This window comes from Pseudopodoces humilis, chromosome 26 (genome assembly GCF_049639895.1).
Source record: "Pseudopodoces humilis isolate 2021_Gansu_Grassland_sample_001 chromosome 26, ASM4963989v1, whole genome shotgun sequence".
NCBI lineage: Eukaryota > Metazoa > Chordata > Aves > Passeriformes > Paridae > Pseudopodoces > Pseudopodoces humilis.
The window spans coordinates 4,770,596-4,886,734 of NC_142225.1; the positions used below are offsets into that span (position 1 = coordinate 4,770,596).

A 116,139-nucleotide genomic window follows, 5' to 3' on the forward strand; every position below is an offset into this window, starting at 1 on the left:
GGAGGGAATTCTGCTGGACCTGAGGGCGGGACAGATTCCCCAGCTCTGGGCAAGCCCCCCCTGCCCAGGTGACCATTCCTGACCATTCCCTCTGCAAGGAGCAACGGGAGCCCCCACAAAGCTCTGTCCTGTCCATACCTGTGCATCCCACCTGTGCATCCCCCCTGTGCATCCCACCCGGGCATCCCACCTGGGTATCTCACCTGGGCATCCCCCCTGTGCATCTCACCTGGGCATCCCCCCTGTGCATCTCACCTGGGCATCCTCACCTGTGCATCCCCCCTGTGCATCCCCCCTGTGCATCCCACCCGGGCATCCCACCTGGGCATCCCACCTGTGCATCCCACCTGGGCATCCCACCTGTGCATCCCTCCTGGGCATCTCACCTGGGCATCCCACCTGTGAATCTCACCTGGGCATCCCCCCTGTGCATCCCTCCTGGGCATCCCCCTGTGCATCTCACCTGGGCATCCCACCTGTGCATCCCTCCTGGGCATCTCACCTGGGCATCCCCCCTGGACATCTCACCTGGGCATCCTCACCTGGGCATCTCACCTGTGAATCTCACCTGGGCATCCCCCCTGTGCATCTCACCTGGGCATCCTCACCTGGGCATCCCACCTGTGCATCCCACCCGGGCATCCCACCTGGGCATCTCACCTGTGCATCCCCCCTTGACACCAAACCTTTCTCACCTCCCAGCTCCGATGCCCAAGAGGGGAAGCAGGGACCGATGTGAGGCCATAGCAGGGCTTGGCTTGGCCCTGGCATCACGGAGGAGGCGACAGAGGGACCCTCAACCCTCCCCAAAAAAATCCCGGAATCACCACTGAAAATGTTTAGGGCCGAATTCTCACCTGAGGCCAAGTGGCTGAGGGTTTCCAAGTGAGTGGAGCAGCTGCTGTTTGCACCAGAGGAGGCCCTGAGTGTGCAGGTATTTTATATATATATTTATATATATGTGTGTGTGTATAGATATATTACATAAATATATAGGTATGAAATAATTTAAGAACCATCCGAGACAGCATGCTGTGCTCTGGGGTGGGGCTGGGGGGCAGCTGCTGCCCCTCCTCCCCCTGCCCCACCGCCTTTGATTCACAAATGGAAACAAAAGAGTCTGGAATTAAATTAAAAACCGCACACACGCGCACACACACGACACGGGGCAGAGGCTGGACGAGTCCAGGCGTCCCTGAAGAGATCGGATCAACTGAAAGCCGAAGAGTTGGGGAGTCAGGGAATGAAACCAGCGCAGGGGGTGCTGCTTGTGCCGGTGCTGACTGCCCTGGCTGTGCCCAGCCCCTGTGGGGACTGTCCCAGCCCCGCTGTGTCCTGGCTGGGCTGTGGCAGAGGCTGCTGGGGACGTGTGTGTCCTGCTGTGTTTGTCTTGGCCCTGCTTCCTCCATCTCCACCTGCTTTGCTTTCGCTCCGTCCCAGGGTTTGTTTTTTTTTTTTGCCACCTGGGTTTGTCAAGGCCGAAAGGGAAAATCCTGCCCCAATGAACCCCTCTCCTCTCCGTGCTGGAAGTTCTCCCAGAGCCAGGTTTGGTCCAGCTCAATCCTTCCCACCAAATGAAGAACCCGCCCTGGAGAAGATTTCCTCCCCGGGGACTTCAGGATGACCTTTCAAAAACCACCCAAAACCCCTTAGAAAAAGCCGAAAATCACCGGTGCCTTCCAAAAAAAACTCCTCGCTCCCCATCCCACCCTTCCCAAACATCCCAGAGGGATCCCAGATCCGCGGAGGGCCGGGAAAGCAGCCGAACCGAGCGTGCGGGGAAGGCTTTGGACCCTCATCCCCCCCGTCCCTCTCCTCGTGGGGAAAACGACAGCGGCCGGGCTGGCGGATCAGCTGGGGAGCAGGACGTGCTCCAGGAAGTAGCTGATGGAGTCCCAGTGCTTCCAGAGGAAGAGGAGGAAGAGGACGAGCAGGGCGGTGCTGAGGATGCGCATGCGGGTCTTCATGAGCGGCGTGATGAAGTTGGCGATGGTGGAGACGAAGACGAGCAGCACGGCCATGAGGGCCAGGATGACGTTGATGAACTTGCCCAGCAGCGCCCGGGCATTGGCGTTCTCCACCCCCTCCAGCTGCACCACCTGCTGCTGCTGCTGCTGCAGCTCCAGCTTGGTCACCCGCGTCAGGCACGACTCCACGGCCTCCTGCCGGGGCACAGCGGTGGCAGTGGGGACAAGGGTGGCCCCCACCAGGGGTTCTCCGGGGGGTTTTGTGCCACCTGGGGATGGCTGGTGGATGTGGGGACTGTGCTGGCCCACACGTGGCTTGTGGCAGCCGGAGCAGCACAAGGGGGAAGGGAGGGCAGGGATATTGGGATATTGGGATGAAATTCCTCCCTGGGAGGCCCTGGGTTGGAATCCATGGCCGCCCAATCTCTGGAAGCATCCCAGGCCAGGTTGGAGCAGCCTGGGATGGTGGAAGGTGTCCCTGCCCATAGCAGGGGTGGCACTTTTTGAAGTCCCAACCCACACCAATCCGGGATTCCCTGGTTTTGGGGACACGCTGTCACCTGCCTCTTGCAGTGACAGCACCACAGGGAAACCTCACCTGGAGGGTGCTGGGAGAAGGGATCCCACTGCCCCACCCTCCTTCCCAGCCCAGCTCCGTCCCTCACTGCGTGGCTGGAGGGGGCAGAGAGGGGCTGAGCCCTCCCACAGCCCTACCTGGATGTCCCGTGCCCTCTCGTAGGACTGGTAGGCCACCTTCTCCTCCATGCTGGCCAGCTCCTGCTTCAGGTTGGTCATCTCGTTCTGGTGCAGCTCCGTCAGGTCGTTCAGCTGCTCCTCCAGGCGCTCGTACCTGCGCGGGGCAGCCGGGCTGGGACCTCTCCCTGAGACCCACCCTGGCACTGGGGACACCACCCAGCCTCTCCCACCCTCTCCTGGTCGTGGGAAAACACCTCAAGATCCTGCGTGGAGCTCTGGCAGTGAGGAGGGCTGCGGCTCCTCACGTCTCTTGGCTGGACAAGCCCAGGAGGGCGGCTCACGGTCCCCAAAGAGCCACCCCGGGTGTCACCCGCCCGTCCCTACCTGTAGCGCTCCTCCTGCAAGCACTGGGTCATGTAGGTGTAATCCCGCTGCAGCTGGGCCTTGAGGTCCTCCATGGAGTCCTCCAGGTGGGACTGGCTGTCCTTGATCTCCCGCAGCTCCTCCAGGATGGTGTCGAAGTTGTTGTGGTGGCTGTCCAGCGTGTTGGACTTGGGGCTCCCCAGGCCGCCGGGCCCGGCCCCGGAGTTGCTGCCGGCGGCGGAGCCCGAGGTGGCGCTGGAGCACTCGTCGTCGCTGCCGTACTTGGGGCTGGACACCAGCGTGGCGCTGCCGCTCAGCGCCCGCGAGGCCTCCTCGGGGTGCCCGTCGTCCAGCGTGTCCTTCAGGTGGGCGATGTTGTCGGCGCTGCCGAACTTGTTGCGGATCAGGCTGGCGAACTCCCGCGGCTTGGACACCACGGCCGTGTGCGTGGCCTGGGACAGCCCCGAGAGCCCCCCCTTGACCCCTTCCACCACGCCCCCGCTGAAGCCGCTGATGCTGGAGCGAACGTTGGCGCCCACGTCCTTCAGCCCTTGCTGCATGTCCCGGAAAACATCCTTGGGCTGGCGGGAGGGGCCGTTCTGCTCGATCTCCTTCAGCTTCTTGTGGTAGTGCTCCAACTTCTTGTGCAGCTGTGCGATGGTCTGCGCCGACTTCTGGTTCTTCTTCTCGAACACCTGCTTGATGCGCGACGCCTGCTGCTTGTCGGCGTTGTTGGCCAGCTTCAGGTACTCGGCCACGTTGTCATCCCGCGCCTCCTGCTCGATCTTGATCTGCTCCGTGATCTTGAGGATCTTCTGGTGCAGGTGCTCGATGGCGGCTTTGGTGCGGTGAGGGTCGGGGGTGCCATCGGGCACGTCCAGGCACACGGGGCCGTCGGCGTCGCCGTGCCCGGCGCCCGGGGGAAGGTTCAGGGTGCTCACGTCGCCCTTGTCCAGCTGGAGGTGAAGGAAAAGGAGGGGGATGCTCAGGAGAGGGAGGAAAAACCCCAGGATTGGGAGGGGACGGGAGGGAACCGGGCTTGGGATGCAAGGAGGAGGTGAGAAGTGGGCAGGAGAATAATTAACCGGGGAAGTTGGGGAGTTTTCCGGTTGGTTGGAGATTTCCCAGCCACGCCAGCGCTGCTGGAATCCCAGGAAAACAGCGGTTGATCCTGGGAATTCACCAGTAAAAGAGCACAGCAGCCAGCTGGGGGTTCAGGGCTGGATTTTCCCAGTGGAATTCAGCAAGGAGCAGCCACTGACTCTGCCTTTCCAGCCTCACCTCGTGCACGGATGGGAACTGAGGTTTCTCCAGCCAGCCAGGATAAAAGGAGCGGGGAAAACCAGGATTCATCATCAAACCTCTCCCCAAACCAGCACAGAGCACAAGGATTGAGCAACCCAGAGGTATTTCAGCCTGGATACACCCCAAAATTGTCCAGCCCAAGAGGAACTGCCCTAATCCCAGTTTTTGGGAGAGCGGGGAGCAGCTCCTGCTCCCGGAGCTGCAGGTGCAGGGACTCCTCTGCTTTTCCAAGCTCCCTCACCTGGCAGCGCCAAACTCCTCGTGCAAGCACCAGCTGCCACCGCAGGAAACTGGGACAAATGCCAAAATTCCGTTTTACAGATGGCAAAAACTGGAGCTCTGGGGGAGGAAATCACTCGCCTGAAGCCACATTTGCAGAGTCTGGACTGCAACCCAGGCCCTGCCTCGTGCTCTCCAACCTGGACACGCTGCTTGGCCAGTTGGGAAAAATACAAAAAAAAAAAAAAAAAAAAATCCCTAAATCTTCCCAGTTGCTGGGTTTTATATTCAGATTCTTATGCAAAACCTCCCCGGTTGTGTAAATGGCTCCTGGCTTCTAATTAAGAGCTGCTTGAAAGTTAAATACTCTTGGCAGACCTGAATAATTTCTCATTTCCATCCCACTTTCCCCGAATGACCCTTTAATAGGGATAAAGCTGCGGGATCACTGCTTGGGAGTGTGCTATCACCAGGAAATGCAGGGGGGAAGAGGGAGGAATGTTCTCTCAAGATGCTGCTTGGGAACGCTCCCATCTGGAGCAGGGGCTTGGAAAAGCCCTCCTGTTATTCCCTTCCATCTCCTCTTTTCCCTGTTTTTTTGTGTCCTGCTGGAAGTCTGGGGGTGTTGGGATTTGATTTCCTGTGATGCTGCCGTGGAGCAAGGGCAGGAGAATGAGAGCAAAAGGCTGGATTCACTGTCTGGAGTGCCAGTTTGTTTTTTTTTAAAATAAAAATGAAGTCATAACAAACTTGTGGCTTTCAGACCCCACTTCCAGGATATTTTTAGGCTGGGCCCTCCACGGAGGGTTTTGCTTTGGTTTCTTATCACGAGGCAGAAATTAGAAACAGCAGGAAACAGACTTTTTGCCCAGATGTGCAATTCTCTGGACAGAAAAGGGAAAAAGTGACCGTGGCAAAGGGAAAGGCAGCTCTGGAGAGGCCCAAAGGGGAAACACCCGCTGGGGAGCCGAGGGCAAAAGTTGCTCAAACTCCGTTCCCAAAGAGGGAGCTGCCCTCTGCAAAGCCAATCTTTTGGATTGGAAAAGAGGAGGAGTTTAAAATGGGATTTTGGGAAGGAATTCCTGGCTGTGAGGGTGCTGAGGTGGAATTCCCAGAGAATGGGATCAGAAATTATCAGAAACGGCTGTCCCATCCCTGGAAGTGTCCAAGGCTGGGTTGGAGCAAGCTGGGATGGTGAGGGGTGTCCCTGCCTGTGGCAGGGGTGGAACTGGATGGGTTTTATGGTCCCTCCTAACCCAAACCATCCCGTAATTCCATGATTTATCCAGGGGATTACATCTGGGATGGGCAGGGAACAGCAGGCACCCAGCGCTGGGCTGAAATCCTCGCCCCCCACTCGCTGCCGTGCTGGGGAAGGCACAGCAGGTTCTCGCTTGGAAAACAACCCCCCATAAAAACCCCACAATGTGGATCCCTGGAGCATTAACAGACCCTGCCTGCTAAATCCCAGCGAGCCTGAACGACTGTGCCGGGGATTTAACGGGGGGATTAGGAAAAGCCACACTTTCCCTACATGCAGCAAACCCGTGGGGAGGCACCGGCTGAAACAAAAACCTCGTCCCTGCTTCCCAGAGCTTGTTTTCCAGGCAGGCTGGGAGGGCAGAGCCGATGTGGGATGCGGGAGGAATGCAGGACGAGGGGAGGGAAATTATTTCTTATCAACAGAGCCGAGGCCAGGAGAGCTGAGATCTGCAAAAGGCTCGAGCTAATGAGCTGAGCAAACAGCGCTTAGAGGGCCACGGCCGGGCACAATTATGCAATGGTGGCTTATTTGGGGATGCAGGTTGGATGGAGCTGAGCCCAGGTGGCACCTCGGGGATGTCCCCTCACCTCGGGGATGTCCCCTCACCTCGGGGATGTCCCCTCACCTCGGGGATGTCCCCCCATCTTGGGGATGTGTCCCCCCACCTTGGGGATGTCCTCTCACCTTGTGGATGTGTCCTCCCACCTTGGGGATGTCCCTCCACCTCGGGGATGCCCCCCCACCTCGGGGATGTGTCCCCACCTCGGGGATGTCCCCACCTTGGGGATGTGTCCTCCACCTTGGGGATGTGTCCCCCACCTCGGGGATGTCCCCTCACCTCGGGGATGTGTCCCCACCTCGGGGATGTCCCCTCACCTTGGGGATGTGTCCCCACTTCGGGGATGTCCCCCCACCTTGGGGATGTCCTCCCAGCTCAGGTCCGTGTGCCCAGCTTGGGGCCGTGGTTGTCCCAGCACATCCACGCCTGGATTTAACCCCGTTCTTAAGAAATTGCACAATTATCGCAAAGTTCAGAGCAAAATTTTGGCATCACCCCCCGGAGTGTTCTTGTTTTCCCTGCCCTACAGCGCGGTGGGGAGCGCAGGGGATGAGCCCTGGCTCCCACCCCACGCGAGGAGGCTGCAAAACGTCGCTGTGATTCCTGGCTGGAATCCATCAGCGGGACAAAACAGGACCATGTGCACCTTCCAGCAGGGCAAAAACAAGAACAAGTGCCACTGGTGCCAAATCCAGGGCAGATCCAGGGAGCCCTGTGCCGTCAGCTCCGCGGCACAAGCGGCACTCGGTGGCCGTGGGATGCCAGCAGGGAGGGGCCACGGCCGGCACAGAAATCCAGGTGCGTGGCGGACGTGGGGAGGGGGATTTTGGGGCGGTTATTCCATGGATTTTATGTCATGGAATGTGGCCCCCGTTCCTCGAAGCGCTTTCCCAGCACAGCATCCCCTGAGCCGGTGACAGCCCGGCGTCACTGGGGACACCCCGAGTGTCCTGTCCCCGTCCCCACACGGGCTCCCAGCCCTGTGCCTCCCCGAGCTGAGCTGTCAATGCCACCAGACCCAGCCCAGGTGTTGAAAATAGCAGCAGGAGCCCTGACTCACAATTCCCACCCTCCCTCCGAGCCCGCAGCAGCGCCCGGGGCCGGCGGCGCCGTGTCCCCCTCTGTCCCACCCCTGGATGGGCACAACGGGCTGGCAGCAGCTCCCTGCACTCATTCCCAGCCTCACAGCGATTTTCCTTACATAATGCAGGGATTAACGTTCAGGCTTCCAGCTGCAGCCGAGTTTCCCACCCGGCACGGCTGGCGCTGGGGGGGTTTCACTCCCTGCTTTCATTCCCCGAGGAACAGAGGCACTGAAACCCCCCCCGTGGCTCTCTCTGCCCATCACCATCCTCCCCACCAGCTTCCCCGAACCCCAAAAGCTGCCAGGACCTACCTCCATGGCGGGCAGCGCTGGGGTGCCCCGGGGCTAGTCGGTGTGGGCTGCCCGGCCGTGTCCCCGCCGTGTCCCCAGGGCTGGCAGCGCTGCCCGGGCACTGCCGGCTGCCATGGCACAGCTCCCGGCTCGGGAAGGCGGTGACGGATGGCAGGGAAGTTTTGGGGGGAGCAGCAGGGAGGGACGAGGGGGAGAAGCCTCCTGCAGACCCCGTCAGGGCTGGCCCTGCATCCCAAGAGTGTCCCCGGAGCGATCCCGGAGCGTTCCCGGCGCGATCCCGGAGCGTTCCCGGCGCGATCCCGGAGCGCTCCCGGCGCGCAGGGATGGAGGCGAGGCTCCGGCGGGATTGCCGACTCAGGAAATCTGCCCGAGCTGTTTACAGCTCCCAGCCAGCCGAGCTTTCAGGGCTGTAATGCAAAACCCCCCTCGTCCCCGTGCCGGGATATTCACACGCCTCCAGCCCCATACGCTGCCTGTGCCCTGACGCAGGAGGTCGGGACGGGCTCTTGTCATCTGCTGTGTCACACAGCGGGACAAAAAAGCCTGGGAGAGGCAGGGGGAGGCATCCAGAAAGGCAAAACGAGAGTGGAAAACAGGAAAAAAACCAAACCCAATCATCGAGCAAGGAGCTGGGCAGCCGGAGGGAGTTAAAAACAGGGAATGAGCCACTCGTGCCAGCAGCAGGAGGGGTCTTGGAGCAGGACCTGGAGCTGTCCCTGTCACCCCGGGAGAGTGGGGGTGGCACTGACCCCATTCTGCCAGGGAGAACACACGCGGCACAGAGAACTCCTCCAGCCCCTGCCCAGACACCGATGGAGACTCCCAGCAGCGCCCAAAACGTTCGGCAGGACAGACGGAAAAAGGAGGGACGGACCTGAGCGGGCCCAGCCGCGTTCCTGCCAGCCCAGGGGAGCCGGGAGGCACCGAGGACACCTGAGCTGGAGCACCTGAGCCAGCCCAAACGGGCTGGGGGCTCCGAGGAGTTCGGGGAAGCGGAATGGAAACCCAGAGCCTCGTGCTGAGCCTCGGCAGATCCCTCCCGGCGGCTGAAAGCTCCTGGAAGCTCCAAGCCAGCGTGGCCACGGAGAGCAGCGTGGCAGAGCCGCGCTCCTCCGCAGCTCTCCGCTTTGGTTATTCCTCAAAAACCCCGGCAGCAGCTCGGGATGGGTTTGCAGGAGCCTTGGGAGGCACGAGAGGCTGCTGGGACAGCCTGTGCTGCTCCCACACTGAGCCTGGCACAGCTCGGCACAGCCTGGCACTGCCATGGTCCCCCGGGCTGTCCCCAGAGCCTGGCACAGCTCAGCACAGCCTGGCACAGCTCGGCACAGCCTGGCACAGCTCGGCACAGCCTGGCACAGCCATCGCCCCCCGGGCTGTCCCCAGAGCCTGGCACTGCCTGGCACAGCCTGGCACAGCCATGGCCCCCCGGGCTGTCCCCAGAGCCTGGCACTGCCTGGCACAGCTCGGCACCGCCTGGCATAGCCTGGCACAGCCATGGTCCCCCGGGCTGTCCCCAGAGCCTGGCACAGCTCGGCACAGCCTGGCACAGCTCGGCACAGCCTGGCACAGCCTGGCACAGCTCGGCACAGCCTGGCACAGCCTGGCACAGCTCGGCACCGCCTGGCACTGCCATGGCCCCTCTGGCTGTCCCCAGAGCCTGGCACTGCCTGGCACAGCTCGGCACAGCCTGGCACCACCTGGTACAGCCTGGCACCGCCTGGCACCCCGGGCTGTGCTGCTTTAGCCCCCGGCACTGCCCCCGGAGCCACGGCAAGCACGGCAGCCCCGGCCCCATCCGCGCTGCCAAGCACCAAAATCCTCATCCCCTTCCAGCCCCGGCTCCCACCCGATCCCGGCCGTCCCCACAGGCACAGGGAAACGCGGATTCCCGGGAATTCCACCCCAGAATCCGGCCGGGCCTGCCATGAGGAGCTCAGGGAGGGGTGAGGATGGGGCAGAGCTTCTTGCTGGTGCCACCCGGGGACTGGTGGTGACACCGCAGAGCTGTCCCTAGGGGTGGCACCAGCTCCTCTCCTCCCTGGTGGGCAGGTGTTGCTCCTGGCCCATCCCTGGTGCTCCTGGTCCATCCCTGGGTGCTCCTGGTCCATCCCTGGTGCTCCTGGCCCGTTCCTGGATGCTCCTGGCCCATCCCTGGGTGCTCCTGGTTCATCCCTGGGTGCTCCTGGCCCATCCCTGGATGTTCCTGGTCCATCCCTGGTGCTCCCTGCCCATCCCTGGTGCTCCTGGCCTGTTCCTGGATGCTCCTGGTCCATCCCTGGGTGCTCCTGGTCCATCCCTGGGTGCTCCTGGCCCATCCCTGGGCGCTCCTGGCCCATCCCTGGGTGCTCCTGGTCCATCCCTGGTGCTCCTGGCCCATCCCTGGCCCATCCCTGGATGCTCCTGGACCATCCCTGGATGCTCCTGTCCCGTTCCTGGATGTCAGGGGTGGATGCAGCAGCCCTGGATGCCTCTGGCATGACACGGGGCAGTGACCAGGGCCGGTTCTGGTGTCTGCCATAGCATCACTTCTGCTTTCAGCACAGCAGGCAGAGGTCACTTCCCATTTCTTGTGCTGTCTCAGCAGGCAGGAGAAGGAAGAAAAGCCCCTTCCTGCTCGCCAGTTCCCTCCTGAAGGCGCTGGGGCCGGCCCTAGAGCCCTTCTGCTTCCCCCGTGGTTTTTGGGGCTGGGAGGGGAGTGCTCCACCCATCCTAAGGTTCACCCCCACAGCCCCTGGCAGCTCAGAGCCCCCACAAACCCTGTTCCTGGCCTTGGGAAAAGGTGGAGGAGCAGGAATTTCCCAGAGGAGGCTGATGGAGTGAGGACTTGATAAAGGCCGAGCTGATAAAGGTTGGGACGTTCAGGAGGAGCCAGTGCAGGCAGGCTGCTGCAGCGAGCCCTGGAGAGCATTTCTGTGCCTTATTGAGGACCTCAGGTGCTGGATTCCCAGGAAAACACCTGCTCCCAGCTCCCCAGCAGCAGGGAAAGGTTAACAAATCATTTCAAACAACAAAGAGCATCGCTGATGAACACCCCAGCCGAGCGAGGCGGAGCAGTGGAGCAGCATCTCCTGCCCCAAGGGCACAGACTCTCTTCCACAGGATGCAAAACCCCTCCTGGCACGGGAAAAACGGGGAATTCTGCAAGGGAATTACCCCAGAGGTTGGTGTCACCCATCCTCCTCCCCCCCAGCAGCTGTTCTTCAGGCCTGACCGCACGAGGCAAATTTAGAAGCAAACACCAGCTCCCATGCAAAGAAAAAACCCTGGATTTTCCAGAAAATCGTGGCAGATTTGGTGTGTGCTGGTGCTGGGCAGGACCCAGCTCCAAAGCCTTGGTCTGGGCACCAGCTGGGTCCCCACACAAGTTCGGGGCAGCTTTGGGGCTTGGCTTAACACAGAGGAGCAGGAACTAAAACCAGCAAGAAAACCCTCCCTGACTGGGCTGGGAAAACTTCCTATGGATCATTGGGATGCTGATGCAGGTGGAAATCTGCCAAATCCAGCGCTCCTTAGCATCCCATTCCCGAGCGGATTCAGTGTCTGGAGCAAGCGGCTTCTGGGCAGGTCCCACCCTGCTCCTCAGCCCTTATCCCTGCACATCCCAAATCCTTGCCTGGAAGGGAGAGCAGGGTGGGGGGATACTCACAAAGACACCCAGCAGAGAGTTTAGGATCAGCGTCCTTTTCCCAGGGCAGGGTTTGGGAGGGCGGCTCCTGCAGGGCGCAGGGATCCTGGGGCCGGATCCTCTCCCTCCCTCGTGGCCCAGGAGCTCCAGGGGCAGAGGATTGGCAGAGGAGGCTCCACGGTAGCCAAGAAGGAGCAGCAGAGGCTGGGGGGGAGCCCGGGGGAGCAGGAACAGGCCGGGTGCCACGGGGCCGATCCCAATCCTCCGGGAGAACAAACGGCACCGCCAAGCGCTGCCGGACCCGGCTGATGCCCAACAAACAGCCGCCACTGTTCCCGGTCCCCATCGGGGCTGGGACGGTGCCACCATCCCACGGGGCTCGGGGCACTCGTGAAGGGGATGGAAAAACCCCGGGATTCTCCCTTGGGAAGTTCCTGGGTCTCCGTGCACGTCCATGCATGTGGAACCCGGTGTTTCCTAACTCCACGCCACATCCTCCAAGCTGGGATTGTCCCTTGTGCCCTGGGCTGGGCAAGGGACAGCTCTGAAGGGACAATTCAGCACCTCCAGCAGGGTTTGTGCGGCCAGGGGGGATTTTTGGGAAGATTTCAGGGGGAAGCAAGGAGAGAACCGAGCCACAGCCTCAGCCAGGTCAACAGGATCCTCATCCAGCCTCCGGAGCCAAATCCTGCTCCAAGCCCAAAGCAGCAGGACGAGCTGGAGAGATCAGGGCAGGGACACAAACCCTGCACCCCAAATCCTGCCCTGCACCCTGGGCATCCACCCCCAAATCCCCCGGGATCGCGGCGCTGCCTGCCGGGAGCGGGAGCTGCTGGTGGGCTGCAATCAACAGCCATATGTCACCGAGGCTGAGGAACACGATGTCTTCATGAGGGGTGAATCAGTAGCAGAGTCTGATATTCTTCTTCTCCTCCTGAATTAATTAAGCAGCAATCTCGGGTGTCTTTGTCTTTCCAGCTATTATCTGCTCATCCCAACGGGAGTGCGGGAACGAGCTCCCAGCACCAGCCCTGGCTCACAGACTCTGCCACGTGTGGGGAGATGGAGGTGGGGAGTGGGAGCTCACCTGGACTCTCCCACCTCCAAATCCAGGTTGGGACATCCCCCCAAAACCCCTGGCACTTGTAGGGTCCCCACAGCCCAGCTCAGCCAAAGGGAGGTGCCAGGGGGGTGCAGGGAGGGTGGCTTTACACCGCTCCCTCTGCTCCCTTTGCCCATTTCACCTCCTCCCCCGGGATTTTGGCGTTTTGGGAGGGGAGGATACGCCACAAGATCCTCCCGAGGAGATCCAAGGCACTCCACCAAACTCATGGATGGGTTAGCTCTGGTTTCCAAGTGGGGAAACTGAGGCAGGAAGCGAGGCAAAACTCCCGCCTGGGGAAACAGTGCCCGGGGTTAGATGTGGGGACAATCCTCACAGAGTCCCTGTCCCAGCTGCTGACCGAGCCCAGGAGCTGTGGGAGGGAGAAACCACATCCTCCCCCTGGAACCACGGGGCTGGATGCCAGGAGAGCCGGGCTGGACGTGCCCCAGGCAGGGAGCAGAGCCTGGGGACAGCAGCAACTCTCCCTGACACCCCCGAGCCACCCCCACAGCCTCCCGGCCACCCCTGTGTCCCCACAGGCCAGCCCGGGGTGGGGAACTCCGGGTTTCTCCCTGTAATCCGTCGGGCTCTGATACAGCCGCTGAGCCGGGGGAAAGCTAAATTTAGTGGGATGAATCCCGCCCTGTGCCCCCAGAGCCGCTGCCCTTGGGGCAGCACAACAGCAGGGCTGGGGCTGCAGGGACACGTCCACCCCACCCAGGACACCCCTGAGGGCCGGGACAGGGACACGGGCACGGAGAGAGGACTTTGGAGCAGGGGAACGGCGCTTTTGGGCTGTGATTCCATAAAAAACGGGGGGCTCACAGCTCGGGAGGAAGCCACCCCCGTGTCCCCAGCGCCTCACAGGAGAAGAATTTGCTCCGGGAGGGGCACGGAGAGGGGAACACGGCCCGCGGTGGCAGCTGGCGCTGTCACTTGCCGAGGGACACCGAGGGCAGCGAGCCCGACCGGCTCCGGCCCCTGACCGCCCGCGGGGTGAGGGGGGGACACTCGGCGGGTCCGGACCGGGCTGAGCACCGGTGACATCGGCGACACCGGTGACACAGCCAGACCTCGGGGGGCGCGGGGAGGAGGCGGCACGGCCGGACGGACAGACCGACAGAGGGATGGACAGAGGGATGGACAGACAGACGGACAGACAAACAGACGGACGAACGGACAGACAGACGGACAGACAGAGGGACGGACAGACGGTCACACAGAGGGACGGACAGACGGCCGGACAGACAGAAGGACAGACGGACAGACAGACAGACAGAGGGATGGACAGTCACACAGAGGAACGGACAGACGGACAGACGACCGGACAGACGGCTGGACAGACAGACAGAGGGACGGACAGAGGAACAGGGGGCCGGACAGACAGACAGACGGCGAGAAAGAGGGACGGACAGAGGGGCAGACAGCCGGACAGACAGAGGGACGGACAGAGGGAGGGACAGACAGACGGACAGACAGACGGACAGACAGACGGACAGACAGACGGCCGACCGGCCCCGCCGCGGTAACGCCGCCCTCTAACGGCCGGCGGTCCCCACCCCGCCTGCCCCCCGGCCGTGCCCCCGCGGGGTCCCGCTGTCCCGCCGGGGCTCACCTGCACATGCACCATGCCGCAGTCCCCGCAGTCCGTGCAGCTCCCCGGCAGCACCAGGCACAGCACCCCGCGGCCGCCCCGCTCCAGCTCCGGCCGCCCCGCCGGGGAGCGCGGGCCCCCGGGGATGCTGTGCCCCGCCAGCACCGAGCGAGCCCCGAACGCCACCGGGGGGGCTGCGGGGACACCCCCGGGCGCTGCCGCCCGCGCCGGGGCCTCGGCGGGCGCTGCAGCCGCTAATTCCCGTGTGCCCGCCCCTGCCTGGCGGGTCACCAGCAGGAGATTAGGGAGATCAGGAGAAAGCTCCCCGGCACGCTCCCGGTGCCGTGCGCCCTCCCTGCTGCCGCCGCCTCCCCCGGCAGCGACAGCGGCACCGGCACGCGGGCCGCCGGCTCGGCCTCGTGGGCAGCGGCGGGACCGGCTCCCGGCACGGCCGGGACGCCCCGAACGGCAAAGCCCCGGGGCAAACGGGAGCCGCGCTCCGGGCGGTGCTGGGATGCTCCCGGCTGTCGGGGAAGGAGCTCAGAGCTCCGCGGGACACACGGGAGAGCGGAGTTCTGGGATGCAGGGATGCTCCCGAGCCTGGGAAAGGAGCTCGGAGCTCCGTGGGACACACGGGAGAGGGATTTTTGGGATGCAGGGATGCTCCCGAGCCTGGGAAAGGAGCTCCTCCAGCCAGGAGCTCCGTGGGACACAGGGCAGAGCCAATCTTTGGGATTCAGGGATGCTCCCGAGTCTGGGAAAGGAGCTCGGAGCTCCGTGGGACACACGGGAGAGGGATTTTTGGGATGCAGGGATGCTCCCAGTCCTCATGGAAGCAGCTCAGAGCTCCGTGGAACACACGGGAGAGCGGATTTTTGGGACGCAGGGATGCTCCCGGCTGTTGGAACCTGCAGCCCCAGGGAAGGAGCTCTTCCTTTGTGCCTTCAAAGCAGAGGCAGCTCCTGGCGACCCTTGGAGCAGAGAGGGCCAGCAAACCCCGAGGTTCCCGAGCTGCCAGCGGGAGCCCGGGCATTCCCGGCTCATCCCAAACCCATCCGCAGCTCCTGGCATGCAAAAGGTGGGAAGAGGGAGGGTGCGGAAGGCTGGGGAGAGGGAAAACCGCGAATACCCGAGCTGCAGAGGAAGGTTTGTCCCCAGTGTGGGACGCCCAGGTGGGGGTGACCCCAAAGCACAAACCCCAGGCAGAAGTGGCTCCCAGCACGGAATTCCCGGAGTCTTCCATGGTCCCACTGACCCCCTGGAGCCCCTCCGGGTGTCCCCTGCCACCACAGGCTGCCCCTGGGGGGAATTAGGGGGTGCAGGGGGGAGGAATTTGGTGTGCCAGCCTTTGGCAGGGTCCACGGGGTGAGGAACTAGCGCAGGAAAAGGGAAGGCAGAACTGCAGGAACTTAATTAATTCAAAAAAAGGGAAAAAAAAGGGTAAAAAAAACCCCAAATGCCACCAATAACTGCTCAAAAAACATTGGCTGAGAGGTCCCACGAGGGACCCATCCAGCTCCTCGTGGAAGGGGTGGAAAATTCAGCATGAAATTTGTGTGTGGGAACGGCTCCTTCCCAGGAGCCCCGTGCATCCCGCGGGGCTTCCAAAGGGACAGGAAACACGGAGGAGATGCCAGATCCCTGGGGACAAGGCAGGGATGATGCCAAACCCCCCCTCTGCAGCCCATCCCTGAGGAAAAGGAGCTGCTTTGCTGCAGGCAGGAGGCTGAGGGCTTCCTGAGGGCTCCTGGAAAAACAATCCGGCTCGGGAATATCGCCTGGCTCGTGTTTCTCTAAATAAGTTATTTTTCCACTGCCTCACAAAGGTGTTGCCTCTCTTCTGATTACTCTTTGTGTCATATGCAGTTAATTATTCATCCCCTCTCTGCGCTGCTCCGGGAGCGGACACGGATCTGCTCCGGATGTTTCTGTCCCAGTGGGATGCAGGCTTTGGCCATAATCCCAGCGGGATTGGGATCCTCGCAAGGACAAGCCCCAGAGGAGAAATTTTGGCTGCAGATGCTGAGATGAACGACCTGATGCTCCTGCATCGCTTGGTCCTGCTGGGATATTCCAGCAGGGAAGGGTTGGGGAGCCCTGATTTGGGGAGATTCTGGGCAGCTCCTTGGGAAGCTGCTGATACAGTGACACTTTTATCCTCCGGGATCACATTCCCACGTCCCTGCCGGAGCCTGCCTGGCCATCTCCCCATCCCAAGCTTTCCCAGTTCCCTGCTGGTACTCTCAGGTGAATTAAAAACACAGAAAGAAGGATTCTCATTTCCCTGAGAGCAGCTTCAGGGTGTGCAGCACCCCCCAGGCTCCCAAGGCCAAGGGGAGAAGCTGAGAGGGAAAATCCCCCCCGGCTCCCGGAGCTCCTCTCAGCTCCTGTCCCTCGAGCTCAGCGTGTGCTAATTGGGCTGGTGCATAATTAATGCCACTAAACACTAGATGGAAACACCATCCTGCCCGTCGGACTGGTTTCAAAATCACTCGGGATGGGACCAAATCGCAGCTGCCCGGCTGAGCCCGGAGGTGCCTTTGGATCCGCCCATCCCATGGGAACAGAGTCAATCCAGGGCCAAATCTCTGAGGGGTTTAATCCCTCAAATCCCACTCTGGGAATTGTGTCCCTGCCTTCAGTTCCTCATGAGAGGAGCCTCTGGATCTCAGCGGTTCCCAAGGGCTGCCGCCTCTGTCTGGTGCCACCAAGGGAAAACCTCATCCCAAGGGAATTCTGGGGGTGCTCTGCACCCAGTCCTGCCCTGGCTCCCCTCTCTCTTCTTGTGCTCCCTAACCCAGGTGCAGCCACAGAATGCCAGGATCACCGAGGCTGGCAAATCCTTCTGGGATCATCGAGTCCAAGCTGTGCCCAATCCCCACCTGGAGCTCTGAGTGCCACTTCCAGGTGACACCTCCAGGAACCCCAAACCCCCCTGGACAGCCCCTTCCTCACCATTCAGAGGAAGAAATTCCCGCTGCTGTCCAACCTAAACCTCTGGAGGTACAGATGAAAGCGATGTCTGCGGGAGCAGAGCGCGACCCCTCCTCAGCTCCCATCGGGGAGCTGTCCAGAGCCACAAAACCCCCTCCAGATCCTCCTTCCCACCTCCCTCACCCCCTCCACCCCTACCTTATCCGCCAGCCCCTCTCCGTCCTCGGCCAGCAGGTAGACAGCCCCGCTCTCGGCCAGCAGGATGGCCGTGTCCGTGGTGGAGGACGACCTGGGCCTGCCCTGGTGCTGGTGCAGGATGGCCGTGAGCCCGCTGTCCTGGGGGGCTCTGCGGCCGAGGTGGGGGCTGCCCTTCTGGGGCTCCAGCGAGCCGCTCTTGGCGCGGCGCCCGCCGCTGTGCAGGCTGGTGCCGCGCTTGATGGAGGGGCGCGAGCGGATCTGCTGCAGCACGCGGTTGAAGGCGGTGGGCCGGGCGGGGAGGTCGTGGAGGGACACGGCGTAGGACACGCGGTGCATCTCCGGGGAGCGCTCCTTCTCGTCCGGGGAGTCGTGGTCCGAGGCGCCGTGCAGCGCCGCGTCCTGCGAGCTCTGCTGCTCCCGCTCCCGCGAGCGCCGGCGGCTGTGGAACAGGTGCTTGAGGCCGTGGCCGAACATGGAGCCCTCGGAGAGCTGCTGGATTTTCTGCGGGAAAAGGGAGGGAAAGGCTGCTGGGATCACCGGGATCGCCCGGGGGAACGGCGGCCGGGAGAGCCCCGAGCACAAATCAAAGCTCAGGAGAGATTCCGGAAAGGTTCCGGGGACCCTCTGGAGGGAGCTGGGGAGGGAACGAGGCCCTGATGCCAGAATTTATTGGGAGATGGGAATATTTATACTGGAAGTGTTAATTATTAGTACTTGGAAATAGGAAATATTAGTGGAAATATTGGAAAAATGAAATATTAGTACTTGGAAATAGGAATTATTAGTACTTGGAAATAGGAAATATTAGTGGAAATATTAGTGGAAATACTGGACATGGGAAATATTAGTGGAAATACTGGACATGGGAAATATTAGTGGAAATATTGGAAAAATGAAATATTAGTACTTGGAAATAGGAATTATTAGTACTTGGAAACAGGAATTATTAGTACTTGGAAATAGGAATTATTAGTACTTGGAAACAGGAATTATTAGTACTTGGAAATAGGAATTATTAGTACTTGGAAACAGGAATTATTAGTACTTGGAAATAAGAAATATTAGTACTTGGAATTAGGAAATAGTGGAAATATTGGAAATATTAGTACTTGGAAATATTGGAAGTGTTAAATATTAGTACTTGGAAATAGGAAATATTAGTGGAAATATTGGAAAAGGGAAATATTAGTGGAAATATTGGAAAAATGAAATATTAGTACTTGGAAATAGGAATTATTAGTACTTGGAAACAGGAATTATTAGTACTTGGAAATAGGAATTATTAGTACTTGGAAATAGGAAATATTAGTACTTGGAAATAGGAATTATTAGTACTTGGAAATAGGAAATATTAGTACTTGGAAACAGGAATTATTAGTACTTGGAAATAGGAATTATTAGTACTTGGAAATAGGAATTATTAGTACTTGGAAATAGGAAATATTAGTGGAAATATTAGTGGAAATATTGGACATGGGAAATATTAGTGGAAATATTGGAAAAATGAAATATTAGTACTTGGAAATAGGAATTATCAGTACTTGGAAACATGAATTATTAGTACTTGGAAATAGGAATTATTAGTACTTGGAAATAGGAAATATTAGTGGAAATATTGGAAATGGGAAATATTAGTGGAAATATTGGAAAAATGAAATATTAGTACTTGGAAATAGGAATTATTAGTACTTGGAAATAGGAATTATTAGTACTTGGAAATAGGAATTATTAGTACTTGAAAATAGGAAATAGTGGAAATATTGGAAATATTAGTACTTGGAAATATTGGAAGTGTTAAATATTAGTACTTGGAAATAGGAAATATTAGTGGAAATATTGGAAATGGGAAATATTAGTGGAAATATTGGAAAAATGAAATATTAGTACTTGGAAACAGGAATTATTAGTACTTGGAAATAGGAAATATTAGTGGAAATATTAGTGGAAATATTGGACATGGGAAATATTAGTGGAAATACTGGACATGGGAAATATTAGTGGAAATATTGGAAATGGGAAATATTAGTGGAAATATTGGAAAAATGAAATATTAGTACTTGGAAATAGGAATTATTAGTACTTGGAAATAGGAATTATTAGTACTTGAAAATAAGAAATATTAGTACTTGGAATTAGGAAATAGTGGAAATATTGGAAATATTAGTACTTGGAAATATTGGAAGTGTTAAATATTAGTACTTGGAAATAGGAAATATTAGTGGAAATATTGGAAATGGGAAATATTAGTGGAAATATTGGAAATATGAAATATTAGTACTTGGAAATAGGAAATATTAGTACTTGGAAATAGGAATTATTAGTACTTGGAAATAGGAAATATTAGTGGAAATATTAGTGGAAATATTGGACATGGGAAATATTAGTGGAAATACTGGACATGGGAAATATTAGTGGAAATATTGGAAAAATGAAATATTAGTACTTGGAAATAGGAATTATTAGTACTTGGAAACAGGAATTATTAGTACTTGGAAATAGGAATTATTAGTACTTGGAAATAGGAATTATTAGTACTTGGAAATAGGAATTATTAGTACTTGGAAATAGGAAATAGTGGAAATATTGGAAATATTAGTACTTGGAAATATTGGAAGTGTTAAATATTAGTACTTGGAAATAGGAAATATTAGTGGAAATATTGGAAATGGGAAATATTAGTGGAAATATTGGAAAAATGAAATATTAGTACTTGGAAATAGGAATTATTAGTACTTGGAAATAGGAATTATTAGTACTTGGAAACAGGAATTATTAGTACTTGGAAATAGGAATTATTAGTACTTGGAAATAGGAATTATTAGTACTTGGAAATAGGAAATAGTGGAAATATTGGAAATATTAGTACTTGGAAATATTGGAAGTGTTAAATATTAGTACTTGGAAATAGGAAATATTAGTGGAAATATTGGAAAAGGGAAATATTAGTGGAAATATTGGAAAAATGAAATATTAGTACTTGGAAATAGGAAATATTAGTACTTGGAAACAGGAATTATTAGTACTTGGAAACAGGAAATATTAGTACTTGGAAATAGGAATTATTAGTACTTGGAAACAGGAATTATTAGTACTTGGAAATAAGAAATATTAGTACTTGGAATTAGGAAATAGTGGAAATATTGGAAATATTAGTACTTGGAAATATTGGAAGTGTTAAATATTAGTACTTGGAAATAGGAAATATTAGTGGAAATATTGGAAAAGGGAAATATTAGTGGAAATATTGGAAAAATGAAATATTAGTACTTGGAAATAGGAATTATTAGTACTTGGAAACAGGAATTATTAGTACTTGGAAATAGGAATTATTAGTACTTGGAAATAGGAATTATTAGTACTTGGAAATAGGAAATAGTGGAAATATTGGAAATATTAGTACTTGGAAATATTGGAAGTGTTAAATATTAGTACTTGGAAATAGGAAATATTAGTGGAAATATTGGAAAAGGGAAATATTAGTGGAAATATTGGAAAAATGAAATATTAGTACTTGGAAATAGGAAATATTAGTACTTGGAAACAGGAATTATTAGTACTTGGAAACAGGAAATATTAGTACTTGGAAATAGGAATTATTAGTACTTGGAAACAGGAATTATTAGTACTTGGAAATAAGAAATATTAGTACTTGGAATTAGGAAATAGTGGAAATATTGGAAATATTAGTACTTGGAAATATTGGAAGTGTTAAATATTAGTACTTGGAAATAGGAAATATTAGTGGAAATATTGGAAAAGGGAAATATTAGTGGAAATATTGGAAAAATGAAATATTAGTACTTGGAAATAGGAATTATTAGTACTTGGAAACAGGAATTATTAGTACTTGGAAATAGGAATTATTAGTACTTGGAAATAGGAATTATTAGTACTTGGAAATAGGAAATAGTGGAAATATTGGAAATATTAGTACTTGGAAATATTGGAAGTGTTAAATATTAGTACTTGGAAATAGGAAATATTAGTGGAAATATTGGAAATGGGAAATATTAGTGGAAATACTATATAATTTTAAATTTATAGCAGATATCTAGTATATTATAGATATTGTAATAGATATAATATATATTATAGTTTATAATAGTATATTAATGATAATATATAGTGTATATAAAATATATACATTATATGACAATAAAAGAATATATAAATAATATGTAATGTATAAATATCTCTAAATAATACATATATTATAATACATATTTAAAATATAATATAGTATAACAATATAATAAATAAAATAATATAAATTATAATTATATTAATTATAATAATATAAAATATAATAATATAGTGTATAATATAGTATAATATAATATAATATAATATAATAAATATAATATAATATAATGTAATATAATGTAATATAATGTAATATAATGTAATATAATATAATATAATATAATAAATATAATATAATATAATGTAATATAATGTAATATAATATAATATAATATAATATAATATAATATAATATAATATAATATAATATAATATAATATAATATAATGTAATATAATGTAATATAATGTAATATAAAATAATAGAATAGAATAGAATAGAATAGAATAGAATGTAATGTAATAGAATATAATGTAATGTAATGTAATATAATATAATGTAATATAATGTAATATAATATAATATAATATAATATAATATAATATAATATAATATAATATAATGTAATATAATGTAATATAATATAATATAAAATAATAGAATAGAATAGAATAGAATGTAATGTAATAGAATATAATGTAATGTAATGTAATATAATATAATATAATATAATATAATATAATATAACACAATATATTAACATATTAATATAGTATATAGTATTAATATAGTATATTAAATTTTAGTGGAAATACTAAGTATTACTACTTGGAAATACTAAATATTAATGGAAGTACTGGAAATACTAAATATCAGCATTTGGAAATATGAAATTTTAGTGGAAATACTGGAATTGCTGAGTATTGGTGGCCCCAGCCATGGAGCAAGAGCCACACGAGCTCCAGTGAGGATGAGAAAGATTTCCCTGTGGCATTTTCCATCTCCTGGGGATGAACCACACACGGCGCTGCCCCGAGGATTCCCAGGTCTCCCTTTCCCAGGGGCTGCATCCCACATTCCCAAGAAACAGCATCCTGGGAATCAGGGCCCTGGGGAAGTCATAAATATGGATGGTGGAACAGATCCCGCTCCCGATTGCGGCCAGGGCAGCCTGGCCAGGGTTCCCTGCAGCCACTGGAAATCCAGAGTTCCACTGGAACACCCAGATTTTCCCCTGGAACACCCAGATTTACCACTGGAACACCCAGATTTTCCCCTGGAACACCCAGATTTACCACTGGAACACCCAGATTTTCCCCTGGAACACCCAGATTTACCACTGGAACACCCAGATTTTCCCCTGGAACACCCAGATTTACCACTGGAACACCCAGATTTGCCACTGGAACACCCAGGATTCCCTTGGAACACCCAGATTTGCCACTGGAACACCCAGATTTGCCACTGGAAATCCAGAATTCCCCTGGAACACCCAGATTTGCCACTGGAACACCCAGATTTGCCACCAGAAATCCAGAATTCCCCTGGAACACCCGGATTTTCCCCTGGAGCACCCAGATTTGCCATTCACTGGAACACCCAGATTTGCCACCAGAAATCCAGAATTCCCCTGGAACACCCAGATTTGCCACTGGAACACCCAGGATTCCCCTGGAACACCCAGATTTGCCACTGGAACACCCAGATTTGCCACCAGAAATCCAGAATTCCCCTGGAACACCCGGATTTACCACTGGAACACCCAGGATTCCCCTGGAACACCCAGATTTGCCACTGGAACACCCAGATTTGCCACCAGAATCTAGAATTCCCTCGGAACACACAGATTTTCCCCTGGAACACCCAGATTTTCCCCTGGAACACCCAGATTTGCCACTGGAAATCCTGAATTCCCCAGGAACACCCAGATTTTCCCCTGGAACACCCAGGATTCCCCTGGAACACCCAGATTTGCCACCAGAATCTAGAATTCCCTCAGAACACCCAGATTTTCCCCTGGAACACCCAGATTTTCCCCTGGAACACCCAGATTTTCCCCTGGAACACCCAGATTTGCCACTGGAACACCCAGGATTCCCCTGGAACACCCAGATTTACCACTGGAACACCCAGATTTGCCACTGGAAATCCAGAATTCCCCTGGAACACCCAGATTTGCCACTGGAACACCCAGATTTGCCACTGGAAATCCAGAATTCCCCTGGAACACCCAGATTTTCCCCTGGAACACCCAGGATTCCCCTGGAACACCCAGATTTTCCCCTGGAACACCCAGATTTTCCCCTGGAACACCCGAAATTCCCCTGGAACACCCAGATTTGCCACCAGAAATCCAGAATTCCCCTGGAACACCCAGATTTTCCCCTGGAACACCCAGGATTCCCCTGGAACACCCAGATTTGCCACTGGAAATCCAGAATTCCCCTGGAACACCCAGATTTGCCTCCCAGGAGATTTTTTTCCCCGTGCTCTCCACAATCCCCTGTGCGAGGTGAATCAGGGGTGGGGCAGCACCTTCCAACATTTCCAAAGTGTTCAGAGCATCCCAAATCCCAGATCCTGCTCCAGCAGGCAGCCAAGAAATGATTTGGGATAAGGAAAAGAATCCTCTCCCTCCTGGAGCGGGCTGTGGCAGGACCTGGCAGGTCACGAGGAGCAAAGCTGGCCTGGTTTTGTCCTGTGAGGACCCAGCTCTGCTGGGAATGTCCCCAGGGATGCTGCTCCGTGATATTCCTGTTCCCAAAGCAGCGGGAGCAGGGAGCTCCTCAGAGCTCCAGCGGCTCGCAGTTGGGATTTTGGGAAAGCTGTGATGTTCCAGATGGGATCTCCAGGAGCTCCAGGCAGAGGAGGATCTCACGGCCACACAGGCTCCTTCCCCTAAAAATCCCGAAGGAAGCTCCAAATCCCTCCCTCTGACCACACCTGGAATATTGACAAGGAGTCGGGATCCTGCATCCCCAAACTCCGCAGGCAAAGCCTTTCCTCCTCCCCCTGAGCCATCCACAAGGCGAATCTCCCTCCTCTGAGCTTCTTCCTAGGAAATCCAGAAGAAATCTCCGGCGCTGAGCGGCTTCTGGAGGAAATAACGATGGAAATTTTCCTCTATTTATAGAGTCTCTATGGAAACGGAGGCAGCGTTGGAGAGGTAAGAACTCCAAACCCCCAGATTCCTCCCATCCAGGGCATGGCCAGAGCTCCACAAGGTCCAGGAGAAAAGAAACAACCAACTCCCTTCCCTGAGGGAGAGGGAAAACAAACTAAAAACGGAGCTGGAAGGAAAGGAGGGGAGATTTTGGGTACCAGATGGGAGGTTTTGGGAAGCAGATGGGAGATTTTGGGAAGCAGATGGGAGATTTTGGGTATCAGATGGGAGATTTTGGGAAGCAGATGGGAGATTTTGGGAAGCAGATGGGAGATTTTGGGAACCAGGTGGGAGATTTTGGGAACCAGATGGGAGATTTTGGGTATCAGATGGGAGATTTTGGGAACCAGATGGGAGATTTTGGGAAGCAGATGGGAGATTTTGGGTATCAGATGGGAGATTTTGGGAAGCAGATGGGAGATTTTGGGAACCAGATGGGAGATTTTGGGAACCAGATGGGAGATTTTGGGAAGCAGATGGGAGATTTTGGGAACCAGATGGGAGATTTTGGGAACCAGATGCCCTCAAGGGTTTCTTCGACAGCTGCAACTGAGCAAAATTCAGCTTTTTAAACAAACTCCCCTCAAGCTCTTTCCAAGTTTTCCCGAAAGAGGCTTTCATGGGCTCGGCAGGAGCAGGATCTGCACGGAAAAAAACGAGGGAAGGAAGGAGAGATCCCAGTTCTGTTTCTCCAGGCTGGAACCCGGTGAATTCCAGCTTTTTTAAAGAGCCCTGAGTGGTGGCCACAAACAAATCCTCTGCTGCCGTGGGAGCTCCGTTCCCTCGTGTTTTCCCAGGATATTCCTGAACTTCCAAAGCTTTCCTGGCACGGAAGCGCTCGTGGCTCAGAGCAGAGGTTATTTTGGAGCAGCCATGGCAATGGGCACAGATTGAATTTCTCAGCTGTAAAGCACCGAGGTGAATCCAAAAATATCTTTATTTCTTTGGAATTTTGCATCAGCACAGCCAGGCTCTCCTGCTTGGTGCTGGGGACTTGTTTTTATGGACTTCAAAGCCTTGCTCCAGGTCCCACTGCACCGAGAAGAGCTGGGAAAAAAATCCCATTTTAACCCAAACCAGGATATCTTGCAGGAAAACTGGGATTTGCACGCCGGTTTTGTCTTGGATTCTTTGGCAACGAGTTGTGCCAGGCTCTCCAGGGTGGTTTTCCTGCCTGGAACCTCCCCCAGGCTCCTCTCCGAAGGATTCCCGGACACCCAAAGCCTTTCCTGGGATTTCAGACAGGATCTGCTTGCCACCACCTTCCAGCACGGCCCCAAGCCCTGCAGTCCTCCTGATTATTAGGATTGTTAATTAGTTAATTAACCCCCAGCCAAGGCTCTGCAGCTCCTTGGAGCGTTTGCACAAACACGGGGGGAAGTCTCACCCCATCCCATCCCATATTTTAGGGGACAGGGGGAAGTCCCACCCCTTCCCACCCCTCCTATTCCATGTTTCAGGACACAGTGCAAAGTCTTATCCCTTCCCATTAAATATTTTAGGGAATGGGGAAGTCTCACCCCTTCCCACCCCATCCCATTCCATATTTTAAGGCACTGGGGGAAATCTCACACCTTCCCATCCCACATTTTAGGGCATGGGGGGAATTCTCACCCCTCCCATCCAATATTTTAGGGGACAGGGAGAAGTCTCATCCCATTCCATATTTTAGGGAATGGGGAAGTCTCATCCCATTCCATATTTTAGGGAATGGGGAAGTCTCATCCCTTCCCACCCCATCCCATTCTATATTTTAAGGCACTGGGGGAAGTCTCACCCCTTCCCACTCCTCCCATCCCATATTTTAGGGCACAGGGGGAAGTCTCATCTCATCCCATCCCATCCCATATTTTAGGGCACAGGGGGAAGGCCACAGCCCCCAAACAGCATCAGGATCCCGGTAGATCCTGCTCATCCCCGTGTGCACTTCCCATTCCTGCTGCTGCTTTTCCAGCTGATTCTCCTCTGGAAAAACCTCAGGAATCTCAGGAAGGCTCCTGCCAGCACCCAGCCGGGCTGGGGACAGGCTCAGCCAGCCCCTCCTCCAGCAGCATCCCGAATTCCCGCTCCTCCCGCTGCCACAAACGCCAAGGAAAAAGCCTGGATGTTCCCAAGTGGCACAGCCAGCACTCCCCCACACCCGCTGCTGCTCCGGGGACAGCGGCATGTGACAAACGTGACTCACGATGGCACGGCAGCGCGGCTCGGGAACGCTCCGGGAATAACAGGGAATGCTCTGGGAATAACAGGGAATGCACTGGGAATAACAGGGAATGCTCTGGGAACAGCAGGGAATGCACTGGGAATAACAGGGAATGGTCTGGGAATAACAGGGAATGGTCTGGGAATAACAGGGAATGCTCTGGGAACAGCAGGGAATGCTCTGAGAATAACAGGGAATGGTCTGGGAATAACAGGGAATGCACTGGGAATAACAGGGAATGCACTGGGAACAGCAGGGAATGCTCTGGGAATAACAGGGAATGGTCTGGGAATAACAGGGAATGCACTGGGAATAACAGGGAATGCACTGGGAACAGCAGGGAATGCTCTGGGAACAGCAGGGAATGCACTGGGAATAACAGGGAATGCACTGGGAATAACAGGGAATGCACTGGGAATAACAGGGAATGCTCTGGGAACAGCAGGGAATGCACTGGGAATAACAGGGAATGGTCTGGGAATAGCAGGGAATGGTCTGGGAATAACAGGGAATGCACTGGGAACAGCAGGGAATGCTCTGGGAATAACAGGGAATGGTCTGGGAATAACAGGGAATGCACTGGGAATAACAGGGAATGCACTGGGAACAGCAGGGAATGCTCTGGGAATAACAGGGAATGGTCTGGGAATAACAGGGAATGCACTGGGAATAACAGGGAATGCACTGGGAACAGCAGGGAATGCTCTGGGAACAGCAGGGAATGCACTGGGAATAACAGGGAATGCACTGGGAATAACAGGGAATGCACTGGGAATAACAGGGAATGGTCTGGGAATAGCAGGGAATGCACTGGGAATAACAGGGAATGGTCTGGGAATAGCAGGGAATGGTCTGGGAATAACAGGGAATGCACTGGGAATAACAGGGAATGCTCTGGGAATAACAGGGAATGCACTGGGAATAACAGGGAATGGTCTGGGAATAGCAGGGAATGGTCTGGGAATAACAGGGAATGCACTGGGAATAACAGGGAATGCTCTGGGAATAACAGGGAATGCTCTGGGAACAGCAGGGAATGCACTGGGAATAACAGGGAATGCTCTGGGAATAACAGGGAATGCTCTGGGAATAACAGGGAATGGTCTGGGAATAGCAGGGAATGCACTGGGAATAACAGGGAATGCTCTGGGAATAACAGGGAATGCACTGGGAATAACAGGGAATGCACTGGGAATAACAGGGAATGGTCTGGGAATAGCAGGGAATGGTCTGGGAATAGCAGGGAATGGTCTGGGAATAGCAGGGAATGCACTGCCCAGTGTGGGAATGTTCCAGGAAAAATGGAATGCACTGACCAGTGTAGGAATGCTCTGGGAATAATGGAATGCTCTGGGAATAATGGAATGCACTGCCCGGTGTGGGGATCCCGAGGGATGGGATCACAGGCAGGGAGCAGCCTGCACTCCCAGGAGCCTGTCCCTGCTGGGATGAACTGTGTGGATCCCGGGAAGGTGAGAATTCCATCCTCGGATCCTGGGAATGCTGAACGTCCCACACCGGGATCTGGGAATGCTGAACGTCCCACACCGGGATCTGGGAATGCTGAACGTCCCACAGTGGGATTTGGGAATGCTGAATGTCCCACAGTGGGATCTGGGAATGCTGAACGTCCCACACCAGGATCTGGGAATGCTGAACGTCCCACACTGGGATTTGGGAATGCTGAAAATCCCACACTGGGATTTGGGAATGCTGAACATCCCACACCGGGATCTGGGAATGCTGAAAGTCCCACACTGGGATTTGGGAATGCTGAACGTCCCACACTGGGATTTGGGAATGCTGAACATCCCACACTGGGATTTGGGAATGCTGAAAGTCCCACACTGGGATTTGGGAATGCCGAAGATCGCTGCTCTGCCGTGCCTGGCACAAACTCCAGGGAATAAATTCCAGCCTGGAATGCCGCTCTGTGTCCCTGGGGATTTGGGGAGCTTGGGAAGAGCCATTCCCTGGGAATGATTGCCTGGCGAGCCCCTTCCATGCCCAAACTCCCATTAAAAAAATCCAAATCCAAAATAAAAATATGTAAAAATGTAAGATCAGGAAAAGAGAGATCCGGGGAAAAGAGAGATTCAGGGAAAAGAGAGATCTGGGGAAAAGAGAGAGCCAGGGGAAAGAGATCCAGGGAAAAGAGAGAGCCAGGGAAAAGAGAGAGCCAGGGAAAAGAGAGAGCCAGGGGAGAGAGAGATCCAGGGAAAACAGAGAGCCAGGGAAAAGAGAGATCCAGAGAAAAGGGAGAGCCAGGGAAAAGAGAGAGCCAGGGGAGAGAGAGATCCAGGGAAAACAGAGAGCCAGGGAAAAGAGAGATCCAGAGAAAAGGGAGAGCCAGGGAAAAGAGAGAGCCAGGGAAAAGAGAGAGATCCAGGGAAAAGAGAGAGATCCAGGGAAAAGAGAGAGATCCAGGGAAAAGAGAGAGCCAGGGAAAAGAGAGATCCAGGGAAAAGAGAGAGATCCAGGGAAAAGAGAGAGCCAGGGAAAAGAGAGAGATCCAGGGAAAAGAGAGAGCCAGGGAAAAGAGAGAGCCAGGGAAAACAGAAATCCAGGGAAAACAGAGAGCCAGGGAAAAGAGAGAGCCAGGGAAAACAGAAATCCAGGGAAAAACCTTGGCTCAGGAAAAGTGTCAGTTTTGGATGCAGGGTTTTGGATGGATTTCATCACTCCTGCAGAAGTCGCCGCCACCGAGGGATTCCTGAGCAGAGCTGTCACACCCCAGCTCTGCTCCTTGCCAGGACTTGTTCCTTCCTTCCTTCCCATCCCTCTCCCCAGCAGAGCAGCAGGAGCCAGGGATGGAGATCCAGAGCCATGGATCTGCTGGAATTCAGGGATGGAAGTGACAGCAGGCAGGCTGTTCTTCCCAGGGGGACACCTCAAATCCATCTCCAGCACCTGGCAGCAAAGAGTTCACTCTGATCCTTCCCCAACCACAGGGACAGGAATCTCTGATCCTTCCCCATCCATGGGAACAGGAATCTCTGATCCTTCCCCATCCATGGGAACAGGAATCTCTGATCCTTCCCCATCCATAGGACAGGAATCTCTGATCCTTGGACAGGCATCTCTGATCCTTCCCCATCCATGGGACAGGAATCTCTGATCCTTCCCCATCCACAGGGACAGGAATCTCTGATCCTTCCCCATCCATAGGGACAGGAATCTCTGATCCTTGGACAGGCATCTCTGATCCTTCCCCATCCATGGGACAGGAATCTCTGATCCTTCCCCATCCATAGGACAGGAATCTCTGATCCTTCCCCATCCACAGGGACAGGAATCTCTGATCCTTCCCCATCCACAGGGACAGGAATCTGGATTTGGAGCAGGGACAGGACCAGCTTGAACCAGCAGCAGCAGCTCCAGAGGGGGTTTGGGGCAGGAAAACTCGGATTTCCGAATCGGGGTGGCGGTGGCACGGTGCCCAGCCCCAGCTCTGCCCGCTTGGAGGATTTATTTTAATGAATTGCCGAGCTCCAAACACATTAAAGGTGAGCACTGGCAGCAAACCTGCGGGAGGGTGGCACAGCCAGCTCGATAAAATCAATGGGGATTTATTTGGCCTCGGATGCTGCTGCTGGAGGAGGCTGCGGAGCCGCTGGAGCTGGGATGTGCCGGGCCTGGAATGTTTGGGGTGGTGGGCGCAGCCATGGGGAGCTGCAGCTCCTTTTTCCCGACATTCCCACCCCTTCCCGAGCCTCCGTGGCCCAGGTGGGATGGAGGAAGGATGAGGGTGGGAAACAACACCTTGGGCAAGCCGGGATGTCCCAAGCCACCGAGCCGAGCGCGGTCCTGAGCTTCACATCCTCACGGATCGTGGAGCTACAGCATCAGAAAATCATGGAATGGTTTGGCTGGGAAAGGACCTTAAAACTCATCCAGTTTGGGTAAAAATCACCCTGTTTGGGTGGGCAGGGACACCTCCCACCATCCCAGGCTGCTCCAAGCCTGGTCTTGGACACTTCCAGGGATCCAGGGGCAGGCACAGGGATTTCTCTGGGATAACCTGTGCCACCCTCCCAGCCCACGGCTGTGCCTGGCCCCTCGGGCTGTTTTTGGGGCAGCAGCAGCTGTTCCCCCACAGCAGCACAGCCCAAGCAGCCTCAGGGACACGGAGGGAAGGCCCCACGTGTCACCTCCAGCAGCTCCTGCAGTCACGGGGCTCCTGGTGCTCCGAGCAGCCGAGTTTTCCTCCGGGAACAGGGATTTTCTCTGCCTGTCTGGAAGGGATGGCTGCAGGCACTGGCGGTCCTGGCCGCTCCTGGTGACCTTGGCCGTGCCGGTGACACCTTCAGGGCCACCTGGGCTGCCACAGCCAGGGGCTCCCTCCGGGATCCCACGGCTCAGCAGCGACATTTCCCACTTTTCCCAGGGTTTTTTGGAAGCGAGGAGTGGGAGCATCCCTCCCATCCCAGCACGGGGTGCCTCTGAGCCCGTCCCACTCTGCCCACGGCATTCCCACGCCCCAAGTTCCACGCTGGGAATTTGTCCCCGCGGGATAAAACCCTGTTGAACGGCCGGGGGTCGGAGCTGCTTCTTCCCCGGTCGCAGGGGAATTGTGTTGCCGATTTCAGGCCGGATCCCCGCTCCAGGGCGGGCTCTGTCCCTCCCGCAGCGCTGCAGTGCCGCGGGATTTGTTTTGCTCATCCTCCGGCCCCCAGGAGCAGCCTCGGGGCCATTTCCACACCGTCACTCCTCGCTGCCGCAGCCCCGGATCCTCCCGGAACATCCCCCCGACTCCCGGCAGGGATTTCCCGGGATCTGCGCAGCTCCTCTGCAATGGGGCAGCCCCCAAAACCCCGGGATTCCTTCATCCCAGGAGAATCCCTATCCCAGGAGTGTCCTCACTGCAGGACCGGCCCCATCCTGGGGCCAGCCTCGTTCGAGGACCATCCCCATCCCGACCCCAGGAGCATCCTCATCTCAGGAACATCCTCATCCCAGGAACATCCTCATCCCAGGAGCGTCTCCATCCCAGGAGCGTCTCCATCCCAGGAGCATCCTCATCCCAGGAACATCCTCATCCCAGGAACATCCTCATCCCAGGAGCATCCTCATCCCTGGAGCATCCTCATCCCTGGAGCATCCTCATCCCTGGAGCATCCTCATCCCTGGAGCGTCTCCATCCCAGGAGCATCCTCATCCAGTAGGATCCCCGCAACAGGACCACCCCCATCCCAGGAGCATCCCAATCCAGGAGCACGCTATTCCCAGCGCTACCCCCATCCAGGAGCACGCCATTCCCAGGATTATCCCAATCCCGGAGCGCCCTTATCCAGGAGCCATCCCGCATTCTCCAAGGTCACACCTGTAGGACCGGGGGGGGGAGGTGGGGATGGTGGCACCCCCCGAGCTCCATCGCTCCGGTGACCCCACCGGGATCTCCCCACACCGGTCACCACCACCGGGAACCCTGGGACGATCCCATGGGATTTTCCCGTCTCCCACCGGGACGCTCCCGCCGCTCACCTTCAGGTCGGGGGGCTTGGAGCGCGGCGGCGCCGGGACAGCGCCCGCCTCGGGGGCCGCCGCCGCTTCGCCGGCCTTGCCCTCCATCACGCCGTGACCGGGCGACTCCCCCGCGGCGCCGGGATCCTCCTCGGGCTGCTGCAGCTCGTCCGAGCGGCACCGCTTCATCCCGGGAGCGCCGTGCCCGCGGCTCGCGGGGGGCGCCTAGGGCCGCGGCGGCGGCGGCGGGCGGCGCCCCGGCGGCCGCTGCGGGGCCCGCGGGCTGCGCGGTCCCGGCCCGCCCGCCCCGCCGAGCCCGGGCCGGGCGGCGGCTCCGCGCCGCGGCGGCTCCGCGCCCGCCGCCGGCACCGGCATCGCCGCCGCCGCCGAGCCTGACGGACAGGGCCGCCTGCCAATGGCGGCGCGAGAGAGGAGGGGAAGCGCGCGGTGATTGGCGGAAGGGTGCGCGGGGGGCGGTGCTGGCGGGGGGAATTCACCAATGGAGACGCGCGGAGGGCGGGGTCGCCGCTGGTGATTCGCGGAGGCGGAGCGGAGCTGGAGACGGGCGCGCCGCCTCCTGCCGAGCCGCTCCGCGCAGCGCGGGATGGGGGAGCAGCGGGCGACATTTCACCTTCCCCTTTTGCTTCCCCTTTTTAAATGCGTCATTTTATGGTCGTTCTCTGTTTTTGGAGTGTTTTTTCTCGTCCCCCGCGGGTGTGCGCAGAGGCCTCGGAGAGAGGTCGGCGGCCGCGCCTCGGGAGACTACAATTTCCATGAGGCTTTGTGGCACAACAGACTACAACTCCCGGCGTCCCCCCGCGGGCCGGGAGAATGAACTCCAGTTAAACGTAAATAAACTACACCTCCCAGCGCGCCTCGCGCGCGGGGTGCGCCCGGCCTCCTCCCCCTTTGCCCTGCGGCGCGCCGACAAACGTTCCGCGCACACTCAGCGCGGCTGGTGGAGGCGCTTCCCCTCGGGAGAAGGCGGCGGCCGCGGGGGTCGGGGAGGCGGGAGGGGCGGGGGGTGGGGGGGTCGGGAGGCGAGGAAATCCTCGGGGAGGTTCCTCCCTGAGCGGCGGCAGCCTGGCAGGGCCCGAGTGCGGCCCGCGGTGGGGAGGGGATAGCGGGGCGGACCCGGAGGACATGGAGGCCGAGGGGGCCCCGTCATGGCGGGGTCCCGGCGGGGCCGTGCGGGAGCTCTGCCGCTCTTTCTGCCACTACAACCGGCACCTGGCGCGGCTGCAGCACAACCTGCGAGAGACCAAGAGGTTCTTCCGCGATGTCAAGTTCTCCCAGGGACACCCCTTCGCCTCGGCGCCTGCCGGTGACGGCCCCCCCTCCGCCGGGGATGGGGGTCCCGGGGACGGCGGTGAGAGAGGCCGGGGCGGGCGGGCCTGGGGAGGCCGCGCTGGGGCGGGAGGTGTGAGGGTGAGGGGTCTGTGGGGGTAAAAGGGGAAATCTTTGTGGGTGAGGGGTCTCTGGGGGGTTTGGGAGGCTTGCTGTGAGGAGTGAAGCGTCCAACTTGGGGGGGCTGTAATGGGGGTTCCAGGCCTGGGGGTGCCTGGAGGGTGTGAGGGGCTTTGTGGGGTGAAGGGAGGAGGGCAGGGCGTGATTTAGGGGGGATTTAGGATGCGTGTGAGGGAAAGATTCTTCTCCGAGGGGGTTTTGGGGCGCTGAGCAGGCTCCCCGGGGAATTGAGCGCTGATCTGCGGGAGTGTTTGGGCAGCACAGGGTGGGATTGTTGGGGTGTCAGCAGCTGGATCCATGATCCCTGTGGGATTTGCTGATGGGGATCCTCTCCCCCTCTCCCTGACCTGCGGCTCCAGCCCCACAGGGAGGGGGATTCGGAACGGAGTGGACAGGATGGGATGAGGGGATGGCATTCCCGGGTTATCCCGGAGTTCTTGGGAATAACAGCTTCGCTCAGGGGCTCTCTGAGCATCTGCTGCTGTTGACAAATGTGAAACGTCCCTAAAGATCTTCATTCATCCCCAAATGGCTCCTGAGTCATCTCTTGTCCTGGGTTCTTGTCTTGCACTCCAAGTCCTGGTTTCACATTCGAAGCGTTGGGTTTTTCTGTCTGTGTATTAAAAAAAATTAAATTGGTTTTGGGCTGATTTGGGGTTCATTCTCCCCTTGTGGTACCGTGGAAAGGTTTTTGGGAGCACACCGGGATTTTGGGATGTGGTTGCTGCCCCTCTCAGCGGGCGGGGTGGGGAATGGGATTTTGGGAAGGGGCAGAGCCAGGACAGGTGAGCCCGTGATGTTTGGAATTTGGGATTGTTCTGCCTGGAGAAGAGAAGAATTTGGGATGACCTGAAGGAGCTGACGAGAAAAGACGGAATATTTCCAAGGGATGGAGTGCCAGCACACAGGGAATGGCTTCCCACTGCCCGAGGGCAGGGGTAGACGGGATTTTGGGAATAAATCCTTCTCTGTGAGGCTGGGATGGAATTCCCAGAGGAGCTGTGGCTGCCCCATCCCTGGGAGTGTGCCAGGCCAGGTTGGATAGTGGATAAAATGGAAAAAAGGATAAAATGCAGCCTGGGATAGTGAGAGGTGTCCACACCCATGGGATTGGATGATCCCTTCCAACCCAAACCATTCCAGGATTCCCTGTGCTGGTTTGGGTGGGATATTGGGAATAAATCCTTCCCTGGGAGGGGCTGGGATGGAATTCCCAGAGAATTTGTGGCTGCCCCATTTTTGGAAGTCCCCAGAGCCAGGCTGGACGTGGCTGGGATCAAAGCAGGAAGGTGGAAATCATCCTTTTTCCCCTGGGGAGGTTTCTAGGTGTCAGGAAGTTTCATCAGCACAGTTTTCCTTGACTTTTCCCCCAAATCTGCCCTTCAGGTGGAACCAGAGGAATTTTCTCCAAGGACTTGTGCAGGGTCAGTTTTGTGCAGCACAGAGAGAACTGGGATGTGGAGAGGAGTGGACAGGACACAATTCCCATGGGAAAATAAACCTGGAAAAGAAACATGGATGGATGTGCTGGAAGCCAAAGAGATGGGAAGGTTTTGCTTTTGCCCCTTCTCCTCATCCCAGGCAGGCTGGGAATTTATGGATCATTTCATTCCAGCCAAAAAAATCCCCCCCAAAAATCACTGAGATGCACTGGAGTTACTGAAGGATTATTTATTTTATATTATTATTATTATTATTATTATTATTATTATTATTATTATTATTATTATTATTATCATAGTCATAATTATTATTTATATTTATATTTATATTTATATTTATATTTATATTATTTATGGATTATTTCTTTGGGTGAACAGATAGAATCCTGGGATGGTGTTCCAGGAATTGCCTTTTGGGAATGTTTTCCTCCAATCCTGACGTTTTTGGGTTCTTGGGAAGCTGTAAAAACAAAACCTGAGTTAGGGACTTGCAGCATGAAATAGGTAAAAATATAAAAGAAAAATCAAATTGTTTGCTGCTCCTCGGGGTTGTTTTCTTTGTGCTGTGCCTGTAATAATTGGGACAATTAAAACCTGAGGCTTTGGAGGTTTCTTTTGCCTTATTTTAGGAATTTTTGGGAAAATCCCCAGAGTTTTGGGCAGCAATTGGGGCTTCCCTTGATGGTGTGTGCTGGGGCTCAGCTTCCTGCAATAAATGATTTTTTAAGGGAGTTATCCAAAGGGCTTAGAGGTGTTTTTGTGCTGATTGAGGGGTTTATCCTCTTCAAGTCTGTCCCCTAAAGATCAGCGCTCCTTTCAGGGGTAAAAACTTGGATTTAAGAGCAGTGGAGAGGTGGAATTTGTGGAATAACTCCTCAGGCTGATGAAAGGAGGATTTCCCAAGGAGCTCCAGAGGATGGAATTTGGCTCTGCAGCCTTTGGAGCTGCTGAAATCAGAATTAATTGGATTTTTTTTTCTTCTCATGGAATTAACCCTGGAGCAGCTGAAATTTGGATTAATTGTTTTTTTTTTTCTCTTGGAATCAACACCTCTGTGCTGTTACGGAACTAAAAGTGGGTTTATTCAGAATTCCAGGCTGCTTTGGGTTGGAAAGGACCTTAAACCCCATCCAGTTTCACGCATTCCAGGTTGCTCCAAGCAGCTTTTGGACACCTCAGTTGACACAAATGTGTTGAGATTAAATCTTGTGGCGGTCAAAGCCTGCTGGAATGCACACCCAGCAGCTCGGGAATGGCCGGAGTCCTTGGAAAACCCTCAAAAACAGAGCCTGGAAAACGGGATAACGACGAGCGAGGCCATCAAAGTGTAGGAAAAGGGATGAGCCAATGCTTGGGAGCTTTAGAGATTCCATAAATCCCAGCTGAGCTTGTTCCGCCGAGGATTTGGAGAGGAATCCTGGTGAGAGCCGCCCTTGTTCCCTGGACAGGCTTCCTTTCATCCCGGGGAATTCATGGGATGCGCGCGCCCCGGGGCTCCCCCGCGGCCTGAAGTGTTCCTCACATGGGATGGATCCAGGATGGATCCGGGATGGATTCAGGGTGGATTCGGGATGGATTTGGGATGGAGCTCCGGCTCCATCCCTGGCACTGCTCCTGTGGGCACGGGAATGTCGCTGAGTCCCTTTGGGAATTCCTGATCCCACTTTTTGTAGAGTCCCTCCCACCCTGGATCCGCGTCCGTGCTGGTCACGGGGTGTGGAATCACGGGGGAGGTGTTTTAACCAGAAGTCCTGGAGAAATGATGGATTTGGGAAGACCTTGGGAAAGGAAAGGTGTTTTAACCAGAAATCCTGGAGAAATGATGGATTTGGAAGGATTTTGGGAAAGGTGTTTTAACCAGAAATCCTGGAGAAATGATGGATTTGGAAGGATTTTGGGAAAGGTGTTTTAACCAGAAATCCCGGAGAAAAGATGGATTTGGGAAGACCTTGGGAAAGGAAAGGTGTTTTAACCACAAATCCCGGAGAAAAGATGGATTTGGGAGGAATTTGGGGCAGTTTCCCAGTAGCCAAAGGAGCTCCAAGAGGGCTGGAAAGGGAATTTTCACATGGATAAAGGGAATGGCCTCGAATTGAAGAAGGGAAGGTTTTGATGGGGTATAAGGAGGAATTCCTCTCTGCGAGGGTGGGGACACCCTGGTGGAATTCCCAAGGAATCCTGGGAGTGTCCAAAGCCAGGTTGGAACACCCTGGGATAGTGAAGGTGTCCCTGAATGGCAGAGGAACAGGATGAGCTTTAAGGTCCAACCCAAACCATCCCAGGATTCTGCTTCTCCATCCGTATAAAAAAAATCCTTCCCATTGAAAAATAATTCCCATTGAGCTGTTATATCTCAGCAGTTTTTCAGGGATATTTTTGCTGGACTTAAGGATCCAAAAATTCCTGCCTGGAACGAGGAGAGGAAGCTCTGCTGCCTCTTTTCCCTTCAGAAGCCTCAGCAGAGAAAAGGCTCTGCCTGTGCAGCCCTCCCTGAATTGCTTTTTTCATGCTCTGGAGCCTGAATCCCAGGAGAAGCTCCAAGGAATGTTCCCAGATCAAAGCCATCCTTCATCCATAGCTCAAATGTGCCATTTGTGGGATTTTTCCAGATCCTTATCTTTTGTGAGCTCCTGGTCAGCTTCCAGCTCTTTGGTCACTTGATGTGGCTCTTGAAAGGCTGTTTTGGAAAACAATTCCAAAAATCACATTCCAAGGAGAGAATCCTCCCTTAAACCATTCCCAGACTCGGGGTTTGCGGCTCAGAATTGGGGTTCTGTGGGGCAGAGGTTCAGTGCTGAGCCACAAAGAGAGTTTTTCCTCAGTTTTGGGGTGGAAAAACTCCTCCAAAATCTTATTTCCAGCCAGAGGATTTGAGGGGAAGTCAAACCTTGGGCAGGGCTTTAAAGAAGCTTTAAACCAGTCTAAGACTAGGCCAAGTGCTTCAAATTTGGCTGATTTTAATTAAACTGGAGTGATGAAGCTGTCGGAGTGAGGAGCAGGATGTGCTGTAGGATCTCTTTAATCGGGTTTGGAGAGTGAGGAGGATCCTGGTGGAGGGGAGGATCTTGTTTTCCCGACAATTTCGGCTGCCAGAACATGACTCATGAAAAAAAGAATTTTAACAGCACCTTCCCTGTGAAATTCCTGCTGTTCCTTCCAGTGTCAGAGCAATCCCGGTGCTTTGGAGCTCTCAAATTGGGCATTTTTAGGGGCTGGCTGCTCCATTTCCCATTTAACTTCATTCCTGGGCCGTGTTCCCTGGAATTTTTGTATTCCTGAAGCGCAGCAGATGAGGGATTTGTTTGTGTCCGTGATTTTGGGGCTGTCAGAGTCATTCTGCCGCTGCGCCACGAGGGTAACACTGAATTTAGATCTTTCCAAAGCTGGATTTAGGACTTGTTTCAAACAAAACAGGAGCTAAACTCAGCCCTGAGCCTGAATTAGCGCAGCCAGGTGAGGGCAGGGAGTTGTTCCATCCCACTGAATTCCATCCATGGAATTCTTCACCCGTGATGCCGCAGAGGGAGGATGAGTAAGGAGGGTGATGACAGCGAGCTCTGGAAGAGAAGCAGATATTGAGTAATTCCCTTTTCTCCCCTCCAAAGCCACCCCTGGCAAACTGTGCCAGCTCGGGGAAGGTGTTTGTTTGTTGCAGGAGCAGCAAGGGAGGGACGTCTGTGGGGTCTGAGGGACATCTCTAGGGTTTGAGGGACATTTATGGGCTCTAAGGGACATCTGTGGGGTCTGAGGGGAGTCTGTGGGATCTGAGGGACATCTGAGGGGTCTGAGGGACATTTATGGGGTTTGAGGGGAGTCTGTGGGGTCTGAGGGACATCTCTAGGGTTTGAGGGACATTTATGGGCTCTAAGTGACATCTGTGGGGTCTGAGGGGTCTGAGGGGTGTCTGTGGGGTCTGAGGGACATCTGAGGGACATCTGTGGGGTCTGAGGGACATCTGTGGGGTCTGAGGGACATCTGAGGGGTCTGAGGAGTGTCTGTGGGGTCTGAGGGACATCTCTAGGGTTTGAGGGACATTTATGGGCTCTAAGTGACATCTGTGGGGTCTGAGGGACATCTGAGGGGTCTGAGGGGTGTCTGTGGGGTCTGAGGGACATCTGAGGGACATCTGAGGGACATTTGTGGGGTCTGAGGGACATTTGTGGGGTCTGAGGGACGTCTGTGAGGTCTGAGGGACATTTATGAGTTCTGAAGGACATTTATGGGCTCTGAAGGAAGTCTGTGGGCTCTGAGGGAAATCTGTGGAGTGTAAGGGGCATCTGTGGGCTCTGAGGGAAGTTTGTTTGGTCTGAGGGAAGCCTGTGGGCTCTGAGGGACATTTCTGGGCTCTGAGGGACATTTGTAGGGCTGCAATATCCAATTTTTCCCTTCAGGGATGAAGCCCTAACCGCTGTCCCCGTTGCAGGCCACGGCCCGGTCTCGTTCCCGCCGCACGAGGAGGAGCAGCTGCAGCGCTCGGTGAGCTGGCGGCCGTGCCTGCTGATCCTGGGCCAGAGCTGCCGCGCCAAGAGCCGCCTGCTGAACCTGCTGCTGGGCCAGGAGCTGCTGCCCGTCCCTGGGGCTGGCACCGAGGGGCTGCTGCCTGTCCCTGGCACCGAGGGGCTGCTGCCCACCCCTGACACAGAGGGGCTGCTGCCTGTCCATGGCACCGAGGAGCTGCTGCCCATCCCTGGGGCTGTCCATGGGGCTGACACCGATGAACTGCTGCCCACCCCTGGCACCGAGGAGCTGCTGCCTGTCCCTGGGGCTGGCACCGAGGGGCTGCTGCCCACCCCTGGGGTTGGCATGGAGGAGCTGCTGCCCAGCCCTGACACTGAGGAACTGCTGCCCAGCCCTGACACTGAGGAACTGCTGCCCAGCCCTGACACTGAGGAACTGCTGCCCAGCCCTGACACTGAGGAACTGCTGCCCAGCCCTGACACTCGTGAGCTGCTGCCCAGCCCCGGGGCTGGCACGGAGGAGCGCTGCCGGCGCCGCCGCGTTCGCTTCACGCACGGGGCGCAGACGCGGCTCAGCCTGGCGCTGCCCGGGCAGTACGAGCTGGTGCAGGCGCTGGCGGGGCACAGCGGGCACTGGGACACCATCCCCGAGCAGGACCTGCAGGTGCCCGGCGACGCCGAGGATCCTGCACAGAGGGTGGCAGAGCTGGAGGTGGTGCTGCCCCACGCGCTGCTCAAGGTGAGGGTGGCACTGCCACTGGCCCTGCCCTGATCAATAAATTCCCAAATTGTCCCTGCCGTGGTCCCTGGGCAGCTTGGGGTGGCAGTGCTATAGCCCTGATCAATAAATTCCCAATTCCCAAATTGTCCCTGCCCTGGTCCCTGGGGAAGTTGGGATGTGACATTTCCAGCCCTGATCAATGAATTCCCAATTCTTATTGTCCCTGCCCTGGTCCCTGGGCAGCTTGGGGTGGCACTGCCACAGTCCTGATCAATAAATTCCCAAATTGTCCCTGCCCTGGTCCATAGGGAAGTTGGGATGTGACATTTCCAGCCCTGATCAATGAATTCCCAATTCCCCACTTGTCCCTGCTCTGGTCTGTGGGGAGCTTTCTACAGCCCTGATCAATAAATTCCCAATCTGGCTCTTTCCTGGGACACTTCTCCTAAGTTTTGTCCTAAAACCCCAAGGATTTGGTCCAAAATAAGGAATTTGGAGTTAGGGGATCAGCCTTGTCCTAATCTGGGCTAAAACCCCAAGGATTTGGTCCAAAATAAGGAATCTGGAGTTTGAGATCAGCCTTGCAGGTGAGACTCCAGATTTGCTTTGAAGAATTCTGGGTTTTTTTGCTGTGTGAATGAATCCCACAGAAAAACCTCTCCAAAACTTCTCCTTTTTTTGTTTTTCCCAGGAAGTGGACATCGTGGTGGCTCCATGCCGTGGCTTCCAGTCAGCTGAGGCCACCCTGGCCGAGTTTGTCAACCAGGTGCTGCCCGTTGTCACCTTCGCCATCGGCGAGCCCCAGCTGTCCCCATCGGACCGGGCAGAACTTCTGGAAATCAAGGAAAAATTCTCCCTCCCCATCTTCTTCCTCCGAATCCCCGAGCCCGGCAGCGAGCCGAGCTCTCCCAAAAAACCCACCAAGGAGAAATCCCCGCTCCACCGCCAGCTGCTGGATCTGGGATACCTGCACCCCTCCGGCTCCTGCGGCGCTCCCGGCTCCTCGGTGCTGGCGGAGCAGCCGGAGAAGCTGCGGCTGCTGAGCGCCTTCGCCAGGCAGGTGCTGCAGCAACACCTGGTGGGGTTGGCCACGAGGCTGAGCGAGGTTCACGGGCGCTGCCTCAACATCTTCATCAACCAGGCGTTCGACATGGCGCGGGACCTGCAGATCACGCCCAAGCGGCTGGAGTACACGCGCAGGAAGGAGAACGAGCTCTACGAGTCGCTGATGGGCATCGCCAACCGCAAGCAGGAGGAGATGAAGGAGATGATCGTGGAGACCTTGGCGAGTATGAAGGAGGAGCTGCTGGAGGATGCTGCCAGCATGGAATTCCGAGGTGGGTCCCGTGCCTGGAGGGTTTGGGGTGGGTTTTGGGGTGGATGGGGGAGGTGGTGGTGGGAGGTTGAAAATGTTTTGGTGGGGGATGAAGGGATTTTGGGATTGGATGGAGGGATATTGGGTTTGGATGAAGGGATTTTGGGTTTGGATGAAGGGATTTTGGGTTTGGATGAAGGGATTTTGGGTTTGGATGGAGGGATTTTGGGTTTGGATGAAGGGATTTTGGGTTTGGATGAAGGGATTTTGGGTTTGGATGGAGGGATTTTGGGTTTGGATGAAGGTATTTTGGGTTTGGATGGAGGGATTTTGGGATTGGATGGAGGGATTTTGGGTTTGGATGGAGGGATTTTGGGTTTGGATGGAGGGATTTTGGGTTTGGATGGAAGAATTTTGGGTTTGGATGAAGGGATTTTGGGTTTGGATGAAGGGATTTTGGGTTTGGATGGAGGGATTTTGGGTTTGGATGGAGGGATTTTGGGTTTGGATGGAGGGATTTTGGGTTTGGATGAAGGGATTTTGGGTTTGGATGAAGGGATTTTGGGTTTGGATGAAGGGATTTTGGGTTTGGATGAAGGGATTTTGGGCTTGGATGGAGGGATTTTTGATTTGGATGGAGGGATATTGAGCTTGGTTATGAATTAATTGAATAATTGTGGGTAAAATGGTGATAATTATGGATAAAATAGTGGTAATATTGGATAAAATGATCATTGTAGTCTTGTATAAAAGGAAAATAATATTGTATAAAATGCTAATAATCTTGGATAAAATTATTAATAAATCTTGGATAAAATTATCATAATCTTGCATAAAATAATTAATAAAACTTGGCTAGAATAATTAATATATTTTGGTAAAAATAATCAATAAACCTTGGATGAAATAGTCATAAATAATCATCATAAATAATGATCATAATCATCATAAAATTATAATCTTGGAGAAAATGATGAATACTTCTTGGATAAAATGATAATAATGTTGGATAAAATAATTAATTAACCTCAGATAAAATAATCATCACAATCTTGGATAAAATAATCATCAATCTTGGATAAAATAATCATAATAATCTTGGTAAAATGATTAATAAATCTTGGATAAAATAATTAATAAATCTTGGATAAAATTATCATAATAATCTTGGTAAAATAATCATCCTAATCTTGGATAAAATTATTAATAAATATTGGATAAAATAATTAATAAATCTTGGATAAAATTATAATAATCTTGGTAAAATAATCATCAATCTTGGATAAAATAATCATTGTAATCTTGGATAAAATGATTAATAAATCTTGGATAAAATAATTAATAAATCTTGGATAAAACTATCATAATCTTGGATACAATTATTAATAAACTTTGAATAAGATAATTAATAAATCTTGGATAAAATTATCATAATCTTGGATAAAACAATCATAATCTTGGATAAAATAACTAATAAATCTTGAATAAAATTACCATAATCTGGGATAAAACAAAACCACCTCATTTCTATGCTCACAGATGGAAGAACCTTATTTTTAACCCACCATCCAGACCATTTCACCCTCCTCAACCACCCATTCTCCCGCCGATGCCAAATCCCTTTTTCCCTTTCCCGCGCAGACATCATCATCCCCGAGAGCGGCGATCCCGTCAGCTCCCGGGACATCAAACGCTGCATCCAGCAGATCCAGGAGCTGATCATCTCCCGCCTCAACCAGGCTGTGGCCAACAAACTCATCAGCTCCGTGGATTATCTGCGGGAGAGCTTCGTGGGGACCCTGGAGCGCTGCCTCAGGAGCCTGGAGGAGTCCTGGGAGGGAGTGGCGCATCCCAGCAGGGCGCCGGAGAAAAGCAGGGATGGCTCCGTGCACATCACCAGCAACTATCTCAAACAGGTCTGGGGTGCTCCAGGCAAGGAAATCAGGGGGGTTTGGGGTGGTGAAACAGAGATTGTCAAAAATCTGTGTGTAATAATGGAATTACAGCCTAAAACCAGGCGTGGAATAACATAGGAAATCAATTTTAATCAAATTATGTGCTAAAAACTCTGGAGGAGCCCAGGGATGGGCTCCATCAACATCAACATCACCAGCAACTATCTCAAACAGGTCTGGGGCGCTCCAGGCAAGGAAATCAGGGGGGTCTGGGGTGGTGAAACAGAGATTTTCCAAAATCTGTATGAAATAATCAAATTACAGCCTAAAAACACCCATAAAATAACACAAGAAATCAATTTTAATCAAATTATGTGCTAAAAACTCTGGAGGAGCCCAGGGATGGGCTCCATCAACATCAACATCACCAGCAACTATCTCAAACAGGTCTGGGACACTCCAGGCAAGGAAATCAGGGGGGTTTGGGGTGGTGAAACAGAGATTGTCAAAAATCTGTGTGTAATAATGGAATTACAGCCTAAAACCAGGCGTGGAATAACATAGGAAATCAATTTTAATCAAATTATGGCCAGGGATGGCTCCGTGCACATCACCAGCAACTATCTCAAACAGGTCTGGGGCGCTCCAGGCAAGGAAATCAGGGGGGTTTGGGGTGGTGAAGCAGAGATTTTCCAAAATCTGTATGAAATAATCAAATTACAGCCTAAAAACACCCATAAAATAACACAAGAAATCAATTTTAATCAAATTATGTGCTAAAAACTCTGGAGGAGCCCAGGGATGGGCTCCATCAACATCAACATCACCAGCAACTATCTCAAACAGGTCTGGGGTGCTCCAGGCAAGGAAATCAGGGGGGTTTGGGGTGGTGAAACAGAGATTGTCAAAAATCTGTGTGTAATAATGGAATTACAGCCTAAAACCAGGCGTGGAATAACATAGGAAATCAGTTTTAATCAAATTATGGCCAGGGATGGCTCCGTGCACATCACCAGCAACTATCTCAAACAGGTCTGGGACGCTCCAGGCAAGGAAATCAGGGGGGTTTGGGGTGGTGAAACAGAGATTGTCAAAAATCTGTATGAAATAATCAAATTACAGCCTAAAAACACCCATAAAATAACACAAGAAATCAATTTTAATCAAATTATGGCCTAAAACCAGCCATAAAGTAACACAAGAAATCAATTAGAATCAAATTATGGCCTAAAAACTGATGAGATAATACAATAAATCAATTCTGTCCTAAATCTGTATGAAATAATCAAATTATGGCCTAAAACTAGCCATGAAATAACACAATAAATCAATTTTAATCAAATTATGGCCTAAAAACACCTATGAGATAGTGCAAGAAATCAATTATTTTCTAAATCTATATGAAATAATCAAATTATGGCCTAAATACACACATAAAATAACACAATAAGTCAATCATCTCTTAAATCTGTACAAAATAATCAAATTATCCCTTAAATCTGTATAAAATAATCAAATTACAGCTTAAAACCACCCACAAAATAATGCAATAAATCAATTATAATCAAATTACAGTCTAGAACCACCCATAAAATAAAAATGTATCAATTTTAATCAAACTACAGCTTAAAACCGCCCATAAAATAACACAATAAATCATTATAATCAAATTACAGCCTAAAAACAGCCACAAAATAACACAATAAATCAATTATAATAAAATTACAGCCTAGAACCACCCATAAAATAACGCAATAAATCAATTTACCAAGTGATCATTGGGATATCCCAATTTTTTTCCATTTTCCCAGGCTCTAGCCAAGTTCCTAGCTGTCAGAATTCCCATTTTTTCCCCTCTTTTCCCTGATTTTCCAGATCCTGAACGCAGCCTACCACGTGGAGGTCACGTTCCACTCGGGCTCGACGGTGACCAGGATGCTTTGGGAACAGATCAAACAGGTGGGAAAGCTCGGAAAAGGGAATTTCAGAGGGAAAAAAAATCCTCTCAGCTGCTCCCTGAATTCACTCTTTTATTTTTATTCCCGGAGATTTTTATTCCTGGAGTTTATTCCAGTTATTAAAATAATATTAAATTATTTTAAATAAATTAAATTTTGAAATTGTTTGGAAATTAAATTTTTTTGAAATTAATTTTTTTGGAAATGAAATTTTTTGGAAATGAAAGCTTTAACAGCCAGAAATTGAAACCAAACCAGAGGGGAGAAGAGTGAATTGTCCTAAATCAAAATCCCACAGCAAACCAAACCTCACAAAGCCAAATAAACCTCATTTCCCAAAAAACCAGGAATTCCCAAATGCTCCAAATCATTTCTTTACTCCTCCAGGACACAAAGAACCCCTTCAAGAGGTATTTGCTTTCAAATACATGTTTAAGAAATACAATTAAATGAAACATTTAATCAATATTATTAAATTAAAATATCATTAAAATAAATATGTTATAAATATCATTAAGTTAAATATGTAATAAATATTATTAAATTAAATACTTGAATATTATTAAATAAAATATGTAATAAATATCATTAAATTAAAAAGGTAATAAATACCATTAAATACTAAAGAAATATTATTGAATCAAGTATTTAGTAAATATTATTAAATTAAAAATATAATAAATATCAAATTAAAGATTGAGTAAACACAAATAAAATATTTAATAAATATTTTAAAATTATTTAATAAACATTATTAAAGATATAATAAATATCATTAAATAAAATATTTATTAAATGTCATTATCAGATGTTTAATAAACACAAAATATTTAATAAATATTACAGTATTAATTATTTAATATCATTAAATCAAATATTGAGTAAATATAATTAAATCAAATATTTAATAAACACAAATATTTAATAAACACTACCAAATTAATTAGTTAATAAATATTATGAATGAATATAATAGTTAATATAATTAATTATTATATAAATTATATAAATTATTTAAATTATTTAAATTCTTTAAATTCTATAAATTAATAAATTCTAATTTATATAAATTATATAAAGTAATATAAATATAATTTAATATCATGAAATCAAATATTTAATAAATATCATTAAATCAAATATTTAATACATATAATTAAGTAAAATAAGTAATAAATATAACTAAATATTATATTTAATCACATTATTTACACATTAATTATTAATTATTTACACATTAATTATATTTAATCACATATTTAATATGACTCAATTAAATACTGGAGAATTCCAGGCTGGATTGGTCTGGGAAGGACTCGAAGCTCATCCCATCCCATGGACAATCCCAGTCTGCTCCGAGCTCAATCCTTGGGATCCACAGATTCCCTGACCCAGAGCCTGCCCGCCCTGCGAATAAATAACCACCAAATTAAAATAATTAACGAGCTAATTAAGGCGATTCTCCTGCCGAACTGCGCTGCCTTTTCCCAGATAATCCAGCGGCTGACGTGGGTGAGCCCCCCGGCCATCAGCAGCGAGTGGAAGAGGAAGGTGGCCCAGGACGCCATCGAGAGCCTCAGCGCCTCCAAACTGGCCAAGAGCATCTGCAGCCAGTTCCGCACGCGCCTCAACAGCTCCCACGAGGCCTTCGCCTCCTCCCTGCGCCAGGTCCGGGAAATCCTGGGGCCCTGGGACCGGGAATGTGGGCTGGGAATGGAGAAAAGTGCACTGGAACCTGACTGGGGCTGGGAATGTGGGACTGGAACGGAGAAAAGTGCACTGGAACCCGGGCTGGGGCTGGGAATGTGGGACTGGAACGGAGAAAAGGGCACTGGAACCTGACTGGGGCTGGGAATGTGGGACTGGAACGGAGAAAAGTGCACTGGAACCTGACTGGGGCTGGGAATGTGGGACTGGAATGGAGAAAAGTGCACTGGAACCCAGGCTGGGGCTGGGAATGTGGGGTTGGAATGGAGAAAAGGGCACTGGAACCTGACTGGGGCTGGGAATGTGGGACTGGAACGGAGAAAAGGGCACTGGAACTCAACTGGGGCTGGGAATGTGGGGTTAGAATGGAGAAAAGTGCACTGGAACCTGACTGGGGCTGGGAATGTGGGACTGGAACGGAGAAAAGGGCACTGGAACTCAGCTGGGGCTGGGAATGTGGAATTGGGATGGAGAAAAGGGCACAGGAACTCGGGCTGGGGTTGGGAATGTGGACTGGGATGGAGACAAGTGCCCAGGAACTCAACTGGGGCTGGGAATGTGGGGTGGGAACGGAGAAAAGTGCACTGGAACCCGGACTAGGTTTAGGAATGTGGGATTTTAACTGAAGAAGTGCACAGGAACTCGGGCTGGGGCTGGGAATGTGGGACTGGAACAGAGGAAAGGGCACAGGAACTCAACTGGGGCTGGGAATGTGGGGTCGGAACGGAGAAAAGCACACAGGAACCCGGGCTGGGGTTGGGAATGTGGGATTTGAACTAAAAAAATCTGCCCAGGAGCTCGGGTTGGGGTTGGGAATGTGGAATTTTAACTGAAAAAGTGCCCAGGAGCTCAGATTTGGGCTGAGAATGTGGAATTTGAATGGAAAAAGTGCCCAGGAGCTCAGATTTGGGTTGGGAATGTGGAATTTGAATGGAAAAAGTGCCCAGGAGCTGAGCTGTTCCCCGTAGCTGGAGGACGGCCACTCGGGCCGCCTGGAGAGGACCGAGGACCTGTGGCTGAAGGTGAGGAAGGAGCACGCTCCACGCCTGGCCCGCCTCTCCCTGGAGAGCAGATCCCTGCAGGATGTGCTGCTGCACGGTGAGCAGGGAATCTCCTCCCTCCACCCCAGGGCTCCAGAGGAGTTTGGAATTCCGTTCCGTTTTCCAGCATCGGGTCTGGGGGCTGATTTCCCGGGATTTGTGCCTTGCAGGGAAGCCCAGGCTGGGCAGGGAGCTGGGCCGAGGCCAGTACGGGGTGGTGTACCTGTGTGACAGCTGGGGGGGACACTTCCCCTGCGCCCTCAAATCCGTCGTCCCTCCGGATGAGAAGCACTGGAACGACCTGGCGCTGGAATTCCACTACATGAGGTGTGTGTCCCGAGTGCTTCCCCCCCATTCCACAGGGATCTGATGGATTTCCCAGCTTTATTCAGGCTGGAAAAGCCCCCAGGCTGTGGCTGATGGCGCCTTTGTCACAGAGCTCTGAGTGCCACATCCAGGTTTGCTTCAGGAATCTGGGATTGGAGCTCCTGGAATGCTCAGCCATTCCCAGCCTGGGCAGGGATGCTCCTTCCTGCCTTAATTGGATTCTCTGCTCCCTGTGCTGTCAGAATTCAGAATAAATCCAAATTTACAGACCTTAAAAAACAGCAATTCTCCTCCCCTGATTGCTGGTGGTGAATCCTCTTTTCCCACCCTTTTTCCTGCCTGAATCCCAAAAAAGCCAGGGGTGGCTCTGCAGTGCAGGGAGCAGCTGCTTTGCTGGAAACAGCTGCAGGCACAGCCAGCTGAGAGAAGAACAGGGGTTTTTTTGTGACTCTAACCTTTAAAAAGGCTTTTTTTTTCTTTTTTTTTTTTTAGTTTAATTGGCTCAGACAGCTGAGGATTGTGCTGCTCTGAGCTGAGCTGGGGATTCTTGCTAAATCTGCAGCTCTGGGGCTTCTTCCCTTGGCTTGGGCTGGAGTACAGGGCCAAAAATCATCCCAATTTTGTGTGCTGAACCTTCTGCAGGTCCCTAAAGGGACTCAGGGGTCAAAAATTACCCAAATTTTCTCTGCTGGACATTCTGCAGGTCCCTAAAGGGATTCAGGGGCCAAAAATTACCCAAATTTTCTCTGCTGGACATTCTGCAGGTCCCTAAAGGGACTCAGGGGTCAAAAATGACCCACATTTTCCCTGCTTGACATTCTGCAGGTCCCTAAAGGGATTCAGGGGCCAAAAATCACCCCAATTTTGTGTGCCGAACCTTCTGCAGGTCCCTGCAGGGACTCAGGGACCAAAAATCACCCCAAATTTTCCCTGCTGGACATTCTGCAGGTCCCTAAAGGGACTCAGGGGCCAAAAATCACCCCAAATTTTCTCTGCAGGTCCCTGCAGTCCCACGAGAGGCTGGTGCACCTGCACGGCTCCGTCATCGATTATGGCTACGGAGGAGGCTCCAGCATTGCTGTGCTGCTGATCATGGAGAGGCTGCACAGGGACCTCTACACCGGGCTGAAGGTACCAAATCCTCCTGCTGAATATTTATTTTATATTTATTTTATCCCTGGAAGTGCTGGGAGAGAGCTTGGAGCAACCTTGGTTTGAGTGGGAAGTGGGCCCTGCCCATGGGATGAGCTTTAATCTCCCTAATTTAAACCCCAATTTAAAAAAAATCCCCAATAATCCATAAAACAAAGCTGGAATTGCTCAATTTTCAGTGTTTTGGTAAAGAACAGTAGGCCAAAGTAACTTTTAGGCATGAAATCTGTGTTTTTTCCCTCAGACTAAACCTGGTTTAGTGAGAAGCGGCCCTGCTTATGGGATGAGTTTTAATCTCCCTAATTTAAAACAATCCCCATTAATCCATAAAACAAAGCTGGAATTGCTCAATTTTCAACATTTTGGTAAAGAAGGGCAGGCCAAAGTAACTTTTAGGCATGAAATCTGTGGTTTTTCCCTCAGACTAAACCTGTTTTAGTGTGTAGTGGCCCTGCCCATGGGATGAGCTTTAATCACCCTCCCAACCCAAAACTCTGATTCTCTAATTAAAACAATCCCCATTAATCCATAAAACAAAGCTGGAATTGCTCAATTTTCAACATTTTGATAAAGAAGGGCAGGCCAAAGTAACTTTTAGGCATGAAATCTGTGTTTTTTCCCTCAGATTAAACCTGGTTTAGTGAGAAGCGGCCCTGCTTTGGGATGAGTTTTAATCTCCCTAATTTAAAACAATCCCCATTAATCCATAAAACAAAGGTAGAATTCCTTGATTTTCAGCATTTTGATAAAGAAGAGCAGGCCAAAAGCAACTTTTAGGAATAAAATGCACGTTTTTCCCCTCAGGCTGGGCTGGAGTTGGAGCCACGGTTGCAGATTGCCTTGGATGTGGTGGAAGGGATCCGGTACTTGCACAGCCAGGGCTTGGTGCACAGGGATATCAAACTCAAAAACGTCCTGGTAAGGAAAATCCCTGCCTCTGCCTCATCCCAGAGCCTTTTTAGTGGGAAAAAAAAAGAAGATTTAAATGAGGGAATAACTTTCTCCACACGGGGTATTTTAAGCTGTGCTGGTCTCAGCCACAGGGAGGTTTCACTGCCTCCTTTCCTGGCTGGAAGCCTGGGGCAAAGGGAGCAGGGAATGATTCCTTTGGAGTGCAGACAGTTTAAACCATGAGTAGGTTTTCCAGTTCCTGCTTCCCTGAAATCTCAGCCACACCCCTGGTGTGAGAGACAAGCGGTGCCTCCCAGGGGAAAGCCCAAGAGCAGCCAGGAAATCAGAGAAACTGATTTAAAACCAGCTGCCCAGCCCTCCCAGTGGGAATCCATATCAAAAATCAATGTTTTATGGGATAAACGGGCTTCTCACCCACCTGCCTGTGGCTTTTTCCCCAGCTGGACAAAAAGAATCGGGCCAAAATCACGGATTTGGGCTTCTGCAAACCCGAGGCGATGATGTCTGGCAGCATTGTGGGCACCCCCATCCACATGGCTCCCGAGCTCTTCACAGGTAGGATCCCCCTGAATCCACGGCTCTGCCTGGAATTCTGAAGGCAATTCCTTGGAATTCATCCCTCAGTTGCTCCCAAGATCATTCCAGCACCAGAAAATTCCGTTTTTAATGCATGCTGTGGATTTTTCCTGTATTTTAAGTCCGCTCTTGACAGAGAGTAATGGGGTTGATCAGCTCCGTTGAATTAATTAACACCCTTGCAATTAGAAAGGTAAATTGTCATTAGTAGGAAGCTGGCAATCCTTTCTTTTTCATAGGGAAATACTCCAGGAAGTATTCCCTGTAAGGAATTTCCAAGCTGTTATTAACTTGGAGTGAGTTTGGATTCGCTGGGAATTCTGGCAGCTGCTCAGAGGGCTTTTCCTGAGTTTTGGAACCACTTGGAAGTTCAAATCCCAAATTTACCCAAACCTACCCAAATTCTTTTGGTCTGTCAGAGCTGCTCCTGCTTGGATGAGGTTGGGATCAAATGGAAGCATCTCCATTTGTGTGAATTTAGGGAATATCTGGGATATTTCTGGGATGAGAGGCACTGACAGAGCTGAGCTTTACAGGTGTTTAAAATACACCTGAGCTCAGTTTGGGAATTCCTGGTACAACTTAAATTTATAAATCCTGGGAACTGGAAAAGCTTAACCTTGATCCTGCTGCCTTCCTGGTTTCACACAAATTTTACCTTCCTGCCATGAAACTGAGGTTTAAATTTGGGGAAATGCGAGCCTGGAATCACCTCTCAGCCTGCCCAGCTCCCAGGGATTTTTCCCTGCTGATCCCACATGTTTTTTTCCCAGGGAAATACGACAATTCTGTGGATGTTTATGCCTTTGGGATCCTGTTCTGGTACCTGTGCTCGGGCCACGTGAAGTTACCCGAGGCTTTTGAGAGGTGTGCGAGCAAAGATCACCTGTGGAACAACGTCAGGAGAGGTACCTGGGCTTGGCTCAGCTCTGAAACCCCTCAGCTGCTGGGAAAATCCAGTTTTATTCCGGTGGTGGGGAGGTGAAAGGGAAAAATCCCAGAATCCCTGAAAAGTTGGAGAAGATTTCCAGGAATGAGTCTGAGCTGTGCCCGATGCCCACCCTGAGCCCTGAGTGCCACCTCCAGCTGCCACCTCCAGGGACGGGGACTCCAAACCTCCCTGGGCACTTCCAAGGCCTGGCCGCCCTTTCCATGAGGAAATTCCTGCTGCTGTCCAAGCTGAGCCTCCCCTGGCCCAGCCTGAGGCCGTTCCCTCTCCTCCTGTCCCTGTTCCCTGGGATAACACCCCAAATCCCCCCCGGCTGTCCCCTCCTGGCAGGGACTTGTGCAGAGCCAGGAATTCCCCCTGAGCCTCCTTTTCTCCGGGCTGAGCCTTCCCAGCTCCCTCAGGATTCTCCAAACCCTTCCCAGCTCCCTCAGGATTCTCCAAACCCTTCCCATCTCCCTCAGGATTCTCCAAACCCTTCCCAGCTCCCTCAGGACTCTCCAAACCCTTCCCATCTCCCTCAGGACTCTCCAAACCCTTCCCAGCTCCCTCAGGATTCTCCAAACCCTTCCCAGCTCCCTCAGGATTCTCCAAACCCTTCCCAGCTCCCTCAGGACTCTCCAAACCCTTCCCATCTCCCTCAGGACTCTCCAAACCCTTCCCAGCTCCCTCAGGATTCTCCAAACCCTTCCCAGCTCCCTCAGGATTCTCCAAACCCTTCCCAGCTCCCTCAGGATTCTCCAAACCCTTCCCAGCTCCCTCAGGATTCTCCAGTCCCTTTTCCAGCTCCATTCCCTTCCCTGGACATGCTCCAGCCCCAAAACATTCCCCCTGGAGTGGACACAGGGATTGAGGCTCCTCCCCATCCTGAGGGGACAATTCCTGCCCTGCTCCTGCTGCTCCAGCAGTTTTTGATCCCATTTTTAGAGGGATATTCACTGGTCCAACCTGGCCAAGTTCTGCTGGAAGCTGAACTAAAATTCCCAGGATAAAAGAGGTTTTTGGGATCAGCTCCTTCCCAGCAGCACAGGGAATGCTCAGCACGCTCCAACCAGGAGGCAGCACAACCTTGGGATGAAATTCCTGGAGATTTTTGATCCCAAATAGTTGCAAGAAAAGGAGATTCCAGTGGAATTAACCGGGGGAGAGCTGGGGGGGATCAGCCCAGGGAAGAGAAAATTCCAGGGAGATCTCAGAGCTCCTTCCAGGGCCTGGAGGAGCTCAGCAAGGAGGGAGAGGGATTTTTATATGGGATGGAGTGACGGGACCAGAGCTGGTCCAGTAAAAGTGGGAATTTTTGGGAAGCAATTCCTGACTGTGAAGGTGGGCAGGGGCTGGGATGGAATTCCCAGAGAATTTGTGGCTTCTCCATCCCTGGGAGCATCCAGGGCCAGGTTGGAGCAGCCTGGGATGGTGGGAGGTGTCCCCACCCATGGGATTGGATGATCCCTTCCAACCCAAACCATTCCAGGATTCCCTGTGCTGGTTTGGCTGGGATATTGGGATAAATCCTTCCCTGGAGGGGCTGGGATGGAATTCCCAGAGAATCCGTGGCCGCTCCATCCCTGGGAACGTCCCAGGCCGGGCTGGAGCAGGCTGGGATCACGGAAGGTGTCTGTGCCTATGGAATGGGATGAGTTTAAACCCCCAATTCCATGGATTTGGCCACCCTCTGGAAGCGCCCTGGCTGGAACGCGCCCCTTTCCCAGGAGCTCCCACCCCTCTGCCCTTTTCCCTTGGATGTCAGCAGCGGGCCGGGCTCTCCCTGGAGGATCCTGGCATTCCCGCTGATCCCGGTGTGTTTCCAGGGGTGCGGCCGGAGCGGCTCCCGGTGTTTGACGAGGAATGCTGGCAGCTGATGGAAGCCTGCTGGGCCGGGGACTCCTCCCAGCGGCCTCTCCTGGGAATCGTGCAGCCCATGCTCCAGGGAATCATGGACAGGCTCTGCCGGGCCGGCTCCCAGCATCCCAACAAAGGCCTGGACGACTCCACCTGAGCGGGAAGCGCGGCAGGATTCGGGAATCGCGGCGGGATTTGGGAATTCCAGCCCCGCCTCGGCCGTGGAGCTCCGAGCCAGCCCCGAGGGGGACAGGGAGGAGCTCGGAGGGGGCTCAGGGGGGTGAAGGCTCCATCCCAATCCCAGCCCTGTATCCCATTGGAATTGTGTGGCCAAGGCATGGAAAATCCCATTGGAATTGCTCGGCCAAGGCATGGAAAATCCCATTGGAATTGCTCGGCCAAGGCATGGAAAATCCCATTGGAATTGCTCGGCCAAGGCATGGAAAATCCAAACCCTTCGGACTCGCTGGAGGCTTCACCAATCCCATCCCAAGCCTCGTGGGCGATCCATGGGATGGGAAAATCCCTTCCCAAAACTCCGGGATAACGATCCCGCTCCTCCCTCAGCCATTGGCAGCGATTCCAGAGCGCTGGGAGAGGAAGGAAAAGGCACAAAACTTTAGGATGAGGAAGTGTTGGGAAGCTCCAAGGAGCTGGAAATGTTTACATGGACAGGAGCAAAGCTTCCGTGTTTTTTCTACGGGGATTTGGAAAACCCCACCTGGATAAGCTATTGATCCCTAATCCCACCTTTTCCTCCTCTTTTTTTTTTTTTTTCCCCCTCTCCTTTGCTTCCTTAAATTCCTTGGAATGGCTGGAGAAACCTTCCCTTGTTTCCACGCTCCGTTCCTCAGAGGTTCCACTTTGGAGCAGCACAAAAAAAGTCCTTAAAATTATCCAATTTATTATTTTTTTTTTTTCCTCCCAGGGAAAGCGCCAAAATTCCTTTTAAAGCAGGATCTGGGGCTTGGAATTCATGGGAATGTCGTGGCAGTTTTAAATTGGGGAATGCACAGGAATATTTTAAAAAATGAGGATTTTCCAGCTTTTTTTTCCAAGTTGGAGGGAAGAAAAATCCTTCCTTCTTCTCCTCAATTTCACTCCAGAGCTGGAATTCGATGGGAAAGAATAAAAAAAAGTGGGGATAGGGGGAGAGGGGGATTTGTCTTTCCCAAATTCCTGGCAATCCCAGTTTGCTTCCTGCATTTTTGGGGTGGAATTGGGCTGATCTGGAGCAGGAAACGCCCCTTGCTGGCTCCATGAGGAACCAGGGAGTTGGGAATTCTCCCTGGAATTCCCAGGGAAGGTGGAATTCCTTGGCTGAAATTCCAGCTGCCCGTGGCCGAGGTTGGGTTTGGTGGGATTGATTTTTTTTTTTCCCTTTCTTTGTGCAATAAATGGATTCAGGAGCTTTTTTATGGAGGAAAAAAAAAAAACAACGAAACTCGGCTTTGTTTTGTTCCTTCCCGGGCATTCCTGGTGGATCCGACCTCTCCTGCCATTCCCAAGTGGGATTTTTTATGGATCCAAACTCCATCTGCCATTCCAGGGTACTTTTTTTATGGATCCATCCTTTCTCCTGGCATTCCAAACTGAGTTTTGGTTGGTTTTTTTTTTTTTTATGGATCCATCCTCTGTCCCATCCCAATCCAGCTGCTCGTGCCAAAAATTCCCAACCCTTTTCCAAAGCCCCGTCCCTCAGGCAGCACCGACCCCAGGAGGGGGAAAAAAACCTCTGGAAAACCTCTGGAAAAGCGGGAATGGCCCTCGGGATGGCGCAGGGAGGTGTGGAAATAATAAACTGGAATAAAGGCCAAGCTCTGTGTCTGCAATTCCCGAGCTTTTCCTGTGACCCCATCCCACACAATTCCCTGAGGGGTTTCTTTGGGAATTTCCCTGTGGAATCTTTCGGGGGGAATTTTGGGGTGGAATGTGGGAATCTCCAGGGTGTCCCAAGTTTATTTTCTCTGCCGGCCTGGAGTCGGTGTTGGGAGATTCCAGAGCTTTTTATCCCTAAAATCAGGTTTTATTTTATTTTTTATTATTTTTTCTCTATTTTTAATATTTCATTTTACATTTTTATTATTTTATTTTAAAAGCATTTTATTTTGTTCTATTTTTATCTTTATTTTTCTTTATTTTTAATATTTTATTTTATACTTTTATTATTTTGTTTTAAATTTTTTCTTTTATTTTTCTTTTATTTATTTCTTTTTCCCTTTTTTTTCCAAAAGCAGCCAGCTCTATCCAGTAGAAATCCAGGCAATACCCGCAAGGGCCCAGATTCCCCTTGCTATTTTAGCTAATTATTAGAATAATAAGAATTATTTTAATTATTTTAATTATTAGTGCTCCTTTATTAGCGCCCCCTGCGGGTCGCTCCCCGTACCCGGAACCTTTCTGCGCTGCCGCGGGGCCCACCCGGCCCCTTCCGCGCGCCGCGCCGGGGCTGCCCTCCGCGCTGCCTGATCCGCGCCGCCCGTTCCCGTTCCCGTTCCCGCCGCCGCCCCGGGAGCGAGCGGTGCCGCTGCCCGAGCCCGCTGGGAACGGCGGGCGGAGCCGGCCCGGAAGGCGCCGGAAGGCGCTGCGGGGGCGGAGGAAAGGAGCGGCGGTTGGTCAGGCGAACGGCGCGGGGCGGCGCCGGGCAGGGCCCCGCGGGGTCCTTCGGCGACGGGAGCGGAGGGAGCGGGATCGGCGGCGCGATGAACCTGGAGCTGCTCGGTGCGAGCGGGAACGGGAATAGCACCGGGAATGGGGGCGGGAATGGGACCGGGAACGGGGGCGGGAGCGGAGCGGGAATGGGACCGGGAATGGGACCGGGAATGGGACTGGGAATGGGGGCGGGAGTGGAGCGGGAATGGTAGCGGGAACGGGGTGCGAGGGCGGCGCTGCGGGACCGGCAGGTGGCGGGAATGGGAATGGGAATGGGAATGGGGAGGGAGCTGGGAACGGGGGCGGCGGGGGCGAGCCTGGAGCTGCTCGGTGCGAACGGGATGCGGTGGGAACGGGAAGCGGAGGAGGCGCGGCTGGGAATGGGAATGAGCAGGGAGCGGGGCTGGGCCGAGCCGGGCGGGGCCGGTACCGGCGCGGGTTCGGTACCGGAACGGGTTCGGTACCGGGGCCGCCTCTCGCTCAGCCGCCGCCTTCCCCTTCCTCTGCAGAGTCCTTCGGCCAGAACTACCCCGAGGTAACGGCGCTCCCGGCCCGCAGCCGCCCCCGAGCCCTCCCCGGGCGGCCTGAGCGGCTTCGAGCGGGTCCCACCGGGGCTGGCTGGGTCTGAGAGGGTCCCACCGGGTCCGAGCGGGTCCCACTGGGTCTGGCTGGGTCCCACCGGGTCTGAGCAGGTCTCGGCGAGTCCGAGCTGGGTCTTACCGGGTCTGGCTGGGTCTGAGCAGGTGTCACCGGGTCTGAGCGGGTTCCCCCAGGTCTGGCTGGGTCTGGCTGGGTCCCCCCGGCTCGGGCTGGGTCCCCCCGTGTCTGGCTGGGTCCCACCGGGTCCCCCCCCAGGTCTGGCCGGCTCTGGCCGGTTCTCATGGCCGTGCCCGGTTCTCATGGCCGTGCCCGGTTCTCACGGCTCTCTCCGGTTCTCACGGCTCTCTCCGGTTCTCACGGCCGTGTCCGGTTCTCACGGCCGTGTCCGGTCCCCGCTGTCCCGGCAGGAGGCTGACGGGACCCTGGACTGCATCAGCATGGCCCTGACGTGCACCTTCAACCGCTGGGGCACGCTGCTGGCCGTGGGCTGCAACGACGGCAGGATCGTCATCTGGGACTTCCTGACCCGCGGCATCGCCAAGATCATCAGCGCCCACATCCACCCCGTCTGCTCCCTCTGGTGAGCCGGGAATCCTCGGGAATTCCAGGGAATTCCAGCCAGGGAATCCCCAGGGAATTACATCCAGGGAATTCCAGCCAGGGAATCCCCAGGGAATTACATCCAGGGAATTCCAGCCAGGGAATCCCCAGGGAATTACATCCAGGGAATTCCAGCCAGGGAATCCCCAGGGAATCCTCAGGGAATTCCAGGGAATTCCATCCAGGGAATCCCCAGGGAATTGCATCCAGGGAATCCCCAGGGAATTCCATCCAGGGAATCCCCTGGGAATTCCCGAGCTCCTTTTCCCTTTTAGGGAATAACTATTGGGAATTTCTTGAGCTCCTTTTACCCTTGACCTTTAATGACTTTATTGGGAATTCCCTGAGCCCCATTTAACCCTTCCAAGGAATAACTTCCCTGGGAATTCCCTGAGCTCTTTTTCCCCCCAGCCCCATTTAACCCTTTCAAGGAATAACTCCCCTGGGAATTCCCAAGCTCCTTTCCCCCTTTAAGGAATAACTACTGGGAATTCCCAAGCTCCTTTCCCCCCTGCCCCATTTACCCCTTCCAAGGAATAACTTCCCGGGAATTCCCAAGTTCCTTTCCCCCTTTAAGGAATAACTTCCCTGGGAATTCCTGAGTTCCTTTTCTCCCCTTAAGGAATGACTTTAATGGGAATTCCCTGAGCTTCTTTTCCCACGTTTAAGGAATCACTATTGGGAATTCCTTGAGCTCCTTTTACCCTTGACCTTTAATGACTTTATTGGGAATTCCCTGAGCCCCATTTAACCCTTCCAAGGAATAACTTCCCTGGGAATTCCCTGAGCTCTTTTTCCCCCCAGCCCCATTTAACCCTTCCAAGGAATAACTCCCCTGGGAATTCCTTGAGCTCCTTTTACCCCTGACCTTTAATGACTTTATTGGGAATTCCCCGAGCTCCTTCCCACCTAGCCCCATTTACCCCTTCCAAGGAATAACTTCCCCGGGAATTCCCAAGCTCCTTTTCCCCCCAGCCCCATTTACCCCTTCCAAGGAATAACTTCCCGGGAATTCCCTCCCTGTGCCGCAGCTGGAGCCGGGACGGGCACAAGCTGGTGAGTGCCTCCACCGACAACATCGTGTCGCAGTGGGACGTGCTGTCCGGGGACTGCGACCAGCGCTTCCGCTTCCCCTCGCCCATCCTCAAAGTGCAGTACCACCCCCGCGACCAGTAAGTGCCTCCTGCTGCCCCCCCGGCTTTCTGGGATGGCAGGAAATTCCTGGGAATCGGTGTGGGAATGTCTCCTTGGGTGTAAAATCCCTGCGCGAACTCGGAGGAGGGAGGGAGGTTAAAATCCAGCTGAAATTGGTTTTGATGTCTGAGTATGGAAAATGAGGCGGCAAAAACAGGAATATCCTGAATTCCTCGATCCAGCTGGATGTTTTTTATGCTGGAAATCCTTTTCCAGGATATCCTGAATTCCTTGATCCAGCTCAATGCTTGTTTTGCTGGAAATCCTTTTCCAGGATATCCTGAGTTCCTCGATCCAGCTCAATGCTTGTTTTGCTGGAAATCATTTTCTGAGATATCCTGAATTCCTCAATCCAGCTGGATGCTGTTTATGCTGGAAATCCTTTTCCAGGATATCCTGAATTCCTCGATCCAGTTCAATACTTTTATTTCTAGAAATCCTTTTCCAAAATATCCTGAATTCCTCAATCCAGTTCAATACTTTTGTTTCTGGAAATCGTTTTCCAACATATCCTGAATTCCTCAATCCAGCTCAATGTTTTTATGTGGAAATCCTTCTCCAAGATACCTTGAACTCCTCAATCCAGCTGTATTTTTTTTTTCTGGAAACCCTTTTACAGGATACCCTGAATTCCTTGCTCTAGCCCAATGTCTTTTTTGCTGGAAATCCTTTTCCAACATATCCTGAACTCCTCACTCCAGCTGGATATTTTTTATGCTGGAAATCCTGGATACCCTGAATCCCTCACTCCAGCTGGATATTTTTTATGCTGGAAATCCTGGATACCCTGAATTCCTCACTCCAGCTGGATATTTTTTATGCTGGAAATCCTGGATACCCTGAATTCCTCACTCCAGCTGCATATTTTTTATGCTGGAAATCCTGGATACCCTGAATTCCTCACTCCAGCTGGATATTTTTTATGCTGGAAATCCTGGATACCCTGAACTCCTCACTCCAGCTAGATATTTTTTATGCTGGAAATCCTGGATACCCTGAATTCCTCACTCCAGCTGGATGTTTTTTATGCTGGAAATCCTGGATACCCTGAATTCCTCACTCCAGCTGGATGTTTTTTATGCTGGAAATCCTGGATACCCTGAACTCCTCACTCCAGCTGGATATTTTTTATGCTGGAAATCCTGGATACCCTGAATTCCTCACTCCAGCTGGATATTTTTTATGCTGGAAATCCTGGATACCCTGAATTCCTCACTCCAGATGGATGTTTTTTATGCTGGAAATCCCGGATACCCTGAACTCCTGGACGCTTTTTTGTCGCTCTGCACCTGGAGCTCCCTTTCCAGAGGAAGCCATTCCCGGTTTCCCGTGTTTGGCAGGAACAGGGTGCTGGTGTGTCCCATGAAGTCGGCCCCGGTGATGCTGACGCTCTCCGACTCCAAGCACGTGGTGCTGCCCGTGGACGACGACTCCGACCTCAACGTGGTGGCGTCGTTTGACCGGAGAGGGGAATACATCTACACCGGGAACGCCAAGGGCAAGGTCAGCCCCGCTCCCCGGGCCCCTCCGGGAATTGCCCTCTGGAAAAGGGGAGGGCCTCAGGCTGTGGAAGTGATCAGGGAGGTTTGGGGTGTCCGAGGAATTCCTGGGGGCGCTCGGTGCTCCGGGTGGGGATTGATGGGTGAGGGGCACAGGGATGGGATTTGGGAACAGGTCAGGGGCACAGGAGGGGGTTTGGGAACAGGTCAGGGGCACAGGGATGGGATTTGGGAAGAGATCAGGGGCACAGGAATGGGTTTGGGGAGCAGGAATGGATTTAGGGAAGAGGTGAGGAGCACAGGGATGGATTTAGAGAACAGATGAGGGGCAGAGGAAGGGGTTTGGGGAACAGGGAGGGGTTTGGGGAACCGGAATGGATTTAGGGAAGAGGTCAGGGGCACAGGGATGGGATTGGAAAGAGGAGAGGGGCACAGGGATGGGATTTGTGAACAGGGATGGATTTAGGGAAGAGGTGAGGGGCACAGGGATGGGATTGGGAAGAGGAGAGTGGCACAGGGATGGATTTAGGGAAAAGGTGAGGGGCACAGGGATGGGATTTGTGAACAGGGATGGATTTAGGGAAGAGGTGAGGGGCATGGATGGGGTTTGGGAACAGGAATGGATTTAGGGAAGAGGTCAGGGGCACAGGGATGGGATTGGGAAGAGGAGAGGGGCACAGGGATGGATTTGGGGAGCAGGAATAGATTTAGGGAAGAGGTGAGGGGCACAGCGATGGGATTTGGGGAACAGGAATGGATTTAGAGAAGAGGAGAGGGACACAGGAATGGGTTTGGGAACAGGGATAGGCACAGGGATAGGTTTGGGGAGCAGGAATGGATTTAGGGAGGAGGTGAGGGACACAGGAATGGGATTTGGAAGAGGAGAGGGGCACAGGGATGGGTTTGGGAACAGGGACAGGCACAGGGGTGGGGAACAGGGACAGGTGCAGAGGTGACTGAAGGGTTTGGGGAACAGGTGAGGGATTTCTTGATGATCCTGGAGGGGTTTTCCAACCTCAGGAATTCTGGGATCTTTGTCTGACCCTGTTTTTGACGCGTTTTTGGGATGTTTTCCTGGCGTTTGTGTCTCAGCAGCTCCCGCAGTGTCCCCGGGTGGGCTCCCAGGGCTCTGTTTCAGGTGAAGCCACTGATTGTTCTCTGTCTGCTCAATCTTCAGATCTTGGTCTTAAAAACAGACACTCAGGATCTTGTTGCTTCCTTCAGAGTGACCACAGGGACCAGCAACACCACGGCCATTAAATCCATCGAGTTCGCCCGCAAAGGGAGGTGAGCGCCTCCGGGGCCGATCCCAAACCCGCAGGGAGCTGCTCGCAGCCCCCAGCTCCTCCATGGGATGGGATCTTTAACGGCTTCTCACGGATTCATCCCCATTTTCCTGCAGCTGCTTCCTGATCAACACGGCCGACCGGATCATCCGCGTGTACGACGGGCGGGAGATCCTCACCTGCGGGCGCGACGGCGAGCCCGAGCCCATGCAGAAACTGCAGGACCTGGTCAACAGGTGAGGGAACGGGGAGGGAGTGGGATCAGGGAGGGAACAGGAACAGGGTTTGGGATCAGGGAGGGGTTTGGGATCAGGGAGGGAACAGGAACAGGGTTTGGGATCAGGGAGGGGTTTGGGATCAGGGAGGGAACAGGAACAGGGTTTGGGATCAGGGAGGGAACAGGAACAGGGTTTGGGATCAGGGAGGGGTTTGGGATCAGGGAGGGAACAGGAACAGGGTTTGGGATCAGGGAGGGAACAGGAACAGGGTTTGGGATCAGGGAGGGGTTTGGGATCAGGGAGGGAACAGGAACAGGGTTTGGGATCAGGGAGGGGTTTGGGATCAGGGAGGGAACAGGAACAGGGTTTGGGATCAGGGAGGGGTTTGGGATCAGGGAGGGTTTGGGATCAGGGAGGGAACAGGAACAGGGTTTGGGATCAGGGAGGGGTTTGGGATCAGGGAGGGAACACGAACAGGGTTTGGGATCAGGGAGGGAACAGGAACAGGGTTTGGGATCAGGGAGGATTTGGGATCAGGGAGGGGTTTGGGATCAGGGAGGGAACAGGGAGGAATTTGGGATCAGAGAGGGGTTTGGGATCAGGGAGGGGTTTGGGAACAGGGAGGGGTTTGGGATCAGGGAGGGGTTTGGGACCAGGAATGGATTTAGGGAACATGTGAGGGCACAGGGAGAGATTTGGGAACAGGAATGGATTTAGGGAACAGGTGAGGGCACAGGGAGGGATTTGGGGAACAGGGACAGGCACAGGGATGGGATTTGGGGAACAGGGACAGGCACAGGGGTGGCTGCAGGATTTGGGGAACAGGGACAGGCACAGGCATGGCTGCTTTTCCCTGGCTGCTCAGCCACTGGAAAAGGTTTCCCATGGAATTGTCAGACCCCAAAGGCAGTGGGAGGTTTTGGCACCGAGGGGGATTCTGGGGGCCTGTGCAGGGCTGGGGGTTGGATCAATGATCCCAATGGCTTTTTTTCCACTCGGTATATTCCCTACCCCATGTGGCCGGGTTCCCATCCCACATCCCACGCTAAGGATGCAAATCCTCATCCGGGATTTGGAACAGCTTCAACTCTAAACACAAAGTGGGAGGGAGAGAAAACCTCATCTCCCTGATCCCAAACCAATTCCCTGATCCACGATTTTCCCTGGCTGCAGGACCCCCTGGAAGAAGTGCTGCTTCTCGGGGGACGGCGAGTACATCGTGGCGGGCTCGGCGCGGCAGCACGCGCTCTACATCTGGGAGAAGAGCATCGGCAACCTGGTGAAAATCCTGCACGGAACGCGCGGCGAGCTCCTGCTGGACGTGGCAGTACGGAAACCCCCCGGCTCTCCTCGGGATTTGGGAATGAGGCCCCGTTTCGGCTCATTTTGAGGGGTTTTTGTGTCCTCTGGTTGGTTGCAGTGGCATCCGGTGCGGCCCATCATCGCCTCCATTTCCAGCGGGGTGGTTTCCATATGGGCTCAGAACCAGGTGGTGAGTGAGGCTTTGGGATCGTTCCCTTGGGAATGGCGCCTGCCCTGAGGGATTTTGGTTGCTCCATCCCTGGAGTTGGAGCGATCTGGGATAGGGAGAAGTGTGGGGCTGATGATTCCTTCCAGCCCCCAAAGCATTCCAGGATTCCTGGTGCTGGTTTGGGTGGGATATTGGGAATAAATCCTTCCCAGGGACTGGGAATCCATGGCTGCCCCATCCCTGCGAGTCCCCGAGGTTGGATGGGGCTTGGAACAACCTGGGATCATGGAAAGTGTCCCAGCCCATGGCCGGGGTGGGAATGGGATGATCCCACCCAAACCATTCCATGATTCCATAAAGACTCCCAGTTTCAGCATTCCTGACTCATTCCCAGCTTGGAAATTCCCGGAGAATCCGTGGCTGCCCCATCCCTGGGAGTGTCCCAGGCCAGGCTGGGGCACCCTGGGATGGGGAAATGTCCCTGCCTATGGAATGGGATGGGATTGAAGCTCCCTTTCCACCCAAACCAGTCTGGAATTCCATCATTCCCCACGGACTCATTTTTTGTGTGTTTAAATCCTTGAGGAATTCCCATTCCAACACATTTTTGGCTTTTCCTGCTTCATTTTAATTTGTGATTTTGAGCTCAAACTCCAGCTCAGCTTTGGATTCATCCTTAAACTCCATCCCAGGGACATTTTCCATGGAATTACCCCCTCCTGTAATTCCAGGATGTGAACCCTCAGCTGGGGTTTGCCATGTCCACTGCAATATTTAAGGAATATTTTGATGCTGGATTTTCATTGGAATTCATTTATCCAGCCTCTTGTTTTCCATGGACCTAAAGGAGGTTGGATTTTCCGTGCATTTATGGGATTTTTCCTTGATTTTTGGTGTTTTTATGGGATTTCAGTGAGATTGCAGAACAGAATAATTCCGGTTGGAAAAACCTTCCCAGCTCACCAATTCCAGCCATTCCCAGTTCACCAATTCCAGCCATTCCCAGCTCACCAATTCCAGCCATTCCCAGCTCACCAATTCCAGCCATTCCCAACTCACCAATTCCAGCCATTCCCAACTCAACCAATTCCAGCCATTCCCAGTTCACCAATTCCAGCCATTCCCAGCTCACCAATTCCAGCCATTCCCAGTTCACCAATTCCAGCCATTCCCAGTTCACCAGTTCCAGCCATTCCCAGTTCACCAGTTCCAGTTATTCCCAACTCAACCTATTCCAGCCATTCCCAGTTCACCAATTCCAGCCATTCCCAACTCAACCAATTCCAGCCATTCCCAGCTCACCAATTCCAGTTATTCCCAGCTCACCAATTCCAGCCATTCCCAGCTCACCAATTCCAGTTATTCCCAACTCAGCCAATTCCAGCCATTCCCAGCTCACCAATTCCAGCCATTCCCAACTCAACCAATTCCAGCCATTCCCAGTTCACCAATTCCAGCCATTCCCAGCTCACCAATTCCAGCCATTCCCAACTCACCAATTCCAGCCATTCCCAACTCACCAATTCCAGCCATTCCCAACTCACCAATTCCAGCCATTCCCAGTTCACCAATTCCAGCCATTCCCAACTCAACCAATTCCAGCCATTCCCAACTCAACCAATTCCAGCCATTCCCAGTTCACCAATTCCAGTTATTCTCAGTTCACCAATTCCAGCCATTCCCAGTTCACCAATTCCAGCCATTCCCAACTCAACCAATTCCAGCCATTCCCAACTCAACCAATTCCAGCCATTCCCAGCTCACCAATTCCAGCCATTCCCAGTTCACCAATTCCAGCCATTCCCAACTCAACCAATTCCAGCCATTCCCAGTTCACCAATTCCAGCCATTCCCAGTTCACCAATTCCAGCCATTCCCAACTCAACCAATTCCAGCCATTCCCAGTTCACCAATTCCAGTTATTCCCAACTCAACCAATTCCAGCCATTCCCAGTTCACCAATTCCAGCCATTCCCAACTCAACCAATTCCAGCCATTCCCAGCTCACCAATTCCAGTTATTCCCAGTTCACCAATTCCAGCCATTCCCAGCTCACCAATTCCAGTTATTCCCAGTTCACCAATTCCAGCCATTCCCAGCTCACCAATTCCAGTTATTCCCAGTTCACCAATTCCAGCCATTCCCAGCTCAACCAATTCCAGCCATTCCCAGTTCACCAATTCCAGCCATTCCCAGCTCACCAATTCCAGCCATTCCCAACTCAACCAATTCCAGCCATTCCCAGTTCACCAATTCCAGCCATTCCCAGCTCACCAATTCCAGCCATTCCCAGTTCACCAATTCCAGCCATTCCCAGCTCACCAATTCCAGTTATTCCCAGTTCACCAATTCCAGCCATTCCCAGCTCACCAATTCCAGCCATTCCCAACTCAACCAATTCCAGCCATTCCCAGTTCACCAATTCCAGCCATTCCCAACTCAACCAATTCCAGCCATTCCCAGTTCACCAATTCCAGCCATTCCCAGCTCTCTCCCTTATCCCCAAATGCCAGATCCATATTTTAAACCCCCTCCAGGATATTTAATTCCTTGGAATTTGTGGGATCCAAGGAATCCGGTGCTGTTTAAACCAAAACTGCTTTTTTTACCTTTTTTCCCAGGAAAACTGGAGCGCTTTTGCCCCCGATTTCAAGGAGCTGGATGAAAACGTGGAATACGAGGAGCGGGAATCGGAATTCGACATCGAGGACGAGGATAAGAGCGAGCCAGAGCAGACAGGTGCTGCCCAAACCATTCCCAGGGAATTCCCAGGGAATTCCCAGCTTTCCCTGGGATCCTCTGGATCCCTCCTGGCCACCTGGTGGTGCCCAAAAACAAGGAAAAAGAAAAAATCCTGGGATGTGAAAAACGATGGGAATGAGGATTTTTCCTGGCTCTACTTTTTGCAGACTTTAATGCTTCCCAGAATTTAATTAATTGGATTTGAGCAAATTAAATTAAATTGGATTTTCTATTTTAATAGGAATTATTTTAGGGTTTTTTTTTAATGAGAACTATTAAATTTTGTATTTTGCTTTAATGGGAAATATTTTATTTCTAAATAAAATAGAAATACAATTTTAATTAAAATTCCCATTCTGCTTTAATAGGAAATATTTAATTTTGTTTTATGCTTTAATACACATTATTTCAGGGTTGGTTTTTTTGCTTTAATAGGAAATATTTTAGATTTGTTTCATCCTTTAATACAAATAATTTTAAGTATTTTTATTCTGCTTTAATAGGAAATATTTAAGTTTATTTTGTGCTTTAATACAAATTATTTCAGGGTTTTTTTTTTTCTTTAATAGGAAATATTTAAGTTTGTTTCATGCTTTAATACAAATTATTTCAGTTTTTTTTGCTTTAATGGGAAATATTTAAGTTTAATGTTTCATGCTTTAATACAAATAATTTTAATTATTTTTTTTTCTGCTTTAATAGGAAATATTTAACTTTGTTTTATGCTTTAATACAAATTATTTCAGGGTGGGTTTTATTTTGCTTTAATAGGAAATATTTTAGATTTTTTTTATGCTTTAATACAAATTATTTCTGGTTTTTTTTTTGCTTTAATAGGAAATATTTAAGTTTATTTAATGCTTTAATACAAATAATTTTAAATTATTTTTTTTCTGCTTTAACAGGAAATATTTAAGTTTATTTTACGCTTTAATACAAATTATTTCAGGCTCGTTTTGTCCTTCAAGTGGAAATATCCCAGTGGGTTTTTCCCTGCTGCAATAACAATTACCCCAGGTTATTTTCTGCTGTAGCAGGAACCGCTCCAGGAGCTTTTCCTGCCTTTAATTCCCATTTTTCCGGGCCCCAGGTGCCGATGCTGCGGAGGATGAGGAGGTGGACGTGACCAGCGTGGATCCCATCGCCGCCTTCTGCAGCAGGTGTGGAGCCCCTGGGCCAAAAACCTCATTAACGGGAATTAATTAACCTCTGTGGAGCATTCCCAGCATTCCACTTAAATATTCCCATTACAAAACCCAGAATTCCCTTTATAGCCACAACATTCCCTTTATGACCCCAAAAATCCATTTATAACCTCAAAATTCCCTTTATGAACCCCAAAATTCCATTTATAACCTCAAAATTCCCTTTATGAACCCCAAAATTCCATTTGTAACCCCAAAATTCCCTTTATGAACCCCAAAATTCCATTTGTAACCTCAAAATTCCCTTTATGAACCCCAAAATTCCATTTATAACCCAAACATTCCATTTATAACCTCAAAATTCCCTTTATGAACCCCAAAATTCCCTCTATAAACCCAAAATTCCCTTCATAAACCCCACCACCCATTCCAAACCCCAAAATTCCATTTATAACCCCAAAATTCCCTCTATAAACCCCAGATTTCCCTTTATAAACCTCAACAATCTTTATAAACCCCAAAATTCCCATTCCAAACCCCAAAATTCCCAATCCAACCCCAACATTCCCATTCCAAACCCCAATTCCCATTCCAAACCCCAAAATTCCCTTTATAAACCCCAAAATTCCCTTTATAACCACAACATCCCCATTCCAAACCCCAAAATTCCCTTTATAAACCCCAAAATTCCCTCTATAAACCCCAAAATTCCCATTCCAAACCCCAACATTCCCATTCCAAACCCCAAAATTCCCTCTACAGACCCCAAAATTCTCTTCATAAACCCCACCACCCCCATTCCAAACCCCAAAATTCCCATTCCAAACCCCAACATTCCCATTCCAAACCCCAAAATTCCCTCTATAAACCCCAAAATTCCCATTCCAAACCCCAACATTCCCATTCCAAACCCCAACATTCCCATTCCAAACCCCAAAATTCCCTTTATAACCCCAACATTCCCATTCCAAACCCCAAAATTCCCTTTATAACCCCAACATTCCCATTCCAAACCCCAAAATTCCCTTTATAACCCCAACATTCCCATTCCAAACCCCAGAATTCCCTCTATAAACCCCAAAATTCCCATTCCAAACCCCAACATTCCCACTTCAAACCCCAGAATTCCCTCTATAAACCCCAAAATTCCCTTTATAACCCCAACATTCCCATTCCAAACCCCAAAATTCCCTTTATAACCCCAACATTCCCATTCCAAACCCCAACATTCCCTCTATAAACCCCAAAATTCCCATTCCAAACCCCAACATTCCCATTCCAAACCCCAGAATTCCCTCTATAAACCCCAAAATTCCCTTTATAACCCCACCACCCATTCCAAACCCCAAAATTCCCATTCCAAACCCCAGAATTCCCTCTATAAACCCCAAAATTCCCATTCCAAACCCCAACATTCCCATTCCAAACCCCAACATTCCCATTCCAAACCCCAACATTCCCTCTATAAACCCCAACATTCCCATTCCAAACCCCAACATTCCCATTCCAAACCCCAAAATTCCCTCTATAAACCCCAACATTCCCATTCCAAACCCCAGCATTCCCTCTATAAACCCCCAAATTCCCATTCCAATCCCCACCACCCATTCCAAACCCAACATCCCCCACCCCACCAACGGCAATTCCCGGCATTCCCGGCGTTTCTCCGGGCGCAGCGACGAGGAGCTGGAGGATTCCCGGGCGCTGCTCTACCTTCCCATCGCTCCGGAGGTGGAGGATCCCGAGGAGAATCCCTACGGGCCGCCCCCGGACGCGCTGCCCAGCGCGCTGCCCGACGAGGGGCTGGGCCCCGAGAAGAAGCGCCCCAGCTCCTCGGAGGGGCCCCAGAACCCCAAGAAAAAACCCAAAACCACCAACATCGAGCTCCAGGGAGTCCCCAACGACGGTGGGTGGCGGATTCCCGGGGTTCGGGGGTGGATTCCCGGGATTCGGGGGCCTGCGGAGCCCGTCCCAAGGGATTTGGGAGGGATCCGATCCCAACGGTTCTGGGGATTTGGGAGGGAGCCCATCCCAAGGGTTTTGGGATTTTGGAGGGACTCCATCCAAAGGGTTTTGGGATGTTGGGAGAGATCTGATCCCAAGGGTTTTGGGGTTTGGGAAAGATCCCATCCCAAGGGTTTTGGGGTTTGAGAGGGATCCAATTCCAGCAGTTTTGGGGCTTTGGGAGGGATCCAATCCCAAGGGTTTTGGGGTTTGGGAGGGATCCGATCCCAAGGGTTTTGGGGTTTGGGAAAGATCTTATCCCAAGGGTTTTGGGGATTTGGGAGGGACTCCATCCAAAGGGTTTTGGGGATGTTGGGAAAGATCCAGTCCCCAGGGGTTTTGGGGTTTGGGAAAGATCCAGTCCCAAGGGTTTTGGGATTTGGGAAAGATCCAGTCCAAGGGTTTTGGGATTTGGGAGGGAGCCCATCCCAAGGGTTTTGGGATTTGGGAGGGATTTGATCCCAAGGGTTTTGGGGTTTGAGAGGGATCCAGTCCCAAGGGTTTTGAGGCTTTGGGAGAGATCCAGTCCCAAGGGTTTTGGGGCTTTTGGAAAGATCTGATCTCAAGGGTTTTGGGGTTTTGGACGGGCTCCGCAGGATTTCAGGGTTTAGGGCATTGGGAGGAGCCTGATCCCAGGATTTCAGGGTTTTAGGGCATCAGGAGGGATCCAGTGCCAAGATTCCAGGGCTGTAGGGTGTTGGGAGGGATCTGATCCCACATTTTGTGGGATTATCTCACACAGAATTTTCTTGTGGACACATTTTAAGGCATAACTCTCCCCAAATCCCCATTCCCCCACATTTTAAGGGATGATTCACCCCAAATCCTCATTTCCCCATATTTTAAATCACGACTCACCCCAAATCCCCATTTCCCCCACATTTTAAGGGATAACTGACCCATAATTTAATTCTCCCCACATTTTAAGGGATAACTGACCCATAATTTAATTCCCCCCACATTTTAAGGGATAACTGACCCCAAATCCCCATTCCCCCACATTTTAAGGGATAACTGACCCATAATTTAATTCCCCCCACATTTTAAGGGATAACTGACCCATAATTTAATTCCCCCCACATTTTAAGGGATGATTCACCCCAAATCCCCATTCCCCCACATTTTAAGGGATAACTGACCCATAATTTAATTCCCCCCACATTTTAAGGGATAACTCACCCCAAATCCCCATTCCCCCCACATTTTAAGGGATAACTCACCCCAAATCCCCATTCCCCCCACATTTTAAGGGATAACTGGCCCCAAATCCCCATTCCCCCCACATTTTAAGGGATAACTGACCCATAATTTAATTCCCCCCACATTTTAAGGGATAACTCACCCCAAATCCCCATTCCCCCCACATTTTAAGGGATAACTGACCCATAATTTAATTCCCCCCACATTTTAAGGGATAACTCACCCCAAATCCCCATTCCCCCCACATTTTAAGGGATAACTGACCCCAAATCCCCATTCCCCCCACATTTTAAGGGATAACTCACCCCAAATCCCCATTCCCCCCACATTTTAAGGGATAACTCACCCCAAATCCCCATTCCCCCACATTTTAAGGGATAACTGACCCATAATTTAATTCCCCCCACATTTTAAGGGATAACTGGCCCCAAATCCCCATTCCCCCCACATTTTAAGGGATAACTGACCCATAATTTAATTCCCCCCACATTTTAAGGGATAACTCACCCCAAATCCCCATTCCCCCCACATTTTAAGGGATAACTCACCCCAAATCCCCATTCCCCCCACATTTTAAGGGATAACTCACCCCAAATCCACATTTTAAACCACAACTCACCCACAACTCCACCACAGCCCCCCTTCCATCACCCCTCACCCCAATCCCGTTATCCCCCGCCCCAAATCCCGATATATTTTCCCCCAACACCTGACCCCGAACCCCGCCTTTCCCAGAGGTGCACCCGCTGCTGGGCGTCAAGGGCGACGGTAAATCCAAGAAGAAGCAAGCAGGCAGGCCCAAAGGATCAAAAGGTAAAGACAAAGATTCTCCATTTAAACCGAAACTCTACAAAGGGGACAGAGGTTCTTTACCTCTGGAAGGAGCGGCCAAGGGGAAGGTGCAGGCGGAGCTGGGCCAGCCCCTGACAGGTAAGGAACCGCCGCCACCCCCTCGGTGGCCTTGCTTTGTCGTCCCTCGTTCCTTACAGGCCTCGCTAGATTCCCAGAATTCCCCAAAATTCCCAAAATTCCCAAAAATCCTCCCGCCCTGCTCAGCTGCTGGCAAGGAGAGGCAAAATTGGGTTTTTTTTTTTTGAGGTTTTTCTGTGTTTTTAGCGTAGGGATTTGGAGTTAAACGGATGGAGGGAGGTGCTGGGGTTTGGCGGGTGCTGAGCTGGGGTGGGAGTGATAATTATTTGATATATATTTATTGTTGTAATTATTATTTATATAATTTATATATTTATAATTGATATTTATCATAATTATTATTTATATAATTTTATGTTCATAATTTATATTGATTATTATAATTATTTATATAATCTATATATTTATAATTGATATTTATCATAATTATTATTTATATAATTTTTATATTCATAATTTATATTTATTATCATAATTATTTATATAATTTATATATTTATAAATTATATTTATCATAATTATTATTTATCTAATTTTTATGTTCATAATTTATATTGATTATTATAATTATTTATATAATCTATATATTTATAATTGATATTTATCATAATTATTATTTATATAATTTTTATATTCATAATTTATATTTATTATCATAATTATTTATATAATTTATATATTTATAAATTATATTTATCATAATTATTAATCTAATTTTTATGTTCATAATTTATATTTATTATAATTATTTATATAACTTATATATTTATAAATTATATTTATAATAATTATTATTTATCTAATTTTTATATTTATAATTTGTATTTTTTAATATAATTATTATAGTTAGTATAAATATATAATTATATATTAATTATATAATTAATAATCATATTATAATTATTGTATATAATTATATGTATTAATTATATAATTGTCAATCATATTATAATTAGTGTAAATATATAATTATATATTAATTATATAATTATTAATAATATTATAATTATTTTATTTATTTTATATAATTATAATTATATGTAGATTTTTTTTATTAATTATAATTGAGTTATGTGTTACATGATAATTATTTTATAATTATTTATAGTAATATAGATATAATTATGTATATAGTGTGTATATAATATATATGTGTATATAATAATATAATAAACCTGTAATATATAATATATATAATATATAAAATATATTTACACATATAATATAATATATAATATATTAATTATATAATATATAATACATAAGATATAATGCATATATAATTTATTATATATTATATAATATATAATATATAAAATATAATGTATGTGTAATATATAATACATATATTTTATATAATAATATAATTATAATATTATTAAATATTAATAATATAATGAACACATACAATTATATATTATATATTACATAATATATATTATATACACATATACATAAACTATATACTATAATAATATATATAATTATAATTTATAACTATTTTAATTGTTTTCATTAATTTCTTAAGAAAATATCCAAGTTTGGGGTTGATTTTTGAGGGAATAGGAAAGGATTCCGCTGGTTTTTTGTGCCAGCGTTGACAGAACAGGGGAAAAAGGAGCATCAAAAATGATTTGTTGATAAAAAACCCTGGGATAAAATCCAGGAGCTGCAGTTGAATCGCAGTTGAATCCCAGTTTAAATCCCAGTTTAAATTCCAGCTTTAATTCCAATTTTAATTCCAATTTAAATTCCAGTTTAAATTCCAGTTTAATTCCAGTTTAAATTCCAGTTTAATTCCAGTTTAATTCCAGTTTAATTCCCGTTTAATTCCAGTTTAATTCCAGTTTAAATTCCAGTTGAATTCCAGTTTAAATTCCAGTTTAAATTCCAGTTTAATTCCCGTTTAATTCCAGTTTAATTCCAGTTAAATTCCAGTTAAATTCCAGTTTAAATTCCAATTAAATTCCAGTTTAAATTCCAGTTTAAATTCCAGTTTAATTCCAGTTTAAATTCCAGTTTAATTCCAGTTTAATTCCAGTTTAATTCCCGTTTAATTCCAGTTTAATTCCAGTTTAAATTCCAGTTTAATTCCAGTTTAAATTCCAGTTTAATTCCAGTTTAATTCCAGTTTAATTCCCGTTTAATTCCAGTTTAATTCCAGTTTAAATTCCAGTTTAAATTCCAGTTAAATTCCAGTTTAATCCCAGTTTAATCCCAGTTTAAATTCCACTTTAGTTCCACTTTAATTCCACTTTAATTACTCTTTAAGCTCCAGTGGCTGCACAGCAGGAGAAATTTGGGATTGTTCCTCCTTCACAACTGCAGCAAATAGGGAAAAATTGGGATTCTCCCTTTTTTTTTGGCCATCTTTTACCTCTGTTGAGTCCCAAACGTTTCCCATTATCCAATTTCCTTCCTTTTTTTTTGGGAAAAGCTCCTCCAGGCCCAGCACAGAGAGCACAATTTCGGCTGCAGTGATGATTTTTAAACCAGATTTTAACCCAGAGCTCAGAGCTGGGATAAAAACCAGCTCCAAAGTCGGATTTGATGGATCAAATTTTGCATTTCCTTGATTCCAGCAGCTGCTGCCGTGGATTTTAGGCTTTCCGGGAGTGATTTATTCCCTCTTTTCCTCTCCTTCCTGCTCAGCTCCTCACTGTTGCTTGTCCTGGTCTCTGTTACTTCCAGGAATGGGAATTTTTTATGGAAAAACCTCGGGGATGTTGTCTGGGAATGTTTCCACCTGGAAAAATCCGGGATTGGAGCATCCTTGGGTGGGATTTGCCTCAGGGGGGGAATTTTTGGGGGGATTTTCCAAGATTTTCGGGTGTTTCCAAGGATGGCAGGGATCACCTGGATCCTCACAGGGCTGGTTTGGAGATCATTAATTTCATGTTAATTATTGCTTCCATCACTGCTAATTAATAAAATTAACAACAGAAACGAGGAAGGATCATGGCCTGGAGCCTGAAGATTGGGATTTCCGAGGAGAATCCCAATCCTGGGCTTCCAAACTGTGCTGGATCCTTGGATTTTCCGTGTTGGAGGGGCTGGATGAGCAGGGGGCGCTCTCAGAAAAACGCTTTAATTTTTAATTCCCGTTTAATCTTTCATTCCCATTTAATTTTTAATTCCCATTTCATCTTTAATTCCCATTTTTGCTCAGCACTGCCAGGGGCTGCTGACTCTAACTTTGTACTCAGCTGCTCTTCCTAATTCCTTGTTTTCTGTGGAGCTGGGAATTCCTTCCTCTCTGGGAAATCCCATCCCCATCCCTCTGGAACATTCCCGATGCAGCAGCCAAATTCCTTTCCCGGCTTTTCTGCGTTTCCCCCTCCTTTCCCAGCCCTGTTTGGAAGGATTTTTGGTGTGGATTTGCTGTTGGTGCAGGAAAGCCGGGGATTTATTTCCCTGCTTTTGGGTTGGGATGAGATTCCTGAGCCAACCTGGGAATTTGTTTTCCTCAAAAATGGGTTTAGACTCGAATTCCGCTCGGTTTTTCCCATCAGCTGGATTTGGCAGAGCTCCCTGAAATCTGCTTTTAGGCTTTGCTGCCTGTGCTGGCTTGGAGGTGTTTTCCATGCAGGTTTGGGATGAAGGGAAATAGGGAAAAATTCCTGCCTGGAATGGTGAGGTGTTCCCAGAGGAATCCCTGGGAATGTCTGAGGATTGAGGTTGGAGCATCCTGGGACAGTGGGAGGTGTCCCTGCCCATGGAATGGGATTTAAGGCCCTTTCCCATCCAAACCCTGGCATTCCATGAAAATCCGTATTTCCATGGAATTCCTGACCTGGGAGGATCCAGCAGATTCCCAGTGGATCCCAGTGCTGGACTCTGTGGGAGCCACACTGGGAGAGGAAAGAATCCATCCCTTGGCTCTTCCCAAACCCACAGAATTCCGTGGAATTCGCTCTTTCCTTTGTTCTCTTTACGCCTTGTACCTAAAATTCCCAAAATTTTGGGCCGCCAGCTTTTCCTGGGGTTCCAGCACATCCCAAATTCCCAAGGAATTTGGATCCAGGCTCCCTTTCCCTGCACAGAGTGGGAATTCTGGGAATTCTGCTGCAGGAACTAACTCAGGGCTGAAGCAGCTGCACAGGGAGAGTTTCCCTGGAAAATCTTTGGGATTTCCACGTGGGAGCTGCATGGCTGGGACTGGGATTTGTTTCTCCGTGCTGGCAGCAAACGTTAAAATCCGATTTTTTGTGTTAAACTCGGCTTAAAAAACCCAGAGCAATCCCATCATTTCACAGCTGAGGATGAAATCCTCCTCTCTGGTTTCACCCACGCTGAGGTGGGCCTCGATTTCCTTGGGTTTTGCTCGGAAAATTTGGGAATTAGGAATGATTTGCCACCAGGTAAGTTTGGGAATGAAGAATTCCTGAGCCGTGCTGCGCTCCCAGAATCTCAAATCAATCCCAGAGCTGCCTCCCGGTGCTGAAATTTCGGGTTTTAGCTACAAAAATCTCGCCCTCTCCCGGTTTGTTCTTTTTCCCCTGCATTTCCCAGTTTTTTCCTGCATTTCCCATTTTTTCCTGCTCCATTTGGGGCTCTCTGGTTTTCTGGGAGCCTCTGGATGGGGCCGGCCACTCATTTTTCCATCTCTGCTCTCTCTAGCAGGTGGTGCAATCTCAGAGTTGCTATGAAGACTCTTCCTTCTCTCCCTGTCTCCTTTCCTCTCTTGGCTCCCCAGCGTGGAAACGCTGGAATTTTCAGTCAGGACTGGCACAGACTGAATTCCATGGATTCAGGGAGTGATTTGGGGCAGGAATGACTCTGGAAGAGGGAGCAGCCTCCGCCCTCCTGCTGCCTCTCCGTGGATCAGGCACAGCTGGCGCGGAGAAGGCTCGGACCGAGCTCCGGTTGGGAATTCCAGGGACAAATCCCTGTCCCAAAGTGACCTGAGCCCCTTCCCCGCCACTCCAGAGCCTCTCCACCTTTATCTCCCAAAATCTCGCATCATTCCCGGATGGAAGAACACCCCAAAGAGTGAATTTGGATTCCTGGCTGGATCCTGCAAAGCCCCCCTTTTCCAGCTGGGAATTCCCGTCTCGCTGAGCCCATTCCTGCCCAGCTTTTCCGTGGGTGACAGGATCAGGGCAGAGCCGCTGATCCCAGCCCAGATTTTCAGGAATTTCCAGTGGGATGTGAGGAGCTGCGGCCCCTCTGGAATCTGCCTTGCTTTGGTGTTCATTTCTCCCACTCTGCCGGTGGCAGAAGGGGCAGCTTTAGGAAAAAAACCTCATTTTCCAATGGTTTTTATCCCAGCCTGTGATTCCCGAAGCTCTGCTGCAGTTCCCTCCCGTCCTTTCCAGTGGTTTTGTTCCTTCTCTTCCCTGGGAAAAGCCCCGGGAATATCCGGGCTCCTCCCTCACCGGGAGATAAATTAAACCCAGTTTTTTTTTTTCTCGGAACTGAAACAGAAATTTTCCAAAGGGGTTTCTGTTTTTTCCCACTCGTGGGTTAAAAATGGAAGCTGCCAGCTCATTCCCAACCTTTTATTCCTTCAGGATTCCCTGTAGGAATGGGAATAGCACTTTCCCTGTCCAGCACCCACAGCCTGGCACCTCTTACCCACACCAGCATCCCAAAAAAAGGAAATTTCACCCCTAAATCCCCGTTTTTTCCCCCCAGACTTCGGCGTTTCGTTGCTCTCGGTGTTTCCCCCCAGGTGGAATTTTTGGGATTATCAGGAGGTATTTGAATTTCCTGGGTGTCCTGCAGGAAAAGGCAGGAGGGGAGTTGGGAAGGGATGAGTTTGCAGCCAGAACCGTGCAGATACAAAATCCAGGAGAGAGAAAACATTTGGAAATCGGAGCTTTCGCAATTCTTCAAACCTCGACGTTTTCGCTCCGGGCTTTGGGGACATTTGGGTTCATTTTGGGACATTTCTGACCACGAGTGTAAAATTCCCATTGGGATTTTTGTTCTTTTTTGCTTGTGGGGCGACTCTGCCGTGCCAAACCTGCCCTGGCTGGGCCTGACCCCAATTCCTGCGGCACAGCCCGAGCTCCTGCAGCTTGGCTTAAAGCCCTTCCTTCATTTCCCACTTTATTCCCATCTTTATTTCCCGTTTTATTCCCATCCTTATTTTATTTCCCGTTTTATTCCCGTCCTTATTTTATTTCCCGCTTTATTCCCATCCTTATTTTATTTCCCGCTTCATTCCCCATCCTTATTTTCTGTCCTGGTTATTCCCACCTTTATTTTCTTCCCTGCTTTATTCCCATCTTTATTTTAGTTCTCACTTTGTTCCCATCTTTATTTTCTTTCCTAGTTTGTTCCCATCTTTGTTTTATTTGCCGATTTATTCTCATGCTTGTTTTATTTCCTGGTTTGTTTCCATCCTTCTTTCCTGCTTTATTCCCATCCTTCTATTTCCTGCTTTATTCCCATCCATATTTCCTGGTCTGTTCCCATCTTTATTTTATTTCCTTGTTATTCCCATCCTTATTTTATTTCCCGGTTTGTTTCCATCCTTATTTTTTTTTTCCCACTTTATTCCATCCTTATTTTCTGTCCTGGTTATTCCCATCTTTATTTTATTTCTCACTTTGTTCCCATCTTTATTGTATTTCCCGCCTTATTCCCATCCTTATTTTATTTCCTTTTTATTCCCATCCTTATTCTCTTTCCCGAGTTATTCCCGTCCTTATTTTATTCCCTGGTTTTGTACAATATCGGATCAGCTTCGGCAGTGGTGATGGCTCTGTGTTTGTAAATAAAGAGGTACCTTCCATTTCCTAAAATCCACGGGTAAATCTTGGCTTTTCCATGGAAAAGTTGGGGAATTTGAGAATTCCCCGTGTTTGGGGTTTTTAGAGTATTTTTTGTTGGTTTTATTGAAGGGAGAGGAGGAAATCCGGAGTAAAACCAAACCCTGGCTCCTCAGAGAATGGAATTCCCGGAGAATCCGTGGCTGTCCCATCCCTGGAAGTGTCCCAGGCCAGGCTGGACGGGGTTTGGAGCATCCTGGGATTGTGGAATGGTGGGATTTAAGGTTCTTTCCCACCCAAACCAGTCGGGAATTCCCTGATCCCTGAATGCCCTGGGAGCCAGGCTGGGAAAGGGGAGCTGGACACAGAGCTGGGAGGGGAGGGCAACTCCAGGGCTGGAAAATCCTCCTGGAGCTTCGGGAATTCTTCAGTTTAAGGAATGTCAGGAAGGGAAACATCCGGATGTTCGTTACCTGCGGAAGAACTCGGCAAACCCAAATCCCTGTGGGAATCCAGGGATGCCCAGCAGGAGATTATGGGATGCCTTTTCCATAAAATTGCCATCAAAAACTATGGAGAACGTGGTTCCATAGAGCTGGGGGAGGTTCCTCCATCAAAAAACCTGGATTTTCCGGGGAAGACCACTTTGGCACTGCATGATTATTTTGGGATGCTTGAGCACCGCACGGATCCTGCCGGAATCTCCTCTCCGAGCGTTTTCCTGGGATGGCAGCGTGGGAATGATTCCTGTGGATCCATCAGTGGAAGCTTGGGGTCGGATCCCTTGGGAATGAGGGCTCTGGGAGCTCTCCCAACTCCTGTGTCTCTTTCCAAGGCTGGGAATTTTATCCAGAGCCTCACCTGGAGCTTCCAGAAATCCTTGGGAGCCCTCAGCTCCCAAGGTTCTTCCTTGGGAAGAGGGTTCTTCCTTGGAATGTTTGGGGCCGTTGTGCCCCGGCTGTGACGTCAGAGCTGCTCCCATGGGAACAGCTCCAGGGCCTGGTGTGGACACGGAGTGACCGGAGCCACAGCAGCTCCCACCCCGGATTCCCATGGATCAGCCCGAATAGAGGTTGGAATGTTGGGATTGGGAGTGCTCCGGACTCTGGGATGTGTTTGTGTCAGTCAGGATTGGACCACGAGGAATTGGGATTTTGGGGTTTCCTCACACTCCGCAGCGTTATTTGGGAGATTCCTGCAGGAATTCCCGCTGGAAGTTTGGAGTTTGGTGTGAAAACAAAACTGGAGCCGCTCCTTTTCCAGTGGAAATCCATCTAAAATAAAATCCATCGAAAATCATGTGGGAAGTCTTAGGGAGAGGGGAGAATTTCACTCTTAAATTGCCCAACACACCCAAAACTGATGGAATTTGGGCAGAGTTGGATTGGATCCAATGGATCAGAACATCCTGTCCTGTTGGAAGAACATTCCCAATGGAATTCCTGGAATTCCCGCCCTGCTGGATCCAGTAACTCCTTGCTGTGTCTTTTTTTAGTTGTGCCTCCAGCTCCATTCGGGGAGGATTTTCCCAGGTGGAAGGATTAGATCTGGCGGGATGTCGGAGACATCCCAAAGGATCCGGCAGATTTATGGAATGATTCCGGGGGGTTTGGAGCGCTGAACCCAGACACAAAACCACCCAGAGAGATGGAGCAGAGCCCCATGGCGGTGATCCTGCTGTGCGCCCTGTGCATTCCAGCGGCGCTTCCGTCGGAGCCGGAGCCTCCCGCGGGGTTGGGATCGGGCTCGGAGCTTCCCGCGGGATCGGAGCCCATCCCGCTGGGGCTGAAGGCCATGGTGGTGGTGAACTCCACGCCCTGCAGCGTTACCTGCGGGCTGGGCGTGAAGGAGGAGCGGCTGTGCGAGGTCAGCCCGGCCGGGGAGCGCCAGAATTGCTCCCTGGTGCGTTCCCGCTGCCTCAGCCATTGGATCTGCGGCCTCCGGCACCTCAGCGTTCCCGAGGGAAATCCCATCCACCTCACCTGCCTCTCCCCGGACGCCGCCAGCCTGGAGGGACAAAATTTCGGCTACACCTGGAGGTTCGCCCGCGGGCTCATCACCACCAACGACCTCCTGTTCCATCCTTTCCACAATCCCAGCCCTTCCCTGAGCTTCTTGCCGGCTCTGGAGTCGCATTCCGGGACCTACCGCTGCGACGTGCAGGTGCTGAGCTCCTTCCAGCTCGTCAAGAGGATCTACTTCGGCCTCAGGGTGATCCCCAGCGATCTGGTGGATCTCGACTTCCAGAAATCCCTGACTTGGGAGCAGCAGCTGGCGGCCAACGGGGAGGAGCCACCGGGGAACGCCAGCGGCGCCGCGGAGCCGGAGCGCTGGCGGAATCCGTGGGAGAAGCAGTGGATTTATGAGGCGGTGCTGGGAGTTGGGAGCGGCGTGATCCTGGGGATCCTCTTCAGCCTCGGGCTCTGCTGCCTGGGCAGGGTGTGCAGGAACAGAGCGGCGCGGGAAATGAACAGACTTTGACACAATTCCCTGTCTTCCGCGCTTTATTAGGATCAGGAATTCAGGCTGGGATTCTCGGGATCGTCCGCTGTTGGATTTTGATGATCCTTCCCTTCCAACTCGGGACATTCCATGGATCCCATAACTATTTAATGGGATATTTTCGTTTGCAGCAGATTGGTAAATTAATATTTTGGGCTTTGGGGTGTGGATTAGGAATTCAGGAATTCAGGATGGGATTCTTGGGATCATCTGCCGCTGGATTTTGGTGATCCTTCCAACTCGGGGCATTCCATGGATCCCATAACTATTTAATGGGATAGCTATCATTTATTTTCAACAGACACAGCTCATTATTGAATATTTTCAGCCACTTTGGAGCCTGGATTAGGAATTCAGGATGGGATTCTTGGGAGTCATCTACATTTTGGATTTTCCAACTTCCAACTCGGGGCGTTCCATGGATCCCATGGAATTTAAAGGAATATTTATCATTTATTTTCAACAGACACAGTTTATTATTGAATATTTTCGGCCACATTGAAGCCTGGAAAGTCAGGACAGGGCTGGAGATGATTCCAGCGGAATTCTGGAATGATCCAGCCAGGCTTTGGATCACCCTGAGCCACAGCAGAGAGCTGCCAGCTCCTCTGAAGGGGCTGTGCTTTACCTCGAGGTGTTTGGGGGTTTTAAATTTAACTTCCCATCCTTACTCCTGTCAAATTTCCTTCCATTTCTCCCGCTTTTCCAAGAATTCTGGGGGGATGGAGCTGCCCCAGGTCAGGGGTGAGGAATGTGGTGATTTTTGAGCCGGCGTCGTTTCCCTCTGATCCAAGCTCTGCTCCCAGCTCTGGGGGTGAGGGATGCTCCACTTCCCTCTGGAAGTTTATTCCCTTCCATGAGATCCTGGAAAAAGCATTTTCTGGGATATTCCTGGGTTTGTGCAGGGCAGGGAGCATCGGGAAGCAGGAGATGAGATCAGAGCTGAGCTCATCCCTAAAACCCTTACGGGATTCCTCAGTGGGCTTGGGATCTTTCATTTTTCCTGGTGATTGATGAGGATAAACCAGGAATTCTGCAGGGAGTGGAATCCATGGAGGGACTTTAAAAATACCTTATTTTTTTCTATATTCCACCTCATTTGCTGTTTGTTCCCTTTTTTCCTGTGAGCTACAGGGACACCCAAATCCAGGGAAAACCACAGCACAGCTCCAGCATTAAAAATCAAAAATTCCCGAGTTTTTCCTTTTACCAGAATGACACAAAAATGCTTTGATGTTGAATAATACGGGCACGGAGGGAAATTAATTTTATTTATTTGAATGAAAACCAAACCAGGCACTTTCCAGAGCTGATTCCCAGAGGGCTTTTTTTCACCTCCTGGACGTGGAAAAATTGGGAATGACCCATCACAGCGGGCTGGGAGTTAATGGTCCAGAGCTGCCCCATCTGCAGGACCCTCTCTGCTCTTTGTCATGGAAATTTCAGTGTCTTGGGCCCAGCTGGGATTCCCAAATCCAGCGGGATGAAAGCTCCGGTACAATCCAGCTCTGCTGGGGGAGTCAGAGCGGGAGCCAAAAATCTCCTTCATCTTTGGATTGTGGGTTTTTTTTTAATTTCTGAGGGGAGCCAGATGCCCAGAGCAGGGAAAACGAATCCGTAATTGGAGTTTTTATTTGAAGACCGAGGGCTGGGATGGCCACTGGGGTCCAGCTGTCACAAATGGCCTTTAATGGGATTCTTTTTGGGGTGCTCTTTGATTTCTGAAGGGATTTTAAGGATTGAGGGATGTTCATCTTAACAGGGGAAGGAGGGAAGGAGGGAAGGAAGGAGGGAAGGAAGGAGGGAAGGAAGGAGGGAAGGAAGGAAGGAAGGAAGGAAGGAAGGAAGGAAGGAAGGAAGGAAGGAAGGAAGGAAGGAAGGAAGGAAGGAAGGAAGGAAGGAAGGAAGGAAGGAAGTGGCGGAAGGAAGGAAGGAAGTGGCGGAAGGAAGGAAGGAAGTGGCGGAAGGAAGGAAGGAAGGAAGGAAGGAAGGAAGGAAGGAAGGAAGGAAGGAAGGAAGGAAGGAAGGAAGGAAGGAAGGAAGGAAGGAAGGAAGGAAGGAAGTGGCGGAAGGAAGTGGCGGAAGGAAGTGGCGGAAGGAAGTGGCGGAAGGAAGTGGCGGAAGGAAGTGGCGGAAGGAAGGAAGTGGCGGAAGGAAGTGGCGGAAGGAAGTGGCGGAAGGAAGGAAGTGGCGGAAGGAAGGAAGTGGCGGAAGGAAGTGGCGGAAGGAAGTGGCGGAAGGAAGTGGCGGAAGGAAGTGGCGGAAGGAAGGAAGTGGCGGAAGGAAGGAAGTGGCGGAAGGAAGGAAGTGGCGGAAGGAAGTGGCGGAAGGAAGTGGCGGAAGGAAGTGGCGGAAGGAAGGAAGGAAGGAAGGAAGGAAGGAAGGAAGGAAGGAAGGAAGGAAGGAAGGAAGGAAGGAAAAGGGAATAGCAGAGGTTGGAGCTCAGTGCAAGCAGGGAAGTAAAAACCCTTGGAAGAGCATCCCCATCTCTCCTTTTTTCCATCTCTCCCTGCAAAATCATCTTTTCTTAATCACTGCCCCTGAATTCCTGCCATAAATGGCAGGAATTTAGGAAAAAAGTGTCTCTCCGCTCTGAATTGGTGCCTGAACTCCTTTTTCCCAATTTTTCACCTGGAGACAATGATGGCACAGGCTCCATGGAAACCCTGGACTCCATGGAAACCCTGGGAACTCTGAACTCCATGGAAACCCTGGACTTTCTGGGAATTCTGTGTGCTCCCCATTCCCAGCTGGAGGAATTTCTGTGGTCCCGAGCTTTAGGAAGCTTCAGGAGCTTCCAGGGCTGCTCCAGGCAGATCCAGGAGGAGCTGGGAGCAGAGGGATTGGGAAGAAATCCCTGGGATCTCCTCAGGCTTCCCTCAGCCGAGTAATGTCGGTGTCATTGAATGGCAGAAAAACCCCATGGATTGATTTTGGGGCTTTCTGGCTCCTCCATCGTCTGCTCCTGGAGCTGTCGTCCTGTTCCTTCATCCGCTGGGATAGAATTCCTGTTCCCACTTCTCCCTCTTGCTGCTGATGTCCCTGCACAGTGACCAGAGCTGTCCCTGCAGTGACCAGTGCTGTCCCTGCACAGTGACCAGAGCTGTCCCTGCAGTGACCAGTGCTGTCCCTGCACAGTGACCAGAGCTGTCCCTGCACAGTGACCAGAGCTGTCCCTGCAGTGACCAGAGCTGTCCCTGCAGTGACCAGAGCTGTCCCTGCACAGTGACCAGTGCTGTCCTTTCAGAGTGACCAGAGCTGTCCCTGCACAGTGACCAGTGCTGTCCCTGCAGTGACCAGAGCTGTTCCTGCACAGTGACCAGAGCTGTCCCTACAGAGTGACCAGTGCTGACCCTGCAGTGTGACCAGAGCTGTCCCTGCACAGTGACCAGAGCTGTCCCTGCACAGTGACCAGTGCTGTCCTTTCAGAGTGACCAGAGCTGTCCCTGCACAGTGACCAGTGCTGTCCTTTCAGAGTGACCAGAGCTGTCCCTGCAGTGACCAGAGCTGTTCCTGCACAGTGACCAGAGCTGTCCCTGCAGTGACCAGAGCTGTCCCTGCACAGTGACCAGTGCTGTCCCTGCCGAGTGACCAGAGCTGTCCCTGCAGTGACCAGGGCTGTCCCTGCAGAGTGACCAGGGCTGTCCCTGCAGTGACCAGAGCTGTCCCTGCAGTGACCAGAGCTGTCCCTGCAGTGACCAGAGCTGTCCCTGCACAGTGACCAGTGCTGTCCTTTCAGAGTGACCAGAGCTGTCCCTGCACAGTGACCAGTGCTGTCCCTGCAGTGACCAGAGCTGTCCCTGCACAGTGACCAGAGCTGTCCCTGCACAGTGACCAGTGCTGTCCCTGCAGTGACCAGAGCTGTCCCTGCAGTGACCAGAGCTGTTCCTGCACAGTGACCAGAGCTGTCCCTACAGAGTGACCAGTGCTGACCCTGCAGTGTGACCAGAGCTGTCCCTGCACAGTGACCAGTGCTGTCCCTGCACAGTGACCAGAGCTGTCCCTGCAGTGACCAGGGCTGTCCCTGCAGAGTGACCAGGGCTGTCCCTGCAGTGACCAGAGCTGTCCCTGCAGTGACCAGAGCTGTTCCTGCACAGTGACCAGTGCTGTCCCTACAGAGTGACCAGTGCTGACCCTGCAGTGTGACCAGAGCTGTCCCTGCAGAGTGACCAGGGCTGTCCCTGCAGAGTGACCAGTGCTCTCCCTGCAGTGACCAGTGCTGTCCCTGCAGCTCCTGGGGACAGAGCAGGAGCTGCCCCAGCCCAGCTGAGCCTGGAGCTCCGGGATCTTTGGGATCACCAGAGGCTGGAGCTGGGAGGAGCTCTTTTCCTCTCCATCCTTCCCTCTCTCCATCTTTCCCTCTCTCCATCCTTCCCTCTCTCCATCCTTCCCTCCAAATCCCAGGAATTCCAGTTCTCTCCCTGTCTCTGCACACCTTTAACCCCTGGGCTGTATTTTAGGAAGCTCCGAGAGGTTTTAAGGAGGATCCCAAGCCTTTTCCTCCCTTTGGTGGCCCTGGCTGGGCTTCAAACGTAGATTTTTGTCATTTCCCGAGGTCTGAATGCTGGATTTGCAGGTGCAGATCCTTCCCTGTGGCTCCCCCAACCCTGGATCAACAGAATGGCAGAAGGGACTGCCCAAAACAGGGCTTAGCAAAGCCTGAGCTGCCCTGTCTGGAGAGGGATTTCCCTGCCACCACCTGGGCTAAAAAGAACAAGGAATTGGCATTTAAAGGGAAAACTGCTCATCAGGGCTCAGCCAGGAAATTCTGGGATTGGGATTGCCCAGGCTGGCGCTGTTTTCTCTGGGATTGAGGAATCAGAGCCAGGGAAAAGTCCCTAAAACCACCCTTGGGATGGACCCAGCGGCAACACCAATCAATTCTCGTTAACTTTGGTCAACTGCTTTACTGGGAGACAGAGATTTCAACAGGCAACATCAATTCCCAACCAGTCCTGTGGGAGCTCAGCTCAGCATTCCTGCTTTTCCCAGCCTCTGGAGTGGAGGGGGCTCCTCAGCATCCCAGTGCTTCCTTGGGATGTCTGGCAGCCATCGGAGCTGGAATCCAGAGCCGCTTCCTGGCTGGATCTCAGCCTTTGCAGTCCCAATCCCAGCCTGGAATTTTGGCTGGATGAATTCTCAGTGCAGGGCGATGACTCCGAGTCCAAATCTTCCTTGTTGTTCCAGTGGTGGCTTCCTGGAGTCTCCCATTCCTCTTTTCATTTTGTCATTTTTTAAAAGTCCTTCTCTCAGCTCCTCTGAAATTGGATTTATTGACACCTCCATTTTTAGGCAGAGCTGCCCGAATTAGGGATTCTGGGAGAGGAACCCCTTCTCCCCAAACAGAAAGGAAAGAGGCAAACAGGGTGACAAATCCACCCCCAAAGCAGGTGGGATATGGGAAAACACGGAATTTGCACCTCACAGCTGAGACAAGCACCAGGCTGGTGCGGCAAGTGAACACCAGAGTTGTAAAAAAAGCTTTTCAGGCTGGGGCAGAGCTTGATCCTCCCAAGGATTTGTCTCCTTGGGTTGGTTCCTGCAGGATTTGGCGCTTTTTTTTTTTTTTTGTGGAAAAAAGGATCAATCCCGTCCCACAGATGCTCCGAGCTGGCTGTGGTGGATGGGTGTCCCTGAACTCCTCAGTCCCCGTCCCCACATGGAATTCACTGTACAGAGTTAAAAAAAAAGTCAAATTTAGCAGTCTGGTTATCTCATACATGGCTTCAATAAGGCAGAAAACCTACGGATACAGTGAGGGGGAGGGGGGCAGTTGGCTGCAGAATTCCTGGAGAATTCTTCGTTTTCCTCATTTTCCTTAAAAAACATTTAATCGGTTAAAGACCCATGTCTTGTATGAAAGCTTCTGTTCCTCCAAACCAAAAAAGACAAAAAAAACGCTGTTTTTAATTTCTTCCTCCCTTCCAACCACGTGGTCCAATCCTCTCCCCGCGGTGCTGCCCCGCTCCCAAGTGGGATTTGCCGAACGTCGCCTCGTTCCCGCGGGATCGGGAGGAATCGTGTCCGGAGCCGCGTCCGGGGCGCGGTCAGAGCTCCAGGGAGCTGATCAGGGCCACCATCAGCAGGGAGTTGGTGGTGATGACCACAACGTGTGGCGCTGGCCTCGTCCCCGAGTCCTCCACCATCATGCTCGTCCCTGGAAAAACCGGGAACAGGGAAGGGGCGGCTGTGGGGTGGCACGGACACTGCGGGGAACTTGGGGGAAGTGAGGTTTTGTGGGGGTTTTTTGTGTGTTTGGCACTGATAAAACTCCTGGGAATGCTGGGAGCAGGAATTTGGGGGTGGGCACTGAGAATTCAGCCCTGAATTTAGGGAATTTGCTGGAGCTGCGGCCCCACGGATCTGGGATTTCACTCTTAGTGGAAAACTTAAATGGTTTTTAGTTCTTAACTGTTGGGAAGTTGGGTTTTGTGGGGTCTTGAGGATGCAAATCCTAAAGCTGGGTCAGGCTGGACTGAGTTTGGGAAGAGTCAGGAATTCCTATGAGTGAACAGCACAAGGAAACCAAAGCCTGATTCCAGGAAAAAACAATTCCAGAAAAGCCCAATTCCAGAGTCTCAACCTAAAACACTGCGGGAGGATGTTCTCCCATGGCCCTGGAAGGGAGGGAGGGATTTTAAAACACAATTTATTGGGATTGTGCTGTGGCCAGGATGGGAGGGGCGGACTGAGTCCTTCCTGTGGCTGAGCTCCGGTCTCGGAGCTCCAGAGCCCGGGGAGAACCTTGGACAGGGGAATTTGGGCATGGAGAGGGCGATCATGGAATCACATGGATGGGTGTGGCCAGAGGAGCTAATTGGTAGGTGTGGTCAGTGGGGTGGGTGTGGTCAGTGGGGTGGGTGTGGTCAATGGGGTGGGTGTGGTCAATGGGGTGGGTGTGATCAGTGGGGTGGGTGTGGTCAGTGGGGTGGGTGTGGTCAGGTGGGTGTGGTCAGGTGTGGGTGTGGTCAGGTGGGTGTGGTCAGGTGGGTGTGGTCAGGGGTGGGTGTGGTCAGGTGGGTGTGGTCAGTGATGTGGGTGTGGTCAGTGGGTGGGTGTGGTCAGTGGGTGGGTGTGGTCAGTGGGGTGGGCGTGGTCAGTGGGGTGGGTGTGGCAGGAGGAGCACAGGTACCGCTGTTCCGAAGGATGTGAACTTCTGCCGGCGTCCCGTCCCCGCCGGGTCCGGTCACCCGGATCTGGACAAAGGCGTGAGTGAAATCCTCGGGGATGGGGATGTCGATCTGGCTCTTGCTGGCCAGGTACAGGGTGGGGGCCGAGTGGGAATCCTGCCTGTAGAGCATCTGTGGGAAGAGGGAACGCTGAGTTCCTGTGATTTCCTTGGATCTACTCCAGGAGAAGCCCAGCCACGCTGGCCATACCTTGTACCCCGTCACTGCCGACTCGTCTGCCTTGGCCACCACGGGGTCCCACTTGATGCTGACTGTGGAGCTGGAAAAAGTCCAGGAGATGTTCCCAGGTGGCCTTTTTGGTGCTGAGGGATGTAAAAGCAGACAGGGATTGGGTAAATGAAGGAGTGAGGAGAAGGCTGTGCTGGTCCTGCCGTCCCCCGAGCCTCGGCAGAGCTGTCAGCTCTATGGGGCATTCCAAGGACGTCAAACAAGAGCACTGAGATCAAAGTTTGGGTGATTTTGGGGGATCCTGTGGAAAGTGGAGGGGTCAGGGCTCACTCACGAGGTCTCGTGGTGGTGACGTTGGTGGAGGGGCTGGGGGGGCCGGTCCCTGCCCGGTTGTAGGCTCGCACGGACACGTGGTAGTTGGTGTTGGGGTTCAGGCCGGTGACATGAGCCGATGTCACCAGCCCCGCCGTCCTCACTCTGTCAGCCGCCTCCTCCTTGTCCCCGTCCTTCCAGTAGCGGATCTGCATGGAAAAGGACAGGATGGGTTTAGGAAGGAGATCTGCAAATCCTGAGTCAGCCCATGCTGAAGGGCCTTTGGGTGTTCGTGTCCATGTATTTTGCTTCGTGTGTGCCCAGGAATGAGGCCACGGCCTCCTGGGAAAGGCAGGCAGGAAAAACGGGATGAATCCCTTTAATCTCTCCTGAGATAGCCCTGTTAGAATCACGTGGTGTGAATTATCCCCACCTCTGGAATCACAGCTGTTTCCTTTCACCTCACATAACCCGGGGGAATTTCCCTTGCTGGGCTCTCAGGGTCTCCCGTTCCCATTGGAATCTCCTACCTCGTATCCCAAAAGCACTCCGGTCACTTCTCCCGGCTCCACGGGCTCCCAGGACACATCCATCTCCGAGGACAGGACAGATTTAGCGATGACCCTGTAAGGAGCCCCTTTGGGTTCTGAAAGACAGGAACAAAATCCTTTTCCTGACTTTGGGCCCTGTTGGGAACAAAAGGTTTTCCCGCGGCATCATCCCGCGGGCAGACAGCTGGTGTTGTGTTACGGAGCGAGGGGAAGGGATTTAGGGATTTAGGAAGACAAGCAGGGCCACAGCTGTGAGCTCTGGGATCTGTGTCTGCCCTGAGGCTCTGGGGCAGTCGGGGCTGGGCTCAGGGAATCGTCACTCTGTGTCTTCGGAGGAGTAGAGGAATGTTGTGCTGGAATAGCCATTCTGGGAGCTCCTGGATGGACACGGGTCTGCAGGGGTCTGGCTGAGGAAAGGCGGTGGGTTGGACAAAGCTGGGGAATTCTGAGTCTGTGCAGTCATGGAATGGTTTGGGTGGGACCTTAAAGCTCATCTGGTGCCACCCTCTGCCATAGCAGGGACACCTCTCACTGTCCCAGGCTGCTCCAAGCCCTGGCCAGCCTGACCTTGGACACTGCCAAGGATCCAGGGGCAGCCACAGCCTCTCTGGGAATTCCATCCTGGCCACCCTCACAGATGGAGTTCCATCCCAAGATCCCATCCAGCCGTGCCCTCTGGCAGTGGGAAGCCATTCCCTGAATCCTGTCCCTCCATCCCTTGCCCCCTCTCCAGATCTCCTGGAGCCCCTTTAGGCCCTGGGAAGGGCTCTGAGCTCTTTCTGGAGCCTTCTCCTCTCCATGCTGGACATCCCCAGCTCTCCCCCTGCTCTTTACCTTCCTCTGCCGAGTACACGATGGCCGTGAGGCTCTCGGGGCCCTCCCCTTTCCTGTTGTAGGCCTTGATCTTCACCTCGAAGGGGGTGTAGGGCGCGATGCTCTCGTTGCGGTACACGAAGTGCAGCGACTCCGCGTGCGGCACCCGCGCCCTCAGCCAGGCCTGGCTGCCCTTCCTCCGGAAGGACACGATGTACCCAAAGCCATCTCCGTTCTGGTAGTCCCGCAGCATGGGCTGGGAAGAGAAAGGGAGCCTTGCTCAGTCCAAACCAGCCTTTGGTTCGTCCGAATTGGAATGGTGGTGCTGATTTCCCGAAGGAAACGTGCGCCGGGTCCATCCAAACCAGCCCTGGGCTCATCCCCGCGTCCAAACTGGGGTGGCAGCGCTGATTTCCCCCCTCAGAAAATGCCACGTGGTCCCCCCGTGGTGTTTTCCCTGTTCCCAACTCACCGTCCAGGTGATGATGAGCTCGTTGGGAGCCCCTCCGCCGCCGCCAAGCCCGGACGGTGCCACCGTCGGTGCTGTGAGGTCCCCAAAGAAAAGCAGAGTCTGTGTTAAGGAGGTGGGAGCGATGGAGGAGCACAAACGCAGCGTGACACCGGTGACACCGGATGGGATGGATCCCGGGAAAAGTCTGGGCTCTGTTTTCAGCCATGAAAATCCTGGCTGGAATTCCAGCTTGTGCCTGACCAGGTTATTTAGGAGCATGGGACAAGGACTTGGTTTCAGAGAGGACAAGGATGGAACTCAAAAGCAGGGATGTGGAGGGGAGTTTTATTAAGAAGAAGCTGGTTTGCATTTGGTGGATTGGGTGCAGTTCTCCTGCTGTTCTCCCATCCCTTCTGTCCAAGCAGCTGGACATGGAATGAACATTCCCAGCTGGATGTAGTGCTGGGAAGTGCAGATCTAACCCTGCTCATCTTCGACACAGAAATGGGCAAAAAGGTGGAAAATCCTGTGGTGGCCTCAGCTCCAGGAACTCTCCAGGAGATGATTCATCCCTTGGGACCATCCTGGGCGGGGACAGGGACCTGCCGTTGTCTCCACACCCACCTGCTTCCTTGGTCCGGATTTTGCTGGAGGGCAGACTGGGCTCCCCAATTCCCAGGATGTTGCTGGCCAAGACCCGGAACTCGTAATCCATCCACGGGATGAGGTTCACCACCTGCGCTGTCTCCGCGTTGCCCTCGATGTTTATGGGATCTGTAAAATCCAGTAACAGCAGAGGGGAAGGAATAGAGCGAGGAGCAGCATGGAGCCAGGACTGGCCGGTGGCCGGTGGCCTCGGTTTGTCACCGGTGCCAGCGTGGGGACACTCACTGGTGCGCATCTGCTTCCATTGGCTGGACAGGAGGGTCCGGGCCTCGATGAGGTACCTGGCGATGGGGCTGTGGTTGTCGAAGCCGCGGCTCCAGCTCAGCTGGACGCTGGTGTCACCGATGTCCCTCACCACCACCCCCCCGGGCGGGCCTGGAGGTCCTGGGGGGATGGGAAATGTGTCACTGACATGGAAGATCTGGAGGTTTATCCCTCTGAGCATTGTGCAAGTCCTAAATTCATATCCAGCCTTTCTTTTCTGGAAGCTGGGAAGCCTCCCCGCCAGCTTTAGGCTCTGGAAAAGCTCCTAAGCCTGGTTGGAAAGGTTGCAAAAGACCTCCAAGATAATCAAACCCAAGTTTTGGGTGAAAATAAAACCCACTAGGCCATGTGACAGAATTCCTGGGTGTGAGGCGGTTACGAGGAAGGAGCAGCTGAGGGCACAGGCCGTGCCATTGCTCTGTCAGGAGCAGGGAATGTTCCCACAGGGAATTACCTCTGACGGTGAGCGTGGCTGACTCGGATGCGCTGTCCACCACGGTCTGGGCCGTGCAGGTGTAACGGCCCGAGTGCCGCAGCTGCGCGTTGGAGATGCTGAGGTCCCCGATGGCCTCCTTCTGCAGGGCAACGGGAGAACACGGCGGGGACAGCATCAGGAGGCGCCCGGTCACAGCCCAGAGTTCAGAGTGGTTTGGGTTTGGGTGGTTGGGATGTGGTGAAGGTGGAGAAGAGGGAGATGGGAAAAGATTCCCCCACGGGTGATGGAGCTGGATGGATCTGAGATGGATCCAGTGATGGCCAAGGCTGAGCCTGTGCTGGGTCTGTTTTGGCTTGGGATGGTGATCAATGAGTGATCATTGGGTGATCAATGAGTAATCAATGAGTGATGGTTGAGTGATCTGAGTGGTCATTGACTAATCACTGATTGATCACTGATTGATCAATGAGTGATCATTGAGTGATCAATGAGTAATCAATGAGTGATTGTTGAGTGATCAATGAGTGACCATTGATTGATCACTGATTGATCACTGATTGATCAGTGAGTGGTTATTGAGTGATCAGTGAGTGGTCACAGATCAATCATTGATTGAACACTGAGTGATCTCTGCCTGCCGTTATCCACAGGTCTTTCCCTTTCTCCTCCGGTTTAGGAAGGGAGTGATCATGGAATCATGGAATGGTTTGAATTGGGAAGGATCTTAAAGCTCGTTCCATTCCACCCCAGCCGCGGGCAGGGACAGCTTCCACTATCCCAGGCTGCTCCAAGCCGTGTCCAACCTGGCCTTGGACACTTCCAGGGATGCGGAATTCACAACCTCTCTGGGCAAAGTGATGGAGCAGCTTTGGTGGGCACAAACACGCAACTAACAAGCGTGGAATTAATTTTCCATCCCTTTGGATGGTCCGGAATTCCCACCGGACTCACCGCGCTGGCTCGCCGGTAGTGCCCCTCGGACTTGTCGAAGTCGATGGGGAAATCATCCAGGGACCAGGTGAAGGTGAGGTCCATGGTGGGGTCGTGGGACGCGTGGCACTGCAGGGTGAGGTTCTCACCCACGTTGATGTCGGCACTCGATGGTGCCAGCGTGATCTTGGTGGCATCTGCAGGGAAGGAGCGGGAAGGGCCGTTAGCCACAATATCCCCATCCCGTTATCCAAACCCTTCCAGCTCCTCGTCCTGCTCCAGCAGCTGGAGCTTCACAGGAGGAAGAGGAGGGATTAGGAAATGGAAACGCATTTTTTAAGGGCTGTTTGTTGGTGGCTCAGGCAGAAGTTTTGCTGCTCCACCTGAAATCACTTTTATTGTGATAAATAATAATAGAAATTATTCTGTTTTTTGGGAGTATAAGGAGGGGAGAAAGATCACATCACTCATTCTTAGCCGTTTCTTGCTCGATTGACCCCAGATGAACATCCCTACCTCGGACAGAGAGGATTCCAGTGCTGTTGGCTTTGCCCATGAAGTTCTCGGCAAAGCAGGTGTATTTCCCCTCATCGGATTTGCTGATGTTCTGCAGGATCAAGGTCCCGTCCGCCGTAATCGTCACCCTGCAAAGGAAGAGCAGCCACACAAAGGAAAGCTAAAAGATCCGCTCGTGCTGGAGATTTGGGAATCTCCACCAATTTTAGAGAAACTGGCGACAAAATCAGGCAGAAAAACATCGCGTGGGAGTTTGCTAAAGAGGAAATTAGAGGACTAAAAAAATTCAGGGATGCAGCAGCACATTTGGATCATCGAGTCCAGTCTTCTGATAAAAAATAAAAAGATTTTAGCTGCATTTTCTAGGTGGGAGCTGACTCTGTGCTGCTACCTGCTGCTGTTGACCAGGAGTTCTGTCCCTTTGGTCCAGAGCACGGTGGCTTTTGGTGCTGCTCGTGGTTGGCACGGGATGATGACCTTCCCACTCCGGGCTGCTGGGATCAGGCGCTTCACTGGGTTTAGTCTAAAATCTGGAGCTAAAGCTACAGGGATAAAAAAAGAGGATTAAGGCATGATTAGAAACCCTGCCCTGGGGGGAATTTCAGCACTGTGCGAGTGGGAATAGATTTGTTGTTGGATGGCTCGGTAAGAGAAGCGAGGCAGAGTCTGGAGAGCGGAATAAGGGAGGAATTCCTCGGCTGCCGGGTGGATCCTGATGCCTGCCAGGCAGGAATTATGTGGCACACGAGTGGGACGGAGCGATGGGAATGACCCTAACAAGTGCAAGGTCTTTGAGAGACACAACAACAGCTGCTTTGGAACATGTCGAGGATAATCTCTTCAATATCCTGACCAACACAGACATCCAGCTTGCCTGAAACTCCTCCTGGAATTGCAGATGGAATTGGGATTTACCTGTTGGCCTCGGTGTGATAGTGTTGAGCAGTTGGTGCTCAAGGCCTTTGATTTATCTTTGGCATTGTCATGAGGAGATAAACTTTTGGAGTAACATCATGGAACAAGTTTGGCAGCAGTTCAGCTCCAGTCACCATCCATCAAAGCAGGTGGAATGGAGACTGAACTTTTCATTTTTGGACCTCTTTCCTCCAAAAAGGAGGAATTTGTACTGGGAGAGAGGTTGTAGTGCTGCTGCTGGATGTCCTGTCCACTTCCCGTGGGCAAACAGATTTCTTTTTGTTTGCTTTCACACAGAATTTACACAGGATTTAAAATTTAAGGGCTTGCACAGTGTCTTGTTGAACCAGAAAACATTTCAGTTGTGAGCGAAGCAGTTTTTTGCCTGCTCTTATCTCACTGCGACTTCACAATGTCAGGATCACACCAGGATATTAGGAAGAGATTTTTTTTCAGTGTCCCATTGGAACCCAGAGCTCTGGGAGAGAGGAATTACCTTGCACTGTTAATTCAGCACTTGCATAAACTGTGCCATGCTTGTTCTCAGCCACACACTGATACATGCCAGAGTCCTCCAGGACTAGCTTGGAAAATCTCAGCTCTCCACCGCTCACTTCGATGCGGTTCTGTGCAAACAAGAGGGTGAACCCATTAGATGAGAAAACAAAAAAAAAAAAATATGGAGCTCAGTCCTCGGCTGGGTCAGGGTTGCGTTTCATCACAGACTCCTCGAGGCCAGCCTGGTTTTCTGTGCGGGAAAACACAGGATTTGTTTTTATGTCTGTGAAGCCACTCTGCCACGTTGCTGTGCTGTGTTTGCCGAGACACCTGAGCAGCAAGGTGCAGGTGACACCAGGCACGAGGCGCTGTTTGTCCTCCCTGCTGGCCGGCTGTGAGTCCCTGCAGCTGCACGAAGCAATGGCTGGGATGGCAGCGCCAGGAGAGGGGATTTGGGGATGGTGCCGTCGCTTCGCAGCCCGATGGGGGCACATGGAGGAGGGAGGCGGGGTGAGAACCGGGGCGGGGATGCAGGAGCGAGGCAGGAGGAGGGGCTGGGGCTGGAGGAGCGGGATCAGAGCTGGCTGGAGGGTACCTGGGACGTCAGGGGCTGCCCATCCCGCAGCCAGCGCACCGTGGGCCGCGGTTTGCCAGAGGCCACGCAGCTCCAGCGCAGGTCGGACCCGATGTCGGCCTCCGTGTCCGAGATCACGTCCAGCCAGTCGGGCTGGGCTGCAGGGGACAAGAGAGAGGGGGCAGAGCCAAGGAGCTCAGCTGAGAGGTGGCAGTGCCAGGCTGGCAGAAGGATGTCCCTGTGCCAGCGCCGCCGGCACAGTCGTTGGCACAGCGGGACCTGCCACGGGAACAGCCCCGGCTGTTTGTGCAGGGAGAGGCACGGCCGGGTCCTGCTGGGCTCCAGCTGCACAAGGTCAGGGCAGAATCCAGGGCTGAGGAATTGGTTTCTCTTCGTGAGATTCAGCTGTTCCTGAATCATCGAATCATGGAATGGTTTGGTTTGGAAAGGAACTTAAAGGTCCCCCAGTGCCACCTTCTGCCATGGGCAGAGACACCTTCCACCATCACAGGCTGCTCCAAGTCCCATCCAGCCTGGCCTGGAACACTTCCAGGGATGAGGAAACCACAGCCCCTGTGCCACCATGCCCATCCACCCTGTGCCAGGGCCTCACCACTCTTGCACTAAGGAATTTCTTCCTGGTATCTCCTCTAAACCTTCCCTCTCTCAGCTTCGGGCTATTCCTGAGCTTCAAGAAAAACTGGGATCAAGCCAAGGTAACCACGGGAAGTTTTTTAGTTTGACTAGATCTGGTTAACAGCTCGGAGCATTAACCCCGGTGGAAGCTCCTCAGGCTTGGAGAGGATCTTGAGCACGAGCCAAATTGGATTTTTACCACTCTCCTTCCTTCTCTGGTTCCCCGATGTTTGCTGTGATGATTTTAGAGCCCATTTGGAGCTCTTTCTCTCCCCTCACCACGGCCCAAATGTGCCCACTGGGGAAAGGTTTCCCTGATCCCTGCAGGTCTTGGTTGGGGCTTGGCAATGATTTAATTAGGGCTGGTAAGAGGCAGGATTAGAGCGCGTGGTTTTCATCCCAAACCCTCAGAGCATCGCCTGGGGCACCTTGGCGCGCTCTGGGAAGTTAAAATGTGTTCCCTGGGTGAAGGACACGTGTTTAATGTGTCCCTTTTGATGAAGGACACGTGTTTAATGTGTTCCTTGGATGGAGGACACTTCCCTGGGTGAAGGACATGTGTTTAATGTGTCCCTTGGATGGGCACGTGTTTGTGTCCCCTTGGATGAAGGGCACGTTTTTGGGTGTGTCCCCTCAGATAAGGGATGTGTTTGGGTGCGTTACCGTGGATGATGATGCGGCCCTGGTGGGTGTCCCTCCCTTTGGCGTTTTCCGCCTCACACTCGTACGTCCCCTCGTCCTCAAATCCAGCGTGCTGGATCTGCAGCAGGGGCTCACTGCCGATCCACTTGGAGGACTGTGGCCCATCCAGCTTCCTCCACTTGATCCGGGGCACGGGGCTGCAGGAAAGCCGAGCTGGTGAATCCGGGCTGAGCTCATTCCCCACGTGACCACCCCTGTCCTGTCCCACCGGGCCTTGGCTTTAGCCAGCTCCTCCCTTCTCCCATTTCCTTCCATCTCTGGTCCTCCATCAGAGAGAGGAGGTGTGGAAGTTCTGCCGTTCCCTCCCCATCCCGATCCCCATCCCAATCCCCGCGGATGCTGCACTCACTTTCCAAAGGCGAAGCACTCCAGGGTCACCAGCTGCCCGGTCAGAGCGTAGGTGTCCGTGGGGAACCTGGCCTTGATGCTGGGTGGGAACTGCCTGGCATCTGCCATGGGGAAAACACCGCTCAGGACACCTGGGTGACACTGAAATGCCACCCAGGGGGTCTCAAAGGGCAGAGGGACACATGAGGTGACTTCCCAACCCTTTTGTGTGTTTGGGTGAGGGGACAGAGGTTTCATTTTCTTCTTCAGACAGCTCTTGCTGAGCTCTCTGAGAATCTCTTGGGAACACCTCAGGGCTCCGTAATTCCTGAGAACCGCAGAATCCTGGGATGGCTTGGGTTGGGAGGGTCCTTAAAGCCCATCCCACCCATGGAATTTCCACTATCCCAGGTGGCTCCAATCTGTGTCCATCCAGGCCTTCCTCCTGTTTAATTCCCTTTTCCCAGTACCAGAATTATTCTTTAAAAATAGAGAAACCCCATGGATGGAGTGGAAACAGGGAATCTTGGAGAGAGAGCTGCTCACCTCCCACCCCAGCCCATCCGTATTTTTGAAGCTCTTAAGGGAGGCTGGAGAGCGATTTGGGCGCTGTGGAGGGATTTGTTAATTCGGATTTTTCCCATAAGAATTGGCATTTTTGGGACAATCCCAGAGCACTGACCCTCTGCAGCCAGGCTGAGGCGGGAGAACTTGCTGAAGACGCTCTTGGTGATGAAGTCGATGTGGCTCGTGGCAAAGCAGGAGTAGTTGCCCAGGTCCGAGGCCTCCGTCTTGGCAATGTAAAGGTTGCCCGTGGTCTGGGAGATGAAACGTCTCCCGTCGGCCGGGATAAAATTGGGGAATTCGTTCAGGAGCCACCGGTAGGATAAACCTGGGGGAAAAAGGAAAGGAATAAACTGGATGGGTTTGTCCTCCCAAGTGAGATGGATCCAGTGGGATTCCAGGCTTGGGTGGATGGATCCAGTGGGATTCCCAGCTGGAATTGGCCCTTGCATGGACACACCAAGTTCTGCCTCTGCTTTGTTGCGTTACAAACTCTGAGTTAACCCCAAATTTTCTTCCCTGAAATTCCCAGAAAATTCGGGAACCCCGTGCTCTGCTGTGTCCCCCTTACCTGGGTAGTGGGGTGGGGGGCTGCAGGTGAACATCACCCCCCAGCCCTCGGTGATCTTCACGGGGTCCCGCTCTTCCGCCGAGAATTCCTGCAAAACTGAACAGGCAGAGTGAAACCCGGACAGGAACAACAGCTGGAGGAACCTCTGTGCTTTCTCTGCCCCTCCTCTGGTGGGTTTGTGCAGAGGGAGATCCAAAATTATCACTGCCTTTCTCCGTAATACTCCAAATTCTCCAGATTTCTATGGAAGTGCCAGGGGATTTCTCCATGGGATGATGTGTTGGAGAGATTCTCTCCAAGCCCTTTTCCAGGCAGGCTCAGTTTAAGCCAGGCCTAACTGTGATTGTGTTTAATTCACCTGGGGGTGCCAAACTTACAGCCAAAGCGGAGCGAGGCCTCCCTGCTCACCACGGTGCCCCTGGAATTGGATGCCACGCACTGGTAGGAGCCGGAATCCTTGGCTTTCACGGGGTTGCTGATCACCAAATCCCCGGCCACCAGCCTGTAGCGGGAATCCGGCTCCAGCTTGAGCTCCGTGCCGTTCATCTTCCACCTGCCGGAAGAAATGGGAGCAGGGATAAATCCCCGTGGGGCTGGGCCTGGTGGTTTTCCAGCTGGGGTGGGGTTGGAGGTGGATTTGGATCTGAGCTGTGACCTGGGAGGGGACTGGAATATCTCAGAATTGTGGGATTGTTGAGGCTGGAAAATCCCTCTGGGATCAGCGAGTCCGAGCTGTGCCCGATGCCCACCCCGAGCCCTGAGTGCCACCTCCAGCTGCCACCTCCAGGGACGGGGACTCCAAACCTCCCTGGGCACTTCCAAGGCCTGGCCGCCCTTTCCATGAGGAAATTCCTGCTGCTGTCCAAGCTGAGCCTCCCCTGGCCCAGCCTGAGGCCGTTCCCTCTCCTCCTGTCCCTGTTCCCTGGGATAACATCCCAAATCCCCCCCGGCTGTCCCCTCCTGGCAGGGACTTGTGCAGAGCCAGGAATTCCCCCTGAGCCTCCTTTTCTCCAGGCTGAGCCTTCCCAGCTCCCTCAGGATTCTCCAAACCCTTCCCAGCTCCCTCAGGATTCTCCAAACCCTTCCCAGCTCCCTCAGGATTCTCCAAACCCTTCCCAGCTCCCTCAGGATTCTCCAAACCCTTCCCAGCTCCCTCAGGATTCTCCAAACCCTTCCCAGCTCCCTCAGGATTCTCCAAACCCTTCCCAGCTCCCTCAGGGTTCTCCAAACCCTTCCCATCTCCCTCAGGATTCTCCAAACCCTTCCCAGCTCCCTCAGGGTTCTCCAAACCCTTCCCAGCTCCCTCAGGATTCTCCAGCCCCTTTCCCAGCTCCCTGAGCTCCTCACAGGACAAGGAATCTCATTCCCAAGTCAGTAATTCTCCATACATAAAAGTGGAGGGGAGAAAGCAGAATTCTGGATGTTTTTATCCGGTTCCAGGCTCAGAGGGAGCCCAGAGCTCACCTGTAGGTAGCGGGAGGATTGGCCCGAGCTCGGCAGGACAGGGTGACCTTTTCTTCTGCAGAGCCCTCAGGGAAGAGGGTGTGGGACGGCTGCTCCTCGAACACCGGCCCGTAGTTCCGCGTGCCGCTCTGGGCTTGGCACCAAACTGCGGGAGAGGGGAAAACCTGCTCAGCTCCGCTTGGCTTTTCCTAAAAAAAATCCTCCTTTTCAGTTTTGTAGGGTGTGCCCAGCGAGGAGGAGGAGAGAAGGAGCGATGTGACAACCCCACCCCATCTGTCAGCACAGCCCGGCCCTGGCTGTGGGAACACAACCTGCCGTTCCCACCGAGCATCCCGCGCCATTCCCGCCCTTCCAGAGGGACCAGCATCCCTGGAGACACGTGGAGGAAGGACCAGGGACCTCCTGGAGCACCACAGCTGGAGCTGGGAATGTCCCCTTGTCCCTGAGGTTCCTCCTCTGCCTGCACAGACCTTGCCTGGTGCGTTCTTCTGAAATCCTCTCCAGGGCGAGGGAGGAGAGGGGAGAACCGGGATCTTCACGGCTCTGGACACACCTGGCAGGTCCCCTCTGTCCCTGCAGCTCCCCTGGCTCCTGACACCTCAAACCAGTTGGTTACTGGTGTGGAAACCAGTACAAACCAGTACAAACCAGTGCAAACCATTCTGTTCCATGGCTGGGATGAGCCTGAAGCCGCTTTTGGGGTGTTCAGACACAGGTTTGACTCTGGTTTTGAGAATGAGGAGGAACAAGAGGGACAAAGGCCCCCCCCCTGCCTGATCCACACCGTGCCTGGGCCACCCTTTGGGGACAAAGTGCCACTGGCAAGTTCCAGCTGCCTTCCTGTCTCAGATAAACAGCAAATTCCAGTGGATCCCCTTCCACGCAGGAGAATCCCAGAACCCCAGCCTGCTTTGGGTGGGAAAATCCCTCAAGCTCATCCCGTTCCACCCCTGCCGTGGGCTGGGGCAGCTCCCACAGCCCGGGGTGGTCACTGGAAGGGACACTGGGAGCGAGAGCCAGGCAGAATCCGCCTGGAAATCTCTTCCTCGCAGGGACAGCCGGTGGGATAATTGCCAGCACGTCTGTCCTCCTTGTCCCTGTCCCCCTGGAGACGCCTGGCCCTTATCAGGGAAGGAGCCACCAGCACTGATAAGCTCCGAGCTGCTTCCCTGGCTCCGGGATCCTTCCCTGCTCTGTAATTGAATTAATGAGCGTCTCCAACCCGCTGTGCCAACGCCAATCTGTCTCCTTCCCCCCCTGCTCAGCGGGGCCGCTCCTAAATGAAGCGATTCCCGGGAGCGGGATGTTTTATGGAAGAGTCACTTCCAGCCGGGAACGGCCTGGGATCAGCGGGAGCAGCCCTTGACCCGCGGCTCCCGGGGTTCGCCTCGCGCTCCGGCTGCTCCAGGAGGAGGCTGGGATGGGATAGGATGGGATGGAAGAGGGGATCTGGTAATTGGCTCTGGGCTGGGAGCAGCTGCTCCCCGTGTCCCTGCTCCAGGCAATTATCCCAGCTCCGCCAGGATCGGCTTGCGGGATGGTCCCCTCACACAGGGAGAGGCGCCGAGCTGGGATTCTTTGGAATTAAGGAAAAGCAGCGGGTTTGGGGTTCTTTCCCTTCTAGGATGGTCCTGTTCCTAAAGGGAAAACTGGAAATCGTCTCCTGTTTGGGTCAGTGCTGAGGGAGTCCCGGCTGGAATAAACTCTGCTGATCGGGGGGGAAAACAATATTGAGTTAATGGGGAATTAACGAGAAAAGATTTAATTGCGTGCTGATAGATGAGTTAATTGTGCTCTGATAGATGGCGGTGACAGGACCGAGGCTGAACAGCTTTAATTTTGAGATTAATTAGAGAGCATAAGGTAAAGAATTTCTATTTATTTAACAAATAAAATATCTATTGGTACCACTCCCATCCCTGCCCTTTCCCATGGGATTTTTTTAATTCCAATCAAGCCAAATCAGGCTCGTCCTCCCTCCTGACCCCACCCGGAGCCCGTGTCCCCTTGCTGTCCCCTGCTGTCCCTTTGTCCCTGCCAAGGTGATGGCTGCCAGTGCCAGGCATCGATTTTCCCACTTGGAATCGATGCCAGGACTTCAGGTGAATTTTAATCCACAATTCCAAGGTGCTGGGGGTGAAACGCTTGGACTTCACTCATTAAACAAATCGGGGGTTGATTAAAGCAGTAATTAAACTGTTACGAGGGGGGGATAAGGTTAAAATTAAGAACTGATAAATCCCAGAACTTCTGAGACTGATCTGCCACCCCAGAATTCCCAATTTTTAAAGTTGCCAATGCAGGATCTGTCCTGGAGCTCTGGTGTTCGGAAAACAGGGAGAAGACAGGCACAAAATAAAGGTTTTTAAGCCAAATTTCAAAGGAGAGGAGCGACCTGTTGGGAATTTTCCATGTTCTGTCCAGCTGGGAGAGCTGGAACGACAGGAAAAACCCCACCACACCCCTGGAATAACCTTCAGTATTAGGGAAAATGATAATTAGCACCAAAATAATGGGAAACGGGTGAAAATGAAGATTTGGAGAAGCAGCTGCAGGAAGGTGACTCCAAAGGTTCCCTTTTGGGTTATTTTGGGGATATTTTTAGGAATATGCTGAGAGCCAGGCCTGGAAAGCCCAGGTGTGCAGGAGGCTGCGCTTTGTGCTGAGCCCAGGAAATGGTGGATTTCCTCGGTGGATTGTTTTCCAAGCTGAATTCCTTTTTCTGAGAACATCCACAGCCTCTGGATCACAGGAGGGAGCTGGGCAATAAATTGGTTTTGCAGGAAATTTATGCCCAAAATCCTGCTGGATTTGGGTTTTTTTGGGGACCAGCTCTCTGAGGAACCAGGGTTTTATTTTGGGTTGTTTTTAACGAGCACCTTTCTGAGGAACAAAAGGTCAGGGCTTGGATTCCCATATTTTCCAGAGGTTTTTCCCAAATGAACAAAGGCCAGGGAGGTTTGGGGATTTTAGAGCAGTCTCTGTGCACTTCAGAAGCTTTAAATATTTAAATCTCGCTCCAGACCTGGATGTTTTGGCTCTTTTCCCACTCCAGAAGGTTTCCCTGAGCCTCATCCATTGCTCCCATCCTTTTGTCCCGATCCCTCCTTGTATTCCCAGGATTTCTCCCTGTCCCAGCTGCCTCCGGAGCTCCACGGCACCATCAGCCAAAGCTCAGTGAAAATCACCCTCCCAGACATCCCGGGATTTTTGGGGGGGTTTGCCTGAACTCAGGTGCTCGATGGGAGACCCCAACTCCGGCTCCGTGGCCGCGTGGGGGTCGGGCCAATTTCCAAGCGGGATAATTGCCTCCGGATCCAGGGCAGCCCCCCCTGCCTGGGCCTCCTCGGGGATGCAGAGAACATTAAAAGGTAATTAGATATTTATGAGGATGGGCCTGCAGCGTGCCCGGCGTGATGGATTGGCTGGAGGACATTATCCGGACTCAGCTGGAGAGGAAATGTCTCCCTGCGGAAAAGGGACCTGCAGGGAGCGGCCTGAGCCTCCCCGAGATCCAGGGATGGGGTCTGGAAATGGTCCCCAAAATCCAGAAATCGTCCCCAAAATCCAGGAATGGTCCTTGAGATCCAGAACTCCTCCCTTCCTCCTTTCCTGGGGTCTGGAAATGGTTCCCAAAATCCAGAGGTGCTCCCTGAGCATCCGGAAATGATCCCTGGGATGTGGAATTAATCCCTAAGATCCAGAAATGGTCTCTGAGATCTGGAAGTCATCCCTGAAATCCAGAATTTCTCCCTGAGATCCAGAAATCCTCCCTGACATCCAGAAATGCTCCCTAAGGAGCAGGGGGATCTTTGCAGGGCTTGGCCAGCAAGGAATCCCAGGAAAAAGTGGGATGGGGAGTGGGATGAATCCCACTGGCAGGAGGAAATTCCTCCTGCACCTCCCGAAATCTGGGGTTAGAAAGGAGAAATTGTGTCAAACATTCCTGGCCCAAGGGGATATCGGGAACAGCGCAGACACGGAACAGCCCATCCCGAGATTTGGGATTCGGCACCGCCGCATTCCCGGTGGATCCCGGGTGATGTCCCGCCTGCTCCAGCTCCTCCCGCCTCTCCCACGGGAATCTCTTACCCAGGAAGGTGCAGACGGCCAGGGAAGCGTGGATGAATCCAGCGGCGCCTCCCATCCTGCGCCGGGTCCTGCGGAGCCTCTACGGGCGCGTGGGGACAGCGACCCTGGCGGGGGGGACACAGCGGGGTCAGCGGGACCCTTCCAGCCCCAGAAATCCCATGGAGCTGCTATTCCACAGGCTCTGGATTCTGGGGTCAGCCGGACCCTTCCAGCCCCAGATATCCCATGGAGCTGCTATTCCAGAGGCTCCAGGATCCAGCTGTGCCTCCCCGCTGGCCGCCAGCCCGAGCGAGAGTCACTCCAGGGCAAAATTCCAGCGGTGCCCGGAGGAGCGGGAGCGGCTGAAGGAGCTGTTTTTGTCCCCGATGGGACAAATCAGGACGGGAATTGTTGTCCCTCCTCCTTTGCTGTTTCTCATTCTCCCCCGCTCCTCCATAAATTCTCCTTTCCAGGAGTTTTTGATGGAAAACACCGAGCCGGAAGCACACGGGGTGTTGACGGGGGTGAGGAGGGAGGAATAATTTTGATTTTTGTGAAAATAAAGAAGATATTGGGAAGGAATTCTTGGCTGGTGAGGGTTGGGATGCCCTGCAATGGGATTTTCCATCCCCGGGAGTGTCCCAGGCCAGCTTGGACAGGGCTTGGAGCACCCCGGGGTAGTGGAAGGTGTCCCTGCCCATGGCAGGGGTGACACTGGGTGGGCTTTAAGGTCCCTCCTAACCCAAATCACTCGAGGATTTGGGGATTCTTTGACAAAAGAATCTTTAATTGAAACTCTTGAAGTGCCAGGGCATTTCCTAATGGCCTTCCCAGTCTCCTCCACTGCCTCCTGTGATCCCAAAATATTCCCAAAAATCAACCCCCCCAACAAAACCCTGAGCTCTTTGTGCTGCTCCCCGAGCCCTCTGCGGGAGCAGCTCCACCTCCCGCACCTCTTCCCGCGGAACTCCAGCAGGGATTTTGGGCTGGTTTATCCCTCTTTGTTACCAAACCCTTTGGCAACAGCGCTCCCCCAGCCCGGCAGGGCCTCATTTCCCGCTGCCCTCCCCAGAACACCCCGGTGAGGAGCTGAAGATGCTGCCAGCAGCTCCCGGGCCGCTCCTGCTGCTCATCCCCCCTGCTCCAGCTGGTGCCGCTTCCACTCCCGTCCCTGCCCATCTGTCCGCTCCCGAGTTCTCCGAGCAGGGATTAACCCATCCCGTGGGATTCTCTGCCCCTTTCCAAGCCCTCCTCATTACCAAACGCACCTGAGCAAACAGCCCGAGCCCAGCTCGGCTCCCCGAGCCCCTCCGGCTGCAGAAAACACCCGGCCCCTTTGTGTCCTCACCCAGAGAGAAGATTTTGCTCCCAGCATCCCAAAATCCCGGGTTTTTATCTCGCCTGGGTGCGAGGGCTGGATCCCAGCGCTCCTGAGAGCCGGGGAGGGGACACAGGGAGGGGACAGGGAAGGGACAGACAGGAGAGGACAGAGAGGGGAGACAGAAGGGTCAAGCAGGAGGGGACAGAGGGGACTGACGAGAGGGGACAGAGAGGGGACAGAGGGAGCGGACGGACAGAAGAGGACAGAGGGGACAGAGAAGGGACAGAAAGGGGAAAAGGGAGAAGACAGAGAGGGGACAGAAATGGGACAGAGGGTTCAGGCAGGAGGGGACAGAGAGAGGGGTCAGAGAGGACAGAGAGGGGACAGAGGGAGGGGATGGACAGAAGAGGACAGAGGGAAGGGACAGAGTGGACAGAGAAGGGACAGAGAGGGGACTGACAGAAGCGGACAGAGAGGGGACAGCCGCCCTCAGCCCTGCTGGGATTTTGTTCCCTGACAGGCCCCAAAATAAATCTGGAGCTTCATTATCGCGCCTGGCCGGGGACGGAGGAACCGCGGCCAGAGGGAGGCGGCAGCTCCTGGTGGGAGAGGCACGAGCTGTGGCAGGGACAGGGAATTTGGGGACGGAGCGCAGCGGGGCGGGAGACGCTCCCACGCAGAAGCCGCTGGTTCCAGCAGCCCTGGAGTGGCTCGGTCACATGGAGTCACTTGATGTCACCGAGAATCCTGCCCCAAAGAGCGTCCCGAGCCCACGGCCCCGCGGCCAACACTGTCCCTTTGTTCCCCTGGCCTGGCCCTCCGCCCTGGGGACAAGGGGCAGCTTTGAGCCGGGCGCGCTGGGGGCTTGCAGGAGATGCCAGCCCCGCGCTAATTAATGAGTTGACTTTTCCAAATCTCTGCAGTTCCCTCGCTCCGGGGTTCGGGGGAGGCGGCAGCGGCGGAGCCGCTCCTGCACCAGCGGCCGCAAGTTAAACTCGGAGTTTTTGCTCAGAATTCTCTGCTGAGCCCCCGGAGCCGCTTGGGCTTTGCCTCCTTTGTTCCCTTCCCTCACACTTGGAGAACAAACAGGAACGAGAGCGGGAAAGCTGGATTTTGTTACTTTTCATGGAATCCGGGGCTGGTTTGGGTGGGAAGGGACTTTATATCCCATCCTATTCCAGCCCCTGCCATGGGCAGGGACAGCTTCCACTACCCCAGCTGGCTCCAACCTGACCTTGGACCAGGGATGGGGCAGCCATCTCCAGAGCCATGATCCTGAGCTCCTGATCCTGGATCTGATCCCAAACTCCTGATCCTGGATCCGACCCCAAACTCCTGATCCTGGATCTCATCACAAACTCCTGATCTTGGATCTGATCCCAAACTCCTGATCCTGGATTTGATCCCAAGCTCCTGATCCTGGATTTGATCCCAAACTCCTGATCCTGGATTTGATCCCAAACTCCTGATCCTGGATCTGATCCCCAACTCCTGATCCTGGATCCAACCCCGAGCTCCTCCAAAGCTCGGGAACACTCTGCACTGGATATTGAGCCCTGCTCTCCTCCCTGGTCAGGGAAGGGCCACAGGGAGCAGTTTTTTCGCTCTTGCCGGGGTGTTTTGACAGCCCCTCGAGAGCCCGCTGGTGTCCTGAAAGGGGATCTGTCACCGCCGCTAATGGAGGCTGTCACCGATACCTCCGGGAGCCAGGCGGGATAGAAAACTCCACATTATCCCTTCCCTCCAGAGCCTCGGGATCTGGGAGCGATCCATTAGCGGGGAGGCAGAGTCAGGGAGCTCAGGGAGATTTTGAGGGGTGCTGGGAGAGGAGGAACTGCCTGGGACAGCACCCACTGCATCCTCTGGAGGATGATTCCAGCGGGATTTTGGGGAGGTCGGGGCTGGATTTCGGCAGGAGATGTCCTGCGCTATCCATTACCGGGATAAATCAGTGTAATTCCATCTCCTGCACTCAGCCACGAGAGGAGCATTTGGGATTAAGTGGGGCAGCTCCTTCTGCCGCAGCATTCCCCAGGGAAGGATCGCTCCGGAGGGGGGGCCAGGCTGGAATTCCTCCTGTGCGTCTTTTATTGTGGATCGTGGCTAAAGCTGGAAAGGGCAGGCGTGTGATGTTCCCTGGATTCTGACTCTCAGAACCTTCCCAAGGTTGGGGACATCGTGTCCGTCCCGACACAGGAGGAACAAACGGGTTCATTGTCACGGGTTCGTCCTCCTGGAAATCAGGGATGGATTGAGAGGAAAACCTTGGATTCAGCCCTTCCCAGATCTGTCAGTGGCTCCAGGTCCTGCAGGAATTCCGGGCCATTCCAAACCCGTCCTGAGCAAGGAAATTTCCAAACGAGGACCAAAACACCCCAAAAACAGAACCCAAACTGCAGTTTGGGGGTCCCTGCTCTGGTGGGGGTCAGGACCCGATGTTGGGTCCCCAGCCACAAGATGTGTCCCCAAAACACTTCCGGAGGGTCCCACGTCCCTCTGTCCTGCCCAGGGGGGTTTGGATCGCTGCAGCTCTAAACTCTCCCTCCAGACTCGAATTCCAAGGGAAAGCTCAGCCCAGAGCAGCTGGAATGAGGCTGGAAGTCTGGAAATCCACCCCGGAGTGATTCCAGCGGGAATTCGGGAGGCGATGCCTGCCCCAGATCCCGGTTGTGGCTGGTAAAGCCACAGACATCCCACAGCACATTCCCGGTGCTGCCAACCCCGCTCCGGGAGCTGCCGAGCACGGGAAATGTTCCCTTTTCCCGGGAAATGTTCCCTTTTCCCGGTGAATTCCGGCTGTTCCCGCGGGATAGCCCGGGAAGAGGCGCTGATCCAGAGGGGGATTTCAGGCAACCAGGATGGAGCTGAGCTACCCAGAACAAACCTCCCCATTCCCGCTTCCCGCTGTCCTCTCCAGGCCTGGATCAGCTCCGGGAAGCTCGGCCTAAAGCCGGGACTATCCCGGGCTCCTCCCGCCTCCCACTCGCGCTCCCGGTGGCGTCAGAGCCTTGCTGTGCCTCAGGTATAAATAGCTCCTACCTGCTCCAGCCCCTCCCCGCCGCTGGAAGCGCTCCTGGGAGTCGGGAAAAACAAGCGGAGAGCTCGGGAAACCTCCTGGAGAAGGGGTTGGGAAGGGAAGCTCTGATCCAGCAGCGAGAACCTTCCCGAGGGTTTGGGGTTTGGGGATCCCTGCCTGGCTCCGGGGATCTTCCTCAGCCTCACGGAGCTCCTCAGCCCTCCCAGTGCACAGCTGGGTGCTTGTACTGGTCATACTGGGGAGGTCCAGCAGCTCCGAGGGGACCCTGGGGTTAAAATCGCCCCTCAGGTGCTCCCTGCGGTGGTGCCGGGTTTGTTTTGCTCCTTGGGATGCTCCAACCCCGTGTCCAACCTTTTCTCCTGCCCTCGGGTTTGGGATTCGGGCTCCAAACATTCCCAGCCTTACCAGGGATCAGGGCTAAACAGATTTTCCTGTCCCACCCTGGTTTTTACGGCTCTCCAGTAAATAATAAATGTCCTAATTTGGGATCAGGATTGCTGGGCAGGGTTGGGGTTGGGATCCACAGCCGGTTCCGGGCGGGAATGAGCCTTGGATCAGCCCAGTGGGATCCTGGATTTTCCAGCAGGGAAACACCAGGGTGTTTGTCATGGAAGATAAAAGATTTTGGGTTTAGAGAAAGGGATTTTGTGCAGCTGGAGAGCTGCACTGAGCAAACCCGTGGGAGACGGGCAAATCCCCATTCCAAGTTCCCTGAAAACCCCATCCAAAACTCCCTGAAAACCCCATCCCAAACTCCCTGAAAATCCATCCCGAACTCCTTGAAACCCCATCCTAAACTCCCTGAAAACCCCATCCTGAACTTCCTGAAAACCCCATCCAAAACCCCCCAAAACCTCATCCCAAACTCTCTGAAACCTCATCCTAAACTCCCTTAAAGGCTCATCCCCATCTCCTTGAAAACCTCATCCCGATCTCTCTGAAAACCCCATCCCAAACTCCCTGAAAATCCATCCCGAACTCCTTGAAACCCCATCCCGAACTCCCTGAAAACCCGAGCTCCCTGAAAACCCCATCCCGAGCTCCGGGGCCGGGATGTGGGATCCATCCCCGACCCCGGGAATGCGCGGCCGCGCTCGGCGGAGCCGCCGGGAGCTGCCGGCAGGTGCGGGGAGAGAAACCCCTCTAGGGCTCAGCCTCTCCTCAAATATCTCACGGATAATTTGGATTTTGAGCGTTTCCAACGCACCCGGCGTGGCTGAGCAGCTTTAGCGTGGGCTCAGCTCCACGTGGATTCCCATTTCCAAGGGCTGGGAGCAGGTGGGATGAGTGTGGGGGGAATCCTAACGGCTCGGCTCGGGGTTTCTGCCATTTATGATTTATTTGTGGTAAATCCGACGAGAAAATCCTAAGCCAGCCCGTCAAATCCTCTGCAGATATTCCAAAGGGATAAAAGTGACCGCTCTGTTTTGTAGGAATAAATCAGGGGATGGATGGAGAGTTGGGAATCCTTTGTCTCACTCTACCTGAGCCCCCGGTGCAGCTGAGCTGGACAGGACCCCCCCCCCAGCTCCCATTTTCTGGAGTTTCTGGGAATTCTGAGCCACCCCGTGGAAAGCTCAGTTATTTCTGGAAAGTTTGGGATCCACTGCTGAGCAAAGCAAGAGGTTTCTGTGCTAAATCCCAAATATCCAGCCTGGAGAGGTTAATTTTTTGATCCTAAATCTCCTGCAAGTCCCCTTGCTCCAGATTTGCGCCCTCAGAATTCCTCGTGGATCTGCCTGGGAAGAGCAGGGCCGACCTCGGGCTTTGGGAAAACCTTGGGATTTCTCCCAGCTCCGGGATGCAGAGATGCTGCCTCCCATCCTCACAGCAACCGGTGTTTCCCGGGAGAGACGCGATCTCCCGGGAAAACGCCCCGGTCCAGCCCTGGGAATAACGCTGGGGGCTGGTGGGAGTTGTGGCCAGCCCGGGGGAGTTTTGGGGTCAGCGAGGGTGGGGTGAGGAGGGAGCTCGGGCACTTTGAAGACAAGAAAAGGAGCCCCAGGAAGCGCCCCCAGTTTTCCCTGCCCCCGGCTGCTTCCCCATCCCAGCGTCCATCCCTCCGGGAATGGGAACAGAGGGGTGCCCTGACTGTGGGGTACCCCCGTGCCCTCGGGGAATGGGGTGGGAATGGATCCGTGGCTTCTCACTGGATCTCCCACAGCCCCGAGTGCGCCTGGCACAGCCCTAGACCCCCAAATTCCCCCGGAGCGCCCCCAAATCCCCCCCCTCCCCTAGGATCAGCCCTCGGGAAGGTGAACTGGGACACCACGGCCTTCCTGGAGCCCCTTCCCTGGAGAGGAGACCCTGGGGCCGCTCAGGGCTCTGCCAGCTCATTCTGGGGGTGCTGAAGGAGTTTTGGGCAGCAGAACCCCCTGTGGATCCCCCCGGCACGCCGGAGGTGTCCGACCCCACCAGCGCGCTCCCGAAGCGCCTCGGGCCGGAGCGCGCCGGGAAAAACCTCGCGACAATCGCTGAGAACCGAAATATTCCCCGATTTTTTTATTTTTTTATTTTTTTTTTTTCCCTTAAGAGACATTTCAGCTGCCAGCCGCCCTGAGCTCGGCCGCGCAGCGCTGCCACAAGTGCCACCAGCGCGGCCCCCCCCGCTCCCAGCTCCACCCCCGGCTCCTCTCGGGGATGCCCAAAGCACCCCCAGCTCCTGACCCCATCCCTGCGGACCCCACAGAGTCCCCCCCGGCCGGAGCGCACCCAGCGCGAGTCGGGAATGCTGCCCCGAGCCTCCGGGAGCCTTCCGGGATGCAGCAGAGCTGCACGAAGCGCTTACCTGGGCCGGGAGGGCAGCGTTGGCATCAGCCGGGGGCCCGCGGGGCCTGGCGGCTGCCGGGGGCTGGGCTGGAGGCAGCGCTCGGCTGGTGGCTGGCCGAGTGTGGATGTGTGTGCCCAAAGCCACTGCAGCATCTCTGCATTAGGATGTGCTCCTCCCTCTCCTCCCTCCTTGCGTGCGCGCTCCCTCGCTCGCTGCCAACCACCACGCCGCTCCCTGGAGACGCGGAATTATTTATTTTATTTTTTTTTTAAATTTCCCCCCCCTCCTCCTCTCGCCCGCCCTGCTTTTACCTCGCTTGCCACAGCCGCGAGGAGCAGGCGGGAGGGCAGAGCGGCTCGGGCATCATCATCATCATCATCATCATCATCATCATCATCATCATCATCACCATCATCATCATCATCATGCATAATTCATCCCGCAGCCTCTCCCGCCTGCGGAGCCCCCTCGGTTGCTGCCGTCCCTGGGGCCGGAGCAGGTGTGGGGCTGGAGGGGGTCTGAGCCCCTCGCTGTGGGGTGGGAGCAGCCCCAGGGCCCCCCACCCCTGTGTGGGTCTGGGTGCGTGCAGCCCCCGAGCCTAAATATATCCACGGATTACACAATCGATCCGTGATTGTCCGGATATCTACGTCTATCCATGGATTTCTGAGGCTGTAGGCACCCAGGGATGGGATTCGCGCCCAGGAAATCGCTGCGGGACCACATTTTGGGATGTTCCGGCTGGTGTGGGTGGTCCCCGACCCTCCGCGAGGCGTGGACGGGGATTCCTCCCAGCGAGAGAGCGCGGGCGGCAGCGCCGTCACCTTTGTGTCACCTTCGTGCCACCTTTGGGTCACCTTTGTGTCACCTTTGGGGTTTTGGGTGTGCCCAAAGCCACTTTTGGCTGTCAGGGTTTGCCCCAGGGGACTGCACCCGGCTCCTTTCCCGGGAATATCGGCAGCTCCCGGCTCTTCTCCGGCTGCCGTGGGAGGTCCGTCCTGGAGGGACGCTCGGGGGTGTGACAGGGACACCCCGGGACCCCCGGCAGGTCCCCAGGTGTGGGGGACGCGGCGCTGCCCAGGTGGGAAGGGTGCCCGTGCTGGGGGGGCTTTGGCGGTGGCTGCCAGGTTGTGGGAATGTGGATTTGGAATGTGGATTTGGAATGTGGATTGGGAATGTGGATTTGGAATGTGGATTTGGAATGTGGATTGGGAATGTGGATTGGGAATGTGGATTTGGAATGTGGATTTGGAATGTGCCAGAGAGCCTCCGTCCCTTCCCAGCTCCAGCCCAGAGCTGTTCCTGACGTCGGGAGATCAGCGGGCACCGGGGCTGGCCGCAGGTTAATGGGCTGCAATTAAAGAAAAGTAATTAAGGCCTTAGTGTCTGTATTGATTGGCAAAGCTCCCGCGGCCCCAGGGCGGGAGGGGACCCGAGGCTCCCGTGTCGCCTCCCCTCGCCCAGTTTGTCCCAGTTCGGGCTCCCCGCTGCCGGTTTTGGGGTGAGGAAGGAAGAAGAGCGCGGGAGCCAGGCCCGCAGGGAAAGGATGGATGGAGAGAAATCTAGGGGAGGAGATGAGTCCTGTCCCGGAGGAGGGAGGGGGACCTGCCCTTTGTCCCTGTGTCCCTCTGTCCCTCTGTCCCCTCCCGTCTGCGCCTCCGCCGGCAGCAGCTCTGCCAGGGTCGCCCTGCAGGTGACAAAGCTACCGGGAGCCTCTGTGAGGAATCCCTTGGATATTCCAGCTCCAACAGGGAAAACTCAGCCATGGGAATGGTCAACAGGCTGGAGCAGCCTCCAGGAGGAGGAGGAGGAGGAGGAGGGAACCCGACATGGATCCGCTCCTGCCTCCCGGAGCTCGGGGGCCGTGCGGGTGTCACCCACGGCCACCAAAAGGAGCAAGCGCCAAACCAGCGCGTCTGGCCCGGATCCATCCCGAGGATCCGCCCCGTCCCGCTCCGGGAGGGATAAAATCCCGACGGGAATGCTGGAAGAAGCCCGTGGAGAGGCTCAGACCTTGGGCTTGGTGCTTCCAGATGCTGCGGGCAGCGGGAAGTGGGGATTGGGGGATTGGAGGAGTCCCCGGGATGCGGGCAGCTGGAATTTCTGCACCGGGAGCTAAGCGCAATTCCACAATTCCATCCTTCCTCGGGGCAGAGCGTGGCTGGTGCCTCCATCGCGCTGGGGATGTCTCCAATGGGCAAAAAAGCGCTTTTCCCCCTCACTGCTGTTCCTGGAAATGCTGGGAAGGGGGCGGGAGGAGCCCCCGCGGCAGCAGGAAGCACTCAACCCTTCATCCTCTTAGCCGGGCCCGCCGCAATTACATCTCAATTAACCAAACGATCTCGCCGCTCCCCCTCCTTCCAGCCCCTTCTTCGCCCCGGGGAGCCTCTGCCAGGAACACTCTGGAGCCTCAGGGCAGGAAGGGCTGGGAGAGAGGGATGGATCCCGGCGGGAGCCGCGCTTGGCTGCCAGGAATGTGGGGCTGGGGTCAATCCCGCATTTTCTGAGCAGCGGGAGCTTCTCCCCCTGTGCTTCCCGGAGGTTTGGGGGCTGAAAACGGAGCTGGAGAGGATCCAGAGCTGCTCCTGAGCATCCTCCTTTCCTGGACAGGGAGGGGATTTTGGGAATGGTGAGGATTTCTGTCTCCAGGCTCTGGTTCTGGAGAGGATCCAGAGCTGATCCAGCACTGCTCTCTGAATATCCTCCATTCTTGCTCAGGTCGGGAATTTTGGGAATGTCAACCACCAGACTCTGCTGCTTTTCCCTCTTGGAATTCGATGGGAATAACTCTCGGGCTCAGGACGAGTTTTGAACCATGTTTTATTATATGTTTAGTGTTTTCTCTATACAAAAAAATCCAGTCTTTTATTTTTTTTTTACAGTGATTCAAAAAAAATGATATCTGAGTAGTTTGGCCTTCTCTCATCTCTCATGCAGTTGCTTTAGAAGTCCTTAAATTAAACCCTTTTAATTTTTTTTCCCCTTCCAGTCCATAAATCTCGCTGGAAACTGAATTTTTACAGCCTCAGCTTTACATTTCTCACTGGAACGGGTGGGGTTAACGCAAAGGTGGTGGTTTTTTTCTTCCTCTTTGTTCTCTTTTTTTCTTTTCTTTTTTTTTTTTTTTTTTTTGCTTTAAAAAAAAGGCAAATAAATACACAGGATACTTGAGACCAGCTGGGAGGTTGGACAGAGAGGACGGACGGACTGCGAGATATTTACAAATTAAATTAAAACAAAACGACATCCGGTGCTTTCTGTCGGATGTGAGGGGGAGGAACAGACATTTCAAATGATACCGTGGAGGGACAACTCTGGTCTGGGGGTCTGACACTGGATTTTGAGGGGTTGACATGGAATTTTGAGGGGTTGACATGGAATTTTGAAGGATTGACATGGAATTTTGGGGTTGACATGGGATTTGGAGGGGTTGACACAGGATTTTGGGTGGTTGACATGGGATTCTGGGGGTCTGACATGGAATTTCGAGGGTTGATACAGGATTTTTGGAGTTGACATGGATTTTTGAAGGGTTGACATGGAAGTTTGGGGGTCTGACAGAATTAACACAGAACTTTGGGGTTTTGACACAGAATTTGTGGGTCTGGCATGGAATTTTGGAGGTCTGACATAGAATTTCGGGGTTTGACACAAATTTCAGGGTTTGACACAGAATTTTGGGGGTCTGACACGAGGTTTCGACAGTGCTGAACAACCAAACCTTGATGCCCAATGCGAGGACACGGAGACACGGGCGAGGGGCGCTACTGATGCCGTGGGTGGCGTTGTGAGGACCAGAAAAGCATCGTTATTCTCGTTAATAAAACAGCTTTTAGTGCAAGAAATAGGAGGTGTCTCTCTTTTTTTTTTGTCTTTTTTGTTTTTCTCCTTGATAAGTTTTTATTTTTTTATTTTATTTTTTATTGCTCAACTGAAATCTTGGTTGCTGAAGGTACACGGAAAGCCTGGGCTGAGGAGGTGACGTCGCGGGTGGCGCTCGCAGCTCTGCTGGGACCTGTGCGACGAGGGGAGGGTTTGGGATGCGCCGGGAAAAGTTGGTGGCGTTGGGATGAACCAGGAAAAGTTGGTGGCTTTGGGATGTGCCGGGAAAAGTTGGTGGTGTTGGGATACGCCGGGAAAAGTTGATGGCGTGGCCAGAGCGAGCGCTGTGGTGGCCCTGGGTGACACTTCCCAGCTCTTCCCTTCTCCCTCCTGCTCTCCCCCAGCTCCCGCTGGATCTCCTGGATTGTGGGTGACACCTGGATTTGGGATCTGTCACCTCCAGGCAGGCAATGCTGGCAGCAGGGACAGTGTGTCCTGGTGTGTGGTTGGGTTTCTCCGAGCAGGATTTTGGGGTTTGGACCAAAATTCCAGTTTTTCCCGCTGGTTTTGTGCTTCCAGCTGCGGTGTCACCTCAGGGAGAATGGGAGCAGCCTCTGGATCAGGGAAGCGGTGTCCTCATGTCCCAAATTCCTGGCGTTCCTGTCCCAAGGCTGGGTGCCAGGGAGGCCCCTGGAATCGAGATGGAGCCTGGATTCATCTCCAGGACATGGATATGGAGTTGCCTCAGAACGTTGTAGGAACAGGACAAATCTACACATTTTGGGTTGAGCTCGGCTCCTGAGAGTGCTGGAATTTGGGGTTTGGTGCTGGAATTGTGGGTCTGGTGCTGGAATTTGGGGTCTGGTGCTGGAGTTTTAGGTTTGGCTCTTCCCTTCTTATTTATGATTGAGAAGCTGGCTCCTAATTGAAAGCCTTGATGAAGGAAGGGTTCTTTCTTCTGGAGAACTGGAAGTGTTCCCTGCCCCAGAGAGGTTGTGCAGATCCCAGGGAGGGATCATCGTCCCTGTGATGGGAATGGGAGCATCCCTGCCAGCCCTGGGTGTCCCCACAGGAATCAAGACAGGAGATGACTGGGATGTCTCCTTTGGAGAGGAGATGGAGCACCAGAGCAGCTCCCAGGGAATGGGATTAGGATCAGGGTGGGGAACACCCCATAGTCACAAATCCTTGTGTGGATTCTCCATCCATCCATCCATCCATGGATGCCATCCATCCATCCATCCATCCATGGATTCCTTCCATCCATCCATCCATCCATCCATCCATCCATCCATCCATCCATCCATCATCCATCCATCCATCATCCATCATCCATCCATCATCCATCCATCCATCCATCATCCATCCATCCATCCATCCATCCATCATCCATCCATCATCCATCCATCATCCATCCATCATCCATCCATCATCCATCCATCCATCATCCATCCATCCATCCATCCATCCATCCATCCATCCATCCATCCATCCATCCATCCATCCATCCATCCATCCATCCATCCATCCATCCATCCATCCATCCATCATCCATCCATCATCCATCCATCATCCATCCATCCATCCATCCCTCATCCATCCACCATCCATCCATCCATCCATCCATCCATCATCCATCCATCCATCCATCATCATCCATCCATCCATCATCCATCCCATCATCCATCCATCATCCATCCATCCATCCATCCATCCATCCATCCATCATCCATCCATCCATCCATCCATCCATCCATCCATCCATCCATCATCCATCCATCCATCCATCCATCCATCCATCCATCCATCCATCATCCATCCATCCATCCATCCATCCATCCATCATCCATCCATCCATCCATCCATCCATCCATCCATCATCCATCCATCCATCCATCCATCCATCATCCATCCATC

General features: G+C 52.2%; 5 protein-coding genes across 16 annotated transcripts; 3 read left to right on the forward strand and 2 right to left on the reverse strand.

The window, feature by feature from the left end:
* Positions 1 to 904: 904 nt before the first annotated feature.
* Positions 905 to 32,343, reverse strand: TMCC2 (transmembrane and coiled-coil domain family 2). Of its 2 annotated transcripts, XM_005529313.3 has the most exons (5): positions 32,159 to 32,343; positions 17,226 to 17,726; positions 3,048 to 3,982; positions 2,682 to 2,817; positions 905 to 2,162 (listed from the first exon to the last, which is right to left on the reverse strand). In XM_005529313.3, exons 1-5 carry the CDS (start codon positions 32,324 to 32,326, stop codon positions 1,851 to 1,853), a joined length of 2,052 nt encoding a protein of 683 aa, XP_005529370.3. In that variant the 5' UTR covers positions 32,327 to 32,343; the 3' UTR covers positions 905 to 1,850. The 2 variants fall into 2 exon arrangements, with proteins under 2 accessions (XP_005529370.3, XP_014113680.1); XM_014258205.2 differs by lacking the exons at positions 17,226 to 17,726; positions 32,159 to 32,343 and adding an exon at positions 14,115 to 14,163.
* An 867-nt stretch (positions 32,344 to 33,210) lies between these two features.
* On the forward strand, positions 33,211 to 55,700 carry DSTYK (dual serine/threonine and tyrosine protein kinase). 2 transcript variants are annotated; one of them, XM_088067229.1, is made up of 14 exons: positions 33,211 to 33,506; positions 39,470 to 40,242; positions 40,916 to 41,284; positions 41,366 to 41,561; positions 43,181 to 43,455; positions 45,310 to 45,393; positions 46,884 to 47,060; positions 48,068 to 48,197; positions 48,310 to 48,466; positions 49,465 to 49,597; positions 50,423 to 50,536; positions 50,971 to 51,085; positions 51,880 to 52,014; positions 53,861 to 55,700. In XM_088067229.1, the coding sequence occupies exons 1-14, from the start codon at positions 33,281 to 33,283 to the stop codon at positions 54,046 to 54,048; spliced, it is 3,072 nt and encodes a 1,023-aa protein (XP_087923355.1). In that variant the 5' UTR covers positions 33,211 to 33,280; the 3' UTR covers positions 54,049 to 55,700. The 2 variants fall into 2 exon arrangements, with proteins under 2 accessions (XP_087923355.1, XP_087923354.1); XM_088067228.1 differs by having other exon boundaries at positions 33,212 to 33,506; positions 40,916 to 41,561.
* Positions 55,701 to 56,531: 831 nt separating this feature from the next.
* Positions 56,532 to 100,889, forward strand: RBBP5 (RB binding protein 5, histone lysine methyltransferase complex subunit). 7 transcript variants are annotated; one of them, XM_088066950.1, is made up of 14 exons: positions 56,532 to 56,612; positions 57,053 to 57,078; positions 57,551 to 57,723; positions 58,775 to 58,915; positions 60,278 to 60,440; positions 61,614 to 61,723; positions 61,839 to 61,958; positions 63,114 to 63,267; positions 63,361 to 63,432; positions 66,033 to 66,150; positions 67,244 to 67,313; positions 68,975 to 69,204; positions 71,238 to 71,315; positions 99,413 to 100,889. In XM_088066950.1, the coding sequence occupies exons 1-14, from the start codon at positions 56,594 to 56,596 to the stop codon at positions 99,418 to 99,420; spliced, it is 1,482 nt and encodes a 493-aa protein (XP_087923076.1). In that variant the 5' UTR covers positions 56,532 to 56,593; the 3' UTR covers positions 99,421 to 100,889. The 7 variants fall into 7 exon arrangements, with proteins under 7 accessions (XP_087923076.1, XP_005529366.1, XP_005529368.2 ...); XM_005529309.3 differs by lacking the exon at positions 99,413 to 100,889 and adding an exon at positions 76,053 to 78,184 and having other exon boundaries at positions 71,238 to 71,432; XM_005529311.3 differs by lacking the exon at positions 99,413 to 100,889 and adding an exon at positions 76,056 to 78,184 and having other exon boundaries at positions 71,238 to 71,432.
* Positions 79,814 to 80,632, forward strand: TMEM81 (transmembrane protein 81). Its single transcript, XM_005529413.2, has one exon. It carries the CDS (start codon positions 79,814 to 79,816, stop codon positions 80,630 to 80,632), a length of 819 nt encoding a protein of 272 aa, XP_005529470.2.
* On the reverse strand, positions 85,485 to 110,546 carry CNTN2 (contactin 2). 4 transcript variants are annotated; one of them, XM_088066946.1, is made up of 23 exons: positions 110,419 to 110,546; positions 103,294 to 103,397; positions 99,202 to 99,346; positions 98,115 to 98,290; positions 97,738 to 97,833; positions 97,285 to 97,494; positions 96,625 to 96,724; positions 96,237 to 96,412; positions 94,959 to 95,095; positions 94,362 to 94,491; positions 93,342 to 93,492; positions 92,951 to 93,078; positions 92,456 to 92,631; positions 91,523 to 91,643; positions 91,030 to 91,188; positions 90,763 to 90,912; positions 90,160 to 90,230; positions 89,709 to 89,943; positions 88,854 to 88,969; positions 88,346 to 88,532; positions 88,033 to 88,145; positions 87,786 to 87,954; positions 85,485 to 86,810 (listed from the first exon to the last, which is right to left on the reverse strand). In XM_088066946.1, the coding sequence occupies exons 2-23, from the start codon at positions 103,346 to 103,348 to the stop codon at positions 86,701 to 86,703; spliced, it is 3,111 nt and encodes a 1,036-aa protein (XP_087923072.1). In that variant the 5' UTR covers positions 103,349 to 103,397; positions 110,419 to 110,546; the 3' UTR covers positions 85,485 to 86,700. The 4 variants fall into 4 exon arrangements, with proteins under 4 accessions (XP_087923072.1, XP_005529365.1, XP_087923073.1 ...); XM_005529308.3 differs by lacking the exon at positions 110,419 to 110,546 and adding an exon at positions 104,621 to 105,096; XM_088066947.1 differs by lacking the exon at positions 110,419 to 110,546 and adding an exon at positions 104,541 to 105,096.
* Positions 110,547 to 116,139: the final 5,593 nt, after the last annotated feature.

What these genes read in the sequence shown, in the direction of transcription:
- TMCC2 (XM_005529313.3), bottom strand. Translation starts at nt 32,326, where the DNA reads ATGAAGCGGTGCCGCTCGGACGAGCTGCAGCAGCCCGAGGAGGATCCC. An exon ending in GAGAGGGGCTGGCGGATAAG is followed by an intron (nt 3,983 to 17,225) that starts GTAGGGGTGGAG and finishes CTTCACCTCCAG; the next exon opens with CTGGACAAGGGCGACGTGAG. An exon ending in AGAGGGCACGGGACATCCAG is followed by an intron (nt 2,163 to 2,681) that starts GTAGGGCTGTGG and finishes GTGCCCCGGCAG; the next exon opens with GAGGCCGTGGAGTCGTGCCT.
- DSTYK (XM_088067228.1), top strand. Translation starts at nt 33,281, where the DNA reads ATGGAGGCCGAGGGGGCCCCGTCATGGCGGGGTCCCGGCGGGGCCGTG. An exon ending in TTTGGGAACAGATCAAACAG is followed by an intron (nt 45,394 to 46,883) that starts GTGGGAAAGCTC and finishes GCCTTTTCCCAG; the next exon opens with ATAATCCAGCGGCTGACGTG. An exon ending in CTGGAATTCCACTACATGAG is followed by an intron (nt 48,467 to 49,464) that starts GTGTGTGTCCCG and finishes TTTTCTCTGCAG; the next exon opens with GTCCCTGCAGTCCCACGAGA.
- RBBP5 (XM_088066948.1), top strand. An exon ending in CAGTACCACCCCCGCGACCA is followed by an intron (nt 58,916 to 60,277) that starts GTAAGTGCCTCC and finishes CGTGTTTGGCAG; the next exon opens with GAACAGGGTGCTGGTGTGTC. An exon ending in CCAGGGAGTCCCCAACGACG is followed by an intron (nt 69,205 to 71,237) that starts GTGGGTGGCGGA and finishes CGCCTTTCCCAG; the next exon opens with AGGTGCACCCGCTGCTGGGC.
- TMEM81 (XM_005529413.2), top strand. Translation starts at nt 79,814, where the DNA reads ATGGCGGTGATCCTGCTGTGCGCCCTGTGCATTCCAGCGGCGCTTCCG.
- CNTN2 (XM_088066946.1), bottom strand. Translation starts at nt 103,348, where the DNA reads ATGGGAGGCGCCGCTGGATTCATCCACGCTTCCCTGGCCGTCTGCACC. An exon ending in GGGCCGCATCATCATCCACG is followed by an intron (nt 95,096 to 96,236) that starts GTAACGCACCCA and finishes TGTCCCCTGCAG; the next exon opens with CCCAGCCCGACTGGCTGGAC. An exon ending in GGCAGCCCCTGACGTCCCAG is followed by an intron (nt 94,492 to 94,958) that starts GTACCCTCCAGC and finishes TTGTTTGCACAG; the next exon opens with AACCGCATCGAAGTGAGCGG.